We start from the raw sequence: 143052 nt of genomic DNA on the forward strand, positions 1-143052 counted from the left end.
TTTGGGACAGATTATTCATAATTTAAAAACTCCGAATATTGGTTACTTCAACGATTCTCAGTCCGATTGCATTCCATTGCTTAAGTCCTCACTGTTTGGAACAGATACATGGATAACCTAGCGATCTTTATCAACATACTCCTTTATCATATTTAAATTACAAAGTTGGTTTGTTATCGCCTCCACGGAGTATTGCTAATATAATTGAATTTACTGACTTTCAGAACCAAAGTACTTAGCCTTAAGATGATTTTTATATGGAAAGAGAGCCAGATCCATGTCACCAGGCTAAATGCTCATTTCCCGTTGTAGTTGTATCAAACATTAATGTCATTTTTTACTGAGACGGGTGCATATTAGTTCTTTCAAAATCGCAACCATTTGACAACTTGCATTACAAATTATACATACACAAGAAGATTAATGTAAATATCTTCATTTGAAATAAGTTTCTACTTTAAATACTTAAATCGTACATGCAAAATTTGTCAAAATACTAGTTTGATTGGACTAAATCTTAAAGATTCTTGAACTGATTCCTTAACAACAAACAACAGTAAATAACACATTCATCCCAACCATTTAAAGTATCAAAACAATATGATCGAATTATATGTTGAAAATTTAATGAAATCTTTCTAAAGCACCTTGGCTTTGAGACGATAAGCAGAAATAATGCTAAACTTGCTGAGAATAACATGAATAAACTTTACCCTTTATCAGGCCGAATCGATTTGTGAAGACCAAGTTGCACAAAAGATATCAAAGTTTTTGATATTGCTTGGTTTGATTATTCTTCAAAGGATTTGCTTTTATAGACGCACAGATTATGGTCAACAAGTATTGGCTGCCTCTCTTGGTCTTAGGTATGGGAACTATTCTTGTACAACAGCATGGACAAAACGACATTACAAGCGATTAAGTATCTACAGATCCCAGCATGAGATGGTCTCGCAGTAGCTACTATTTTTGAGCATATAACGTTTGCACTGGATCAAAGCAAATTACGACCAGTGCCCATTCCCCGTCATACTGACGAACAGTCAATCCTGGCACCCCGAAAAAAGCGTTAGACTCTCAATCCAGCAATGTAATAAAACGCAGAATTCCTACATCTGCTCAACTTCTGGCACGCACGCACGAGTAGCCAGTTCCTACACCATGTCCCATAATGACGAATAATAAATAACATCTCAATACCATAGAGTTCGACGACTATATTCAAGACAAAAGAAATATGCTATGACTTGGACTATGACATTGCGAAAGTCATGTGTAATGCGGACACAGAAAGATCCTGGTCGCATTTATAAAGCAGTATAGGATCTAGCCGCGAGTGACATAAATTTCGTTTACTAGGCTCCTTATGACTATGGACGAACCAGGTTAATTGATCCCTTTGAGGCTGATGCTTGTGTTTTCTTTAAGTGTAAAGATAAGAAAAAACATTCCCTTGCCTGGCCAAAGGAGTAGGTACGCGACCTTAGTAAAATACGCCTCATTGTATCTTTGCAGTGCATGAATAACTTGAGGTCCATCTGGAATGTTGCGGCTTTCGTCCTAAATCCTGTCTGCTCGTGCGTTTGTAGGTCAATGTAAAACCTCAGTTGAAAAGCGCCAGCATACTGTCAATCCTAAAATGTTCTTATGGGATCTGATCACGCAATGTTTTGGGAGACTTGTTTGGAAGATAAAGGTTATTAGCTGCGCAAGCGTATCATCATGATATTACTACCGGCATCATCAAAATGTGGACTCGGGTTTGATCCCAGGCAACGTAATACACACATCAGTTCAGGAAGAAAGACCCTGGCGTTTGTACTTTTGCTGTATATCAAGGACGTATGAGCTGTGCATAAGGATGTGATTGTCTTTAAAGCGCTTTACGCCGGCAAGTCTGACCAGGTAAGCCTCCTCCAGAAAATACAATGGTTATGTCCTTCTATTCAATCTAAGACATCGTAAAAATCACCCAATTTGCTGCTTAAGAAGATTTGGATCAAGATTGGTTTACATTTCTGGATAGGAGACAGAGAATCTTAACCTCTAGTTGTATCATTCCCACAATATCGATCTCTACATATTGGTATCTTACAATAGTTTGTGGATGTTTCTTTCCGCTTAGGTAGGCAATGAGATAGCCAGAGTTGGGGGCGTCATACATTGTGGGATATCAGCAAGATAACCGCAAAGGGAGGACCGAGACGTTCTACAGACATCTTATGAGATAGAGATATAACCCTTTACGATTTGAGATTTTATCCTGAGCACAAACACGGCAGACAAGTCGAGCTTACGCTCTTTGACCATTATCAACATGACCTACATTGTCGGCTGCTTGTTAGCGCTCTAGTGTTTGTAGAGCTATCTGCCACACAGAACCATAACTATTCGTATTGAGTTCGATTGCGCAATGAAGGTCAAGCTACTATTGTTGCCGCACTATCCACTACTGTCAACCGTTAGAAACCATGCGGTAATCCATTCTGGCCAACAACGTTGCATAACCGAAAATATTAATCACATTGTAGGCTCATCTAGGCTCGATTCTGTCTTGGATACTATCCTCCTGTGACTTGAGGAGTGGTCCATTGATTTTACAATCCTAGAAGACCTCGTACGGTACATGATTATTAGACATGAAGCAACAAAAGTTTCTGTAACAGGTTTTTATTTGTGTCAACACTGATGGTAGCGATGACGACTACATTTACGTAACTATCATTGTCTACTAAAAATTATCAGACACTTAACTAATTAATTCTCGGCTTAGCTATACCACGAGAAGAACGAAGCTCTGGCCTACATTAATAGTCGGCTAAGTACAGAACCTGATTCAGATCTACATCTCATAGATTACAAGGTACATCAATATTTCTCAGATGGTTACAGGCCAATCACAAACCTGTTCTCAATCCGTTGTACCAATTTAGGTCTTAAATTAACTAAGGCAGAGAAGCCAAACCGACAAGCTAAGTAAAATCAACAAACAATTATTTATCTATGTTGCAAAGTGAAACATTTTGACACATTTGCAGTATTATAAATTAATATCTAATTAATTGTAAATGTCCCATCACAAATCCTAAAGAATAGAATATTTTGTATTAAATACAATAGTCTGGAATGTCATGTTGTACCGCATTAATGCAATCAAGAATGTCTTTGATTGAGTTCACAATAATTCCAAAATAATGTGCTAATCTAAGTTCAGAAGAAATTTAGTAATTCCTGTGAATAATTTTAAGAAATAACGCCCCTTGAATTATATATGCATACAACTTCAGGCTCTGGGTCAGTACTTTTCAGCATAATATTTTCAAAAGAATATCTGCAAACTATAGTTACAATCAATAGAACATATAGCTACACAAGAAGATAGTATCAACACAATAGTTTCTGTATAATACAGCGGTTATCAATACTTATGTTCCTTTATTAATAATATGTATTCGCGCAAATTTAATCTCCACTTATGAAGTGTAGTCACGATCAATAATATTGGATTCACCAAGGAGCCTTATCATTTGGCGGCCCAGGAATGATGACCTTAGTAAACGAGAATAGATGTACTCTTGCATTTAATCATGTATTTAATTTAGTGGTTTGCTCGAGGTATCCCCTAGGACTTTGATCTTACATCACAGGCAATTGCACTACAAACGAAGTCACGATGAAGCGTCGATAAGAGATAAGCCAGCGCAATGGTTCAATATTTGTGCACACGGATGTACATATATCCTTGGAGTGCAGAAATCATGGTATTATAGAAGGCTTAGACTTAGATGGATAACAATATGAAAAATATCCAAAATCCCTCTTATGAACATGTCAAGATTGTTCATTCAATACACGGCTTCAGTTTTGACGCTAGGAAAAAATCTATGTATTCTGACTAAAACACTGGTCATTCATGGGTTCTGTATTGTCCGTTTTGGCTCTTGGAACAAACGTGTGTTCTGACTGCGAAACAGTGATCAAGAACGGTTATTTAGGAATAAAGATTGCGACCTCCTGTCTGCTATGTTGTTTTACTATAGTATTCACGACTACATGTGGGTGCCCTCCTTATAATAATGTATAACGAAGGATAAAATTTGTCTATGGTTGCACACTGAATGGATCAAGAATCTCACACTAAAAGAGGCAAAGACCAAACTGAAACATATTCTAGGTCACAGCCCTGAATAGATACACCTCGCCATCGGTTTGTTCGCTGATTATAATGAGTACGTAGTACACTTCTGAAATGAAATCTAATGCAAGAAAATACAGCGCTTTACAGATCAAGGTTTCAGATTCACTTTAAACTTCAACAACGAGATCGTTATATTGATCCATATTTGGTATAAAGATGTGTTTCGCGCTGGTTCACGAAAAGGCTCCAATCTTTGTTGACATAATTTGATGAACTCGGTTAGGGAAAACTGCCAGACCATTCACCTTTCGAGGCGGGTGGGGGTTTGATATCGTTATTTGAACTAGAATGATTACATTTCATTTTTTATCAAGAAAAATAGTATTAGTGGAAAATAATTGACGTAATTAATTATTTCACTTCGAATTAGAGAAAAAATAATTGCGAAGGAATCTGGTGGATTGATATCTCCGCCACCGCAAGCAACTGAAAGTATATTTTCGTTCCCGAAATGTTTTTGATGTTTACACCTTGTACATGGACTACATGACTTACAATGAGTAGAGCAGAAATTATACACTGCAATTGATTGTATTTCATACTTTACTGTAACTCTACCGTAAACAAGAATCAAATGTTTACAAGGTCATGAATCTTTCGCCAACTAAGGATGGTCAAGATTTTATTAAAATCATCAGTTAATAACTCAAGATAATCAAATGTTTAAACGATATGAATGTGCACTCACCTTTACAAGTACAGCATTGAAGAAAAATGTCCACATAGTCCTCGTCCATCAAAGCAATAATATTCAAAATGTAAGATGATGGTCATTCGCAAATTGTATTTGAGATGTTGTGTACCAGGCCTCACCCCATTACGTCATTAAAGGTTTGTGGACTTCGTAGGTTCTGGCAAAAGCAGAAATCTACATCTTCTTATAGAAGTTGTTTATCTAAACAACTTATACGCCACTCTGATATTATAGTCAACTGTATTTTATGTAAATACCTATAGCCCAAAAAATGGGGTTCTATCAATCGATTACGTCACAAAGTAGAGCCACGTGACATGAATTTGCCAATGACCATCATCGTGCATTTTCAACTATCTATCTGTTAGTATTAACTTCTCATCACTATGCGTTACGTTCATCATCATCCACACTATTTAATTTCGTTAGTGGAAAAGTGCAGTTAATTTCCATCGAGGCATATACATTCATTCTTCAACTAAATCCATGCACAGTGAAAAAAGTATAAACACATTAAATAATCTATCAATTTTATGTGGCGTGTAATAAGCTCAGAACTCCAAAAAATGATCATTGAAAACGAGGCTCAGTCAGAAAACTTAAGAAGAAGGTACGTTCAATCACAAGAAAAATTTGATATTTTATCCGCTAAAAGGTTATTGGTTCTTCACCACAAAGTTCTTTGAATAAGCCTAAAGGTATAACATATTTAAAGAGTGTCTCCTAAAAAATAAAGATTTGACTTTTCGCCGTTTAAACAAACATATCCTTCTAGCTTACTGTCAGAGAAAAGCATTTATGATAAACCATCCTCATAGTGCGTGTTGGTACATGCCTAGGATCTATAAATGACGAAACATAATCACTAAATTTATTCAGATTTTGAAAAGAGCTTCATTCGGTAGATCATAAAAAACTTAATAAATTAAACTAAAGTGACAATTCGAATGCATGGTTTGATGCGTACCAAACAGGAAGGAAACAGTGCATTTTAGGGGCCAATTCTGCATTTTTTTCAACACGAGTCAAAGGTGATTAACTCTAGGATGTATTTTTTTGTCCCTGGTCCTTTAAAAGTATAATGTACCGCTTCATATGAATGCCACTGAAACAGATTGCTTCGTGTGGATAGAACAAATGTCTACGGCACGAGTGAAACAATATTTTCCCTTGAACACAATTTACAACGAGACGTGAGTCTGTTATCAGCAATTGCAATAAAAAGGACCAACAAGTTTATGAAAACTGGATCAAAGCAAAGAATACAAAATGTATAGTGTCAGTATATTTGTTACGGGAACTAAATTTTGAAAAACAAGGACTTTTAGATGTAGAAAGTTGTATCGCTGGAAAATAAAAGCGAGTGTCTTCTGCAGTATCCTCCAGAATAAATCCCTTGTATAGAATATATGTGTGCCGTATTATATGCTACAACTTGTTTGATATACAGGTTACTTTTATTACTAAATTCATATAACTTGACGCTAGACCAATAAATCTCGAACCATCTGAGGATTGCGTACCACAAGTTTGACGGAAAGAATATGGTCGACAATGCACCCATTCCTCTGAGCTTTAAAAATTAACCTGCTCCATTATACTGCAATTAATCGCCTTAACAATTGGGAGCTGAGATCGTTTAGTTGGTCGAGCGTCAGACTCGTGATGGATGAATAGCGAATTCACTAACCGCCTTGGCCAAACCGGGTTGATTACTTATATGTTAAAGACACATCGAAGTTAATTAAAATGACCAACATCTCATTATGATCAAATATTTCTTAATATGCATTTCTTCATGATATTAATTGGCTTGTGACATGTACTTTATTTCAATTTCCACACTTCATAGAGAGCTATATCAGGGTCTAGATGACTGAATATTCGAATGTTGGCATCGCGCTTCTGCGGTATCAGGCTCTAATCGGTTCGAATTGTCGCGATCGGTGGCTTACTCCAGATACTCCAATTACATCGTCACTAACGATCACAATGTGGACATTTAAGCCTCCGATAGACCTTACAATGGTTTGCAAAAACCTGCTGTATAATTGTCGAGATATGAGCAATGTTTACCTACGATGAAACAGTAAACATATTTCGTACTATATCAATTGTGTTCATGAAGCACTCAAAAAAGGAAATCAAACTTATTTGATATATAAACAAGAGCAAATGGTGCAAATTCGTGCTGTTATGCTCGCCATACAAACACTGACAGAAGTACTTATATCGAATGATTCCGGGTCATACTGGACCTAGCATTAACACATAAGTTAACATGTTATTGAGGCTTGGGGTCATACGGAAATTAAATGTGTATGTGGTCCATATGTTTAACATGGGCCTTTGTTCATATAGTCTAAATAAAAGTGATTATATGGTTAAAAATGTGTATTGATTCAAACGGGAATTGTAATGGTAACGTGCTTTAAGTCTCAGTTGTCAGCAACATAGACATAGACAAACAAATAAAACACATATACAATGCATAGACAGACACATATGGATGTCACTGAATATTATCTATATGTTCTAGAGATATGGGTGGCCCTGAAACGGGTACTTGGGTTTTGTAATAAAAGTGAGTTAACGAACGTGACGTCTCACCGGTCTTCGTTTCCTTTACGTTTGTCGCACAGGGTGTCCGTACAGCAAGACTCTTCAGACAGATGTGGCGCTCAACATATATTCTTCGCTTTCATATAGATGTGTCGGTTATTCTGGTAAGGGCCAAATGGTGATCTGATATACATCAGATAATCCGGGTTAAAGAGCATCCCAGAGACGAATATGAATGACGATATGATTGCCAACATGGAATATCTTGGGTTCTACATTTGAAACAATGAGATGAGCCATTTGTATTTATAGCCTGAGACTGGATTTAAAAGGATTGAAATGTTTCACCATTACAAATCTACCTTACGAAATTCAGTTTGAGTGTGAGGCTCTCATCCAATCAGAAGAGACTGGACGCGTATCTTCATATACATTATATAAGTTCTTACGCAGTTTATCGATGCGGTATAAAGTATGGCTGAAACCATGAATAACATGTATTGGGGTACGCCTAATGTGAATACGAAGAGAAGCAGTAGTAAAGTTACAAATGTAACTGTAATGTTTCCAGAAGAATTTTAATTATTTACATGAACACGAAGTAGCACTACTTCCATCAACTTTCATATCGTTACCTTTAACTGAGTATTTTAGAAAGAAATAGAATCAAAAATTATAGACTATTCACAACAATAGAAATAAGCAAATGTATTTGTTATTTAAAAACAGCAACAGAATGAGGAAAGAAAAAAGCGACAATCGAAAATAAAAAGACCAGGTGCGAAGGAGGACAGAAGAATGATAACAAAAAGAAAGCTGTGTGTGCTAGAATACATTGATAGTGGTAACGTAACTGAAATAATTTTATCAGACCTTCAAGTGCGAAGCAATCCAGCTATTCCCTCACTTCACTCACTACCACCAACAGAAGCAATTACTACTACTACTACTAGTATTACTACTTGTACTACTATTACTACTACTTCTATTACTACTACTACTACTACTACTACTACTGTTGCTACTACTACTAATAATAATATTACTATTAATATTTTTACTACTACGATAACAACAAAAGTAGCAGGAGAGGAAGGCTTACGTGGCCCGTGGAAACAGTTTGAAACAGTTGAAATAAATCATTTCGAGTCCATAAGTTTGTCAAAAATAAAAACGCAACGGTCTTTATTCCTCACCACCAGCATCATTTATAAAAAAATGTACTACTCCATTATTGGAAAATCAAGTGAAACTTGAATCCCTTTACCCCATGACTGAATAATAAACAGGTTTGAGAATCTAATAACACATCATACAATTCATTTTCGTCTTTCCATCCTTCTTTCATTCTCTCTCTCTTTTTTTTTTACTTTCTTCCCTTTTATGACTTCGTCCTCTTCCGTTATTTTTCCTAGTGTTCTTGATTTAATGCATGTATTCACACGGATGAGTTCTTTTTTCTTCTGAAGACATATGCACATTCTTTTCTTATTGATTCGTCTTCTTCTTTTGTGTGTTTTCTTTTTATATACACACTTCGAAGACAAAGGTTATTTCTGCTAATAATGATAACAGGTATCTTTATCTTTGTCTCCCTTTTCTCCTGTAACTCCTTTGCTACGACCTTGTGAACATGCTTGTGTCAAAAGGTCTTTCTCCTGAAACATATTGCAGATGTCTTGATCGCGTTAGTTACAGTAATAGCCAGTCGTTTTCTTTCAAATGATTCTTCGCAAATCTCCGACCAGAATGGTAATCTGTTCTGATTCTTCGATTCTTGCTGTAAGAAAACAGAATAAATATTATCAGAGTAAGAAACTAGTCTATATTTTTATGTATATTTAATTTAATTTATAAATTGATTTAATTTAATTGTTTATTTGTTGTTGTTTTGTTTTGTTTTTGTTCCATTTGATGCTATTGTAATGCAGTTTTGTGTACTGGATTTGATATTTTGCCGAAATTCAATTCAGTGTTTCGTAAACCTAATTATAGAAACTTTGTAACGTGTGCTGACCTAGATTCATGAGTTGAAGTAAACAATTTTTGTATCAAATTTCTTAGAGTAGATTGGTAGGGTGAAATCGAGGCCGTACTTAAAGAACGCAACAAATAACATGTAACAATTATTTCAAAACACTGCTTTTACCAGAAGATAAACCTGCATCCGGGCAACTGTTTTGCGCAGTGGATAGATTTAGTATTGATGTATTGAGAAATATTTTTTTTCTTGCCCTAACACTTGAGACGTCAAAATATTTTTTGTTGTGAACATTTTGAATTTAATTTTTAATTTTTATTCAAATTATTTTAATTATAAGAGATTATTTTTCCCTGGAAATACTTGCGCCCTAAATTAAGTTTTGGACAAAACAGTTATGGAATATTATTTTCTGTGATTCAACAAAGAACTATTGACACATTAATAGTACACTGACTACAGCATACATCCTCGCCTTCCATTTTGGATTTCATCGGAATTCGAATTCATTTTCATTAGGAACTTTTAATACTAGAACTTTAATTTGTAATTATTGGATTATTCTTGGATTATTGTTTTAAATTTGATTCTTAAAACTGTAAGTACCTTTCCTCATTTTGCTTTCTTTTTCTAGGGAAATAAATTATTTGTTAACTTTTACAAAGCTTGTTGTCTTTACTTTTTTCTTGTTACTGTTTAAAATAATCTAAATACGTAATAATATATAGACATGGTACGTTTGAAACGTAGTCAAATGAAATTATGCAATTAAGATAAAATGATCGCAGTCTACTCCAGTGAGAACCTAGAAGATGAAATAATGAGGCAAAGACGTGATGTATCACCTTACACGCAAGCTGAACACCTATGCAGTGAAATTTTAAAGTTCAAGTCCGAAGAACCACCCCAGAAAGTAAAAGCTTCCATCACGCATTTTGGGTATTTCTTATTAGAGACACTGAAACGACAATGTCAAACAAAAGAATATGGCCTTTAGATATTTTTCATCGTGCAGGAAGGGTTCAAGTCTCCCGTATGGATCGAGTTTAGTACACCATCAGAATTACACCCCTAAAAAGGCATTGACACAATTAAATACTTCCGAAAATCAAATGACGAGCTGAATATAACCGATGGAAATTTACGCTCTTAAGTAGTTGGCAACACAAATATGTGTTATTGACGGACATTCGCAGTGCCTAGTGCAGCATCATCCATGTTAACTTACAAATTCAGACGTGCTTAGTCAGGGCCATCTTCGTCGGCCAAACGAATGCCGAGAAGAATGAAACCGCAAAAGGGGAAATGGGTGTTGGGTACATTCGACTATCAGACGGAGCAAAACAGTGCAAATAAGCAGAACTCCTGTTTGTTGCATATCTAAAGAAACCATCTGTTGCATTCCAGAAATACAAACATTTAAAAACGTCTTGGCTGCTTGCCATACGTTAAACTTGTGTCCTCAAATGGTTTGCGGAGCTTTGGGTTTTGGAGACCACGATTCCCCAGACCGAATATATATAGTCCCGTGTATCATCACCATCAATATTAGCATGTCATTACCAATATCAAATGATTTCTTGGATACTAGTACTGCTGTGAGAAATGTTCTTAATGATTTTCCACTTGGCATCAATACATTCAATGCGGAGAGAGAGTCAGGGGTTGTATATCGTTCAAACATTGCACCCAAATTGTAGACTTTGAATATCAATCCCATTTCCGAGAATATGACAATGAACTGGTAGAAGACGTGGAGACCACACAGAAAATGTGGCAATTGTATTTTACATTTCCTGACTGAATGTACCCAATATACTGGCATTTACGTCCATAATTTCTGCGTAGGTGATCAGGCTTCCGAGTAGTTATTATACATACCTCCTCTTAACCCTCCCAGTTGTATTAAGTCTCCAGTAGGACGTGACAAAACTTTGCGACTCAGCACTTTTCCCGATTTTGCCGAATAGATCTTAGACGGTATCGACGACACTTGGAACGAAGATCACGACGAGAGTTACGTGCACTGTAATCAATGTGCAGTTGTCAGGGAATTTTATACATTCTTTTGATATTTATTAAATACATGTACTCGGGTTTCGGTTTTTGTGTACAACACTGCCCAATGGTCAAAATTATGTATACTGTACAATATTTCGAAACAATGTGTTCGGTTTAATCTATGTTGCACCTGCGAAGTGCTTCCGAAGGAAAAACCCGATATGCATCAAGCGCACACGTGATGTAAGGCTACATCGACTGTGTATAAAATACCTCAACGTAGGACACAAACATTACACTACGGAAACGTCTTGTTTGTGAGCAGTCTACTTAAGGATTTGCAGATCTCCAGCTGTAGAGGTATGTGAGATATTTTTAATTTCGTATGCATATTGTAGGTTATAAATATTGTTTTACCACGTTGTTATTTGTATATTTTCTATGTAACTCCGGCAAATATTTTATATTCTAGTATTTAACTTAGCAGCAGCTATTTATTAGCAACAAAGTTGCTTTTTATCAAGAAAGGTTTAGTGCCATTATATTCATATCCGACACAAGTACGTTCACTTCGGAACCTGTTTATTGCTGTTTAATGTTGTGCCGATAAAGTTAGTTGTATAGCTTACCATATATAATATCAGTATGTGGTATCGTATATGCGCGTCTCATTCTTAGCACACAGTGTTAGATTTATTTTTTGCTGATCATAGCTGACTGGGTAGCAGCTGTAGAGCGAACCAAATTAAGATCAAACTCTGCTGTTTTGGCTGTTTTTCTACCCAAATACAAAACCATATAAGAAAAAAAAAACAAATGCCATACCTTCCTTTAGCATTAGACCGTCATCCAGACTTGACAGTATTAAAATTGATCTTTCTAAAATTCTAAAAATGTCCATCTCCGAAATACCTCACTGGCTACTTAAAAAAACAAAGCACGTTTTACGCTACACGATGAGACAAACCCTTAATCTTCGTCAACTATTATCATGAACTGTTCACCGAATTTCAAAACTACACAAGAATTTATACTGATGGATCGAAAAGTTAAGAAAAGGCTGCTGCAGCCTTCGTTAGTGAAATATACACAACAAAAATTCGCTTGCCACATCAATTTTTTTCAGCCGAAATAAGAGCTATATATACTGTTCTGCAGTATATCGAAAACAAAAGCATTTTAAACAGCATTATCTTCTCCGACTCACTATCGGTACCTCAGTCACTACACAATAGAAAACTGGAGAACCCTTTATTGACCAATATTTTCGTCAAGAATACTGAGCTGAGTATCTCCCACAATATAGTATATTGTTGGTTACCCAGCCCTATTGGTAGCAAAGGTAATTAAAGCATATCGCGCTACTAAAATGGCCCTATATCTAGTACCATGCTGTTTTTCAACATACTATCAAACTGTCTTTATGTCAGAAGTGGCAGACATCATATAATGATGCAGTGAGTAACAAACTTCACGCCATCAAACCAACCCTAGGAGAATTGACTCCGTCATAAAGAACTATCCGTAGGGAGGAGGTAGTCATTGCAAGAATTAGAATTGGTCAAACGTGACTTATATTATAGAATTCCTGAAAGAAGTAAACATTCATTCTAAACTATACTTTTTATGCCATCACCTTGAGTAGTTTTATGTAATGTGCATATCGTCCCTTATTTTCAATACCTTTTCATCTGTCTTCATTGCATACACAATTTACATTACCCGTTAATCGGGAAGTTTTATTTATTACCGTTGTTACCATCTTGTCGTGTTACCTTTAACTCTTTCGTTTTATACCTCTAGTCGATACGAAACCTTTAACCACTTTAAATAATCCCACATATGATCTTTTGTCTGGCGCTAAATAGCCTAACAGTGCTGGTGCGCCGTAAAAAATATAATCAATCAATCAAGCATTCAAAGTTGACCATATCAGCTGTAGAGCTGACCATAGCTAATGAGAGTTGACGGAGTAGCAGCTGTAGAGCTCACCATAAAGCTGATCATACCAGCCGTAGAGCTGACTGAAAAGTGTTTGGCTGGTTGAGAGACATGTAATTGGACGTTGCTGACCAATTGGTGGGCGCTGATTGCCTGATTGACCAAGTGATTCAATGGTGGTCGGTGATTACCTGTAAATAAATATTGTATGATATCTGTCATGTTTTTGCATCATTTTACTATTTGATTAACGTATATCTGTTTTTTATTATTTGAGTGAATACGTCATTTTTACTATATGAGTAAGGTACAGCGTTTTCACTATTTGAGTAAAACACATCATTCTTTTCGTCGTGTAAATTGACTGTGAATCATTACTATTTGTCCTTTTACTATGTAAGGTCATTTACCTGTATATTCATTTCTGGTACATTATTAGGTTCGTGCGGATTGTATTAACTTGTCCAATAATTGGATATTATACAGGCACGTATTAACCATAATTCTTTTTTTTTCATTTGAGTCATTCATCAATAAACATTGTATTGTATCAGCCATCATTAGTGATTCCGACACCAGTAATGGCTCGAAATGTCTTAATAAACGACAGACAAGTTCTAATAAAATATTGTTCAGAACGCATCATCGAATGCACGGCAGTTACCACGAACTTGTGATGAATTAGGTCGAATGCCTAATACGTCTGGAATGACAGAAAGGTTAGTTCCCACGCTGTTTCAATACCGAAGCGAATAAACATGTTGTGCTATAACATATTCCTGACGTTCATTATTTTGACCCAGACCGTATCTACACAAAACTAAGAGAAGCATTCTACTCTTGGTCTCAGTCTTACGCTTTCCAACCGCTTGACTTCTAGGATGAAATGGTAATGCAATGCATATCCTATCTGGATATATTCAGCCGTTCCTATAGAAAATTTCGACAATTATGTTTTGTATAATTGAGGCAACAAACCTTTGAAGCAAGCTTCTACCATCGAGAAATACTTAGACCAACAGTTAAAAATTCATACGAAGTGCTAAGTCTAAGAACTGACACTGAACTATCTGTAGAGTCAAGTGGCAAACGTTGCTCTCTTGAAAGAGGCCCTGGGGTCAAGAAAAGATCAATACCTTTGCCTGATTACATTCGATCCTCAGAGCATTTGATGTTTACAAAAGCAACACTGTGTCATTCGTCCTTTAGAAATATTAAATCCAATTATATACCAGCAACCAGAAGCCAGTGCAGCTTCCAGAACACACAATTTTACCGTATGGACACTGACTTGCAGTATTAAAACAGTACGACTTCTAAGACCAGCCTTTCATTACGAATACAAATCTAGACCTAAAAATAATATGAATATTTCATAAGAGCAACAAGCGAGTGAGGCCTAAGTCATCAACAACTCCGTGTGTGCTACTGAGTCCAGGGCACTTTCACCATTAATGACGATTTCGACACATCCTGAATTGAGTGAGTCCAGTGAGGACCTCTAGTGAGATGTTGTGCCTCGCGATCAGATCGATGCTGTACCCTGTGACTTCATCAATGCAGCCCGGCCTGGCCACTTCACAGCTGTTACCATGGAATGCAATGTCGTTCCTGTAACCATCAAAAGGTGTGCCGTTCATTAATGTGTCTAATAGCAAAATTGATATAACATTACCTTTCTGTTTTACTGGCATATGTGATGTCGTGCGTGTCCCTTAATTGCGGATCGCATCATGTGCATATTGATCTAGATACCACCATTTCTCTAATGCCACGCCCCCTCGAAAGAGAATTCACGTTTTCTGTGACTCTGCCATGCTATTCTGACTTTGAAAGCAGATTTCATACTTTGAAAAGGCAATGGCCTCAATATCAGGATGTACATACATCCAAATTATTAGAAAGAGCGTGATTTGTTTACTTCGAAGAAGGAGATAAAATCCAGTGTTTCAGCTGCGTTGTGTAATTTCAAGAATGGGAGTATAATGATACGTATTACCTGGACGCGTGAGAGGGTCTCCGCGATATTATTACCATCATTTGATCGGACCAAAGTAATAGCATCTTTATGGATAATCTAAAAGAGGGCATTCATCGTTTGCCTCTTAAGCAAAGAAAACGCATTTCCATAGCTTGTTTCAAGACACACATGAAATGCAAAGAACAATGACATCCTTTACAATACAGTTTTAACCAGTGGTACCTGAATGTTATAAGAGGATTGATTCTTATGAACATTTATAAATGGTCATACATCCATCAACTACCCACGAATCAGAAGACTTTGTATGCTAATACTTTTCCATCCAAGGCGGTAATAGTACACTTATTTCCAAAGGACACACAAAAGGGATAACAAAAACCATTTCCTGTAGAGGATACTTCTTCACGACGTGTGCGTCTTACTTAGTGAATGGTCTGATTTTGTAAGATTTACCACTCACTATCGTTTGTTGAAAAATTGTGGGTATTTCCTCCAAAGGAAACACATTCCCGCGAATGACTAGTTTAGAAGAGCACATTTAATAAGTGTATTTGTAGCTGCGGAAACACATTTACTCTGTGTTTGCCAGATTCAAATGCGACACAAAGTCTAAATCATTTCTTGATTTTTAAGTCATTGTTATGTCTAACGTATACGAGACTGATTCTTAAAGAGAAACAAGAAATGATACGTGGATAAAAATGCTTACCATAATTACGAGACCTATATCAGTCGTGTGTATCAGTACTCAGACCTTGGAGGATTAACAAGACTTTTGGCAGCTAGTGTTTCCATTGAATATTTGGACAACATATCGTGTGCATGTCAGTGACTACTGCTCTTGCATTTCGTTTCCCGCACTGTGGAGTATTTATGGACAGTACATAAAAATACACCATGGTCACTCCTACAATTATAAATATGCACGAGACACTAATTTTGATAAAAGTGTCGAGATTTCAGATCAATATTTTCTACTTCTTTTTAAGGAAAACATTCGTTGCGCTTTATCGACTATTCGTGCTTTCCACGAAGTGTGTATGGTTTGTGATACAAGAACAGTGTACAGATGGACGTGATTGGAAAAAGTTTGGCTTTGATGCTTGAACACAAGAAATGGTTGAATATGCCAAACATTCGCATCTCCGGAATTCATCCTAGATTAGACGTTCACTTACGACCTGTACCATACCAGAATTTGAAATTCAAGGCCATGTTAAAATTAGAACATGACAGAGGATATCCGTTACAAGTTCATGCCAGTGCTGTCGTAACATAAAAATGAAAGAGGCTGAATAACCACAAGAGACATTAGAGACAGGGAGTGGAGTAGAGACTAAAGAAATAGAGCGTATGCCTAAATTTCATGGGACACACTTACATGTAGTATGTTTAACAATGACGTGTTTATATTCAGCTTGGACAATTTTAGTTTGTATCGTATAAGAAAACTTTGTTATTTTTCTCTTAGATGGTTTTGTATTTTAAATTGTTGACGTGTAACGTTGTTTCGACATAATTAAACTTGTTTCCAAAGTATAAAATCTCTTTTATTGTAGATATCATTCTCCGAGAAGGCAGCACCATAGCTGTCACTGCTACATCCTCCTCTTCATCTGCTTTTAAACTGATTGACGAAATGTACGATCAGCAAAGTTCGATGCACTGTATCCCCGTTATACCTCTCATGTTGAATGCTGGACCGAAAGGATAAGGCGATACTGAATTAGCCAATACCGTTGATCGAACAAAAGTCAAATTTGTTTGAATATTTACATCAACGTATGGAGGGTCATAGAAAAAGTGGCAATGGGCGCGCACTTTGTTTCTGTAAAGTCAATGAAAGTCCATTTCGTTTGTAGACGGCATTCCTCACGAAGACGATGGGATCGTGTCTGGCGAGAGTCAGGCTCATCTTGTCATCTTCGATGACATGATAGGATCAGATGAAGGGCAAATTAAAATTTGGTTTACACAGAAAGACATCCTCGTAATGTTTACATTAAACATAATTTATTTCAACAACATACGGCACATCGCACCATCCGAATCAATGTCCATTACTTCGATTTGTTTATTAGTCCTAGAAATAAATTTCATGTCCAGGTGTAAACCAAACAGTTATGATTTACTTGGTTGCAATTTGCTCAAGAGTATACCTATCATACCCGTACTTACTACTCGATTATAACCAACCATTCCCGAATATCTGAGATTTCTTACCAAACTTTTTCACAACTATTGTTAAGAATTATGTCCCGTCATTTACACGCCTCCTTTGGTGTCTCTCTAAAGAAACGATAAAACAGCATGCACCTATTTTCATTCAAACAGTCGTTGATACATCTTATTTTTAGTCTTACCTTCCAGCCAAATTTATTCGTGCGATGTACGACATCAGGCGCGAACAGAGTATACAATTCCATGCCCATTTTTCAAAGCAGGTCTCAAAGTAATATTATGAATGTTTAATTTGATAAAAGGTCAATTATTTCATGTCATCAATCACATTCCTCATCAAAGCAAACGCTCTTGGAAAATATAACGTGCCGTCTCCAATGCCTTTTATTTCGCTGTTGACAATGGCATCAGCCAAACCTGATTTAACTCAAGTATTTTGTAATTTGATAAAAAAAATGGAAATCAATTGTCGTTAAAAATTGTCCTCAACAATGAACAAAGTCGAAGACAGAATGGGAGTGTTAGAAAATTTACTCGATTTCTGGAGTCAGGAACTGTCACGAATTCCTGTATAAGAAGAAGCATTCTATACGATTAACTAAAGTGCTTTTGGTCCAATACTAAAAGATGTTAGCTCAAAGAAGTAAACAACCCCTCTTGGTTGTCCACTTGCACCTTCCTTGTTGGCACCTTCCCACCTTCAGTAGGAGAAGAAATACAAGCGTGGGTCAAACGGATGATGGCGATACCTTCTTCAGCAGAAGTAAAAGGAAAGAAGAGAAAAAGACTTCAAACAACCTACAAACTACACTAGTATAAGAGTAGTATCGGTGAATACTGGGATAATTATCAAGGAATTGCCATGGAGGCCCGTTTATCTAGGAGTTGCTACAGTCCTGATCCTGCTTATAGAAGAGGTAAACAAATTGTATCGTGCTGCAAGAACCAAACTTAAAATGGTACATTTATCATAGGCGTGAGATGCTGAGAATGTGAATATGCAGTTGTGCTTGTAGTACTGAATAATCAGTTTCATCAGTCATACAACCAAGTCATGATTCAAATCCTACTGAATAAGCTGAACCCCAAGCAAATCGTATCATAGCCAATGAACAGGCTGGTTTCAAATCGAGACGTAAAACTATGAAACAAATCTTCAACCTTAGGATACTATGTGAAAAGTATCACTACATCAATAGGACCTCTATCATGTCTTCAATGACTTTACGAAGACTTTGAAAAGTTGGAAATACAACCTTGTACGTCACCATGTAGATATACCACAGAAACGCAAAACTCATCAGCACTGTAGAAAACTTCTATGACACGGCGACTAGCGCAGTTCTCGTATATGTCAATAAAGGAGATTGATTTAGAATCACATTCGGAGTAGGAAAATGCTGCCTTCTTCTCCTACTCTCTTCAACAACTACCTGGACAGGATCATATCCGAGCCATCTTGGATGACCATGGGGTCGGCGTCAGTGTTTGAGGCAGAACAAACACAAGCCTAAACTTCGATTATGATATCGATAGCTTATCAAGTGGTGAACAATAACTGGAAACCTCAGTTAACTGTCGCAACCAAGCAGCACAAATGTATGGGATAGACACAAGCCTTTGGTACCTCGCCCCTAATAAAGGTTCCAAACCTGAAGCGCAGGTTGAGCTGCGCTGGCTAAGATAAAGCCTATTTAAAGGGACAGCAGCATCACGCTTGGATCTAACATCAATCTTATGCGCTCCCTCGTCATATATATATAGAAAGAGTTCAATTCTTGAAAAGGAAAGCCACGATGAAACAACTTTTCGTAAACGTTTCTTTATACTGCATGTATCATGTGTACCGCGGAATCGCTAGTCAACAAGGAGAAGAACCAGAAGAAAGGACGTGTTTGTTTACTAACTGAAGAAAGGTAAATAGCACATATATCCTTGCGATTGCTGCAAGTCAGAACTCGATCTGTTATCGTCTTTGACTACCCTAGCTCCGATTAAATTTGAAATCAAAGGAAAGATCAATTTGAATAGCAGTCACAACTACCTGAAAGACAACATTATCAAAGAAGACAACACCCGTACTGTTGGCGAGGCTTTAGTAGCGCCCATCAATAACTGTATGCATGCGTTGTTCAGCATGGTCAATGTGTACTTGAATATCAAACTCGTCAGCAGTTTTCTTATCAAATGCATGTTTGAAAAGTAAGAATAGAACATGTATTTAAAAAGGAGAGAAATGATTTATTTTAGGTGCGCTCGATATTTCGTGTACATGTCTTTTGCTTCTGTGTGGAATAATTATATTTTTCATAACGGATGTCATCCTACTCGCTCATGTTTATTGCATATAAAGCGGTGCAAGTTTGGAAGACACTATACCAATGTCATTCACTCCGAGAATACCACACAGGGAAACAATATACCGGCAATCACTGCAGAAAGGGTATAGAAACATTGGGGAAAAACTAAATGCTACAATACCTGAACTTCCTCTTTTCCCACAAAATCTGAAATAACCCCTCAAAATAGAAAATAACTCAAAAGAGAGATGAGATCCAATAAAATATGTCAAATAGGACCAGTCAAGTCCGCAAACCGGCCTTCACGTTATAATCCCCAGAGTGAAAAGGGAGTATGGCCCCAGACCCAATAAAACTTAAATAAAGCGCAAATTGCAGATGAAAAAGGGATAAAACTGAAACTCTAACAAAAACTAAATTGCATTAAATTGATCCCAAAATGAGCAACAAGTCGTATCGTAGCAAAAGACCAGGACCTTACAAAGCAAAGGCTTCCAGCCTGTTATTGATCGACTACATGGACAATTTTATCTCCATTTTAACAGCACCAATGAAAAAGATAAATCCAAACCCGCAATTAGAAACCCTAAATGTAAGATAAAACAACCAGTGTAAGGCCAATCAGTACCAACACAAACAAGAGGAAACTAGTAATTGAAAGCCTGAAGTTAAACCATGTGCCACAACCCATAAATTAACCAAGCAATAGTGGAAACACCAAGAACTGTAACCTGAAGAAACCGACCAATAATGAGAAATACAAAGTAACCACCATACCGTCGCTCCACATAAAAACACACAAATATGAATGACAAAACAGAAATTAGAGGTAACCAAACCAAACAAAACCCAACAAATCAACAAAACAAAAAATATAATAGCAACAAAAAACCACAAAATACATACAAATGTCATTCCAAGGAGTTAACATTATAAATAATAAGCAGATAAACACAAATTGGCAAAGTCAGTGATAGGGGCATAATGACAGAACTCTCGAACATCCACAGGGGAAATTTGTAAATCATTCACCCTAGGAGAAATTATATTGTTGTTTGATGTAACACTATACATTTAGTGGCCTAATGTGTATAAAGTCCTTTTAGATGACAATCATCCCTGACAATTAATTAAAGCCAACAAGTTCAACAAACATACTGGAAAACCAAAACCATTCTATCAAACACTATTCATGCTAAGTGATTCAAATACGACTCAAAGAAGTAACAGAGAAATTACGACATTTTCGCACGGGTGTGCAATCGATACTCAATTTAAGAGCAATTTAGGACATCATTCCGTTCTATTGGAATTCCACCAAACTCCTCCCTTGTTAGCTAGACTTGGCGCTATATTAAAATTCTAAAGGTGACAGATATGTAAGTCTAAATCTCAATACTGTAATGAACTAAAAGGGTGGGGAAACTAGTCCATCAACGCTAAAATCAAACAAAGATGCGATACGTGCGAATTATTTCACACAGGAAGTTGTGCAAGAGTCTGCATAACACCGAATCATTGCAAGGTCCAAAACCAAAATTTGACCTGGGAACAAAAAAAAATATGATTGAAAAAAATAAAATATATCAAAATGCAAAATCTCATCCTCGAACTGGGAATATTAAAAAACAAACGTCACACAATCAATCCATTAGGAAATATAAAACCAATCTCCATAAAGAAACAACGCGAATCCTCTGCTCAATCAGAAAAATAAAAGGAAAATAACCCTGACACCAGAGTGGAAGACTACTAAAATCTCAACGTCAAAAATCAAACAATTTAATAGGTAGTGAAATTCATATCCCAAACTGTACACCACACATCTAGTTAAAAAACGATCAAAGAAAACCCAGGAAAACTAATCGCAGTCGCTAACGTGATTACATACATCTGAAATATACTAGACTGTATTACTTAACAAAAGATAATCTTACATTCATCGAGTAAACATATTCCAATAATTAGCTATCTGCTTAACAAATACTTTACTAGTAAATAGCCATTCTTAGAACTGCAAACAAATCATCGAAATCACATCATATTGGAACCTTAGGAAAATGGTCAAAAATATTCAGGAACTGATTATAAATATTAATAATGAAGCAAATTAACCTTTCGTAATATGCTCTTATTGGACCTCCTTAAACAACACCTCTAAATGTACTCCGAAAATCACTATGTTCCTCTAAACATAGATCCCAGTGGAAAAAGGAAAGGGATTGGTAACCTTTGTCAGAAACGCTCTCTCGAGTATGGAAATGGGGGCCACACAACACACACAACACACATCATGATGTCCGAATACCAATCAATAAAATACATTTTGTTTAGAAACATTAAATTATCGTCAATATATTCGGCCAAGACAGATTACAAATGACACGACCAGAAAGATATCATACAATTGTCTGGTACTTTAGATGAATATGCAGTCAAATGTGGAAACTGTGATACCCACATGGAATGATGCGGAGTGACCCACTTGGATAAGAGAGGGAGAAACATCTAAAGGTGGATGACACAGACCATCCTAGTTGTACTAACAATGGTACCCGTACTATAATACGTTCAGAAAACGGGTCACGCTCAGTAATTGACTTAACAATATGCCCACCATAAATAGCAGATATTGCTGATTGTGAAGTTCACTAGTGAAGCACTACAAGAAGTGACCCTTCCTAGTACTCATCACACTAAACATAACAACTTGCATAAGTAAAGTAGCCACTAGTCCAAAATTGAGGTATGACAAAGAGAATTAGGAAGTACATTAATCCATTTGTGAGGGTACTTCTAATGGTCAGTTATACTACGACAGCATAGATAAATTCACCCACTGAAGCATTGTCTGAACAAATGATACCCAAAATAGGTGGATAAGTGCAAAACAGTTTGTGTCATTTTGGAATGGTACATGCAAACATGCAATCATAAGAACGAGCACTTAATACGTTCAACCATACTAAACAGTCCCACTACTTCCTAAACTGTAACAAAAAGGCATAAAAAGGTGAAAATATGATTTACATTAATGTGGAAGGAAATCTACTCATCGATAAAGTATGAAACAAATGACAATAATGTATGGGCAGAAATCAAATCAATCAGCCGACACGCTTCTCCACTTCAAAGCCTCCAGGTAATATGATAAATAGAGCAAAGCAAATAAATCAGACACCCGGAAGACTAGTAAATTGCAACCATGCTACTAGATTTCAAACATCATTAGAAAGAGGTTTGAACAAAAGTACCCAAACTGTTCTCAGATAATGGTTTGTAGGCAAGACCCTGAAATATATATCTCACCATAGAGGAATGGAGGAAGACGCTTAGCCGAAAAAGACCATTTCACCTTGGAAAGACAATATGTGCACAATAAATAATAGGCTAAAGCACCATCACGCGTGTTGCAAACAATTATCCCAAAATCAAAGGTGGTTCTGCATTAAAAGAAATTCCCTAGAACAAACAATCCGCTTGGAATCAAGCACAAAACTGGCATTTGACGCCAAGGAGAAATATGATCGTAACATTATCGCTGTTTTTATCGACCTTGATAAACCGAATGATCTAATCTGGACTTAAATCTTAACTGCAAAGTAAAACCATTACTTTTTCACAGGCTGTACATATCAACAGTACATATCAACCTATAATCGATTTTCTAACAGGCCGGGAAAAAACAACCAGAGTATAAAATCAATACTCAAAGTATTATAACATGTTAGATAAAATACTGAGCCTTAAAATAAAGCATTTAAGGTGTAACAGACGGGAACCATTAGATCCCGCAAAATAAAGTAACATCATTAGATAAATGTTGTTCAATACAAATGAGAAGAAGGAAGAATAAGTAGAATAATACAAAAGTAGAAGAATACAAAAGGCTATTTCAGGGTCATCCACATTTATATATGCTCACATATATGGTGGCGCTATAAAATCTAGTCCACGTCATATGTTCTCCGATATATAGGGGCATTATGCAATCTAATCTGGGTCAGACATATTCCTTTACGAGGACGTTCATGGGGAAAGTGTTGCCAGAGATGATTCGATAGCTAAATCAATCGTTACTGGTAAACATTTAAATGCATTGACATCTGATAAAATTAGTTCCAGGATGATATGACAGGTTTGCTATACTGCTAGTACAATATAGAAATATTTGGTCTTTTAAAATGTATTTCATCGTCACAGTAAAGGATATGTAATCCTTATTTCAGTCGCACAGTTACATAAGATAGCTAATAATATACAGACCGTTAGAAAGTTTATGGCGCTATTGAATTTGTGATATATGAGTTAAGACTCCAATTTAAACATCATCATAAATTACGTAGAATAAATTTAGATCAAACTTTATTATATTGGTGGCGACAGTCTGTTCTTGCTACCAATTGACATTGTAATGGAACAAGTTATTATCGCAGCAACAAGTCGAAGAATTTCATCGCCTCGCTCAAGCTGGTTTTCAGGCCCAAAGTAAAGGCCAAAATAACAGAAGCGGTGTTGTAAAGGAAGATAATAAATACATAACAGTGCTAGCGGGTTCGACATACGTATATAGGTATCATATCGATTATGTTACACCATTCAGATATGTTATTGAGATATAAATGACATTCAAATGACAATGGCATTTTAGAAATGAAAAAGAAGCAGTATTGAGGAAAAACATTATATATCATTTTCTATAGTGATGTTCATGGTTGTGGCCGCGTATGTACTTTGCCGGTTGCACTAGTGTATCAAAACCTCAAATGTATGATTGTATTGTAAGTATACGTCAGGATCTCCATTAATCACAACTGATTCTTTTCGTAGTTGTATCAAAACACATGCATATAACCCACTGATGCCAAAAACAAGTACAATCCCAAGTTCAGCAAGAAAATACGCACTTTTAAGAAGCAGCTCTATGACCTACAAGTAATATCAGTCAGTGCTGATACTGATTAATGCCTAAATGAAACAAATAATCCGATTATATTTCTAGACATTTATTCGGGCAAGAGATGAATGAACAGGATGAGGAATGGCTTCATGTTCTCCACTGTTAGCACCACTAGATGCAGTAATCTTACTTAATTTTAGATAGACAGAGCAACGGTTAGTGTCGTTATTGCTGTTTATGTATGTATGTATTTTCACCCTTCTGATTGCGAAAGAAGGTTAATCTCTCACTTAAACGGAGTTTAAACCTATTATTCTCTTGTTTGGTTTTTTTCTCTTGTTAAGCCTGTATATATTTGTTCATTTTATCTATTCTTTCACGTAATTACGATATCATCGACATCATAATTGTAGCTCGCTCTGATTACTTTATTTTCTCACTCTCTTTTTCTAGTCGTTTCTATATTCACCGTCACATATACATTCTATTTGAAAAGCTTTCTTTTCTGATGTGACAAAGTAAGTCCTTTATTTCATCTTATCTGTATTTCTTCTTCTGGTGTAAATCATCTTCCTGTAATTTCTTCTTCGTATGGAATAAATACTCTTTAGAAAGTTTGGTCTTCCTTAGCTCGGGCTTCTCATTTTGTGACAACGTTATAAAGGCTTCATTTAAAAAAATCTTTCCTTTAGATGGCTAATCCATGGAAGCTATGAAAGACATAACAAGACGTAAACTCTATTTCAGCTGAATTTGGAGAGGGCAAACACGAATGAAGTAGGGGTATTCCAAACGCAACATACGACACGATTACTGGTGGAAAAATCACTCAAAACTTAAGGTAAATAATAAAAAAGAAATAAATAAAGGATACTGTTTGAGATGCATGCCCTGCTGATATTTCCAAATCAGTATCAAATGTTGTAATTTCGATTGTGGCCTCAAAAAAGAACACATTTTTAATATGTTTTATAGACAAAGTCGACAACACGATAAGACAAGATAGAAATTATTAAAACAAATTTAAAAATATATTAATCCAAATACGCTGAGTGTATCATGTTGGTCTTCATGACATTTGGAGATAAGGGTATGTGTTAAAAATGCAGTGCAAAGCGGATTTGAGAGTATACTTGTAACAGAATCTAATTTTTCATACAGAAACATGTTTCCACAAATATGTAACTGCTCTATGTATTATGCATACATTCAATTTAGAACGTTTGCTTGAAAACAAATATAATTATTATAGGTAAGACAAAACAAGATCAGTGAGAGGTGATGAACGAGATTATAGCCCATAAGCTGTATGGTTTATAGCAAGATGTTTTAAAACGTAACTTGAATTTCAACTGCTTCAACCACACCAGACCTCTTTCTATACTCTTATACATGACAGAAACACACCTTTGCTTAAACCTGGAACATAAGATGTGATCTCTATTAGAGCTATATTGAATGCCACTGAGATGATTTTCTCCACAGTATTGCAGTTGTAGAACAAAGCAATTCCATTTCTGATATATTACTAACCGAATGGATGTATATGGAGTGGACAATGGACATGTTTTACAACTTGAATATATGACATAGCCCTCAGTTAATATATACTGACTTCAAATAGGGCCTTTTTTAGGATTTGAAAACAATATAATGGTTTTATCAGAGATACTAAGTATCTGCATCATGAGCAGCATAAGCAGGAATAAGAATTAAAACCCATATGAGATGCATTTAAAAAAAAGATATAATTCTGATGCGTTGCACATCACCTTTCATTATTAGTGAACATTACATTAGCGTTTTGATTCAACGTAACCCAAAAGCACCTCTATACACTTTGCCTGTCTGGTTATAACTCTCGGATTGCATTTACCTTTCGATATTTAGTTGATAATCTGCAGAAACAGTAGCTGCATACTATTTCTTGAAGTGTATTTTGTGTATTACTCTCCAGTAAGTTTATCAACAAGGAGAAATGCACAATTGTCATTTGAATAGTTGTGGTATAACGTTTCGTCTGGGACTTCATCTTAAACTATGCCATGTATTTTGCAATTCTTTGGTTATTCAGTTCAAGTTTATTTCCGAATTGTCGTATTTCTGACTATGACATTTTTATTCCCCTCTAAATCCCGTATCACTGTTAGAATTTTGTGCGACCTAAAAGGTCTGTTAATAGGCCGCCATTTTTGGTATTATGGTCGCCAATATAAAAGTTCTACTTCACTTCTTTATGTTAATTACACCATCCATTTCGAAATTCATCTAACTACACGAGCATTTCATATTCAGTCATTAGGCCGCTATGTTGCTTTAGATCATTACGTGTGTTATACCGCTATAATGACCGACAGTGCTAAATGTTCGTTAGACCCTATATTATTTCCTTTATACCTATACTATCAACCAATGTTAAATTCCCTTTAACATCGTACAGGCCCTATTCAGTCATTATAATAGCAGTCCATGTTGAATCACCATAGGGCCCTAAAGTGACCCGAAGTGACCCGAAATGTCAAACCTATGGACGTTTTAGCATGAAAGTCTCTTTAATCCCATGCCGTCCCAGTATAAGATGGCAAGTGAGAGAAAGTTTCAATTCTTCAAGGAAACATACAATTTTGAAACAAACAAAGGAGAATACCCGACTGCCCATGTTCAGTTGATGATGATTTTACACTGATGACATTCACCAAGGCTTTGTGCTCTGGCTATACATAATACATTGCGTGGCATATAAATAAACATCATTTAGATGGACAATTGCAATACATTATAAACAAAGTTAACTACCTAGTATAAAATAGTACGTTGTAAGCATTGAGTGACTTTGATTAATTATATCGACTTGACAGATCAGGGGAAATGTGCTGTTTTAGTCGAAGAAAATGTAATTTGTTCTTACAATCAAATCTAATACAGCCTTAAATCAACAAATCGCCTCACGAAAAACTATTGTTTACATTTTGCAAAAAATAATGTCATAAAGGATTATTAAGATTATTCGCTGTTGGTACAGGTATTGTTACCATAGGTCATTCATCGTGGGAGCTCCAAGTTTTCATAAGATTATCAATTTATTTGTAGTGCTTGCACGATCAACGACACAACTTGGAATATATTACGTAATAACCATCACCTGTATGATAAACTGATTTCGTATTTTGGGAGGTTAAATTGGGTTACCATTCCAACGTAGTAAAGGATATCAATAAGTAAATATAAGACGATTAAACCAATTAATGTCTGCTAAATAAGTTTGTTCCTTCACCCTCTCTCTCTCTCTCTCTCTCTCTCTCTTACTCTCTCTCTCACTTCAAACAATTCAAGATTTTTATTTTTTTTATAAAAAACATATCAACTAACACACTATATGACTAACTAGCTAACTCCATACATACATACATACATACATACATACATACATACATACATACATACATATTGAGAAAACTGTCCTTGAGGATGTCGACTACTAAAACCATACGATCACACCCGTCTATGTAATTTTAACAATTCTTATGTCAAGATGAATTTTATATAAATTATCATAATTAAACCCCAAGATCTGCCATTCTCTTATGCATCATTTTGTTCAAAACCCTAGTTCAACCTACCTCATGTTATTATGATGTTTGATGCAAACAATAACAAATCCATCCAGACGATATGAAGAATTTAATAAAAAGGATCGACCACAAGCCAATCCTCCAATATTTTCAGTTTGTTTTCTTTTTGTTTTGTTGTTTTCAGTTTGCTTGTACTTTTGTTTCTGTGAACTGAACACTATAAACTGTTGTCATTCTATTGAAAGGAGATTTAAAGGCAACAAGCATTATTAAGTTCGTTAAATATATTTTCCCTACAATACAATAGTGAAAGATTATACAGAACCTACAATATTGCAAATTAAATCCCAAATAGTCACAACGGTATGTAACAAGTCCACATATATCGAGCATTTCGTATGAATTCCACAGATGATCCGAATGATTTCCAAAGTTGAATGTTTTGATGTACCGTGAGTCACCAATGTTTAAATATGACAATAGTTTTGATGGATCACAATGATATAATACAAACTATCCTCTAATAAATTCACAGTAGTTCCAAAATAGTAGCTTTGACCTAAGTCAATGAGAATTGTGTAACTCCTATGATTCCTTTAAATAAACTGATTAAATCATCTCAACTAAACACACCCAAAAAATGTTCCAAGTAGACTGATGTTAAGATATAGAATAAATAATAATGTTTAAGTTTTTATACTGTGTGACCTGATTTATCAAACAACTAAATGATTTGGACATAGTTCATTTAGAATTTTCCTTGAAACTCGTACATAATTTGCTTCTTAACCGATCTTACGATAGAACAAAAACAAAACCTTAAAATCAGAATCTGTAAAGATGTTTACCTTCAAGTAATTATGATCTTAAAATATAAATATATAACCCCAAACAAATGTTAGCTATATAGTACATTGTGTATAAAATAAGAAGACACTAGCCCAATAGGCCCTAAACTCAATTAACGGCTAAGGTCTAACGCAAAATATATAAATACGCAACATACTATGATGGACTAAAAACCAACAATTAAAACAAATTAAATATACTTAACAAAACTATTATTCAGAACCTAAACATTTGAGAAATAAATTATGCCTTTTAGTCTTACCTAAGAATATTTTCTTATATAATGTTTGAAAGAGTAATAAACATAAACGATTAATGTTATTATTGTAATCATATTATGTAATAATTCAATAATAACTTGTATATTAGAAGCAATTTTAGTTAACGTGTGCTCGTTCATCCTCCAATAATTGGGCCAAAGTATGAAGATTCGTTACAAGTGAAAACCTCAGAATGGTAACAGTTAAAATATAGCAACTGTTAAAAATTCTCTAATAATATTATGAAATATATAGAAAAATCTGTAAACTACCATTACTTGTGCAAAGCGAGTAAAGGTGGGTCACACTTTCTACATTTGGACTTACAGTTTTATAGTTACGTACAGATTTGATATTGCCAGTATTTGTAATAGCGAGTGAATATTACTATAACAAAAACAAATAAGTAAATCCTCAACATCAGAGATCATAACCCCCCTACACACACACACACACACACACACACACACACAGAATTAGAATAATGTTCGTTGGTAACTACTATGGATATAGGCAGATATCCACGATGTCATATACATATTAACAAAGACGAACTTTTATCACATTAGTTATCTAATTAAATTATATTAAATTGTAATAGAAACTTGGTTGGTAGCGTTAGTTAATGTTTGGTTTCAATATATTAACTGAGTGATTGATAGCTGTAAATTAATCTGTGCCATCACACATATTTTGTACTTCCACCTAGGTATATACGGTACTTCAAATAGCTTAACCATATCATCGAGTCATTAGTTTACAAGCTACAAGATACATTCACATAGATTTTGAAGTGATATACTTACAATATAGGTAATTTCAAATTATTTTAGCGTTATCGTCATAAACAATCCATTATAACTAACTAGCGCATATCATCACATGATTTTGTCAATAGCGCACTTTGAAAAGTCACGGTAGGCAGTGTCAGCATTCTTTTTTATTTCAAACTTATAACTGATTTATATCAAGTATACAGCAATATTATATATCATTGTCGAAACCAACATTAGAGCTACTTACTTAGTTTATGAAAGTCGCGTTGTAACCTAATGTAATTTTCCTCAAGGAAGAGGTGCATTACTATCATTAGTTATTTGGAACCCGTCATAGACATGCCAAAATGTGTTTCTTAATAATTGGGCACACCTGCAAGCTATAGTTCGTAACATGTATGACACAAATTTGTTTCAGGTAAGCATGAGTAGATACTCGTTTAAACTACAAATAGCGCGAACTTGTGGTACACAGTAATAGCCACGGGTATGGTTCCCATCCCAATTCCTGAGTATGGCTTTAAGGATTACAAGTCCGGTGCGTAATTTCATCAATCGAAGTGCCATCACGGCCAGCTTGAAGTATCAAAACAGAACGGAAACTGTAACTGGATTGGAAAAGGTACAATACGAACTGTAGCTTTGGTCATCTTCAGAAGTTGGCATATATGAATGAGCAGGTATGATTTAACCTTATGGACATCTAATAAGAATACTAACAGCCAATAAATGTAAATGTAACTGTTAAATAGTAAATTCCTCATTATCTGCATTTTGCAACATGAGTGAATAATTTTAAGGTGTTCATTTTGTGAATATATATTTATACACCGACTTTGCGGACAATGAAATGATTTTCCTATACAGAAAAGAGTAAAGAGTTCATGTTTGACAATATTTAGATTGATCCTTAAAAAAATAAATACTACATAACATTTATTTTAGCTTGGTTTAAAACAAACGAACATTTTCATTGATACATTAATGTCCTTAATTGTTCTCAGATGTCACTCATATGATTACTTGTGCATGCATATCAAATAAAATGAGAATAAATAAAAAAGTAAAATAATAATTTAAAACGTTTTGTCTCCCACTCTGTGCCAAACATTTTACGTTTCTTCTTCTCATTTTCATGTCTAGGTATCAGATATTTTTACTCTGTTAGTAAACCGTTCCATTTAAGCATTAGTGCATGAAACTAACAATAATATTAGAATGTTAAAATATTGTGTAATTATTGCACTATTTAATTTTATAGGTATCTGCTCCTCAGTTTGTAAAAATAAATGAAAACAAAAGCCTTTTGCAAGAAAATTTCTTCAATGAGTATGATAAATTATGTCTGGATGATGATTGTTTGTATCTATTATCTCTCTTTCGCCTGTTATCAGACACAATTTCCTGAAGTGTTTATTTCAAAATCCTATCTAAAATCCCCCCTTTGTGGGTCATGACACCGTCATTCCTTTTGCGTTGATAAATGATATGTTTCTGCATTTGTCTTTATTTTTGCTTTTTACACTTAATCTTATTGGATATGTGAATTTGGTAGTTGTTTTCCTGTGCTCAAAATAAATACACATGACGTGAGAAAATCTTACAAGTCTGGCATTTTAGGAGTACATAATTGAACGTAGTTTGTACAGCGATAGCAAATATAACCGGTGTATAATTGAATTAGGTCCCTGAGTTTGTATTAAACATATTTAACTTACAAAAAGTTTCCTTTTCTTATCAGCACAGACACAACCATATTCTTGTTTCCTAAATGTTCCCTAAAATGGTTCTTATCATCTGTATTTATTACTAATGATTGACAAATAAATGTCCGAAGATCAAAAAGCAAATCATCAATTATGTACAACAATTCGCTCCGTTATCGGCTAGAGAAACGATCGTGCACAAACTAGACTGAGTGCAAAACTTTCAGAATGTTTCAAACTTTTGTACTGTGTAGACAGAGACAGCTAAAATTAATGTCGCCTATTTCGTTGGAAAGGTAAACAAAACCAGCCGCAAGTAATTTAAGGGTTTGACACTGCAGCAAAAATAAAAATACCTGAACTAAACAAAATCAGTTTGAAACGTATGTTTATATGATTGGAAATATGTTGGGTCTTTTCACGAAATGGGACATCATAAAACATTTTTTATGAAACGGTTGCACTATTTATTCTCTCTCTCTCTCTGTATAATTATGTTTGAATATGTATGATATGCCTTTGTATGCATGAATAAGATAGCTTCACGCTAGTTTGTATGCATGAATAAGATGGCTTCACGCTAGTTTATATCCTATGGAAAAAGGATAACAATATACACCTATACAATAAATGGATATTAATCACAACGTAGGTACCATACTTTAACATTGAGTGAAAGCATTGATACAGCTCATTAACAAAACTAGAAATCATGCGCTAAAATAGCATACATTTTAGTAAAGACTTTGTCAATTGATCAATTGGATAAAACAAGAAATAATTATAATGCAATGCAGAATGATAACAATTGCAAGTTAAATTTAATGATGATCTGCTAAGAAGTATATAAGAGTTTGATTTCCCTTATTCAATGTATGATGATATTTAGGCCAATGTAATAAAACATGCATATTATCAATAAAACACGTGTGGAAGGTAATGTAAAATCAAACTTTTTGAGGGATTGATTAAGTGGTTTCACAACACCACAAGCTGGACATGCTACATATAGGGTTAATCATGATAAATTAAGTTCTGCTGCACATCCTTTATATGTTAAAAGGTCACCATCTACCGATATGTTTGTCAACATAAATAGATCTGATTTAACGCCAATCTACAGATGATTAGAAATTTTATATTGTAATGAATGTGTATAGTTTAGAATAAATGAATCAAACACATCTTAATTTCAGTTATGGTGGTTGGACAGAGTCCTCGGGCTAACTTAAACTTAGACTTGAATACCTACGAAGGGAAATGTATACTATCATTAACGATATGCCAATTAATTTCCAGTTTCACTATTATTTTGTTTGTATAAATAATGATGGAAGTGTTATTATAGCGGTGCTGACATATTTATGAGGCTTAGTAACGTATCAAAATATTTAGAAAAAATATATTTCTCTATATACTTTGTCTCATTCTGCCGCCAGTCTACAATATTCAGAAGCTTATTATTGATCACATTGAACGCTTAGTGATAAACATATATCTTATGATTATATATTGATTATACTTGTAATGGAAATCATTGTTTTTGTTGGCTGTACGGTTGTTAGTCCTTAAATTCGTATACATGAAACCTAACTATATAACTAGTAAAGATAACCATTCTTGACAAATAATAAACACAAATATTACGTGGTATAAAAATCTGAGTCAAACATATTATTATGTTACATAGACGCAAGGAGGTAATAGGCCATATCAATATTTAATAATCAGAATTCCTAGTCTTGTCACTGGACCTTAATGCGTCAGTAGTAAACAATTTTTGGAAGAATTCTTAGCAATAACATAAGTATTTCGGATACGTAATTGCGACTAGAAATGAGTCTATATTATTACAATGATCAACGGTGTTACCACATTATTATTATTTTTGCTATTATTATTATTATTATTATTAGTATCTCCCCTATATTATTACTAGTAATACTACTAATAATGTAATAATCATTACCATTGCTACTGTATTACTATTGTTATTACTATAGTACTTTTCATCAAACAGATAACGAATGAATAATGCATTAAATCAACGAGACAGTTCAACGACAAAAACAAATTTTAAACTGGAAATTAGGTATCTATGTGACGTCTATCTTTGTTTAAATAGTTTCGGTGCAGCTCTCCTTTATAAATATAACATCAGATGTGTTTTACACATTATGTGTAGCATTGGTAACAAAGTCGATCATATCATAGCTGCACTTGATTTTATTATACTTTATGTTCGTCAGAAGATGTATCTATCAGCCATAATGCAATATCTTTACAATAGCCTTGTTCCTTTCGATTAAATGTTCGATACTCTATCGGTACTGGTCTTCCGACATGTATCAAAAATAATACTTGTTTCAGAAAACAAAATGATCGATAAAATCAAGACGTACCAACACCTGCATTGAAATTATCTACCTTAGACAAAGGATTTTATGGTTGACACTGTCTTACTGAAAGCTGAAATAAAGTATACGATTATCTTTAAACATCAAGTATTTCACAAACAGATTTTCTGAAATTATTATTTCATTGCTACTTATAATGTCATGATACAGTCCAGTGGATCATAACATTAAGTTGGCTTGCATTAAATAAGAACATAATGTATCCTGAACATGCAAACCTACCGTGTCTTGAAATTAAGTTGTTCATTAGAGATATTTTTATATTAAATCCATAAAATAATCTGGCATATGGGCAGTTGTCTTAGTGAATGACACGTTTCCTTATTGATATTGACCCACATCCGTTTCTCCCGATATACCGTGTGCATACAGTTATAGTACATTGTCGAGATATTAGTAAAAACAAAATGCTATGTATATCAAGATAGTGCTTTAAACCTTTAATTGCCATGTGGTATTACTTTTTTCCTGAACCAGCTTCTTCACATTCTCTAGCAATCACACACGTTATATCCAGTTCAGGATAATAATATTTATAATAATAAGGGCAGTAAAATGATATGACGATACTGTTCTAGAAGTGGTAGTCATTCATTTAAAATATATACTACATGTATGAAAACTATTTAATATGTTGATATTCAAGTTTTGGACATAATTTAAAACTTGTTCAAGTGTGACGATTTTATTTTTACTGGTATATATGGGTTTTAATCCAGTATATGGATAACAACAAAGTTTTCCTGGTAAGGTGTAGTTGAACAATTGTAGTCTATGGATTGAAATAACGCTCTTCCAAAATTAAGGTAAAGACTAATAAAGGAAATGGGAAGTGGCAAAAAAAGAATAGGATTTGATTGTTCTCGAGACTGCCGTTGTGGTTTCAGAGTTCTCTGGTGGTTAATCCTGTAATTACCGTTTGTCTTTCTGCTGTTGACGCTCCGGGTTTTATTAGGAGCGATGCGTATACGGTCATTTTATTACATAGTTGCCAGAGTTAAGAGTGTACTGCAACGGTGACTGTATCAGATTATTTGGTTTTACGATCTGTTCTCTGTGGATTGATTAGCCTAGTAAGAAGTTTGGTTTCCCCTACAAATTATACTGAATAAATCTTGCATGCTATTAAGTATACCACATTCTAGTGTATGGCTGTGTTGTAGTTTTGTTCAGAGAGGGTGTCTCCCTGAGTCTTTATCATTCTGTGTATGATTGTCATATTTGGAAAATATCATCTTAGAAAGTTAGACTAACAGTTTATATGCACGTATTGTTCAATGATCATGTGCACTAGTGGGCAGACTTGATGGGACGTAAGTGCTGGGTAAGATGATCAAGTATTAACGTTTGTCTGTGCTTTGCAGTAAACGTCCGCATGGAGTTTTTTCTCAATGATTTGTTGTGTTATATCCGAAAACACATGGTGTGGTTTTGCCATTTGATATATCTGTCTTGGACTTTATTAAATAAAGGAAATAATCTGTTTCATTGATAAAAACATCGAACTTTTTTGTTTCAAAATCTACATTTAAACGTAGCCACATGTATGGATTATAACGGTACCGGTCTACTTACGCTCCAGTTTATCATTGAAAAGATCTGCAAACAGCTAAGTTTGTTCATTGATTTGCTTATAGCATTTTTCAATGAAGTCAAATTTTAGTGCGTTCTATAATATCGTTGAGAAATTGGAAGTATCGTTCTTTCTCAGGAGAAAAGTGTACTTTTTTTAGAGAGTGTTTAGCTTGGTTTCGGATTCAGAACTTTAGAAAATATTAAATCTAATTTGTTGTTGAATTTAGTATTACCTTTCCTAAGCTATCCACCTACTTGATTTTGTGTCCATGACAGAAAAATGGATGTCGAAATGTAGTTTCATTGATACCTCTAAATTACGTTTCTTTAAAAGATTACCCGGAATCATCGCCAGTTGCGCGCGAATTCGTTGTTTATCTTGGTCTGCATCTTCCCTTTCTGTAGCGTATGTGACTTTCGGTTTTTAAGAGACTAATACTAAAGATAGTTCTTTTACAGTTGTTATGTATTGTGTCTTTTAAATGTATTTAAGCTAACATTTGCCAATGCTTTGCATGTTATTGAAGATCTGTAAATACATATATTTCACACTATTATTGAAATGTGATTCTCGAAAGGGCAAAATGTCTGCTATACAGACACTGGGAATTATCATCTTGAAGTTATGTAACATATCTCACAAAATGTGGCTATACGAACTGCGTAACATGACATTTCCATGTTCAAAAAATGTATTCTAAAGGAAGAAATATAATGTTAAAACTAGACTTACTAACCAACAATTACGACTACTAATTAACACGCTGCTTAGGTTGACCAACACCAGCACAAAGGTTTGCTAGTAAAAATTGTAGAATGTAAAGAGAGGTAGAAATATGAATTTTAAAATGAAAACCCTACTTCACATCACTAATGTTGTTCCATTGACTTCTCTACCATCATATTATAACTAGTATTAAGAAACACAAAAACTCTGCTAACCGCTATAGCCTTTGCACGGAAATGTAAGAAAAGAAAAGAGTTGAAATAAACACAGAATACATAGAGGCGTATAAAACACTAAACACAAAGGAGTAGGACTTATTGAACGTAGCCCCCAAATGGTAGGATTCCTATGTCTCTCTATCATACATACGCAGACGATACAAACAAATACCCATACTAACTTTAAGGTTTAGTTGTCGAAGATATGTCCAAACATAAATCATAACATTTAATCAATGTTTAGGTAGTTTATCATTTCTAAGACTATTGTAAAAAGGGCCGTTTTGTCGTTAAACAAATATCGTTAACACTGGTTGCCACGCGTCGCTGTTCTTCCGCTCAAGCTTTAACGCGTTGCTGTTCGATTGACCAATACTCACTTTAAGCAACCCTGTCTTTCAACGCGCTCTTCTTTTCCATGCTGCCTTTTCCCTATTCTTGGTGACTGCACACATTGGTAGCATGCACTAAAGAAATAGTTTTCGAAGAACCACCCTTGGCCTACATTTTGACGTTTCTTGAGAGTAACTGGGTACAACAATATATAGTCTATGGGCGGAGCAAAACCAGCTGGAATGTCCCATTGGGGCATATTTTATATCGTCCTTTCAGAATACAGCGGATGAGTGTCAACACTTTTGGTATACGATCCGATGAGCATGTTTACGACTCACCTAAGCAGAACAGTGCAAGTACATTATTACATGGCTTAAATGAACACTTTGTGTTTGGTGCGCCTGCAGCGAATAATATGTAAACTCGGAAAAGTAGTACAATTACTGCTGCTCAAGCGAGTGGTATTCTATGCAACATTGACTTAACTTTGGATGTTGGCTTTTGTGACTTCTTATTTTTACACTACTTTACACAGTTACCATCATCTCCTCCTTTTCCTCCTTTTCCCTATTGCCAGTCTATGATCATTTAGAAGCAAAAACAGAGCAAAGGTTTTTACAGGCCTTGTATTACGCCTAAAAGAAGAACAAAGATTTGTTGAAAATAAAACGTACAACAACACAAACGAAAATAAAAAACAGGAACAGGGAAAGAAACTTTTGAGCAGCGAACATAAGGACATTGTATGAGTGAAAATATAGCTATTTTTGTTACGTAGTTGAAACACTTGACCGAAAAGCATTAAACATCAATGGAGTATCTTAAGATAAAAAGTTTAACATATACGCCTAAATCTTTTGCAAACAAAAAGTCAACAATATTTTCAAACATTAGCAAGAAAAGACGATGAAGAAGTTCCTGATTATATTTTCCAAATTCTTCAGGTCTTGTCATGGATTCCCTCTTTTCTCTGACAAGAAATACTGCATACATGATACTCCAATCGAGCAAAACATATCCGTCCATTCTATTGAAGCAAATGAAGAATTAGATGCATAGATATAAATTATCGATATGTTCTCGTGAATACGAATTGCAGTTAAATTTCAAAGCACATAACAAAAGGAATTTGATGTTTTTCTTGTACTATTTTTTCTGTTTTATATGTTTGCACTCAGTCTGGTACTTCTTCATTTTTTACTTCTTCTTGTCATCGACATAGGTTCTTCTTCTTCACCATATTATGCTTCTCCAGCATTTTTCAATAGAAAAGCGAAAAATTGTAACATATGTGACTTTTAGTGTCTTTATTATTGTTGTTGCTGTTGTTCTTCTTCTCGTTTTACTTCTCTTTCTTTTCCTTCTCCCCCCACCCCCCGTCTTTGTATCTAAGCTATCCATTATTCATGAATATTTGAAATCTCACGTTTGGACGGATTTTAATACTCATTTTGAATGACCTTTTTTAAAAATCTTGGACAAAATCTAACGTACACAATTGCCGAATGATGCCTTAAACAGCTCTATATAGTACTCACATTTAATCTACAGTGAGTGGCGGATAAGACAAAATTGTATCGGTCGTTCATGTTTCCACTATTAAATGAAGTAAAGTCATAGAGTAACACCATAAAAAGTGATTTGCTCGCATGGGCAATCGAATTATCTCGAGCTCATGCAGATACGACATGATGAAATTGAGTATGGGCAAGTATTATAATATCAGGCAGAAGCCAACAGCGACAAGAAGCAGAAAACAATTACGAACAAGCAGCAAATTTATGAGAAATCGTTTTCGAAGTGTATTGAAACTTGAAATCACCAACCATCTTCTTAACATGATGACAAAAATGCGCTCTGAGAGAAACTTGGGTAGGTGACTAATTCGTTTCGTGCACACTATCGGGGACACCGATTGCTAAAATTGTCATTTTCCTACCTTAGACCAATACCATTAGGATGCCGACTGAAATCCGGTGATTGTCCAATTAAAAAAAAAAGCCATCAGCTCTATGTATCCTTGTAACACTCCCGAAGAAAAGAAAAATTTCAGCAACGGTATCGTTCCCTTAAAAATATCATTGGAATACATGTATCAGTTGAATTGTTTGTTGGAAAAATTTGCTGAATTTATGTTATTGGTTTCGACTCATCGACAATACATGAAAAGGTATTAAATATATACAAAATTGTCTCCAAGATACGATGTTTCTGGTAGTGGATAGGGCATGTAAGGCTGCTATTACCGAGATAAGCAAAGAAACCTTCTTGCCACATGCTGCTTGAAATGGCTTATCCTAAATAATCGTTTGCGTCAGATGGTGAATATTGACGTGTGAGAATAATCTTCACAATACGGTCAGGATTACGATTTGTGTTTGAGAATAGTCGATCATGTCAAGTACAACAACATTCGTTCATTGGGAAAAGACCACTATATTATCTACCATTATCCAGATCTACGTCCCGATAACAATACGGAACCATATGTGTACCGTCCTCACGTTAGAGGTGTAAGATAAAACATCATTGTGACCACCGACTTTCACTGAGAATTATAAATTCCACACCATGAAAGTGGTTTGATTATTTGACTCCAAAGTTTTGATGTAGCCTACGACGTTAGCCCAGCAACCCAATATTACGTATCCACAATCAGCAGGAATGTCGATTGTGTAGTCACCATCAATCTTATCCATGCATTCATAAACAGCTTTGCATACCGCACGCTCATCCAGAATCTAATGTAAAACACGATTTACCTACCACATGGCTTTGCCTGACTATTGTAATTTAGAAAGCAACGTAAAGACGTTAAACAATAAACAGTTGTTCCAATCAGTACGTGACATCTCTCCAATCAAAAACTTTAGTGTGAGTCGTGATCGTCAAATTCAACAAGGAGACCAAGTACATTGTTTTAGGTTTGGTGTTAAGAACCACGAAAATGAATATAAAGATTCAATTTTTCTTGGACATCCTCTAAGATACCCGTCCTCTTATTACCTTCCCTTAGTGGGTCACGATTTATATACTTACGGATTTGTTCGACGAGAAGATTTGTAGTTTACTTCTGGATCTGATATAACTCATTTACAGAGAACTTGTACTGACACACAAATGCCAGAAACATTCACTGTGATATAAATGTTTGACCATTGGTATCTGTATGACAAGAAATGACCTTATTCTGGAGTGTTTCAATAGTCAGGAATTGATCAACTACTTACAGCATGTAAAATGTTTGATCCCAGGACAATTATCTTAACTATAGGAGTGATACAAAGCGTTTCCTGGCTACATAAGGCTTCAAAAGCAGGAACAGCGTAAGGTTTGTAGTTAGTTACTGAATTCCATTGATACGATTTATAAATAGATTCCGTTGGGTAAACTGATGACCATTTTCTCAAAAGGAATATACATTCAAATGGAGAGTTTCGATGAACGATTTAGGATCAATTGTCTATTAAAATCAATTTAAAAACGTGATAAAACTCAGAGTGCCACGACTTTAGTCATCAGTGTTGCAGCAAATGAATGAAAATCAACGACGCCATCGACCATTTACTGGACTGACAAGTACCTTTTAAATAACTGATTCCGGGCGACGATCGTATTTCTTTGAATATACGAATGATAAGAATTACGCGCCTGCGAATCGTCTTCGTATTCAACGCATGGAAATAAGAAATGGCTGACGATGCGACAACGGCTGAATCAAGCTAGACCCTAGTCAAACGCATCTAGTTTTTGATGACATTTTAGAAACAGACAAATACGAAAGCAGAACGTTAGTTTACAAAGAGAGGATTTCATCCAGTATTAGTTATATTACCTTAATTTATTTCGGCATCTTACTATCAGCTTCAGTGTTTCGTATGGTCCGATGCGAATACAACAATTTCATCCAGCACCAAGAGGCAGCAAAATGGTAAAATACATTTCATTCATTCATACGAAAACAGTTCTCTTTAAGCTACAAAGATATTTTCTCAAACTGAAAACTTCCGGTAGGTTCATTGTTAAAAGTCGCTGCTCAACGGATATGACCAATTGTTGGAACTCTTTAGGAGATAAGTCGAGGTGAACAAAAGGCTGACGTAGATTTCACGAAGAGCATCACAACTGTGCCCTGGATCTCCTGGAATGAAGAAAATAGACAAATTGACTGAAGCCATTTATCCTCGGCTAAAAAGTAGTACCCTTGTCATTCTTTCAGGTTACGTGGGTAAGGATCGACATCTAGTCGAAATGATCGTCGATCAGGTAGGCAAGGGAATTCACCGAAGTCAATCGACTTCTAACTAATTTAACTTCGTCTCAGAATGAATTATTCTGACGCCAAATCGTGTCTTTCACATTTTACTCCGTTCGCTTCTCTATAATAGGTGGAAATCGATATTTTGGTCCCAAGGACATCAACAAAAACACTAACAACAAGAATATATTCCTCAGGTATTTTCGATACCCTATGGAATCGAATTAAGGACTTAATAAAATATTTGTGTATGAACATCTTACACATTGGATGTTTTGAACGAAACATCTTCGTAAGGAGCTGACGATCCTCTCAATGTTGGATTTAATGACAGCCTTAAAAGAAAACTGAAGCAAAGACGTAGTTTATAATTGATGGCTCGCTTGCAGTTGTGTTTACTGAATGGTTTAGATGTGCGTCAGAGACTACATCGAAGTCGTACCGCGATCTATTTTATGACCAATGAAAACAAATAAGAAGAAGAACGAATCGTCTTTCATTATGTTTGTGTGAAACTACATCATTTAAGCTCTTACCATCTGCGGCGCTAATTCAGTCATTTACAACTGTGTAAATAGAATAATCAGATGTTATGGTATGAGGATAATATTGTGGCGATTTTATCTTCAACAATGTCTTGAATGAATCGCATTCGAACGCAAGTTATCAATAACTGATCACAAAAAATGTTTTTAAGGGACCTTTATGGAAATATGTTTTCTTTAATTATTATATTTCGCTATCGATGGCACCATGACAATATTCTAGATCCCTGGGAAGGTCTTACACAACATCAATGTCAACCTTGTATATAGGACCTTATGTAACTATGCTTATGATAGTTCTCAGTTGTGTATGAAGAGGGACTGATCAGCTTTGTGGGGCTTATTACAATATGATGATGTAGAAATAAATCGGTTTGTTTTTGTAGGCTAGCAGCATAAAAGTCTTTTGAAAAATTCTTTGTTTACTTAGCCTGTAGATCAATGATGATTGTTTCTAAACGGACGTGTTCTTTCGCGTCCTAGTTTATATTCAGTTGTATGTTTACCTTCACGTTTTTCACTATATCATATCAAGCTGTAAGTTGATTTTGTTCATAAGAAAAGGAGACAGAAAGACCAGACAGCAAGTCAGATTTTGAAGGATGCTTTCTCTGTTTCGAAAGAGTGGAACATTTCTTCAGTCGAATCAATGAATATTGCCCTAACTCATCCGAAGTGGAAATTAATTATACTTCGAGCTGGGGGCGAACATCTAACAATATGTGATTAATATTGCAAGAGCATGAAAACAAGAAAGGACGGACATGGAATTTCCGCGCCTCTAACAAAACTGCAAAAAGTGCAATAGAGTCTGCGACTTTGTGAACAGGAGACATTAATAGAGAAGCATCCGCAATAGAAAACAGAATGATTCCTAGTTCTACAGGTGAATAATTTGGGGTAAAAGGCAGAGAAACCTATTTTCAGGATGTCATTTTTCCGCAAGGGAAAGGACTTCGACCAGATGTGAATCTGGTGTAGACCCTGTCCTCTAAGTGCTGTTTTCGTGACCATCGATAGCACCAACAATCCATTGCATGTTTAGGGGACACCCAGTTCCTTTAGAATTATTTTAACACATTGATAGATGTTAGTGATTTAAGATTGTGAATGTCTTGAGCAATCAGAACTCGAACCTCTAATGAACATTGGTTAGTATCTGAGTGATCTTTGCGTCTCTTCAAATACGTGAGAAGAATCCTGCTCCGTTGTGTGTGATAATATACAAATATGTTGGCGTCTACGGTATGTGCAAACACATCTTCTTTTCTTCCCTTGTATTTCACTGATAGGGTTATATAGATTATACATTAGGTTCGCATTTACGTTTGTAACAATAAAGTTGTATTGCAACACTTCACATACTACTTCTACTTTCATATTCTACCGTTGCATGCGAAGTACATGCGTAGTAAGTGTATGTACTGGCTATTAGATGACTCGGTTTTTGCCACTCATCCGGTTTATTTATCAATTTTTATAGTTTTTGCATCACATTCCATAGTTTTTGCATCACATTCCATAGTGTCCATTTAAATCCGTCAACAAGTAAATTAACATATATGTTAAGCTATATTATATTCCTATAGTGAATATATATGTGTATCACACATGTATATCACTTTAATACTAAAGTATTGAGTCTAAATATATGTCTCTCATAATTTTACCGAATTGTTTTCGATCATTCGATCGCGTTATTGAGTGAGAGACGTATATATATATATATATATATATATATATATATATATATATATATATATATATATATATATATATAGATAGATAGATAGATAGATAGATAGATAGATATACTGGCAGACAGACTGACATAAAGACAGAAAGACAAAGAGACAAAGAGACAGATAGATAGATGGACAGAAACAATCAGACAGACAAGCAGATATATACATAGATATATAGATAGAAAGATAGATACACATAGATAGATAGACAGATAGATAGATAAATAGATAGATAGAGAGATATAGATATAGATAGATATACAGAAACATTCATAGATGGATAGATACATCGATAGATTACCTAATTTCATAAAAAGGTCATTTTTCAGTGGTCATATGGCTTCTGCAGTCAGTGTCATGTATTTGTTAACCAAACTATAATACCATGCTGCTTTCTGCAGCCACTTGAGAGTATGAGAGTATCATCAGTTACGGCTTGAATGTTGCAAGTTTGACTTATTGTCTGTAATGAGCAAGGCATAGTATATGTAAAGGTATATTAAATGAGTCGACGCATGTTTAATTGTTCCGTTGTAATTTGTAATCCAGTGAAATCCAATAGTGTCAAACAATGTGGTTTTATGCTTGCAGAGTGTAAACTGTTCTAGTGATAAGCGTTACGGTTTAGGAATCCGAGTTTTCTTTGACCCTTCCCATCCCATGTTTGATATTTGGACATTATTTTAAGGTGATGGATCAGTGTCAATTGCATATCGAAATGTTGACATAGGCTAGCCGCTTACTAGTGGGCATATCAAACTTAAACGATGTTACATGAGTTCTACCTGGGCGATGAATGTCCAAATATCAAAAAATGGGCGAAAAGGGTGAGAGGAAACTCGGATTGACGGTTTAGGTGATACTAGAACTAGTAACAGTTTTATTCCCTAATAATCAATGGCGGCAAAGAAAAGTCGACTGTTTCTGGAACCGCTTAATTAATAAATTGATTATTGGATGAACACATGCTTTCATGCATAATTATACCAATTCCCCCGAACAAATATTAGTGGTGTGTTTCACCATTGCAGATATGCTGTTAATTAGTAATTGTATTTAGTAACTAATTCTACTGATACAGTCATAAATATGTTTGTCTCCGTTTGTGTGTGTATATATATGGGAGGGAGAGAAAGAAATGTATAAATGTGTATGTGCCCAGTTGCAATTTTATGTGTGTTTGCTAAATAAAAGAGCAAAGTGCATTTTTTTTGGTAGTGTACTTCTACTGCTAATAGTAGTTAATCTTATTTGATAATACTACTAACAGCAATGCTAATGCTATTCGGTTCATAACACACACATTTGACACGAACCAATATTTAGAGCTATACTTGCCTTTATGACTTCAGAGGTCACCTGTCTGCGAAAGGCCATTGCTGCCTTTTGCCATTGGTGACTGTTATTGACAGTTTATATATATATATATATATATATATATATATATATATATATATATATATATATATATATATATATATATATATATATATATATATTATATAACTTATCAGCGCGGCTGCTTGTGTTCTGGAAGCAGATTATCAATCATCCTCTTAGCTACTTAGGTTGACCTATTACCACATAGTGTGCATACACGCTTATACTAAGTGCATTATCACAATAACCTGTATCTAGGTTGCATTATATTCGTCACTGAAGATTTTGTAATCCATACTTTGCTTAGGTATGCGACCTAACATCTCCATGCTGATAAAACTCCACGTGACTTAATCACCGGGAATATGCACATGCAGATACGTAGGTATTAGTACCCCCTTCTATGTCCTGTTTTTTGGCTTAAATATAGAACAAAGACGAGTATACTAATGACAGGTATTTCACCTGATCATTCTAGGTATGATCGAATTATGAGCTATTGCTGTTTTTGAATATCTCATCAAGTCAGAAGACGGTGGAGTAAAAACACTGTTAAGTTACTCCCTTGTACAATCCAGCCAGACCAAAAATCGTGACCTTACTTGATTCGGTTAGAATTCACGGGGCCTTTAGTTACTAATGTTAGCAACGTAATTTTGTACAACAATTACACAGCAGTACACACATTATGGGGATTTGATTTCACCCCATATCACGGCAGCCACGTAGCACATTATCACTCTATACAAAAAAATAGCTTTGTGTGGAATAATCGCTTACAGTCGCTGTGGCGAACAAAGTATGCTTCATGTTGCTTTTATTTTTGATTTTGTTCATGAAAGTAAGGGGTTTTTGATCAATAAATACATTAAGCAGAGAAGAAGCAGAATTACTATACACGTCAAACTGTTGTAAAGCCAAAATTAGTGCCAAACACTCTTTCTAGATAGTAGAATAATTCCTTTGGTGCTTATTTAATTGTTTTGAGAAATAGCAAACTAGATGATCTACACGATCGTTATCTTCCTTACTTAATACTCTACCAAACCCTACATTACTTGCAAAGACACTTTATGTGGTTGACGGAAATCCGGAGCTGAAAGAAACGGTGCTCTCTGAAGTATGGCCTATAATTTAGTGAATACCTCTTCTTGCTTCACAAATTTGCCAAGAGCTCAGCAATTATGCAAAACGTTGAGCCATATTTCTGATAATATTTCAGATGACCCCATTTTTCAACAAAGAGCAAGCTGGTACTTCTGAGGAGTCAGCTTTAGCAAAAGACCTCTCAAACAATTAAGATATATCAGGATATTTTCCTTTTCTGCGACAAGGGATTGCTGTTTGTCACCCGGATTAGACATAACATAAGTGTTCATAAGGGGATCATAATAATCAATACATTGTGATTGATCAGTAACATAAGAAAAAGTGACCTCATCAAAAGTTTGACCAATACTTGTGTAAGCCCAAATAATAGTTTCCTGATCAGCTTAACTATATAGAGTTATATTTGTCATAATGCTAGTAACTGCACCGGTGGTGTATAAACAGAGATTTCATTTTATATAGGATCAATCTTTTGATCTAAACAAGTTTTATCAGTTACAAGGCGATTACCCACAGCCTTGTCACCAGCTACGTCATTGGTTAGCAATAAATGCATATCGTCAATGGCTAAAGAAGTCATAGCTCAACAGTCACCGGCCCTGAAATTAATTATGATGTTAAATTAGCATTATGGAGAGAAATTTGGATAATACCGCACTGTACTCCCTGAACATGAACAGTTTCAGAAAGAGAAGAATACTCAGAAAAGGAAAAAAAAGACTCTAAGAATTTCTTGTGTCCCTTAATAGTTTAGTTGGAGTAGGATTTTGAACTGCTCTCTCTCTCTGTATGCTCTTGCTTATTTTTAACTTAAATTAATTAGAATTAGATGCCCTATTTTCTTGCATTAAGTGCACGTAGGAAGAAATAAGGATTTCATATCAGTCTTATCAGACCTTTGATTATTGTCAGTTGCACCAGATTTAAATGTGTAAGTACTACCATGACAATGAGCTGGTTTCTTACTAATCATTTGCTGAGAGGAAAACATATTGACAAATGATACTCTGAGAGCAAAGCAATACTCGTCAGCTGTACGAGCAGAGGTTTTCGAAGGTAGTTATCTTGTGTTCACCAAGGTAAATTGTAAATTCACTATGGACGCAGCTCTTAAACTCTACGACTAATATGAGATGTCTGATTTTGTCACAATCTTTATCAATCTTTTCAGATAAGTACCACCAGTCAAATAATCATTAATGTTACCTGACAAACTCGACACGGGTTTGGCTATTTTCGTTTCGCAATTCCGAAACGTCTGTCGATATGCCTCAGGTACCAACTGATAGGCCTTCAAGATACTTTCCTTGACTAAACCATAATCAGCAGTCGCTTCAACTGACAGTGAAGTATAAACCTAACGAGCTGTGCCAGTAAGTACACTCTATAATAATATAGTCCAGTCCACGCTTGGCCAATTCAGATTATCGGCTATCCTTTAAAAATGTGAAAATTAATATCGATACCCTTTTCCTTCAAAGGATGTACTAATCAAATAATTTCTGTAACATCAAAAACTAAACTTTCACCAGTGGATTACTTTCAACCAGTTATATTTCTTTTCATCGTAATTGCATTTCCATATCTCTCTCTCTCTCTTCATTTCTTATTTCCAATTTTACTTCCATTTCTTTGTCTTCCTTTTGAATTTGTCTCTCGCTTTCTTTTATCTGCATCTGTATTTTCGATTTCATTCCTTTTTCTCAATGAAGCAAACAATCTGAATGAATATGATGCTTAATTTTCTTCATATATACATCGCATATCTTACAATAGACGTCATGTGACAGCATACACTACTCATTTTGCGTCCGATAGGGCATATTCAAATGACCTAGCGCAAGCCATAGAACCATTCTAGTGACGTCGAAATCACAACAGCCACAGAGAAACTAAGCCATAGGTGCCGTTTTTGTCCGACTATTATGATTATTATTGATAACTGTCAACACATCGTCAACATCTCTTTATAGATCCTATGTAATTTGCTTTCTTATAAAAACCTTGGCACGTACACAAAATTTATAACAAAAGATATTATATGCAGTTTACAACCGTGAAAGAAACGTACGAAAATTAAATCAACTCATTTACAAAGAGTTGCAAAATTATAGATATGCATAACACAGTAAAATATATTTAGGCCTTATCACTGCGCATGAATGTGTTAAGATGCTAGCGTACGGAGAAAATGAATCAACTGGAGTTTCCTTTATTTTGAGTGAATACATTTTAATACGTTTGCGAATGATTGTCTGCGACAGGGTTTTAATCGGCATAACTTGAGACCTAATATAGTTGATGCCTATGAAATACATTGAATGAACATTATGTACCGAAAAGAAACATGAATGCTGATGTAATATATTCGTGCCGACCCACTTACAAACCTTCAAAACAACAAATCCCTTAATGGGAAGAGTGATTCAGCAGAGAAAAGTGGGAAACTGTTATATCATCTTACTAATGTCTTATTTTGAAAAGCATATACGCAGTAATAATATTTTGCTACACTTATAATAAACATTCAGTGTGAGTGACGAAGGATTATAATAATTGGTTATTCTTTGTTTGAGAACAAATATTATGTGATTGATTTGTTCTTATGTGATCACCATGACAACTGTTACCTGAAAATATCAAATTCGCTAAAATGTTGATGTTTCTATAGTATGTGCAAGGGGAACTGCATTGGGTGAATGGTGAATTAGTCCGGTTCCTGTTCAAAAGATTGTGGGTTCTATTCCCACTATCAAATCAGCACATATTAGTTGTTGGGCAAGATCAAACCTGAAGCTCCCCTGTTACGTAAGACACCCAGTCAAAAGGAAGTCAAATCATATCTCGATTTGGGGCACTGAAATCAATTTAGTGTAATTGTTATGACAAGAAGATGGATTTACTTAACATAATCTTTTTCTGTCAAACATTTGTCCTCTATATTACTATATATTTTGCTTCACTAGCATACAATCCTGATTCACCCTTAGCGTTGTTTATAGAGTAGCAGACGTTAAATTAAACAAGGATGGACTAGTTTGGTCTTGTTCAAACAAAGAGTGCACGTCAAAAGAGTAAAGCTGTGATAACGTTGCAACGAACCGCTGCATAAGAGGTGCAGATAAAATTTTACATAAATAGATGTTGTGTTACTTAGCATGCGTTCTTGTCTGTCGTATTGGTTGACAATCTGCATATCCTGTTCTTTTTTTTACCATTTATCACGGAAAGTTTAACCCGTCCAAGTGCTGTCTAAAATACCCTGGTTAAATGTCATTACATTTTGATTGATATGGCTGTTGTGGAAAAAAAAATGCATTACCTTAAGTGCCCATTTTGTGTGCGCTATGATCTCTATTTTAGCAATTATGTTGTTTTACAGTGCATCTCTCCAGTATTGAGTATCATTTCTAATCAAATGTGATAAGCGTTTTACTGACCACAGGAAAGGAATACATAGAAGGGAGTTTGCGTAAAAGACCAAAGATTCAGTTTGATATAAAAGTTTAATCGGTTAATGGGTTTTTTGGGTTTTTCTGTGCAACTATATTACATCTGCGCTTTCAATAATCCAGTGCTGGAAATGGGAAAATTTAAGATTTTATATCTAGAGAAAAACTTATTTTGGATGTGTTCTGCATTGGACAATAATAATTTACCATGATCCCATTAAACATCACCTATAAATGTCGAACTTAAAGATGATGTAGTTAACCATACCACTTCGAACTTAAAGATGATGTAGTTAACCATACCACCCAAGACCAAATTTATGTGGAAGCCAGCACACACACACCTACACAATAAAACAGTGATAGCTATATACTGATTAATTTAATGACACGCATCACAATTTTTATTTCCATTTAATAGTCTGCTTAAGCATTGGTCAAATTTAATTACATTGAACTTTTATGGCATGTATATGAATAGTGGGTATCGTGTTCCAAACAGTTACTTCTGGAGTATAATATAAACACGTAAAACGTTATTGCAAGGCTGATACCCATATACTATAACAATGTGTATTGATGTATATTGTACTACGATGTCAAAATTAACTGTGCCTTCTGATTAAAGCATCTAACGCCGCCTAATCCTATGTACATAGATCGTATTGTTCTGCTTTGGCATGAAAATTTATCTGAGAGCCAGTCTACCTGAAAGCAATTATTTTGCTTGGGTTTCATAATTTAAACTTTTGAACATCTTTTTATACTTCATCAGCCTAAATGATATTTATAGGTAATTGCATTCGTATGGGGGAAAATGAACGAGGATTTTTGGCACATTACTGCACGACCGTGCGGAGTGCAATATTTTACAGAGAAAAAAAGATAATATTTTCCAGTTTTATTGCAGTAACCGTTTTATCATATGCTTATTTTCTTTAAAAAAACAATATATTTTTATTTAAGCTTTATTTAAAAATAAATTTATAACCGTAGATTCATCAGTACACAAGAACAATATTCATACGAATGTAACACCGTCCAGCGACCTTTCAACTACGTCGCGTGCTCTACATCACTTTGAAAACAAATTGTCGTTTTGGTCTACTTAAAATTGCAATTTAGAGTCGATTGTGAATGAACGCACCTGGATTTTGTTTATATGTGGATCCAACTCAATGTGTCATTTCTGATTATAAGGGGTTGGATTAGTGGGTCGATTCAGTGCATTAAAGTAAACTGATTCAGCTGAAAATGTAGGCTACTCAGAATTCCAGTACAGCTTCTATGTTTATCAGGTTTTGCAGGAAATATCAATCGGATTTGAAGGATTAACTAGGAAAGCATAATTTGCGAAAATTCAAGAAGCATAAATGTAAGTATATTTATTACCATTCTTATTTCCAGCTAAAAGGAGAACATGATTATGCCCTGTCACCTGCATCTAGCTGTTCGAGGGACCCCAGCTAGGACCTGTATGTGTATGTAGTGTGTCAAGTATCGCTAGCCTAACATCGTATCAAAATAGTTCCACGGGGAACATTTAAAAGCAGCTGTTGTGTGACACTCCATGTACTCAGCAGAAATAAATGTTTTCGTTGTCTTGGCTTATAATATCTGAGGCTCTTAGGTTCCTTCTAAAACTTTCAGCTGCATTTTTTTCGAATCTAGTATTCTGACAGACCTGTAAACTGGTACGTTTCTGATAGATAAGCGAGAGCCCTTGGCCTCAGTATGATTTGCTTTGCTATATTTTGGGCCACAGAGAGCACTCGTCACAGTCATAACCATTATATTTGCGAACATATATGAATATTATCCTAAATAGTTGTTTAAATGACCAAAACGGTATTTCAATTGCTGCGTCTCTCATGTTCGATATTGACATTGCGAATATCGCGTTCATTCGTTCGCTTCTTTGAAAGTTTCGTTTCTATGTGAACTCGTGATTGTACGTGATTTGGACTTTCAACCTAGTTTTAAAAACCTTTCAGTCATATCGCTACGATGTCTGCAGTGTGGCAGGTAGTAACGATGTCTATCAATGGCGTATCATGCCGCAGACATGAAACATTATGCCCCACCCTGTCACATTATCTGACAAAAGGCCAACCAGTCCTACCACTAACCTCTTTAAATGCTGAGATCCTAGCAAGGCAGCACTTAGGACCATTTTATAAGTATTTGGTATGACTCGGCAAGGGTTTGAACTCGCAACATCCAGCATCCTAGACGGATGCTCTAACCGCTATTCCACCGGAACAGTGAACTGGTCCACATCGTTAACTTTATCATATATGCTTTCAAACGGACGAAACAACTGCTTTAGTTCATTCACAAACACAGTTAATGAACCAAAAACATAAGGCATCTACTACACGAGTGTACGAAGTAGTTCCTAATACACTATTCTATATTTAGGAACATGTGTCGTACACGTGCGTGCAATATCAAGGTGATCAGTATCGTAAAATACTGCACAACTCTGACAATGTAAAGTTAATTAAAACAAAAGTGACCATATAATAAAATGTAATTATACACAGAGTTCCTTTAAAGCTATAATCTGCCTTCACTGCCAGTTTATTTCTTGTATGGTTCTAATACGCTGCTTGTCATCTGTGAGGTATGTTTATATTCATAAAGCATTTTCCACAAAATCGCTAGACATACTTAACTGTTACGCGTCTTATGCGAACCTTTGACCAAGCTATGCGTGTGTTTGTTCTCTTAATACGCCTGAATAAAATACTGAATATTAATGTTAACACCTGACATATAACCGCTATTTAGTTTTACGTTGAGCCATCGAGAACGAGGCCAATAACTATTTTACAATATGTTTTCAACATTGCTTCGTGTCGATTAATTAAGTTGCAGTATGAAAGGTCAACACATTATCTTCATGTGTAAGAGCAACCTATATAAATAGTTACAGTAAGAAAGAAAAAAACTGATTTATATAGCTATGATCTTGTTTGTTTCAGCTATGTTTCTTCTTTGATGATTTTCGAAAACATATTTACTTTAAAAATACATTATTGTTTGTGCATTTGTTTCCTTAAGTGTCGTGCTTGCTTTAGTTTACTCAGTTTATGTTTTGTAATGGAAATATTATCCACAACGTCATTGCAAGAGCGACCCCGGGAAGACAAGTCGTCTAAAACGTAGTCGGCTCTACCGATCAATGCCATTTCACATCTGTTAGCGTGAGACGTTGTCTCGAGCTCGGCCAATGTGGGTATGTGAGAATGTTTGCTAGTAGCTTATCGTTGGTTAGTGGTTCTTCCCCAGGTTTTTCCAGGTTCTTCTTCCATCAGTTATACTGGCCTGTGATATGTATTTTTCATTTTCAGCGAGTTTCGATTAAGGATGACATTAGTTACATCTCATCATGGTAGATATCAAAGATAGGGCATGCTTCACAGTTCATAACAAGGGAAAGGACAAGTAACATATTAATGTTCGGGCAATATATGTGTTAAATAGTCTGATATATTCCAGTGTGATTCTGACGATTTGAGGCTATTCTACACACACGCACAGAGACATTCACACATACACACTAAATTACAATTTCAAAAGATAAGAATCAAAAAGCCTTGAATACATTGATCGAAAGGATAGAAATATAATCCGTTATATCAATTAGTTTTGTACAGAGGTTTGATACATGTTACATCTATAATAAATTATGCTAAAGAGGTTCATAGCTTTTATATCGCATATATTATTGAATGTGTGCATTTAAAATTTTTTATGGTGACGATTCCTTAATGGTAAGTCATCTACAATGTCATATGATGTGTATGGAGTATCACTTTCTCCCATACCCACATTGGCTGAATCTGAGACTCTGTCTGCGTGGGTTCGAGTCTCAGATTCGGCCAATGTGGGTATGTGAGAAAGCTTGCCAGTAGCTTCTCGTGGATCGGTGGTTCTTTCCAGTGTTTTCCCGTGTTCTTCCTCCACCATTAATTCTGACCGCCATGTATAGCCTATCGTGTGCTGAAAAATGGCGTTAAACCCTACAACAACAACAACAAAAACGTATTGAAACGTACTGATGCATAGCATTTAACAATTGCTTAGTACTGCTCATTCTGTTACATATTTTAAAATGAAAACACACAAACTATATATATATATATATATATATATATATATATATATATATATATATATATATATATATATATATATATATATATTTAGCGATTGTGCCTTTCAGTGTGAAATATTCGTCCAGGGACAAATATTTTGTGAGACGGAATTATTGAGAAGGGTTATTCCTTTATTTGTACGTGCATTATTTTGATGCTTTCAGCACAGTTTGGTGCAGAGGCACATGTGAAATGAGGTTGGGAATTGTAGTTCGGCTAATCCCTGGATGAAATTGGAAAATAGTTCCTTGCACGGGGGTGTTCTAGATGTAATTTATATTGCATGGCGTGAAGTACTGACGTTACGCTACATAGCCCTAACAGCGAAATGCCATGCAATTTTGATGTTTTTATATTTGCGATCACCGATTGATTAGAGACAAATTATTTTTAGCCTTGGCACGTCACGGGGACTTTTAGTCTAACAGTCCTTGAAAATATGGGAAAACAAGTGATTTCCAGCCCAAACCTAAGCAGGTGTTTGGTTTGCTTGGTAGAGAGAACCCTTGCGCATAATCAGTCACACAGACACACACATACACACACAGACATATATATGACACATATAACTATTAGATAGAGCTTTTGGATATGGACTGTTTAACAGTCTCTCTCTCTCGTCATTGGTTTCATCTCTTGTTCATCAGTTAAGAAAATGATCCCGCTAAATTGAATCAAAATGAAACTAGTTATACTTCTGCATAAAACAAAGTAAAATCCACCAACCAAAGCCGTACTGTGGAAAAAAGCAAACTATCTATAAAATGTGACTAATATCAGCATATACGGTGTGGCGACCGTCATATTAGTCATAGTACATCTTGAGTTTACAGGCAGCGACATCTTCAGGTTTCAATTATTTCAAACAGTTTCATATCCTGTTCTCACCTATTGTCTCTCGGATGACTCTGTTTTGTTTCAGCTTTATCTATAATTTGCGGAAATGTTTTTACGTTACATTTATAATTACAGGTTTACTTAGACTATGCTTAATAATACAATGTCAGTTCTAACTTTATTTTCTATAACGTTATTTTGATTTAACAATTTACCAAATATCCTCGATAAACATATCCCCTTCTTCCATTCTCAATAGATCAGATAAATGTCCTTTACTCATTGACTACAAGATCGTCATTCGTATTGATCGTAATATGCAATTTTCAACCTTCCGTATATGTGCGCGTATTCATAAAACCAAAAACCTTGACCCAGATCTTGTACATATCGTAGCATCCATTATATCAAAAGAAATTAAATATGTGCATTTTATGCTATATATGACCGGGCTTTTAAAATAATATACTTTTATGGATTTAAAATAAGCATAGCTAGGTGGGCAACGTATTTTAAACTATGTGGGCCGTACCATAACCATTTATAGGGAAATGTACTCGAAACAAAACTTACCGTTTTTTCAATAAAACGTTTTTAACAAAGTTTGTGTTACTTATCTGACATCTGTTCTTCTGATAATATTATAATAATATAGATAATTCAGTTACAACGTTACAATAAATACAATGTATGCTATATTATAAGCCAGTGGGTGAAGACCGAAGTAGACACCTTTTTCTAGAGTCAGTTATTGTGTCAATATTGTGTAAATATGCACCCTAATCTTGTTAAGGAAAACATGCAACATAGGGGCAGCCGGTGTAAATATGTCCCTTTTATTAAAGGACTTCAAGTTAACATTAATCGTGATTTTGATTGTTTGGCTTTATTTTGTATGATGTTTCTGTTTTCTGGGTTGGGGTTTCTGGGGCAGGTTGTGGATGGTGTGCACAAATAATTTATTTATAACCAGGCTAACGACCAATCATTCTCAACACTCTAATGTTTCATTGGAACGATTTATTTTTCTCGCTTCACATCATTCCATAAATAAGTACATGATTCTAAGCAATATATTCATATTTTTGCCACTTACCACACATGCTTATTCTTATTAACAATAACTCCTTATTTTTAAACAAAATAGCGGAGGTATTTTTACAAAACTACTTCGTACTTCAATAGCCCAATATATTACCAGTGACATTTGTACCTTACATTTTCCTAATTTCCCGTGTAAAACATCATTCCAAGACCGTTTTCCCACAATCAAAGAAATAGCTACCAAACTGTAACAATCTTGCAGACATATATATAAATAACAGGTACCCTTGATTTTATTATAGTATTTTGTGTGCACCAGTAGGGAACAATCGTAAATCTTCTTTTACATAAGATTCATTGGTAGTTAAGCAGGTGACGTCGAAAAGATCTATGAAGATTATTTTAAAAGAAGGAATTCAATGTCATTTCAGTTACTAATTTATGTTCAATGAAACATGGCGTAATGAAGTATAAAACCCTTAGCATCACGATTGCAGAGCATGTTTCCACATGTACCCACATAGCAATATCACGATTATTGCTGCCTGCATTCTCAGGTGGAAAATTGAAGCCGCTTTAACTTTCATCACGGGTTGGATTGTTTACCATTACTTCCTTCGTTTGACTAAGGTCTCGTGTAGGGGATGAGGTTAAGTACTTGCCTAAAAAAATAGTGCAGGGATGATTTTGATCGAGGGTACAGCTTTTAAATTACCACACTATTTTGGAGATCTAAAAAAAACATGAGGATTTTAACAAGTTCTTTTGAGCACGCTTAGAATCATCTCCTATTGAGCACTGTATTTAGACAACGTTCTACAAGAGAGTCTTCTCAAATCTTCAAGACTGAATTTCCAATAGTAGTTTCTTGTCAATATGAATACATTCATTTTAATAGTTGCGAAAATTCCACATTATATAAACCCAATGCAGGAAAGTGTATCTTCCCCGTGTCACACTTTTAATGATAAAAGTCTGACTCAAGTCGCCAAAAATGCCAAATTGAAGCAAAGAAAACCATTAATCCAATAAAACGTATTGGATCCATTGCCGACAAGCAATCAAAGCCAGGTGCTTAGATGACGAGACATGAAAAGGAATAAAATCCTGCACCATCTGTATATCTGTTCATACGCCTCGCTATCTATTGTACAGCGTTATTTCCATATTTCAATAAAAGCGAACATTTAAAGCAAACTACATTTTATCATAGGTAAAGAATGCATGTTCCCAGGCTTATAAATCAAAACTTGATAACTTAAACATTTTATGCAGAATTTTAAACTACGAGAGAGAGAGAGAGAGACTTACAAATATATAGCAAATAGAACAAATTGTGGTAGCATTGGATTCTAAACGAGAATTTGTGGTGATTCTATGCATAATTAATATATAATACAAAATAATAATATCATACAAGCTAGATATGTTTAATTCGTAGCCTACGGAGATTGAACCAGTACAGCGGGTAAATGATGTTCATCGCCGCGCCCGCATGCACTAAACGAACACTGCATATGGTACAGTTTTTTCGTTACTGATCTTCATTCATACATGTGTCCTATTATATTATATAAGCACCTACCACATTGCGTGCGTTCAGTTACAATGCATTGTATAAACTAGTGCCGTGCAAACTGTTAGTGTATTTGCTAGTTTTATATTCCTTCGTAATACCTACACAAAAATATCACATAGATTCTGTGAAGTAATTTAAATATTTTGTTTGTTTTGTTCTCGTTTACTTTGCAGCGTTCTGTACTTCAGAACAGAATCGGTGAAGTGAAATAAATACTCCTCATTCTTTATTATAATCGGTGATGATAAATAGCCATATACAGAATATTATTTGTAATTAAATATTCCAATATAACATTAAAATATCGTCCGACCTGTGTGTTCCCGGGATGTAGTGAACGCTGTAAAACAGTCTGTATTGCACCGTTGTAACATATCGCAGTTGCAGTACAGTCTAGTTCTTATTCGTGTATAAAAGGTAAAATAAGCAACAGAAAATAACCACTGAACCCTCACAATAACGTGCAAATAAATTTTAACCAAAAAAGGTTATTTGTAATATACATCATGACATGCATTGATAAAAACGGACGCGTGCAATAAAAAAGAGACTTTATGACTGATATAATGCTATTTTCGGCTATTAAGTATGGGTGTTGAAAGCATATATATTGATTTGAAGATATAAATGATTTATCTTTTAACAGCCACGAATAGTACACTGAAGTAAAGATCTTTAGCATGTACAACATTGTTTAAGATAAGATTTGGAATAAGTTGAATATATCAGCAGAAAAATTATCAGTATTATTATTATAGTCGAATGCAAATAAAAGAAAATTATCGTGGATGCAGATGTATGTTGACCTGTGGATCGAGACGGTCCCCGCACAGTTCAGTGCTGTGTCAGTGACCTGTAAAAGTGAACGCCTTAGACCACTCTATACCTAAATGAAGAAGACACTATGACACCCATTTATTGTTGTATCACGTTTCATAATTTCTAGAATGCAAATCTAACCTTTCATCACTTCCCATTGGTTTCTGAGAAACAAAATCCAAATGTGAAGATATGTTGCCGCAATTCGCAGTGAAGAAAGGTTAACCACATAACATATTCATTTCCCATGCATATTTTCTTAGGATATGGCCTCGACCACTTCAGAAAAGAAATTCAGAGTCAGATCTTAACAATTAGAACATCAGTCTGTTTTCAAAGACAGCAGAAGAAAAGTGATCGACTACTAGGACTCTACCCTAGGGTTTAAATACTTGATTTGTAAAACAAAAATATGAGTTTCAATTGGACAACAAGTTGTTTATTTTTCATTCTGTATAACTAGCTCATGCATAACATAGAAAGTCACTCTCAGAACTGTATCGAAATAGTCACTGGCTCTCAGCTAGATTGGTGCAGGTGATTACGCATGAAAACACCATCATCATTTTTATTAAACCTACTAGTTTGCAAATAATTGTCAAATATTTATATCTTGTCATTGCAAATTATAAAATCGATTTCCGTCCTAAGCCCTCATTCTCTTCACCATCTCTCTCTCTCTCTCTCTCTTTCTCTCTCTCTCTCTCTCTCTCTCTCTCTCTCTCTCTCTCTGATCATAGATAGATAGATAGATAGATAGATAGATAGATAGATAGATAGATAGATAGATAGATAGATAGATAGATATTCTCTATGATCATAAATGAAGTAAAAGAAAGACGCAAAACTGAAATTGGTTTGTAAAACGTAATAAATAATATAATTATCGAATTTATAAATGAAAACGTGACAGGAAGTTACAGTATTGTAAACTGAATCCAAAATAATCATGCAAAAGTAATATTGAAGTCAAAAGGAATTTAAAAAGTCAGTATCAGTTTTCGAACCGGAAATGTATTGGTCCACCAAGTATCGTGATTATGTCAGAAAAGCGTTGTCCAGAACTCTTATACTTTGTTTACTATAGCCCTAAACATAAGCACTTTCTAATTCCATTAACTGTCCCAAAAAATGTTTGTCCTGTCAAATAATTTCAAAGTTGAACATAAAACACGTCCGAAGATTTTTGTTTCAACAGGAGAACAGTACATATAAAGGATATCAGAATAGGATAGAATCTGATTGTCCAGTTCTCGCCATATATAGACCTTTAAGAGTCTATACCCCACGTGACAGATCTAACTAACCAATCTAATATTTCAAAATACCTGTTCATGTGACTTAAGTGCGTGCATGCATGCCTGTCTGTCTATCTGTCTGTCTATCTGCATGCATGTTTGTATGTATGTATGTATGTATGTATGTATGTATGTATGTATGTATGCATGTATGTATGAATGGATGGATGGATGGATGGATGTATAGCTGTATAACAACAATCTGAAAAACCCGAGATGATGATATTGTGCAAGTGATCAAATCTCGCCTTCCAAAATGATAATCTCTCACCCTCATGATAGTTCCAAAACTATCAACATTTACTTATTTTTTATGTTGTACATTGTCTGGTAATAGGTCTACCATGATTTTCATCAGCATCCAACTGATGAAATGTTTTACTTCTTTAGCTACATAGATCACGAGTTAATAATATCGGCGAATTTATAAAACGATGCGTTACAAACTATTTTAGAACGAAAAATATATCGTAATTACAGCGCCCTGCGAGGTATTACTTGTGCAGGCGATCATGCTCAGTTATATTGACGGTCACGCGGTTCTTAAACAAACGACGCAGAATGAGAATGTAAAAAAAGAAGAAAAAAAAAAGAAGAAAAAAAGAAAACACGCACAAAACCCTCACTCCATATTTGGCATCGATAGTGAACAAGTCTCAATGCGATGTTTACGGCGCTAACTACTGTGGCACAGCACCGTTCAAGATAGGCTCCAACATGCATAATCTTTATGCTGACACCGTCATTTGCATATGAAAGGGTCACGTGGTAAAACTAAGATTATCTGTGCTATATTTGACCTTAATTTCGAAACTTATCACACGGTGTTATTCATTATCAAACCAGCCCTTGAAGAGATTCTAACGTACGAGTTTTTCTCTAATTACGGTTGCTTAAGGATGTCTTCCAGTAATGTGCAAGCACAGCAAAAGGTAAGATAAAATGCGAATAATTTTACGGTCGTTTATGAGAGCTGGTTTTTATATACTGCTACGTTTATTGCAAATCACATGTTTTCGGTCGTCGCTACGTGCAATGCATGTTTTTCGCTGTTAATAATCATATGCATACAACTCTTGTCCCACAGAAACAAATTTAATAATTGTGATACGAAACGGGTTTTTGGAGTATAAACGCTAAGTATATCGAATCTTACAGATGAAATCTACGTTAAAATATTTATTTCTTACAAAATGGCATGAACAAGGGGGTACTAATACATTTTTAGGATACAAAATATGAAATGAAAATGAAGGATGTAATCAAATGCTCTGGTAAACACAAGAAAAGACAGAAGAAGAATATAGCAAAAGATTGTTTACCTATAAAGAATATAACATATTTTATGCAGAAAAGAGAAAGGAAAGATGTATGTATGAACTTCTACAGCCATATAAGTCAAGAAGGAGCAAATGAGAATTGAATAATCACAGATCTTAGTGTGTGTGGTTTTGTTCCGGTAGGGGGCTTTATATATGGATAAAAGCTATGTCTAAAACAAATTGGAGATGTAGTTCAAGATACATAACCTAAAAATGAAAGTGTTTGAATAGAACAAGGCCTTGATTTTTCACTGAAAATAACTAACAATGGGTGGCAATATACATTAATTAGCTAAAATTACATCAAGTAATGTATATAAATAATAATACTACATATAAATATAGTAACATTCATGACCCGCCCACGTTGTTCGAATTCAACATCTTATATCTGTCCCTTTATTATCAATGCACTACTTAGCTCTTTCTACTGGGGCAAGGAAAGCAAATTTTGGTAAGTGTCCTGTCCTATTTTTTTTATTTCAGCTATATGCTTTGATATATGAAAAGTAACCATAAGCGAACCAAGAATATTTTTATATTATTTGGGTAGTGTCAGTCCCTAAACGTACTTTACTTTCTCCAAAGTAAATACACCCTCAAAGTCCTAGACCAATGAGTTATTTAAAAGCGACACCACTTACATTATTTAAAAAATTTCATATGCTTGCTTTAAGAACATTAAGGCTATTTCCATACACTATATTGAGACCAAATATAAGTCATCGTGTCATATAAAAATGTCATATCTTACCTAATGGGGGATACGAAATGTAATAGTGATTAACACAGGGAAAAAAAAAAAAAAAAAAAAAAAAAGATATCCTAAGTACATACCAAAATTGCTCCTGAATCGAAGATTAGAAGACTGAACACAAACTTTTGTATACCACTTACACACCCCTTTCATAAATTCATCTTTCAATCGTATTCATTGGCTGTCCATTCAACTATGAGCGACTGAGGACACCGGCATGCTTGGGATGATCTACTGTATTGTTGTACATGATTTTGCCCTTTCTAATATAAAGCACATCCAAATCACGCCAGGTCATTTACATTGCTGTATGGGTAGTAAAGGGAAGTAACTTCGTGTCGAGGAGAACGGAGTCGAGTTGAATTTTTTTCACCAAAAATAACTTCCGTGTCTGAAACGTAAAGCAGTTCCAACTTATTTGTTCTAGCTCAATCACCGTCCGTTCTTGTATGTATCTATAACATCTATAGGAACACACTATCAGGACTCGCATGTAACTATCTGAAATCTTGAATTTTCAGTCTAAAAGTATAAAGATATACTATTCACATGTAAAAGTATAGGGGTATATAACTATTTTAAAAAAATGACCCAATAATAGCCTATTTTTACACTTGTGTATATAATAATCACAAACAAGCAAACGTATTTCCCCATGTGTCTTAAATATGGCTCATACTTTTCATTTCTGCACAAAATACACCTGAGACAAGGTCCAAGATATAACACCTTGATTGACCGTTGTACAGAGAGGAAATGAAATGAGTTGGTGACCACATAAATAATGTATAAGTGAGATACATAATAGTGTGTTGACTATGCTATCACGAGATGATTTTAATGTTAGTAATAGTAGCATGTATTCTATAAAGAATCTTATTCGAGGAATTTTACAGTACATTTTCAAACTTTGCTTTTAAAAATTATGGAAAATGTTGCAAAACCGAGAACAAAGATGAAAAACCTCGTCTTCTTTGTTTAATAGAATCTGAGAATATATTTCACAACCATTTGCATTTAAATGAGACACTTTTTTAATATATCGTTTGCAAGAACGGTCTATTAAGAAATATAATCGTCAATAACTGAAACTTAGCTCAGTATCTTAAGCTTGACACAAAATTGGCACACAAAAATGTACAATCCGTGGTATAAACATACCTCCGATATGTTCACAATGAGACACATACATTAATAAAATTATGTATTTAATATATTAAAAATGTGACACGCAATCTAATGCACTTTAAAAGATTAATCACATGATAAGATTGGTTCAGTAGCAAGTGACAGCAATAGGCATCTAAACAATAAAAGAAAATGCATCTTATGGTTAAGATGAAGAATACAGTACAATGTTTCATTTCGTTTTTGTACATAAATATACGAAAATGGAAAGATGGCATCAATTTACGGACGTTACGTGGAGCACATCCAGTGTTGTGTATATTTAGTTTAATTGTTTGTCTGTTAGTTTTAATTATTTTATTTCATTGTATGCTATTGTAATATAACAGTGTTGACTGCAAATGACCTTGTCCAAAATTGAGTTCATTCCGCTTGACCTGATTGGCTTTATTTCATTTATGTAAAAACATGCATTGGAATTTATACTGAATTCACACCTGGAATAATATTTATGTGATTAAAACAACAGACTGTTGACACATCAGTACTTCGTAGACTAGAAAAGGCATGTCATCGTCTTCCATTTAAATTTCTTCGGGATTTGAGCTGAGTTTCATTCAGGACATTTTATTACTAGGACTTGTGTCTCTAATTCTAGGATTACTTTTGGATTTAATTCGCAACATCGTAAGTTTTATTTTTTCATTTTTCAATTTGTATTCTAGGAAAATAAAGTATTTGTCAAATTTTACAAAGCTTGTTGTCTTCACTATTTTTGTTACTTATTTTGAGAGCATAGACTCGTAAAACCAGAATATAGTACTCTCAAGACAGAATCCTTACTTACTGATGTATAGATTTTGGCTATCGACAGTTAACAGAGCATTGTCTAAATGGGTTCTTATGAATGATGTTGATCATGAAGATACGTTTTTGTTTCCAAAGGTCATTAGTGAAACTGAAGTCAAATAAGTAACAGTTTTGTTATATTTTAAAAAATGAGAAATTGGGTCCGTATGACAAAAAGGTTAACACCTGATGTATACACTAGTGCCGAGTTTTCAGTGAGCTATCACACTGTTGTTCCGTGTTGATATCATTAGACCATTCATTAAATCCCTTTCTCTGGTCACAGAGGACTGAACAAGACTTATTACAAGGTTTCGAATCATTTTTAGCAATACTTGGTGACCATAATGTTTGAGTCTACACAATTTCCAGATGTAATTCCTTTGAGGAATATTAAATCTAAAACAATTGTAAAAGTATTAATATTTTTTAATTAAAAAAAAAAACTAAAATAAAACGTGCTGGCCTTCCCAAATATGTCAAATCTGATATCAAGTGTCAAAGTTTCAGTCTGGAATTTTCCAACAAGTTATGTATGGCTTCGGCATCCAACAGTTTATGTATTTTCTCTATCACCATGGAAGTCAAGGGGCTTTCAACAAATTTCACATACTTTGAAACGATTGATTCGGTCATTTCGCTTGGATACAGGAACTGATTGGTTTGAATGAGGGTGTTCGTTTACTGGTGTTCGTTGTTTAGGAACCTGTTCAAAAATCAGTTTGGATATACCGTTATAGAAGATCGAAGTAATTAAAAGCAGCACTTCTAGCAAAAAATGGATACAAGATTAATCTTCTTGACTATGATTCTGATTTCAAATTTAAGTTCTTAAGGGCAAGTGAAGTAACAAGAACTAATCTTCAGTGTAGTCAGTCAGATATGACATTAGTGTGTGATAGAAATACAAAGGAAAACATGTTTTCAGCCTGGTGATAGCAATCTAGCTCTTTTGCTAATACAACAGAATCCTCTTGGCGCTAAATAATGTTGTACTTATAAAACTGAAATGAAAGTAAAGTACCTAAATTATATCATCAGCACTCCTAGGAGATGAAAACATTAACAAATTTATCGTCTGAATATGTTAAAGGAATATTCTGGAAAACCAGATAAGGTTAGGGATATCTTTGAATTTCCAGGGCCTATCAGTAATAAGCAACTAAAGCAATTTTTCGGATGGCTGGAAAGTTTGTACAAATTTCTCCATAATTGTCGAAACCCTGATAAAATTGTTCAACTCGAAATTAAAGTTTCATTGGTCTGCAAAGTGTCAAGAGTCGTTTGACAGATTGTATATCACAATGAAAGGTATACCAACTGGTGAGCTACAAACGTCAGTCAATTAGTTAAAATGCCTGTTGTTGCAAGTGATGTAGTTCTTGACGAAGTATTGGTTCAAGAACATAAATATGGTCTGTATGGTCGAGTGTAGTACGAAATTAAACAAGCTCAGAAGAAATTAATTCACAAACGACAATTATTGTTCGAAGTTGATGATGGCTTGGCATCATTTTGAAGTGTACATTAGCTCAGCTCTTTCTCAAAATAATTTTGTCAACAACGTCTTCATTCCTACTTTAATTTTTAATCTGAAGAATCAGTTTAAATTGTGTTCAGTTATAATTTGGGAGGAATCATTTATTTAGGTTAATCATCTTAATTACAAAGTGTTCATTAACGATTTGGACTAAAACATTATGATGAGTTTATTGTGAACTCAGTCAAATACACTCTCGATAATTATTGCGATACAGGACCGTTGGTACATCAACATATTTAAGACATTAGGTATATCAACACTATCAAGACCACTCTGTGCTTTCTGATTTGCGTATAACATTTAGGATTATTGTGGATTTACTACACATAACTGTAAGTTACTTTTAAAATTTTACTTCTAGGGAAATATATTATATGTTAATTTTAAGAAAATTGCTGGTTTCGCTTCTTTCTGTTACACAGTTTACGGCCAGTTAGTCATGATAGATGTAACAAATATTGCGTAATCCAAATAAAAATAAACCGCTGTAACAACCATGGTGTATCAATACCAATTCGAAGACAAGCTTGAAATCATTGCATTAGCACGTGAAAACGCTCAGTCGTTGACTGCACCACCAGGTGAGAAAATATACTCAGGGATTGTTTCTGCAACGAGGAAGTAGACTATACTGCTAAATACACCGCTGTTCCATAACAGTGACTCAGCTAAAGAAAGTATCGACTGTTAATTAACAAAGACGCATGTAAAAGTGGAGTAGACACGGGAGCAATTTGTATATTCTTAAATGACCGTAATGATATACCCCAACAGCATTAAATTGTTGAATACTTTATTATTCCTCATGCAGAAATTTTAGGACTGTAAAACATATTTGCCAGTCAAAAAAAAAGCTCGTAATTGGTTAAAATTGCATGTTAAAGTTGCACTTGGGCGTTACGAGTCTTTCGAGGGTCTGCCTACCGTGTAACATTATTGACAGAAGAACTATGATAGACCCTAAATGTTTCGGACGTGAAAATGTAATCAAAGCGGAAAAACAACGGTAAAGCTAAATCATCAACGTTGATCATAAAATACAAACGCTTTCTTGCAGCGGCAGTAAATGTTATATATTTTGCGGTTACAGACATATGGCTGATATATGTCACCGCCTTCTACCCCACATGAGTTTTCTTGAATTGATAACTTTCACGTAGTTCTGTTCTTGTTGACTAATAGGTCACTGTCAGCTAGATATCTTTACTTTTCGCAAATATGAGTAGACATAATAGTGGCTGGGTGACAGTGACCTATTAGTCAACACTATTTCCGTATCCGATGTATATATCGTACTCTCCTAGAATACAAAACTTTAGGGTAATGTTTATTTTCATAATCTTTCTCTGGTCTTATCGATGACATTATACACATATTGAGATTTAGAAAACCAAGATTATATCAGAATCAGCCGATATAGGCTTAGGTCTATATCTCTTTAATCCTAGCAATTTAACATTTTAGTGTGGTATAGTGACTCTGTAATGATTACATGTAGTGATTTAAAAGTTTTCGGCTGTGTTTTAAACAATCGACAGCAATATTCATCTCACTTGCACTATTTTTAGTTATTCCCTCTGCGATGTTTGTCATGATTGTAATGAAGATCAGATATTAAAACAAAATTTCTTTCATTCATGTCATTGTTTTTAAATTCACCAGAAGTATTCTAATAAGCCGCCAAATAATATATATTGTCAACAATGGAAAACAGTTCATATTTCTCTTATAAATAAGATTGTACAACAGGTTTCATTTTAAAGTAAACATTTGACTGCAATACAGCGTACATCATTTGCAAAGTATTTGCCGCAAATATACAAGCGCAATAAAAGTTGTAGTCTACTGTCGACAGACCTACGCTCAAGATGCACTAACGAATTTCTGGTATTGCGTTCGATATAGACCTATTCATTGTCTTCTCCAGAGACATTTACTGTACGGAAACATATTAATTGTAAATTTAAACAGCTTTTACAATACGATCTTGCAAATTATCTGAAGAAAGAACTTTACATTTGGTCAAAACGAGCAAGTTCCTCAAATGTTTAAATCTTATCACATAATGTATCATTTTGTCAGAATGTCAGAACGACTGTAAAGTGGAGCTTATTAACGACGTTTTGATGCATTTAACAAACAACATGGTCCGAACAAATCACCAAGTGTCTGTACCATCTATTATTACCGTAACGTACAGCTGGATCTGAAGAAAAGTGTTTTTAACAGGTCAATGGAGTTAGCATCATATTTAATCATTGGATAAATTGGAAAGTCGACATTATGTTTTCAATTAGTAATTTAGCAATGGACGAAGGGATTTTCCTGATATAATTAGTAGAACAATTTGGACTCTATGCTGAAATAGAACCTCAAATTTTGCAGTCTAAATTGATTTTATCATAGCAATACATACTATAATTTTCACCTCTTGTCCTTTAGAACTCATACATTACCGAAATAATCAATCTTTTCTAATGTCAATCAGACATCGCAGACATACACCTAAGCATGACAGATGTGGTTATATTTCTTTCTCTCTCTCTCTCTCTCTCTCTCTCTCTCTGGAAATATGAATATGGGTTCTAGTGGTGGGACGTTTAAATTTACCAGACCAGTAATGTCCAACATATGCTTTGCTGGTTTAAATGACGTTGAATAGATAAAAGGGCTAAATAGAACATTCCATCGTTCCCCTGCATCCGGGTATTTGATTACTATTATCAGTGGAACCCTTACGCAAATTGCTTTCGAGAGGTTCGTGCAACTTGATGTAATGTTTATGGTTCCAGACATTCCACTTCTGATGTTTTGTGGATGGTTAAATCTATATCATAACGGATGGGTATCCTCGCAATGAAACTGATGTCTAAGTGAAAATCACAAACGTGATCAATCGCCTCATAATATAGGGTTGTTTATCTGTCCGTACAAAATACATTGAAAAGGCCATATCGCTTTGGCCCATCCAGTTCTTTTTCCGAATGTCCTTCCCAAGGACACCCACATCCCATGGGTTATGTTATTTTTTTGCAATATGAGGTCCCATTCCAGTTCAATGCAATCTGAGAGTCGGATATTCGGTACTTATCTAAAGTTTCTTTGCATTAATGAGTGGGTGTCAGGGTACAGTGAAGTTGTTTGCGTGTGAAACATGCATAATGGATAGAACGTTATCATACCTGCATGTTAATGTCATGTATTGTGATTAAAGTTAATAAGCTTGTATTATGGAACATATACACCCTCTAGTGGACATTTGATCATCATGACTGAGGCCATGCGCGCGAATATGAGTTTGTTCTAGTCCAAAGTAGACTAGCCTTAGCAGTTATTGGAATAGAAAGAAACAATTTTGCCAGTGAAAAACAAGGAAAACCAGTAAGGGGAAAATGGGGACTTCGATTTCTTTTAAAATCAATTCTGCTCAAGGTACGAGACTGGAGAGCGAATGAAAAGACATATATAAACATTTGTGCAATTTCTGTTAACTTTGTGTATCATCATGCATGATGTCCTCAATAACGAGGTGCACTAACATTGATGTTATGTATGAAAATGAGCTGATTATGCTTATTTTGTTCTTCAGAATAAAGTATGTATCTTAGCAGTGGCGTGTGTAAAACGATCTTGATTACTGTGAAATTAAAAACCTCATAAATCAAGCCATAATTAAGATAATTGTTAAAGCGGAAAGAAACATATAACAGAAATTAATCATTTCCTTCATTTGTACGTGGTACAAAGAGAACATGGCAACAGATCAAAGATGCGTGCTAGTATAGGCTATTTTTACAAGAAATTGACCTCTGTGGACACCATTTTTTCTACCGCAGTTCAGTCTGTAAAATGTATCAACGACAATGTATAGATAACTGTAGTCAGTGTCTTGTTTCTCTTTGTTAATATAACACTGGTTGCTATATTGACAAAAGGTATCGTGTTGGAGGGTTGCTGAGTTTGTGTGGGATTTTGTTACTGATGAATACTTTTCTGTGGAAGAAATGCATGATACCTCTTCCAAGAACATAGATGTTTGCAACTAACATGCCTAAGCTAGGTCAACAAATTTAGATGATACCGCCTACATGATGATTTTGGTTCCTCTCCATAGGCACCGAAGAGGTGACTTTCGCTGACAGCATGCACAGTTGAGATAATTTTGCTAGAAACATATGGTATTTTCATGTACTGCGACTAAAATGTATTTATTTATTGTATGTATGGAAACTGTATTTAAAGCAGGCAGCTGAATCAAAATGGCTCCTACATGTTGATAGTGTTATTCACACCTTCACCGTTAAGCAGATATTGCTCCTAGGAATTCTGGTGAACGTCTTCATATATCTATCGTGCAATCGGTATGTTAACATACACATCATATGGTGTCGATGCTCCAATCGATACGCTCAAATTATCTGAAGGATCCCAAACAACTGGGCTTCTGCAGATGTAGCTGATAGGGAATATCAGACATGAACTTCTTAATGCTGGACTTCTCAGGTCTTTGATGTCTAACTCCAGGATACAGGACATATATATGTTTACGTAGTTCCTGCTGTTCGATAAGCAGCTTTGATATAATAGACAGACACAATACCTGGCGTAAAGTTGAATCCACGTGACTTTCGGCTGAGCGGGTGGGTGTCTCTTTTCACCAGTTCTTCTTTGGTTTGTCCCACTACAATCTACCAAAAGGAGTTACGTGCCTAAGTTGACAAGAGACCCCACCGCGTTGAAAATGTTATTGCATGTCTGGACACGTATTATTCTGATTTGTTCCTCAAAGCAACATTGTCAGTGCAATGTCCAGTATTGTGGTGAAGCTCTTGTTCCAATAAGCTTTCAGCAATCTTCATTGTGGTTTTACTATAACCTGCCTGCAACGCCTATCCACGCTAACAATGTAAATACGATCATAAAGGAAGATAAATAAAAGTAAGGACTTTTTATGAGTTAATTCTGATCTACAGTTTCTGTGATACTGAATGTTTGGAGGAGCAAACGAATTATCTATCACTAGCTTGACAATTTGGTCATATTGTTTCGTTCCTGTATCTTCACAAAGTGTTATCCATAATAAACCATTGATGAATTAATCTTTACTACATATAAATGCAAACTCCAGAGGCGATAGGTTTTCGTTTGAGCGGCATTTGAACTGAACAGTAATTATTATTTCGTTTCCTGTTAAAAGCCTTGTATTATAGTTTTGATGCCAATTGAAAGGGTGCATATGAATAACACATGAACTGCAGGTAGGGCAGGTGGGTCATATACAAGACATTCATAAGAAACTTGGACCGCATCATCTAAGTGATTGTACGCTGGAGTAACAATATTCAAGTTACAAGAATGAAATCTTATAACCTTGCACATCCAAATGGGTTGCAACCACAATAGAAACTTTATCTAAGTCATCACAAAAATGAGAATCCTACTTGAATATACACTGTTTGACCTCAGTTCAGTTTGATAGAAATGCTATTGTATTTAAATATGTAATGTATACAAACTTAATGTGCAAGGTTATAAGATTACTATAATTACTATTGATTTGTTATACTCATTTTAGCCCATGTCCCAGGTGAGCTTCAAAACATATATTTGAAACCTTAGTCGTTGAAGTTATTATATTTGTTTATGTACGAAGTTCGGTACAAATTACACACTTTTGCAGGAACGTAACAATTTCTCAGTTATATTGATAATATAGACCTGTATGTGTTTCTTGAGTCTGATAAATGACCTATACAAATTCAGCTACTGGTAAATATTTTCAATACAGTAACCAAACGTCTGCCTGACTAGTTGGTTCATGCACCATAGAATGCATGCAGGTGATTGAAGTAATATTTAAACCAAGAATAATACGTAAATTAACCACATATTAATTGTGTTTAAGCCATCAACATTGTATTTTTGAAATAAAAATCCTCATACAAGCCACATTAAAATGCAAAGGGAACTCCTTTGTATCTTATTCGTAATTATTCGTACGTTCACTGTATAAAGTACTTTAATGGAGGTTCAAACGGTGTAAATCAACAACACTTGAAAGCCAGTAGGGCTGGCGTGTTCAAGCAGTGGATATTAAAGTAGGCGTTTCATTTAGTTATGCCTTAGATAACGTATCTGTTATTGGTGCAGCTTATGTGGATATAAATAACCTCATATAGACATAAATAGTGTTTATAATTAGTTGCTCAGGTTGCAAAACCCTTTTAGGTTATCTTGTAAATCAAATGTATGACATAAAACCAACATTTACGAACTCTGGGACTGCATAAGGTCACCTTAGAATTTCCTAGATGAACATTCACGTGATGTATGCCTGATAGGTAGGTGAATTGTATTCAGTGTATAATAAACATAACATTAATTCTGAAAAGTCTTGACTTCATTAGATTAAAGTAGTATTTTTACAGTCATAAGTGATGAATAAATGGCACGTAGTTGCAATTTGTTCAAAGTATATCAAACTCTGCATTTGGTTTTAAAAAAGAAAACATTTATCTACCCTATATTTTCACTTTTCATAACGTAAAATTAATTTTGATAAGATTAACGAGATTCACGCCTATAAAGATCAGTCGACCGTTTTACAGGAATAAAGTAAACTCAGATGACACAATCAGTTATTTAAATTTGACTAATCATTTTCTTTGTTGATGAGTTCTAATTTTATCCTAGTTTGCTACTTCTACCGTTCCATTGTTTGCTGACAATGATTAAATAGAAGTGTCCGAATCAACTTAAAATCTAACTTCCTGTAAATTTTACCTACTTTTGCTCAAGTCATAATGTATATTATATTTTTTAAGAATCAGTAGTTACTGTTCAGTTAATAATAACTCAACACTGAATACGATCCCATCAATCTAATGATGTCAAATATAAAAATATATACCTAAATCATCATTTATTGCTAAATGATATTAATTTGTCTACTCTTGGAAAACAAATCATGCACTATATCAATATGGTGTTCATTAACATTTATATGCAAACCTGCATTGTCTAAAACAACTCGTCGAAAAGAAATGGACAAAATTAATCCCTTCGTTATAGTAGGTTGGTTTTAAAAAGATTATTATATTATGTATGGATTCGTCTTCCTTCTGTGCAAATATAAAATGTTAAAATGCATGACAGGTGAGTAATTTCTCATTGCGTGTTAATGTGATGCTATATGCCCTATGTCCAGTTTCTTACACAACTTAAGACATATTTTAAAACTCAAAGGTAAGACGAATATGAAACACAGAGAAATTAATAAACTGTTGGCAGGGAAATTTGCACACTCATACAATAAGCAACTTATATAAATATTTATGTTCATTTCCAGAATCTCGAAGACGTAATTTATAGCCGATTTGTTAGGAAACCAAGAGAATAAGAGTACAATGATGTATAATTTAATGACATGTATATGTTCTGGATAGATGCATGGGATAAAAATAGTTGAAGTCAAAATCTACTGACATAGTATACTATATATTTTAAAATCGTCTGTACATGCCAACAAAGCCACTGCTTCATTAGAGAAATAAGGTCGTAATCAAAAGACTAAGCAGCTCGTTGAAGAAGTTAATATTTGTTTACGAACTCAATAAAATATCTTTAAGGTTGGGTTAAGTATTTCGGGTTTGAAGACCTTAAACATTTAAAGTGCCGAAATTTGAAAATGACGAAACATTTGGGATTTCAAGATGTACTTTTGAAAAAAAACCTGCATAATTGTGATATGGTCAGGAAGCTTTGATCCCTCACAGAGACAAATCCATTACCGACCTCGGAACTAACGTTATCAACGTTAGCATATACGAAAACATATAGCATCCTAGGGCTCCCGATCCAAAATCACCTAGCAATATGATGACTAGAGCAATATCGTATTTGAGACTGTCAAATACGAAGGCAACGATACACGTAACGCATAGACTCACGTGAACATTTGCTTCGTTAATACTCTATAACCTCTTCAAATATATTGTACGAAATCATTGTTATAATAACCAGGTTATTTTATAGCCTGCAAAAATAATCTCACTGAATTAAAAGAGCCACAATATTTCATCATCCTTTAATACATGCAACGTACGAATGAATTCAAATATTCTGTTCAGTTATAAAATGGCTAACTAGAAACAGACTATAGTTTATCTAATAACATGGCATTTTGTGACATACGTTAGCCTATATGTATAATTTGGAATAAGTACTGGATAATCAAACGTATCAAAACAATTATAAAATATATATATATATATATATATATATATATATATATATATATGTATATATATATATATATATATATATATATATATATATATATATATATATATATATATATATATATATATATATATATATATATATCGAAACAGAATGCACAAAATCGCACATAACACTACAGCGGACGATTGTTTTCGTGAAGTGTATTGGTATGCGTCCGGTTTACAACACACAGTCATTCCTTGGCTTAGTTGGGCAGAGTCCGCTGTAAGATAGTTTGCCATACATGTTGTTTAGGAAGTCGTCCATAAAGGTTACTTGTGTTTGTATCTTTCAGCACACAATCAATACCTAGTTTAATTGGGCAGAGCCCGCTGCAAAATAGTTTGCGCTTTAGTTCTCTGTTTTGTGTTGGCAGCCATCCATTACTAGTACAGCTTCCTGACAAAATTAGTTATATTGTGAAAGGAACAACAATCACTCTATGCTCTAAATATAACCTGGTTATGGTGAAATCCACAGCCAGACAGCTCATGATAATTGATTTTCTCGCTGCAGCACTATCTGCACTGACATCAGTATTTTGAAATAAACACGAACATAAACCAGGCATGAGTAACACTGTACACGATAACGAACCCGATGATAGTTTCGTTCAGGTATAATGCAGATACATTGAGAGATTTGTTTGGATCTAATAACGATCAATTGTTAATTTGATTATAATATAATTTTGTATGTCACTTTTTCCTACTTTCTTTAATACATTAACAAAAGCAGATCCTATCCGTTCATACGATTCACTCATATTGTATTGTTTTTGACGCTTTGGAGCCTTTAATGTAATTCTACACTTTGTGTTACTGTAATTATAATATAATTTTAATTCATATTTATGTGCTTAGTGATCTGTAGACAAAGAGATTCATCTGCTAATAATATTCCACCTAAAGGCAAAGGTTAATCTGCAAACAAAATTCCTGGATCTTTGTATATGTTTGAAGATGAAGGATCAATTTACAATAATTGTAAGTTAGGGCACTTGAGATCGTACTAATTATTGCTTTTGTCTCATAAGTAATGATAATAAATACTAAAGTAAATTAATTTTAAGAAAAAGATTTCTTGGAATAGTCAGACTCGAAGTATTTAATATAATTATTATGTTTAAATAATATATGCCTAACTTTTTGCATCATTATTTTATATATTATATTTGAATGCGTATATGTTTTAAATAAAAAAAAAAAATTTAATGCCATTTTGAATAACATTTCCCTTATGATTATGCTCTGTGTTTGGCACTATCTAGATCAATGTTTATTGTGTATTGTAGGTGTACTGGTATCTTTGCACACATTTAAATACAGGTATATTTGTGTCGCCTGGGATACCGTTTTGGTCGTGTGAGGGAAAATGTTTTTTATGACCGGACAATGAAAACGGGTCCTGACGAAATTTATTTGACTCACGCAATGCACAGTTTTATACTCCCTTTTTTATATTGATCATCAAAACAGGCCAACTTAAATTTAGAAGAAACTGTTCTAAGTTTGGACGTCACTGGAAACGTCCTTGTTTCGTATAGCAGTTCATAAATATTTATGATCTTAAACTATACCCGTTTCAATAATATCTTGTTACTTGTGCGTGATATTAAACTTTGCTATGGTAAGATATCATTATGTAAAGATACAATGTTAAAGACCAAGTAATGCGTTGGTGCCACTAAATAGTATTACACCGTAATCCTATGAAGCAAAAATAAGATTAAACAGTTTTTTGGAGGTAAGGGTGTTTTTTTCAAGGTCCACATCTGTTGTACTGTATATAGCGAAAAGTAATACAGATGTTTAGAAAAGGCATAATTTCCTTTTATAGCGTATTTTCTAATGAGAGGTCGTGGTGTTAACATTGTATTAGTGTATTCCACGGTAATTTTTAGTGGACACTTATTGCGATATGGTTACTTCTAAGATACATTATGAATGTTCTAGCATTGTAAACTGAAATTTGATTTGACATTACAACAGGACATTTTGAAAATTAATAACTGTATTTTGTTTCTTTAGCGATCATAAAGGAAGATAAATATAGGTAATGCAACTTTATTTTTACATAATATGTGTTGTTTCTCTTTAGAAATAGGTGGAAAGATTCATAACTAACGCTTTTAAATATGTATTAAATAATTCATTCGGAAGATTCCAAAATCTTAAATCATTTTTTGAATAAACATTTATAAATTGCTATCGACTTTATTCATAGTTTTATAGAATATATTCATAGTTGATTATAACAAAAAGATATTTAAAGTCACGTTCAATTAAAATATCAAAAATTTGTATTTAAGTTATCGGAATGATTTACATATTACCCCATAATTTTTTTAAAATAGAAATTGATCAACATTACTCCCGACCCTAGTTGTATTTATTTATGGTGGAAATAATAAGGTCCAATGAAAGAACCTGCAAAACATGTTCTAAATCTCTCTACAATCAACACGGACTCGCAGCAGGTCGCACTATGATATAATCAATATATTCAAGCAGATATTTCAGTAAAAGTAATCAGGGCATCTCAATATAATCTTTGAAGGAATAGAGTAATGAAAGTATTAACCTAGAATCAACTAAAACAATAAGAAACAAAATTTATACCATTTTCAAGCAAAGAATGATCTAGAACATATGTCTAATTGAAGATCATAACAACTGTCAACAGTTCCACAAGATCCTTCCATAGCCAAACAAGATCATCGATTTAAAGAAGAACATCAAAGAGAAAATGAAAATGAAAATATTCAGTACGGAAAAGTATTTCCTTTAATTTATGATGTTAGTTAAAATGTCGTTAAGAAAACGTCCATCAGGTGGGGTTAAATTGTATAGCATTCGTTTCAAACACCCATGGCTTTGTTAAAAAATTGCTTTGAACTATTGTTAAATAAACTAGACTAGAAGGAAACTTAATATATTTGGCAAAACAACTAATAATGAAGGAAACGAAGCTATATCTAATGATTTGTGTTGTAGGTATTCGTCTCTACTTGTACATTCATACCCATACCCAACTTCATGCAGCTAAATGGGTGTTGCACAGAGACCTTTAGATTATTTTATTTTTATTGAAATACGTAAAGTTCTAAGTGATTCTTTCATAACATGAGTTGTAATTTCAAGGAGAAAAATTCGGAAAAGGTATTAACATTTTAAACGAAAAAATTATTTTAGCATCAAATTAGAGTCAGCTGACCTAATTTTTATTTAAAAGGCAATTGTTTATTTTTATGCAAAAGAGTTGTGTGTTGGGCACCAAAAATGGCATATCCTTGTTTGTATGTATAATATTTATCTGCATTTGTTTGCATTTTTAAGTTAAATTTTAAGCTAAAGGAAGAAATAACAAAAGACACGCACTTCATAAAAGCGCGCTTTTAAAGACTTTCTTTAGTAAGGTATTATACTTCCATCACAAAGATAAATACGGCATGTGAAGACAATCATATTATGGAATTAAATAAGTCTACTATTTAAAAATATATTATGTCTTTTTTTGACTCATCGATATATTGTTGTCCTCTTTATAGAAACATTACATACAATGAGAAATGAAAGAAGGTACATCCTTCGTACATGATATGGAGAAACAAAATAGTTATTTCTTTTCTAAATATATATAGGAGAAATGGTCTTATTTTTGTTTCTTCTTTTTCTGTTTTTTTTTCTTTCCTTTTTGTTTTATATAAAAATGATAAAGACTTATCGAGGGTTTATATTTTGAAATGAGAAATCAGTATTTGTTCTATGGTATGTCGTAGGAAGATATATGACATCAATCATAGTTGTACATCTATATTGAGGGACACATCGTATTGTAACGACGTTTGGAAAACAACGGGTATAATCCTGTGTTAAAAGGGTCAGTACGTTTAATATTGGGTGCAAATGTTAACATTGTTGGAACCTTTTTAATTCCATTGATGGGACCGTATGGAGGCACTGTTTCACAGATTGAACATCATGTGGTTATAGGGAGAACTGTTTGCAATAACACAACGGATAAAGATGATGTTAAACTGGTGAAGAGCAAAAATGTCGAGAGTTTATGGAGACAAATGGTAGTCTTTTATTTTTTGTCTACTGTCCACCACATCCCCAAACCAATATTCTCCCAAACAGAAACCAGCTATACTAACCAAGCACACTTCTACAAGCCAACGGAAAAGGTAGCGATGTGTATAGACAGTACTTATACGTACGCATAGAAATACGCAAGAAGATAAATATAATATAAAGAAAGAGGGATGAAATATAAACACACTCTTACTCACAATTGTTCAAAAGAGTATACTATCACACAAGAATACGGCTGTTTATAGAGACGTTACGATACCCTCCTTCAAATGTACTATAAAATCCCACATGTAGACACCGACAGAGATATTGATAGACAGACGTAATACACCATGATACAAACGCAATACACCATCAGAGAAAATAGATGGATGATAATTTTTAGACATACTCAAACATATACACATACAGAAGTGACAATGATAAATGATCGAAAATATTAAAATATTGTAATGAAAAGCTAGACCTCAGATTATTTACTAGAATGTTATTTTGCTGTCAATGTACACTGTGTTTCTGCGCTTAAGACAATTGATAACCACTATGTTCAAACAAAACATTTTTCTTGACTTGTATCCTGATTCGTGGACTATCTGAACCTTTTGCCGAGAGCATATTACACAGCAACCACAATCCCTTAAAATTGTTTGGCAATAATACAAATAATAATAATTTCTACAAATATACCCTCAAAAGCATGTATTGTTTACCTTTCACTGTCACTCGCACGTGACGTTTATTATCGATTGACTCAGCCACATAGATAGCATCTATATCAACTATAATACAGTAAAATTACGATTATCTATATATTACCCAGTAACAAAACTTCTATTCCAAATTATATGGTTTGCTTCAAGTAAGGAAACGGTTACCCTTGTCATGAGATTACAAAATCAAGTTTTTGACAGAATTAAAAGAACCACTGTCATTATTAATAGCATTACTTTAGCAGATGGGTGATATACGGATTTAGGATTACTCTGTATGGAAGACAGGATTCAAAATATGCTGTAGAGTGAGAGAATACAGAGGGGATGGTAAAATTCACAAAAGTAGGAGACCTGTTTATATTAATTTCCGGCATAATATGTCAAGGAGAAAACAAACTGAAGGTACCCTTTTTATGAGGTAATATCTGTTTTAAAATATGTGTGGCCTTCTGTTTCGTTCATCAGTGTGAAAAGGTAGTGTTTTATTCATTGGCGAACGGCAGCAAAAACATTTATGCATGCCCCACGTTTAAGATATGTTATATTTTGCTGTACTTGTCTGAGGCCTATTACCAACAATGTTAAACAAATCACAGAACTATAAAGAGGAGAGTGGTGAAAGTCACGTCTTCATCCATCAGTAGTTTGAAATTAACTGGGAACACAACTAAAAAAAAAACATAAATGGACAAGTGTTTACCCATTCAAGTCCTTTATTATGACTGATCGTTTATATTTTTGTTTGTTTCTTTTAATGTCATGCAGTGCAAACCATCGCGTATGTATTATCAAGCTAAAGATTTCTTCTACTGTGACATATTTCAGCCTAACGCTAAACAGTGTACTGTGTTATTATCGGGTCGTATCGACACAAATGCAATTTTTATACTTAGGCATTTTGACTTAAACGAGACTGTATTATATCGATTGATGTTCTAAGGGAAGGTACTCAATGCAGTTTTGAAAGAGTGTGAGTGTATGAATTAAAAATACGCTGGAGAGAGAGAGAGAGAGAGAGAGAGAGGGTAAAGGAAGATAGAGGTGAGATAGTAAAAGACAGACAAACTAGAAGGCCATTTTTGTTCCATTATTTTGCGGCATTATAGGGCAAGGAAAAATCAATATTGTTAAACTTTTCATGAGTTTCCGAAGAAAGAGATTCCAAATTTTATGTACAAAACAAGCTAACACCACCTATACTATCCAGCACACCACAATTTTGGAAACATTCACTACTAATGAATGAAAATTGTAGCAGTATGTATAGATACACCCTATACTTGCAAACGTAAACACTAACGAAGAAGGGTAAGATATAAAAGAAAGGGGACGAAATAAACACACAAACTTACACACAGGCATGCACACATTCTAATATCATATAAAAGTACTGTTCTGTATATTTGATTTAATTTACATGTCATTTAGTTGTGTGCAAGTTTTAAAATCTTTCTATTTTTTAAATTTTATTATATGTCAAAACAATGTAGTTCTGTTTACTAGGAACTCGTACTTTTTCCAGCAAATAGTTTAAACTTAACTGTTCATTTCTGTAAACATAAGGCTGACCTTGTTCCCGAACTTAATTCAAATTTAGTAACAGTCACGTCAACAATTTTTTTTTTAATTGTGAGTGTAATAAGAGTGAGATCGAGGCTGTATTGCATACGTAACCCTAGGCTTGAAATAATTTCTTTGTGAGTAAAAAGGATTGGTTTTTTTCAAGGTCATGCTGGGGCTAAGTGATATTTGTATGTAAATATGATCACGTGATCCTCTATTTCGTAATTCAGGCATTTCCGAAATTGCGCACTAGTTAGTGTTAATAAGTGATGCTTATAGATCATGTAGTGAGTCTGGGCTTAAAAACGATTGATATCAAGTCGTTTTCTACAGTTGTATCCAGTTTTTGAGTTATATGTTAATTATTCTTCTGATTATTAGGAGTCTAACAATTTAAGTCGTTTCTCTGGAAATATATTTGTGCTCAAACAGAATTCTTGAACAAAGACATTTTTTTAAACATTTTATTCGGATTTCCAACACTGGAGTGTTACTTGTGTTTCTACAAGGAACTGTAGACCAAATCACAAAACATGATACGGAATATGTCATCGCCTTCCATCTCGGATACGTCGTCAGGACTCGAACTTGATTCCATTAGAACATTTCAATATTAGGACTTTTAAAAGTTAATTCGTGGATTATTCTTGGATTATTTTTGGATTTGATTCTTAAAACCGTAAGTTCTTATTTTTTCAGTTTTACAGTAGTTTCCCAGGGAAATAAATATTTGTTATATTTTCAAAGGTTGTTGTTTTCACTCTTTCTTGTGTTACTGTTTATTCGAGCCTGAACGCGTAACAGTACGAGTATGTACAGACAAGTCATTATTTATTCTCACAAACATAATATATAATCATACATTTCTGATTATGTTTTTCTCCTACCTTAGAAAATGTATCGTATTATATTTGCATGAAATGGTCGTATTTCTTAGATTCAATACAAAAATAAATAATTTGCTCATTAAGAAAGTAAATTGAGATTATGAGCGGAATAAGTATCTTTTTACAGAAAATTTAAGTCCTATTGTATTTCAAAATGCGGGGTAAAAAATTTATTCTGTATTACTTGCACGAGAAAGATGTAATTTATATAACAAATGATGAACTTCAACGTCATTTATAACAGATGAAAACGACATTTTTTAGTTTCTTTAATACAAACAAATATGTTTTATATTTCCCAAAAGGAAAGTGATGTATTTAGACTCCGACACAAAAAAATAAATTTGGAAGTTTATTTAATCCGCTCATTTGCTACTGAATTTTGAGTTTATTTTGCAGTGTTCTATAATAACGTTGGGACCTTTGGCAGATTCTATTTTGATAAAAGATGCCAGTTTACTGAAAATGCGTTATATGGCTTAAGAATAAAATACGAAGATATCCCAAATTTTGAATTATAAAAGACTCAAGATGGCTAATCCAACGCCAGGAATGCATTGCGGCGGATCGTGTCACTTCATAATGTAAAGTCAATAGACACCCATGAGATCCACATGTATTGATGTCCATAGGCGAACAAAGCGGTCATGCGGGAAACAAAATGGTTGATAAAATGTATTCTTAACAGAAAACCACATTGCGATGTAGCGTCAGAGATTTGCATTAAACATTTTTCAGGATGCAGATCATCACTCAAGTGGTCGAAAATGTGGGTAAGCATCATCAGGAAAAGAAACTAGCAAAACAGCACATATGTGTCTTGCAAGTGATGGATGAAACGCATGTCGTGTGTTACCCAAACAGTCATTAAGTATGGAATTACTTTTGTAAGGGCTGTACCACACTTCATTGCAATCCATTATACACGAACAATACATTAACCTTCATAGTTTTATCATATAAAGTTCGTGGTATTGTGTTCAATGTGGTCTCGATGATGAGAGTTCTTCATCAATAATTTCGTAATTTCATGAAAAACACTCAAAGTGTGAACTTATCAAGGAAAGCAACATGACCATGTCACAATGAAAAGTGACAAAATATGGAACGACTTCTTACATGTTTTAGTATTTGATACATTCCATGGTTTCTTGAACAACCAAACATTAAAATGTTTCATCGCAAACTAGAAGACTAATTCATTTTGCAAGTAATAAAATGTTGATTGTTGAATAGTAATCATTGGTAATTACTGAATTTCACAATCGCTGTATAAAAGTACTTTCAAATTAATTGTTTAACATGATAGAAAGATTGTTTTGTTTTTTTTTGTCAACATGAAAGAATATATATTAGACTCAGAAGTAATTGATCCACTACGTGCGACATTTCGTACTTAATTGGTATGTCATTTGTTTGTTTTTCTTGCAGATATAAAACGAACACTGAATTACGAGTTATTCCTAAACATGTTAATAATTTCTTACACTTGGTAATTGAATAGTTGCTTTCATTTTATCCTGACCTTTCGCTCAAATGACCAGATATTTCTTGTTTTTGCAAATACAATTGTCCATTATGTATGAAGATCTTTTAGTTTCAAGAACATATGATTCAAAGAAACTATTTCCAAACATGTGTTTAGATTAGTATGACACTGTTTAAAACGACGTGCACAATGTGTCAAATGTTGAGGATCCAAATTGGTAATTATTGAAAAATACAAAACATTTAACACGACCTAATACAATTTTATCAAGATCAATTTCATTTTGAACAAAAGAAAGGTCAGGTGCAGGCCATTATTGTTCTTTTTTATATAATGGTTGTACGTGGCATATTTATAATACATTATTTCACACATAATTGTAACGTTTAAGTGTTTCGTCTTGTTTTTAATGTGTGTTTCTTTGCTTTCTGTTTTTGCTTTATACGGATCCAAATATGATCTGGCAAGGAATTATTCATAACCTATTCCTAAACGATTTTTAGTAGTTGCTATTTACTAACAACTATTATATTTTGCAAAACTTGTTGTAGTTTTATCTTACCCTACTTTATGACTGAATGATACCCACTGATGCAAGGTGCTGCTAATCAATAACGATTATCCAGAAACTGTACCATTTTTCATTTGTTAAATTTTAGGACGGGTAGTTAAAATAGATGCATTGACATTATGACCTATGGCATGAAATGACACAAAGATGTAGCATAATACCTCAAAAATACATCTTCATACAATAATGTAATACTTATATAACATTTATACCGTGACACGAGTATTATAACATTCAACCTTCTAAACGGACACATAATTGAACACAAGAAGTAGAACATCTGGTAATTCATCCCAAAAGTCATTAGTCACCTTTGGATATGACCAGCAAAAACAATAAATAAACAAATGCTTTCTTGGCGCCAGTACATTAAGATGCTAATATTGTACTTATTCATAATGTCTCTTGAACATGTAATAATCAAACTGAAGACTAAACGTTACAGCTGAAATACGACCAAAACTGTTCAATGCTTATGGTAAAGAATATTTATATAAGAATCATTAATTGCCTACAATTACGTCTTATGACCATTTCAGATATTCACTTTGCACAGATTTTCACACGTGACTAAGCTTGTTTTGTTAGCAACTTTAGGTTTGGCAGGGTGTTTGCCAATTTGTCTTACGGTCGTTGTGAAACATAATAAATGAGATACCTATACTACAGAAAGCTAAATGTATCGTTTCCAACTGCAATGCTTTACTTTTATTCAAGCTAATTATAGAGTTCTCAAGGAAAAAAAGTTGTTAAATGACAATTTCTTCTCCGTTAATTTTACCTAGTTAAAATCGTGCAGTATATTTTGATACTACATTGCCTGGTACTGCATGACACGTGTGCCTTAAAATAGTATAGAGTATTAGGAACTACTTTGTAAACTAGCCATGTACACTCATGTAATAGATGGTTTAGATTGTGATTTATTAGATTTGTTGTTAATGAACTTAACAAGCTGTTTTGTCCTTTTGAAAGCAGAGATGATAAAGTTAACGATGAGATCACTAAGTCACAAACGAAACATTCAAGCAAGCAAATGAATGAACGTAATATTCGCAACGGCAACGACAGTTGTGATAGACTCAGTAATTGAAAATACTATTCTGATCACTTGGACAGTTATTTAGGAGAATAATACGTAACGGTTCGCAATTAGAATGGTTTAGATTACGTCCATTGCGCTGTAGCGTCTTTAAACTTAGAGTAGACATCATACTGACGCCAAGAGTTATGGCATATCAGAAACGTACCATTGTACAAGTCAGTCAAAACAACACATTCGATGGAAGAATGCAACTGAACGTTTCGGTAGGAAATTAATATTCTAATAAACAATAAACCAAGAGGACGAAAAAGAATTATTCACAGTGGACTTACATACAACAACTGCCTTCAAAAGATCCCCATTTAACTATTTTGATACAATGTGAGCATAAAATAGAATTTAGTTCGTCAATGTGCACTCATTCAATCAATGACTATAAATTTAACGTTTCAGTAGACTAAAAGGATAATTTTTTTATACAAATGTCAAGAGCGCGTTGAAGTTCAAAAATTGCTTGGTGATATTATATGCACATTAATACTGTTACTGTGTAATTTTTTCTTGTGTAAGCTTTTGGTAGAAAACGAAAAGTGCATATAATAATTAGGTTTCTACATTTGTATGGGAAAATATGAACTCGTTTTTGAAGACTAATAAGTTATTCCCAAGGTCGTAAAGTATAACTCAGAAAATACATCATATTTCCATAGCAAATGCAGTTACCTATAATTATTTGTTTACTGATTTGCCTTAAGCACACGTACTTGATTTCAGAAAATTTTGTTAATCGCACATAAGCGTTGAACATAATATTATTATTATGGGGCTTTTGGATATTTTACTATTATAGGTAGAAGCCTTCGATTCCCAATGACATTTCCGTGAATCAAACATGAGTGGGTGATCTAAATAATTGGACAACAGCCTGTGTGAACATTCTACCCCAAGGTGGGCTCTCAAACGTAAAGTTACTACAGGGTGTCCCTATTCAATGCTCTATCTACCAATTATTATGACTGTTGATTGCATCTGTAATGCATGTTATACAGACATTATTTTCCTTATTAGAGTAAAAAGCTAGCATAACATATTATTATTGATCTACTGGATATGAAATTGGTTCATGGATATTGATTTCTTTGTACGATAATATTTATATTGATTGTCACGAGATTGTACCTTATATATTGTGCAAAGAATGTTTCATGTTTTGTGAGAATAAATTATATTAATTATATTAGGGAATTAGAGCGGTATATAAGTATGATCGCTAAACCTTTACTCATTAATGCGTATAGTATTTTGAAAAGATTTTTGAGCGTACCTAATGCTGGAATCATATTAATAGCGCAATGGATTATTCGTAACGTTAAATAAAAGATAAACTCGCTAATAAGCTTAAACAATTCGTTCTTGAGCGTGAAATAAAAATGCCAAGGTCAAAAGAAAAGCATATTTACTTCCGCTATAAATTCTCACAGTCGAACTTATCAGACTGTGAGGCATATTTATGCTACAAAATCATGATTAAATGTCAAAATTGTTTTGCAGGCCAAGCTAGCGTGAATTGCAAACCTAGTTGAGGATATTTTCTTAAATTTGTTTATAGAATCCAAGTTGTGTAATTGATCTCGGTTTTTAGAAGATTAGACGGCGATTAGTCAACATATACGAAACATAAATACTCTGAAATCTCTATTAAATATGCTTCTGGAAATTTACGGTAAGTGGGATGGTAGAGACACAGCGCTACCGTTCGGATTTAAGAATGGCATAGTTGTTGATGTCGAATATAATATTCCTGGCCATGTCATCAACGATCCTTTTGAAAGAAATATCATTGTGTCTTTGAACCACACAAACCACGTGTATATTAAAGATTAAATTAACAAAAGTCGTTGCGTCAATACTCAAGAAGTTTGAAAATTACTCCAAAGTAGCCAAGGAAAAAGTCGAAGCAGTCATGAACTTCTAACCAGAGCTAATAAAGAAAAGGCTTAGATAAAATTAACAACACTATCACAAATACAACGATGGTGATGAAGAGACAACTGCACGTTTTGGAAAAAGAAGCTTTACACGAGCACAGTTCACAGTTACCACAACACTTTCATAAATCGAAAGAGTTGGCACGATAGCATACTGAGGTGAGGAGGGGGAGTTGGTATTGACTAAGGGTTGTGACATAGTTTCAGATAGAAATGTAATTAAATTTATGTTTAACTCCGATGTGGGATAAACTATTCATAGTATTCTCCTAACCACCTATTTTGGAACTAATTGCTTTCTTCACAATTCAGGAGGACATTTCCCGAACAGAGGACGGCAAAGCGTAACTCGGCTGATTTTTTATTTGATCTTGATATGTTTTGGTCATGAAGAAAGAATTTGTTTTTCAACGGTTATATATGGGATCAATCCAAAGCGTTTGTCTAACACGATGCTTCCATTTAGTTTATCTGAGTCTTGCTGAAATCATTTACATTTAAGTAAATGAACTAATATCATTAAAAGTCTTTAAGTGAAAACACCACTCCGATGTGACCATCCATTTAAAAGAGTAGCCATAGCAAGACGTTTATGGTAGCCATATCCCATGTGACCTCGTCTTCCCTTGAGAATCATAGGGAGACAGTGGTATTTTCGTGCCGTTCCGTACCCATTTTACAGAGTTACATTTCATTTTGTTTTAAAAATAATAACCAGTATCTTTTTCGTCCACCATATAATACTGATTTTAAGACAACTGAAGAACAGCTCATATTGTCAGGGCGGTATATACTCCTCATGTTGCTTAGTAGTATCTGCACATTTAAAGAACATAATACTTCTAAATATACGATAGCTTTAACGTTAAATATTCTAGATACACATACTAAATTTGGAAATTCCGTATCTTCGTGGAAATACATAGGCTTTAATAAGGTGGATCGGGATATTAGCCAACAAGAACACCATCACAGGTCTTAAAACCATGTTGATTTTAGGGAAGATATATCGTCCAGTAGCGATAATGCAACATATAGCTTGATAGAAGAAAGTAGATCAATATTATGCTTTGTTTGTAGCATTTATAAAGATCGCACACAATCTAATCTGCAGACAGTAATGGAGCACAACAAAACGAAAACAGATTGGTTTAGGTTATAACCCATAAACTCTGTAGAATATCCTTGCTCACAATTAAGTGCGTTAAGGTTATATAGATGATGTATACTAGAATGATGTCTGTTGGCGTCCTTAGTTTTATTAGTTTATCAATATTGTTTTCATCATTATTATTACTATTGTTTTCAGTAACACTACTACTATTAAAATCTATTAAGAGTGCAAAAGTATCTACGTGTTTGCAGTTGTTCTTAGCATTATTATATTATATTTATTAATATTAGTAGTAGTATTAGTAGTATTAGTAGTAGTTGCAGTAGTATTAACACTGAACTTCCTATTATTATAGTCAAGGCAGAGTGACAAATATCGATATGTTCTGGAGACGAGACATGAAGGCAGCAAGGAAGGGAAGAAAGAGACGAGAGAGGAACCAAAACTGGAGTCGGATAAGAAGATATATACTATTCCTATGAACGAATTAGATACACGAGATCCAAATATGGTGAGAAACAATATTTTGAGATCTTAATCTCTTTAAGATAAAATGTAGATGAAAAAGCAAGGATACTAAATATCGATTCTTAACAAATTAGAGGGATACATTTAAAACATTTTTAAACAAACAAGCGTACACAGGCCACGGTATATGAAGGAACAAAACCATGAGGTAATTAAGAAAAGGGAAAATAAACTTATAGACAGGAGATGCACCTGAAATTACTTGGCAGCCCAAGTTTCATCTTCTTATTGATTTCTATGCATTGAAATATGCGGCGGTTGCATGCAGATTGCAAATCACAATGAATTGGTTTGGTTTCTATACGTGCTACATTTACAAATATCGTTTTTATGCATATCAACCATCATGATGTTTTCTCAAGTTTCTTTTGTTTTCCTTGGCAAAAATAATATTCACCAAGTAAACTGAAAAATAATTCAACTGGTTACTTATCATCTTATTGATTTGTGCATAGGTCCCATATATGTATCTGGATATCATAGAGACTCAAATGCATCAAGGAATTTGTTATATCGTATGATTAATAATCTAATTAGCTTACATTATTGCACAATTTTGGATTTAAGAAATATACAAGCTCAAGTAGTAAACCATAATATATATCACGTGGTACGACAATATGTTTTAACATATGTTAAAGAAAGTGACAACAACAATTTCATTGAAACAATTTTGCACTGTATTTCACTACAATATAAAAATTTAAATTCCAGAAATTCTAAAACTATTGTGAATCAGATTCCATATAATCCTAAATGTCCCATTCCAATAGCCCTGCCTACCCTGATATAACACAAGGATGCATTAACAAATATATTTTAGAAGGTTCAAAGATATCAACGTACTAATCCAAATTTCAATGACCACTTTTGAAATTCCAAATATTTTAAATAACACAAGTCTAAATTTTGCTCGCTCAATGATCCCTACAGAATGATCTAAGCAAGAATCAGGTATCTGTTTATCAAATCCGTATTTTTACAAGTTTTCACTTGACCTATATCATACACTAATTTCAAGGAATCCAAAAGAAAACCTTGTCTAACTGCAATCAAACTGTCCATGATCTCATATACTACACAAACATTCCGTTTACAACTTAGGCTCATGTACAAAAATTAGCAGTGTAAACTTTCTGTTTTCATCTTAAAATCAAAGATAAATGTTAAGCACAATATAAATTAAATATACATATTATATGACAGAAACAATTAGATGCACTGACACAATTTCTTGCACGTTTGGGATGCATTAAGGTCTTTCAAGATTTGACATTTCGAACTCGGTTTCTGGAACAAAAGGAAAGAAACGGAAATAAGGGACTTTAATGTTCTTGTTACAAGATATGATCATAACAATTAGTTACCATCATACATTAAATACATAAAACGCATGCAAAACAAACCGATAAGTTTGAATGATTTTTGTTTTCTGTTTTGTGAAACGTGGAGAACATGTATCCAGAGAGGTTGAATACCTGGCGAAGCCTTAAAAATATTAGCAATTCAACGTGCAGGAAAACACTAATTCTGCAGCAGTCGGTATTTTTTCTGATATTCTGTTTGATATTCAACACGTGTGGATGATCTCTATGACTAATGTGATAAGTGTATATCTTCTCCTTCTTATTATGTTTCTTCATCATCATCATCATCATTATAATCATCATGATCGTCATCGTCATCTATTCTTATTCTTCTCTTTCTTCTTATTGTTATATTATCATTATTATTATTATTATTATTATTATTATTATCATTACTGTTATTTTTATTTATATTATTAGTAGTAGTAGTAGTAGTATTAGTAGTAACAGTAGTAGTAGTAGTAATATTATTATTATTATTATGTCTAAGCAGGAAGACAAACATCGATATGTTGTCACGCACGGAAAAGATAAAAGTAAGAGGTCAAAAAAGTCGAAGAAGAGGATAGATGAACTGAAGCAGGAGTTTGACATGGATGAACATATCATTCCCATCAATGAACTGTATGCAAGACTTAGGACTGATCCAGATACGGTAAGATAGTGATATAAGAGAATCTTAATCTTTCCACATCAAGTCTAACATGCAATTAAAATATCCAAAACTTGACATGACAATTAAAGATACCGTAGGCATTAGCCAAGCAAGTTGTATGAAAGTACGCCAATCGAAATGACAAATACTTAAACTTAATGTGAATAAAAAAGAATTGAGTTATATGGTTCAAATGTAGTTAGGTCACTTTTCTCAACCATTAAAGATAATATTGATGTCTTAAACTCAGAGAACATTTAACTCTGACGAAGCTAATATGCCGATGTCATATGCGCAAAGATAATATAACTGTCTTGTGAGTAGATACGTTTACATAAATCATATAACAAGAGAAAACGTTAAACTGTTACGAGTTTGGACTCAACATATGGCATACAAAATGTTTGTAAATAGGGAGTACACTGCTAAACCAAATGTAGTTGAGTTGATTGCATTAGTTATTTACTTTCTGTCTCAATGTATGTAATAAAATAGCTGATTAAACTGTATTACTACTTTTATATTCAATATGAACAAAATCGTTGATTAAAAGTGGATCTAAATGATAAAACTATTTGATAACTTTATAAAATTGATAACCATCATCCGATGAATAACATTGTGCCGTTTGTCTAGTTAATTAAGTTTTTAGCATTAAGATAAATCGATATTTTTCAGCAACAATTTTCTATAATGAGAACTGATATAGTGAATAGTGTTGGGTGGGAATAACGGCGCTTAGATTGGATATTATTCAGTGCATATCACAGATTTACTTATTGTATACGTTTTTGTAAGGGTTATGCCTCCTTATTTTGCAATTTTTGGATCCCGATGTAAATTCTGGTTCGTAACGAAGTTGTTACAGTCTAGTTGGATAAAGAACACTTTACACAAATTATGATAATTAGTTGATCTCAATTTGATTTAATATATTGGCAACAGTGCGATGAGTTTTAAGATTAATCAAGGTTTAGGTATTTTATTCAACATAGAGTTTTGCTTTAATTGTTTGTCTCATATGAAAAAAGTTATTTCAATAATAGGTGATACACTAGATAATGCAGGAAACCTAGTCATGGTAAGTTCAGATAATATCACGCATGAATAAAGATATTTTAAATAAGCAAATATATTTTGCTCAAACCTGTGTGACATGGTTATCGATTTGCTTTTTGTTTTCGTTTAACTGGCATTTCCTTTTTGATTCACATAAAAAATAAATGTACAATGTCTGGACGTTTTATATTTAATGTGATCATACATTTGAGGGTAGTGAGAGAAGGGAAGCAATACATAAGATCCTGACATTATAACTTATCTAGCTTTTAAATGGAACTAGTACAGTAGGTCTAGAAATGATGGCTCCACAGTTGCGATGCCACTAATATCTCCATTTGTCCAATATCAAATGTGTATCAGACTGAAAAAAAAAACATTCAGTACTAGCTACCTACAACCAGCCTTACATTTTAACAAATTGTAATATTATAATGGTACATGTCTTATGTTAAATGCTTGTTAAAATGTTGATAAATGGTTGCATTGATGAAGCATCGTACGTTTGAATTAGAACGTGTTACCTCAAGTGATCTTAAGAGCGCATATAACAGGTTTACATAATATTGGTCGAGTGCTGTCTGCTTCATGGTGTATTGAGGATGTTTCATATTACAAAAGTTATGTCACTGTTTAATTCATAATGGTTATTAGTTACACATAAAACTGACGAAATGACAATTGAACTCTCCTGAAATCACGTCATTATCATGACTAGGTTCGTTATCTTTGTTTGTAGCATTTACATTGTGCTTTAACAGGAAAACAGAACCTGAAGTAACCCAAAGGTATTTATATTTGTACAAATGAGATGAAACTTTATACAAAAAAACTTGAAGAAGTATAAATATAATTGTTGAAGTAATGCATATCTAAATATTTCATAAATTAAACTCCAACATATGTCTATCATTAGTGTGCTTTTACGCTTATATATGTATTACAGGGCCTTCGTCGAGATATTGCCAAAGAAATTTTGCTAAGAGATGGTCGAAATGAGCTGACACCTCCTAAGAAGACACCTGAATGGCTTAACTTTTTAAAACACATGCTAGGAGGTTTTTCCTTACTATTGTGGTCGGGATCCATTCTCTGTGTTATTGCATATGGAGTTCAAAAAGCAACTTCGGAAGATCCGCCAGGAGACAATGTATGTTTAACTTGGAAAGACACAGCCTATATCTTCCTGTACTCCAGTTTGATATATAACGTCATTTAAAATAACATTTTAAGACGTTGCAGCGTAACTATTTAAGAAGCAATGCGCAATCTATTTCGATAACCTTAAATTTTCTTTAATATTTAAAGTTTGCTATGTTCATGCTTTCCCATGAATTGGGATGGACTAATTTTTACACAGAGTAATGCATTCTCATAAAAGAAGAGCGGTTGTGATAATCTAGTTTGCAGGAAAGTGAAGGTTTGCGTTATAACATTTCTCCTATTCGCTCGTAAAGCAAAATAAAGTTTAACGGTAAAAGTGAAATATGGACTTGACATGTTCAATATATCATGATAATCTCGGCCAAGACATCTCAAAACATCTAAGTAATCAACCATTTAACTTACTTTGAGTGTCGTGGGAACTTCTGTAAAACAAAAGTAATGGCACCATATAATTTGACGAAAATTCTTGCTTTGTTTTATGAAGAAGTAAAATTAAATCCAGTATACTAGCTTAAAACGATACGGCTATTGAGATTAAAGACGAGAAAAGACCCACCCTAAAAAACTGGAAATTATCTGTTTCTAACAGATAACATATTATTGTTAGATGTACAGGAGAAAAAAGTTTATTTATCGCATTTAAACATAATATCAGCTATATTAGAATGGTGTATTAATTAGCAAAATTTATGGCTAGGAAACACAATTTGTAATTGAAAATTATCGCAAACCAGTGTTTATTGATACAAGTGTGATTCGCGATAATCCGCAGAAATCAACTTGTTCAGCTGAATACCAGAACCAATTGATAAGAAATGAGATGTATATGTTTCGAGCGCCGTCACATCATTCTAGTCTAATTCATAGGAAATTAAAATCAGTCCGTTGTTCAGAAATGATATTGTTAGAGAAGTTAGATTTCTCAAAGGATTAGGAATTCATATTAGTGGAGCCCCGGAGACACTGGAGAAACGAATAATAAGATGGATTTAGTTAAAACTTGTATTTACTTTTATTTGTTTAAACCATGTATACATAACTCAGTGGAGCAGTTTACAACCGGGATGAACGTTTAGCTGTGCTTGACTGTCTTGCGGACACGCATGTCAAACCCTATCGCCCTGATGTACTAACAAAACGGTGGTGACATCGAAAAACATATAACTTTCCCAAATACCTCTATATCCAGAAATTTGTCATGAAGGTCACAAATTATATCACCAAGCTTCACAACTACATTATGCTTTATTCACAGTTGCTTGGAATGTTCGTGCATCTCGCAAATCACCAAAACAGAAAGAACATATCATTTTCAAATATAATCATTTCTTTTTATTCTGACTGGCCCTGTGACAGAGGAAGTTAATTATCCGAAATGTCAGGTGAATACCAATGAGGTTTTATTCAGTATCTCTGAGCCAGTTAATACGTCGTCATTGTTGTAGCAGTCGCATGCGCTGAGTAGTTTGAGATTTTGTTTCTACTACAAAGTACACATAACGTAGCTAGTTTAATGTATATTCGGAATGCCTTAGGTCGTCACAGGGTTGAGAATATATATGTTTGCATCCACATTCCATCTTAAAGTGAGGTAGGGCATGATAATCCATGTTGATGCAAATACTCCTTCACTAGGGGCTGGTATTACTTGTCAAGCACATGTCTGGCGAACTGATCTAATACTGTGTCCTGATCCGCTAACGCAGGAACGTCCCTTAATACTGGATTTATGGATAGCCATGTTTGTTATTGTTGGCTACAAATGCATGCCACATTCGTACCGATCAGTAATCCAAAGATGGTTAGAATAGTTGGAATTACTGATTGTTTTGCGTTGCCTTTGTGATTCGCCTTTAATATTGTCAAGATGTAAGAAGTCACTCGCAACCCAAAGTTAAAGGTCAAAGGCATGTCAAGATGCAACAATACAATTAGAGCATGGAATGTGATGCGTCCTGCTTGCTCACTTGTTGCCGAGTTGATGTCAGCAGTCAATCTAAGAACTGACTGGTTCCTGACTTACTTTAAAGTATATGTAAAGTATATATATATATATATATATATATATATATATATATATATATATATATATATATATACTAACAATAATAACAATTATAAGAGCCATTCGGACAAGTGTTGATATATGGCAAGAGGTCAACATTTTCTCCATCAGGCTATTGTGTCTTTATCTGGTACAGTCGAAATGTTAAACCATTATGGTTTGTATAACATCTCTGTCCTGTCCCACACGCATATCTGTCATTGCATATCGCATGCTCTAGAACCGCAGTCCCTACTAGAGATTAAATCTATCTTGTACACACTGGCAGAACACATGCTAACCATAGTACGTGCAGATGGTATTGCCATAAGTACTTTATTTTATAGCGGCGTCGGATATTGTGTTGGCATTGTATATATCTATAGATAGGCTGAAAAAGCACAGTTTTGTCAGCTATGATGAAACCTAGACGTATACGTGCAATATAACGCTTCATTGAAGCTGGATCAATATCTTGCTAAAAAGGCTTATCAAGACGTTAGTGAACGCGACGACGACAGCGGTCTTGAGTCCAGCAATAACAACATTGTTGAAGTGACAGTGGTCTGGACGGCGAGTATGAAGGAGACCGAGCTATTCAGTTTATCTGCAACAACGTTTGAGCTGCATGATTATGAGCTGATGTTGATTGTCAGAGGCTCTGCTGTTATAGAATACATTATTTACAAGTACTTTAAAAGCAAACCGTTGCAATGGTCCTTATATGGTGAGGAATTGCATCTCACAAGCATGGGACATGTTGATGACATTTTTCTGGAGTCTGTGGGGATTACTCCTGCAACCTTTATTGTGGTCGGTCGATTTTAAGAAGAAAGGCATTTCCTAAGAAAATATTGTGTTTAAGGTGAGGCAAATAACCCATATAGTACTTTGCAAGATACAAGGGAATTGATAATTAAAAGTGAGCAGAGCGTCAACACTCCACACCTTGCCTTTGTTTGCAATATTCAGGCATTGGACGCTATGTGTTTGAAGGAACAGCCAAGTGCCTATAATGGATCTAGCTTAGTGGCTGCTATGGTCAAGTCTTCGATGTCGTTCCTTACAAGTCTTTTTCTGCTCGTTTGTCGGTGGAAGAGTAAGAAGAATGATTAGGTACCAGATATAATGTGGGTAGCAAAGGATTTGCATTCCTTGACACCGGAACGTGCCAGTTGTTACTTGCATCCTCCTCCTTAGTTGCGTAAGAGCCTCGATTATAACGTCGTGTTTTTTCACCTCATGTTTTGTGTAACCTTCGAGGTTCGCAAGCTCGTTCAACCAGTCGTGCAGTGGCTGTCATTGCATGAGTCCGACAAATGTTTATGACGAGGGACTTTTCGGATCTAGTAGGAGATGATTATCCACGGAATACAGTTTTCCCTCATGAGTTGTGTGGTACACTCGGTGCTACCATTCCAACGATAGAACCTATGGCTTTGTGAAGACACGCCCATCGTAAGCATCTCCTTCGGAAACATGTACACCATTGTGAGAACTAACGGAATTCGGCTGAAATAAAATGAAGTTCGTGCGTGTAGTATGTCCATACCCTCCGGCACCATTGAGGTAGGCAAGGTGGTGTGTAACATGCCGGATTGTTTACAAGAGATGTGACACTTCAAGATTTCAGTTTGCCCAGTACTCTGGTTAAGGCATGTAGGCCGCGCCGAAAGTTGTGGCAATCGGTTTTGTCTTTTCTATAGGTCAGATTCTACATTTGCAGTCAATCAATCCGTTCGCGACGGCGGCGCAGTCAAGGCGTAAGGGCTCTTCAGAATTGTTGGCTGGAACGCCGATCAACCTATCCAAATACACCGGCTTTGAAAATATATCATACTGTTGCAGCTCATGTGCGGCATCGTTCCATCTTATTACATAATTGCTCGCAAAAAAGATTAGTCATAATCGACATTTAAGATGACTTATGGTAGGTGCCCTCAAGAATGTCCAAAACTCCTAGGTCACTAATGCTCGTATAGTACGCTTGCAATGTTTGGAATGCCAGGTGTGAGTTGCCAATTATAATTCGACCCATTTCATTGTGTACTGGCTACCAGATATATTTCATATTTTGTGTATGAGATGGAAGTCATTGTTATTAATAAACCGCAACTACACTATATTAGCCCGGGCCCGGTTTTTGTGGGCAAGCTCTTTATTGCTCAAGCATATTAAACTGGCGACTAAACCAAGCAGGAATAACTGGATGGTATCCTGGTGCAAAGCTCCATGCGAGCAGATAAGCTCAAACGATCGCCACATTGAAACAAAGTAGTTTTCGCTAGTATCAATGCCTCCTCGAATCATGTCTCTAAAAATCATTTCCTTTTCAAGACACTGGCCATGGCCAATGGATGCTCTTCCTTCGCGGATTATTTTCTATACCCCTTCCAGCTTCCATTCCCTAGGGTACCGTTTTCAAAGAATTTCATCACACATTACGCAAAGCAGTTGAAGTCACCATCTCTGAGGTACGCCTGAATTCAGGGGTGGTGTTCCTGCATTAGATATGTCATACACAGTTGTCACCTGAACGGAAGTGATTACTTTCCTCCTTGCGCGTTTACGGACTGGGCCGAAGGTGTCTTTCACTACAACACCGCAAGTTGAAAGAACTTGGGGATTGTTCTGCCCCCATACCATGTTCAGACCATAGTTGTTCCAAACCTGCAAGGACTTGAAAGGTTGGTGTAGATAGATAGTGGATTGTGAGAAGATCTCATACCTGTAAGTATAAGATATGCTGGGAGAAGAAAGGGTCCTGTGGGTGCTGACCTGACCATGATCGCTTGTAGCCTTTATATGTGTTATGTATAATTATATATTTTGTTTGTTGGATGTTCGTTATGATTATATCTTAAGTGCATATGTGACTGTACCTGACCTTGTTAAAAACAAGTTAATGGTATAACTAGTTAGTCACATTTATTTAAAAAAAAACACATTAGACAGCTATATTATTGCGGATTAATTATTAAGATCATCAATAACAGGAAATATGAGTAATAATATGGTATTGAGCCTGAACATAGATACTCCTAGAATGGAAAATTCTTTTAAGGTGAGAGAGAATTTCCAGGAAATTGTACTTGGAACCAATGTCAGTTAGATAGGTATATAATCTTGATAAGCTGGGATTATTCATTCTTCCCCTAATTTCTGACGAAAAATCAATGATATTGTTGTGTTCATTTCTTAATTTGTTTGGATTTAATTATTTGTTTTTTTTAAAATATTATTCGCTGAAATTACAAAGTGCTCAATAATACTTCTTTAATGGAACATTAAGTTCAAAACATAATGGATTCAGACAATAACATTTGGGATTATGCACTTAGAATACATCAAAATACTGTTAGTACACCTCTGGCTATTAGCACGTTATCGTATTCGAAACTACAGGCACATCAACATATTCAATATTGACATGTACGTGGAATAGCATTGAATTTCATTTGGAACTTCATATATTTGGACTTGTCATTGGACTATTCGGGATATAATTCTTCTCAATACTGTAAATTAAGTTCTTTCTAAAGTTTTAAATGAGATAAATTATTTATTTAATTTTACAAAACCCATTGGTTTTCGCTCTTTCTGTTGTTTAGCTTAAGACCATAGAGTTTTAACCACACACACACACACACACACACACACACACACACATATATAACATAGCATGCTAAATGGTGTATATTCAGTATTATTTCATACCAGATAATCATACTTTGCAATGCTTCTTCTAGGATGACTGTATCGTTACTTCCTGATATCTGAGCGTAGATTGAATCATTGTGTTCATTTCAGCTATATCTAGGCATTGTATTAGCAGTAGTGGTTGTGGTAACCGGTTGTTTCGGCTATTATCAAGATGCAAAGAGCTCAAGAATTATGGACACGTTCAAAAAACTGATTCCACAGGTCAGTATGTTGAACTAACTTAAGATATTTTTGCTACCTTCGTTAGTATCAAGAAACAATATAACATGTGATACTTCTGTGAACAATGTGAGGGCGCAGTATTAAAGTCTATTTTGGAAGTAATGAACAGAGCGTGCCAATAAAGTTCAGTTGATGGATGAGTAGTCTATTAATCAAAATAATCCTACATTTACTGTATTGTTATGTTGTATGAAGCGCACATAACTCCCATTTCCACGCCATTATATCACCAATATTGTAATATTGAAGAGAAGCTTTCTTTTTATGACCCAGGCTATGAATGAAAGATATATATTAAACGGTTTCAAGTTAAGTCACTGAATGTATCTAGCTGAATTATTGAAATGATAAAGTATATATCATAGATTTAGACTGACATGTCTGAAGATCCTGTGTACCTCTTTGTTTTATATAACACCGTCTATGGTGAAAACACTATATTTCACATAACATTTGTTCTTCACACCCAACTTTGATGAGTCATCTTGATTATTTTTTTTTCAGTGTGCACTTGTTGTACGAAACGGTGAGAAACTGAATATAGGTGCCGAGGAATTAGTGGTAGGTGATATAGTTGAAGTGAAATTTGGCGATCGTATACCAGCCGATATTCGAATTATAACTGCTCAAGGATTTAAGGTATATATCATTGACCTTGCTTCCGATCCGATCTAGATTCCATCCCTTAGGTTCAAATAACTAATTGTCTTGTGTTAGCATATACTTGTATGCAAATATTACAACTTTTTTTATAAATGTCAATTTTTAAAAACTATAAGACCTCATGAATCATTCGACATTTGTATATTATGTCTTCTTCACTTAGCTTTTATTAATTGCATTATAGTTTCAATGTGTTTTGAAAAACATACTAACTGACAAGATTGTATGCAGCGACATGCTGTTAATTATTGTATGTTGCCCAGTCTAGTTGATTTTCTGCACCAGCCATCATTAACAAGATAAAGTTTTTGGCTATAATCTAACTTTGGCATACATTTACTTAAACACACTCTCACATCCACCCACTCTTACAAAGACATATGCATAATTTCCCAAATATTATTCACTAGATGTTTTGAAACAGTTTAACATCGTATCCAGCGTTTAATGATCTTTAGGCAGTACTCGGTACATATTGTTTAAAAGAACTTAACCCGTCTTAGACCTAATACCCTAGTTTCTAATCCCACAATGGATCGTTTTGTCTTATTTGTTTGACAATTCTCTTTTCAAGATGAGGAAAATATTTTAAATTGTTTCTACCACACTTATGCCACCTTGCTGTAGTTATTATTACACTTTTGTTGTCTCATTTGCTTTCAATCTTGTTGGATGATCGTTGTTTCCGTAATAGTGGAACTGTAATTTGGATTTATTAAGATATATATTTTGGTTTCATCCTTCCTGATATTGGGTTTCTCCTCTTTTTCCTACCGTTTTAGTACCAGATTGACCCTGATCTTATTGATCGGTTTTAACACAATTTAAAGGAAATAAAACAACATTGATTATTCCGAATTTGACATAGCTAAAGTGTGTTTTTCTTGACACCTTCACATTCTGCTAGTTTGATTTGAGGTTTTTAATGTAGCTTTGCTTCTCATCTTATATGTCTTGTTATACATAAAATCATGAACGAGGAGATGCAACTTGATTGCTTGGGGCATGGATATGTTATATTCCACTGACTTGGGTTACATTTTGGTTTTGATGTTCGTTTCGCATGTTTATTCTGCCGGATAAAAAATAAAAATATTTCGAGGGCAACACGTTATACAGATAAGTCCCATCTGGAGATGCAATTGCCGAAATTGATTTCGCATTTCAATTTTTGTTGATGCAATCATCTATTCTTGCCAATGGAAGATTAATAATTTGTCCTTGTCTTTTCGATTATCATTACACATGGCACAGAAATACCTCGTGAACCCCAGTTATTGTATTTAATTCTATAACCTCCTTCTCCAGTAAATATTGATTTAGTTTTGCAAGTATTTCTGCTTGAGTTCAATCATTCTGTAATAATGGTTTTTTAAGTGTAAATTCTACGATTCCAGGGTCTCTGTAAATCTCGCGGACACTCAACATGAGCTCAACCAGTACTGGTTACCGTATTTGGTATGATGGGAGTGATTATGTAAGATTAGATGCGGGAACGTGTAATAAAATGGCAATGTGTTTCAATTTACCCATATAACTGTTATTATAATGTGTTTATTCTCCATTTGATTGGTTATATTATATTTATAATGATCCCTTGCTCCAGAGGGGACTAGATTTGCTGAATTCATTAATATTTGTTTCTGCTGAGCAATTATAATGTTCAATATCTCACACATGGGATCTCCATATCTATGTAGGTTGACAACTCTTCACTTACGGGAGAATCTGAGCCCCAGACCAGGACGGCTGAACTAACACATGAGGACCCACAGGAAACTCGAAACTTGGCTTTTTTCTCTACCAATGCCGTCGAAGGCAAGGAGCCTTTATATGTAATCTCTTGATTCCAAATATATTATGGAAAGATTTCATTAACAATTCACACGTTACTGCGCAGTATGGCGTTAACATATGGTGGAACTATAAGATATTCACCTGCCACCCAATATGAATTTTGTAGGAATATATTGTTACGTTTCGTTTTCTGTCATTGTTAAATTAATGTTTCTTTAACTGCATGCCCTCGTTTGGTAAGCTTAATAAATTGGCGACAGAATTTCAGCAGCATGTATGGTTTATGTCCCTGATTTCTTGAGGCAATATGTACATTGTCCTGCTAACTTAATTAGTCGTCCATGCCGCTACAGTAGCAAAGTGACGATTCAATGTTCCAAAACGACAAATTGTCGAAAATTACAAAGAACATTCTCCCTTATCAAACAATAAGTGTCGATCATATTCTTCATTCGATTCCTACAGAATGATCGTATGTGATATATACGATCCATCGTCTTACGCCATAGTTTTGAAGATCAGATACATATACAATGACAAATTCAGTGGAGAGTTGTGTCCTTAGATTTTACACCATCAGGATCTGGATTGATAAGGGATATGGCGAAACGTACCCACATCTCTACATATCTTTTATTTTTTGTTCTGCTTTCATCATATTTAGTAAACAAGAATAATAAGAAGAAAGGGACTTTAGTGTTAATGTCCCCAAAATCTCTACTCCAATCACAAATGCTTTTCGTGATTCAGGATGTGAACTCAGAAATACTGGTGTCATGATCTTTATCTCACAATGGTATTTTTGGCTCTCTACTATGACTTCAAACATGACGCGAGAGCTTGCTCGTGTTTGTTTAAAGCATGCCGTCCTTACGTTTCTGCCTGTCAGATTAACGATAGCGTCTTGGTATATGTGATGTTTTCCCGACATCGTTGGTGCTTATCCTCTGCTGTTGCTATATTTCCTCACCCCTCCTTCCGACCAGGCAATCCAGCCAGTCTAAAGGCAGTCCTTCACTGTTACATTCCAGAGTCCGACAGTCCTGGAGAAACAATTAAAGTTCTGGGAGAATTCATATTACATTAAGTACCATATATTTCGTTTTGTCCTTCCATGCTAGAGACCCATTATATTGCAAATCTAGTTCTCAGACCTAACTCTCCTGGAGGCTTTATCTGTTTATTATTTTTCGCCTGTTGCTAAACGTTAAGGTAAAGTTTTAAAATTATAAAATTAATCATGCTCAACAAATAGGTAGCTTCTATTAAGGTTAAGAAAAGAGACAGGTCAGTTTGATAGACATTTCATGAAAGAATACACTGATGGTATAAGACATATCTTCTTGACTATGTGCATTTAAAGAACCGTAGAGCTGTCACAGGATAGCCATTTTCCAAATGTAAATGGTTTCTTCTGGAAAGTTTGTTTTTGTGTCTCTTCAAATAAAAGACATGGGCTCCTAAAAAGACGAACGATTACAGCGTCATAACATCGGACACATACAGACAGCACGGGACATGAAATATAGGCCACAATAAGAACCTTTTTTGAATTGCTGGTCACATTTCGTTTAAATTAAGACATCCGACTCGCATTTATGGACGCTCTAGTGTGGTCTAAACTTATATGTATCAGATACCTTAATTTCATTGGTAAGAGTATCAGAGTGATGTTCATTCAAACTGCTATATGTTTGGTTTTTCTTGTTTCTGCTATTTATTTTCATTTCATGTTTTGTTTGTTCCGTTTTTGATTAATTTTATTTTGTCTATTTTGTTAAACTCGCTTTGTATTATCGGTTCAACTACTTTCATGTAATCTCATATATTTCCTTAACATATCATCTTGTTGTAGCCTGTATCATATATGAATGGGAACCAAACTGGGTTGTTTGGTTAGGGAAGGTTACATTAGAGAGGTAGCGGAATTAGATTCAAAACATTGCTGCGATCGGGTAAGTGTTCTTGGAGAATTACTATATAGTATAACATGTCGTTTTGATTAGAAACTCAAATGCTTTAAATCGACAGATATGTGGTCTGTGATCCTTATGTAAGTGATAAACTTACCACTCGATTTAACCTAGTCCGAGCCCGTGCCCTCACAATTGAGATCTTCCGCATGGGGTTAATTTTGAAATATCCCTCAAAGAATGACTGTTGATACAGATAGTGTATAGAATTTGTCATTCGAACTGTATTTATGCGTAAAGAATAAATCATATACAATATCAACATACCTTGTGGTTAGTATATCCCTGTTTTTGGTTGAATTTTATTTAAGTGTCCTTTTTCAAAATTGTTTGAAGATACAACTCAATGCTAAAGACGCAAACTAGCATTTACCACTTCCAATAGCATGAAGAAATAGTACAAATAACTTAGACTGAAATGCATGACGAAAATGAGACAAAAACTGCCTCTGATTTGAAAGATTTGTGTTCACTTCTGTAACCTTTTTTTGATATTGTTACAAATTTATTTTACGTTTTATAACCATATTCACTGGCTGTAGAAGTGTTATTATCGGACTCTTTCCAGGTACTTGCCGTGCTGTCGTTGTCCGAACTGGTGACAGGACTGTAATGGGTCGTATTGCCAACCTGGCTTCTAATCTTGATGAAGGAGACACCCCCATTGCTAAAGAAATTTCCCATTTCATTCGTCTTATTTCTGCCGTGGCCATATTCCTGGGAGTGACTTTCTTCATCATTTCCTTTCTCCTTGGATACCTCTGGCTTGATGCAGTGATCTTCTTGATTGGAATTATTGTCGCAAATGTTCCAGAGGGACTCTTGGTCACTGTAACAGTAAATAGCAATTGTATTATTTGCAATACGTTTCCAAAGCAATGTCCAATATCACCCAGAAATTTATATATATTTATGTTTTGCATTTCTTTAGATATGTATTGTATGATATGGATTTACTTACGAAATTTGTAAGAAGGATGTGGGTAACTAAAAGTACTATGTGGACGATGTCACATATTGAAACTAAAAAAATTAAGCAGGCCTTGAAGTCAACATTTGCTAATATTAACATTATAATTAGCCACTGAATGTATCGAATAAAATCGTTTTAATGAAGCAAAGACCTTTATAATGTCCAATTGTTTGTAATATTTTATTAAATATGGTCATTTCGTAAAAATATGGAATATTTTAAATATTTCTCTTGACTAAAGTCATTCATTAGATTACCACGCATGCCTTATTCTAAAATGATGCATCCTGTTTCCAAAAGAAGATGGACATTAGTCTTCATCATGTTTCATACAGATTTTGTTTATTGGTATCTTAAAGGAATGCAACACTCTTAAACTTGTTTCACTCTCCAGGTATGTCTGACTTTAACTGCCAAGCGTATGGCCAGCAAAAACTGCTTAGTGAAAAACCTGGAAGCCGTTGAGACGTTGGGCTCCACTTCAATCATCTGCACGGATAAGACTGGCACCCTTACCCAAAACAGAATGACTGTTGCCCACATGTGGTTTGATGGCCACGTTGTAGAGGTTGAAACTAGTGACAATCAGACCAGTAAGCATATTTTAATCATTAGCCTTCGTTAGCGTTATGAAATATAGTTTAGTATTCGTCAATGTATGCAACTTAAACCTGTTTGTGGCATGACTGGTGAAATATATACTATGCAAATGACTTTAAGAACACTTATGTATTACAACAGTGTCACAATACCCATCCATGTTCTGGCTGTAAAATACCTTTACCCGATTAAAATCAATTAAACTGAAATATCAATGCCATTGATATGAAACAATTTCTAGTGATCCGTGACACTCTTTTATTCCAAAACAGCCGCCTGATTCTAGATACTTCAGCATAAAAACAAGATATTATTCGATAGACAAACATAGCATTGAAAAGCATGGTCTGAGAAACCTACAGCTAAGATTCCTAATGCTGCTCATAACATATGTTATAAATTAAGAATGACACTTTTTAACGCTGGAGAGCATTATAAGCAAAAGAACCGAATGAATTATATATAGGCCAAAATGAGACAACACAATATTCATACATGCTTCTAGAAGAAAGCAATTGTGATACTAATGTTATAATAACAAGACAGAATAAAATAATTATACCTTGTGTAGCATGCATGGTTGCTGAATCGGTACAAAATGGAATTTGTATTTTTCAGTTAGTCTTGGCAGCATAAGAAAATATTAAAAGTTAAACTTTCCTTTATTACAGTAGGAACTGTCTCCGTAAATGCTTTTAAATATTCTGCTTTGCTATAACAGTAAAACTTCCCTAATAAAGGAAATGTTTCGTGCTTGATATTTGTTAAGCACAAGCACATCGACTTTAGTTGGTATTAGGTTATGAACACCCGCCAGTAGCAGACAGCAGAGCATGTTACCTTTGGACTGGATGCCATAATTTGTGCCATCCTTTCTCCATTATAGCTAACACCAAGTATACTGATTGAACTGATAAGTAAAGATAGTTACTGATAATTATTTTTTTGGCGGGGGGGAGGCTTTTATGTTTACACAATCCGTGTAAATATGCAGTAAAACCTAGAGTGGGATGCAAACAGTCAGGAACAATATTTATCAGAGCAGGCCTTTATGAACAGAACACAGCTACTCTACAAACGAGAAAATGTTTTCAGAAGCTAGTTTTTTACTATAGAGTTTGAGAAATAAATTCATCGCAACGACTACATATAATCTAATACATATTAACTAAAATATAACAAAACTATGAAAGGAAACGTAATCACAAATTGCACATACCCAAGTTTTTATTACAATATTTTAAAGACATTACTTGCAATTCGAATAAAATTAACTGTCCTGGAAACCTTAATATGATTCAAAGACTTTACAAAAGAATATTGGGACCTAATATAAAATAGACTAGTAAATAACTGAAAGAAACTGCATGTTTTAAATCAGAAGTGTTTTTAAATTTTGTACTAGATCCAAATATATTTTGCAACACCCCATTCGGCCACCACTTTGCCCTAACTAAGACTTGTCACAATGTGCTTCAAGGATCACAACCCTAACCCTAAGTATATCATAATGTACAAAATTAATTTGTGACTAATATAGTTGGCTTTTAAAATAATAAATAATTTTGTGAATCATTTTGTGGACAAAATGAAAAATCGTTATTATGATGGTAATTTTCGTAAAAGTTTGCTTGAAAATTTCCATACATTCCTTATAATAGGTACAGTGGAAAAGTTCTGTGGTATGTACCACTGGACAAATATACCACAGTAAACCGGTACAATATTGTCATCAATCATATTGTACGTAAGTTTTCTTATAAATCAAGCATTCTGAATCTGTAAAGAATTAAAACCATCTAATGTGTGGCTAAATTGAGTTGAATTTAAAACTAGTATGTTTGACAGTTACTTACAATGCATTTATCTAGATATACCTGTAAATTGTTTATACGGCCATGCCCTTTTTTTCAATCAAAGAACGAGAAAGATTACAATAAACTATACATTTGTGCGCAGTTTATACCATTTAGATGTCTGTATCTATATGTTGAGTGTGATTCGTGATGCAGACGATAAATAATTGGCAAGCAATCTAAGTTGAACCAAGTATTACGATATCAAACAATCTCTGTACTAAACAATTTGCTTGAATAATTTGAGAAACAATATGTCGAAATGTATAACACTTTTTGAATTGGTTTGCATTTTGTTTCACGAGTGTGTGAAACAAGGTGCAGATGATTTCATGATAGCCATTACAATGTCTGATTAATGTTATAATCCATAAAACAATTTCAGCAAAACATATAAAATCGAAAGCATATTTTATATCGAAAGCTTTGCAAAAGTTGAAGAAACAAGTTGCGAACCCCTCTCTAACTTCTATGTTAATTTAATACAAACTACACTTCCGAAATTAAGGAAGTGATATGCATAAAGTGTACAAACATATCCCACATATCTACCATAAATGTCTATGAAACGGTAATCGCTAATTGTCAACATAAAGACATACTCCATCACCTTCTTGAACGTGTAACTCGGAAAATCATATTACTATGTATATTTTAGAATCATACAAATGATAACAATACATACAGTAAATAAACGAAAAGATGAAAATTTATACCTTACAGCAATGCTGCATTTTAATTAAAGTTCGAATTTTGCACGCAGGTGTCCCACACGTACAAAATCGTCTGCAATCCAAAATGTCAACTTGCAGCTAGAACGGGCTAGTCTGTTTCTAAATTCTTTAGTAATTTTTTCCCCATAAACGCGACGTTGTAAATACATCACATCCAATTCATAGTTGTTGATCTTCAACATAATAGCTTATTTTTTATTATAAAATTTAAAACTTTGATAATTTTTATTTCAAGATCGGTTTAGTTTGCTTAAAATGGCTTGTCATCTATTGGCATTGTTACGTTGACTTTCGTAAAATCAGCTATGAACCTGACCTAATCTAATTACAAGCTGAAATCCTGACAGAAACAGGCCAACGTAATGTATTTCATCTCCATGATAAACCTTTCAAACCTATGCGCAGAACAGGCCGACATATCGTGCGCCTTGAAAACACAGAATGGTAGCATCTCGTGTGTCCAAATTTAATATTATTATGAACTGAATATTCTGGCGACAATTTCCTCTTTTCAAATGGTAAGCATTGCAATATTTTGTTTTGCCAATTGGTCTAATTTGAAATGTCAGACAGCATTTTATATGTAAACGCTTTTGTTAACACTCACTGATTACATGAGAACAAGTAACCTATATATATATATATATATATATATATATATATATATATATATATATATATATATATATATATATATATATATATATATATATATATATATATATATATATATATATATATGTGTGTGTATATATATATATATATATATATATATATATATATATATATATATATATATATATATATATATATGTGTGTGTGTGTGTGTGTGTGTGTGTGTGTGTGTACCATTTTCGAGCTCCACTGAGTTCGATTCATTTTGACTGCTAGGAATTTTTAGCTTGTGATGTTCACAGCTGCGCTTCTAGAAGCATTACAGTGTTTGCTTAGGCTTAGCAAGAGCCTAGGATATAATCTCATTTGGTGATCTGGTTGGAGTTTTTGATTTGTAATATCTAAGCAATCCTTTAATTATCATGCTTTTTATAACAATGTGGAACAAGACAAAACATCAACAATAGAACAATGTCATCTCTAAAACAAGCCACCTGATCCTTTGAACACCAAATGCAAACAAGAAATCAGGAGAATAAGAGGTACGTTTGTATAATGGAGATATATGAAAATGAATGTCAGTTCCTGTAAGGAATGTGAAGAATACTCATTCGTTAGAACATAACTTACAGTATATATATATATATATATATATATATATATATATATATATATATATATATATATATATATATATATATATATATATATATATGAGCTCTCTGCGCATCTATTTTAAACTGAGATTTCACTATGAATCGTTCCAGTAGGAATTGGCTGTTTCTTCCTATCACTTTTGCTTCAGGTACACTGACATAATCTAAGACACATGTTCCTTAGTACGTGCTAATATTTTTTCTGACTAATGTGTTCTAACTATTTGCATGGCTATCAGTAGATATAGCCTATGCATGCATACTTGGGACCTTTATGCGAATAGCTGCAAAATTCAAAATAAACCCCCCGAACCCACCGAAATCACCACCACAAAAAGCACCGAAAACCAATCAAGACGAATCAAAATCCTAAAGTTGACCTCATTAATATTTCACATCTCTGTGAACTTTCAAAAATTGCATAATGTTTCAGTTTCATTGTTGCAAGTTTCAAGATGCTTTCCCATATAAAGATTGTACAGATTTACACGTTGCTTTCATGGTACAGCATTAAGTTGTACAAATTAAAATTTGCAGTCCTTTGCAAGTGTATTGCTTGGCAGGCTGGAAGAATACAAACCTATTTTCATCAAATGATGCAATGCGCAACTCATCTAGGATTTTAGATATAATATTAAAAACAAAATAACCTAACATGTGTTAGAGAACGTATTGGAATGTATTGCGCGCAATTATAACATTGGTATGATATTTTATGATTTGTGTAATCTGATTTTTGTATATCTTTTACAAGACCTGCTATATCTTACTTATTTCGTATATAACATGATCTGAAGGAGATTCCGCCCTTAAGCTTATAATATGTTGAGATCGCACACTCAGATGCCTGCTCTTACAAAGTGAACTGTCATCAAGCTACCTAAAATATAATTCCTGTTGTTTTTCATTTACCATGTTAGTACGCTTTGATATGCGTTTTCGGCAAAGGAGAGCTTACAGTAGTGTGTCAAATAGTAATTGCCACCAAAGATATCCTAAAGAGCGTTTGCTTAGTTCACTTTGGGTTGCATTTTAGTCAAATTCGTTAACCAGTTTAGAGGGTACGGAAAAAAACACTTTTGGTAGTAAAGTATGCAGATATTAAGACCTCAAATATTGACTGATTCTCTGGAAGAAGCGAAATCTAAAACGTACAGCGAATTATGTGAGCAGGATCAGTTAAACTATTTTAACACATGACCATTTTGTAACGATAGGTTCAATAATGCATCTTTTAGATACTACGTATAATCGGAGTGATCCTTCATTTCTTGCCCTGGCTCGTATTGCGATGCTGTGCAACAGAGCTGAGTTCAAGTTAGGCCAGGAAAATGTATCTGTTTTTCAAAGGTAAGCAATGATTTTTTCTTTCTCTACTTTTTATTCTGGCCTGTGAAGCTTTGGAGGGAAACCAGTAAGATTTATTTCTGACAAATTGTTAACTGTTGACTTACATGTCAGTCTTTTTTATCTTTACCGATCTGACCCTTTCCTTGAGACTGTTACAAATGCTGTCAATACCTTTGTCGAGTTGTTTAACATTTGGGCTGGATATAGCTATGTGACATATTAGCTTTCAAATACGATTTTAAATATATAATTTGAGAAGCTTGTATGAACAGCTAGTTATAAAAGTTAGTATGTTATTAGCTACTCTGTTGTAGAGAATGTAACGGAGATGCATCTGAATCTGCTCTACTGAAATGCATTGAGCTTTCCCTTGGAAATGTCACTTCCTTCCGTCAGAGGAACAAGAAAATTGCCGAGATCCCGTTCAATTCCTCCAATAAGTATCAAGTATCAATCCATGAGACTGAGGATCCTAGTGATGTCCACTACATCCTTGTCATGAAGGGTGCCCCAGAAAAAATTCTGGACATGTGCTCCACTTACCTTGATAAAGGAATTGAATGTAAAATCGACGAGACATTCAGGACTACATTCAACACGGCCTACCTCAAGCTGGGAAGTCTCGGAGAGAGAGTATTGGGTTCGTTAATCTCACTCACGCTTTCTCTCTCTCTCTCTCTCTCTCTCTCTCTCTCTCTAAGAATATTAGCTGTAGAAATCATTAAATACTTATGACGCCATATTGTGCGCATATATGTCTGACAACGTTTTGCAGAACAAGATGATCCATGCAGGAATAACTATTAGCGACGTAAAGATATTGTACGTGTACGGTTATCAAAATATAATATTATGAAAAAAGTGTGATATTGTTTATTTTTTAACAAATTTTCTCAGATCAGCCATTACTGAGCTAATTGATTTGAACTGACTTAAAGTGTCCAGACCAAGTAAATTAGGGCGTAATTGTGGTTTTGTTCTCGTATCGGTTATTAAAAATATACACGAGGAAGTCAATTTTTCAATCTTCTGCATGCCAATGGCCAGAAACAAATAACAGAAGACAAAAAATATTCGTACAAAATAACTTCTAAAGAGTTAATTTAGCGTTCAAAATATGCATCTTCGTTTTGCATTTTCTATTGGCGCTGGTTTATGTGTTGTAGACGTCACAGTGTTAAAGTGTTCTCCGTACTAGATATATATCACCATTTACACAAACATTTATTTTCCTTTAGAACAGTTCAGTGCAAAATTGATCATTAATATGTTTTGCAGATGATGTTTAATTCATACTGATTGTTCAAATGTGCAAAATACTTTGATTGGAAAGAAAGTTTCATATGATGTCAGATTTTGCTGGACACAAGAACAGTGGGTGAAATGCTACAATTGAACACATATGACAACGTTTCATTGGTATAATGAAATCAGATTTAAATTACGTTCGATGCAGCAATCTTTAAAAATCAAACAATTATTTTTTTTATATTATGATTTCAATTTGCTCATTTTTCAATATATACCAGTATATGTATACATAAAGGTAATATCAGCATTTTGCTTGTAGACTCGTCGCTTTACATTTTTTTATATAGCATAAGTTGGCTTTGTAACTGTTATGAAGATTTTGTGTTGTTAAGATTAGAGTCTATTTGAAGCGCATTGGGTTAGTAAGATAGAAACACAAAATAAGTGCATTTTACATGGCAATTCAAAAGTTCTTTTTTGTATTATTATCATATTATTGCATACTGTCACATATATGTAACACTTTAGCCCTGAGAAACGTGATCTCAGTTTGATTTGAATGTCCCTACAATAATTATCTGATATGATTTTTAAAATGCTAATATATATACTTGAAAAGTAAAATACAATCTACAGAAAATATTACGTAATTAAAAATATCCCCGTTTTTAGGATTCTGTGATTACCTTCTTTCCAAGGATCAGTTCCCACCAGGATACAAGTTTGACACAGACAAGCAGAACTTCCCCATGTCTGGTCTTAGATTTGTCGGTCTGATGTCCATGATTGACCCACCCAGGGCATCTGTACCTAGTGCTGTAGGCAAATGCAGGAGCGCTGGCATCAAGGTATTTACTATTTTGTATTCAACAATAATTTGATCAATATTTGATGGTGCAAGAATGCATCAAGATCTACCCATTTTAAATGCAAACTGTTTACATTTCTTCTTAGGTATTTACAAGATTAGTTAATTATGGCCAAAATATTTGTACAGAACACATACTATTGTCAGTCGCAGAATACAGTATATGCCTGGTATTTAGTTGTATTTATAAAGTTGAACATCCCCAATTTGACCAAATATTTAACAACTATATTGAGTGATAAACATCTATCCGTTATTAATAATTGTAACAAAAGAAATAAACTGATTAACTACGAGAGCACTCGGTACTTGAAGGCTCGAGAACCGGTAATCTGAATTCTAATTGGAAAGCAAATGATTATTTCCAGTGACACATATCATCTAAGCATTACAACCTAACCACATTGTGCGCTCATGCTGGAGGGTTTCGCTGTTTGCTTTATTTTCAAAGATATATCTTGGGTTCTTGTACCCTATAAACTTATTGCTTCCATAACAAATATCACACTATCAGAACCTGGATAAACGACTTTTGTTTGAACAGATTATCATGGTAACTGGTGACCATCCTATCACAGCAAAAGCCATTGCTAGATCAGTAGGAATTATCTCTGAGGGTAATAAAACAGTTGAGGACATTGCTGCTGAAAGAGGAATTGCGATAGAGGAAGTAGACCCGAGGTAACATAACTTTCATGCCTAATTTACAACCTGAATTATTAATATTCTTTTCATTTCAACACTGAATCAAAAAGAAATGTTGCATCAATGTTTGGCACAAATTGCAAGTCAGGTAATGCATTCCAGCTCTCAGTATAAGCTAGGCTACAAATGCACTCAGTCGACTTCAGAAATTTTTATATAAGTTAACGTTTTCTATTAAATCATTGTTCTGTGCCACGCAGAGAGTGACTCTGCTTTATCTAATATAGTGTACGTTAAATACATTTCGTTAGAATCTATGTAACTGTGACCTAACATTCAGGCTTCGGCAAAACTGATCAACCTTTGTATTATCTCATTTCCTTTGATTCTTTTGTCTATTGAGCCAACTATCATGATAGGAGCTTAATTCAATAGCAATACTATGATTTTCAACGCAAGCATGATCCTTGTGACCTATTTTTAAATATTCATTAGTTTCGTTTAAAGTTTGGTTAGACCTCTTAGCCAAAGAAGTTAGGTTTTTAACTTCTTCATTTTCTCAGATACCCTAGCTGAATGGTCACTTAAGCTGTTATTTAGACATTTGGTAGACACCCATTTTCATCAAAAATTAGATACATATGATATACAATTTTCTCCTGAACTATTGACTCTGGGGTAACATAACATTTTAAGTCATTGCTTTAGAAGAATAACATCGACATTTGCTCAGAGTCATGTCTGATGTCTTTGTTCCTTGTACTTACATTTGTATCTCAGATTTTCTAACTAAATATTATAGATATATCATTTTATCAGTCACTAATACTTTATACTTTATTAATAAGGTATTTAGATGGTATTTAGTTAATAAAAGCAAAACTTGTCTCCAATAAATACAGATGATTGTATATTATTCGTGGCACTAAAAACCATATTTCTGCTTTTAACTCTTTTCTTTTTATCACAAAAATTGTATCGTCAATACAAGTCCTCCTGACATAGTTGATAGAATATAAGCTAAAGATACATGATTTTATTGAATGCTCAGTTGCAAATGAAAAAGCAAATATATGGAATACATATCTTTCCAGCCAAGGGAACAAACAACAAAATTTTGACTATTAGTATTATAAAGTTCTCCTTCCATAAAACATAATTCATGCTCACCCTAACATAAAATCAGTCATGTTCTGATACAATTCATATGCTGTTATAACTGTAATTGCAATGGTACTGAGGCAGATTGTGTTTAGACGTAAAACATTGAAAATAGCTAAAGGTTTATTGTTAGTATAAGACTAGGTCTCTATTTTCCAGTATTCTCATTATATATATATATATATATATATATATATATATATATATATATATATATATATATATATATATATATATAGAGTGTGTGTGTGTGTGTGAGTGTATTTTGAGTTTTGATTAAGAAAATTTAATTGAAAGTGGTTCCGAAACAAAATAAAGACTTGCATAGATAAACACCAGCGGATGGTAGCAATTGTTGATCAAACGAATTGCAATTTCAGAGAAGCAAAAGCTGTAGTACTCCATGGAGGTGACCTGAAGGATATGACCCCTGCTCAGATTGATAAATTCTTGCGGAATCACTCAGAAATTGTATGTGCTAGACCTTCGCCTCAGCAGAAATTGTTAATTGTTGAAGGCTGTCAGCGACTTGGGGCTATTGTGGCTGTAACTGGAGATGGTGTCAATGATTCACCGGCCCTAAAGAAGGCCGATATTGGTTAACTTTAGTATTCATTACGTTGCATATAAACCGTTACGACGTATATGTAACATTATGAAGTTCACTGTTTATTGCGAACATTATATCTTGAAACACGAACTATATTATTATTTCATTTCATATATTAAATAAATCAGGTTTCTTAATTTGAATTATTGTATTACTATTTTCTGAATATATTAAAAGAAAACGTGCCTGTGAATTTAAGACAGCAATGCAGATTTGATGGATTTTTGAAACTTGATGTCTCACAACAAATACAAAAAGTTACGTTAGTTGGATGATTGTCACTCGTTTCCGTATTCTCATTAAATTACATGCTACGGTGAATGACGCTTTTTATCGTGCAAGTAAAAAATCTAGAAAGAGAATGAAATGATAATCACAAAAAGCACAGTAACTATCAAAGGCTAGACTAAACGGTTTGATCCTCAAAATAAATCCACATCACTTTAACCAGAATTTGACTACAAAATGCAATTTGTTATGCTGGACTAATGTTGTCTCGTTCTGTAAATATCTAGGTATCGCTATGGGTATTGCTGGTAGTGATGTTAGCAAGCAGGCAGCGGATATGATTCTGTTGGATGACAACTTTGCTTCTATAGTCACTGGTATTGAAGAAGGTAAGTAATATGTCTAATAATACTAATATTGGGAAGACATCAGCCATTACATTGAGTTAGAAACGTGTGTTGCACAGCTCTAGGTGTATATATATATATATATATATATATATATATATATATATATATATATATATATATATATATATATATATATATATATATATATTGTTATGTGTATTGAACTTAAATCGTGTTCATATCCTTATAAGATTATAGTTTTTGCTTTTTAAGATATTTACTAACATTTTAGTTCAAAGCCTAACCTTGTTTACGAGCTTAGAACCTTGTTGGCGATTAGGTTAAAGTTTACATTTCTTTTTTGTTCTCGAATATCTGCTGTGTCGCAGGTGAAATAAAGTGAGGTTTGATAAAGAATCATACTTGTTTCATAAAAAATCCATGGGATGATTTTCAGATATAATTTAAGAGAAATTACGTACTTAAATTAGTCCTTGGAATTACAAAGTTCTTATTGACATTTTGGACGAAAACTATACTTATTTCTTATGTACCCATTCAAACATATTCTGGATTGTATCATTGGCACACATCAATACTGATATTTATTTAGAACATTATATCCCTTTGGAATTTATATAATATTAAGGATTATGGGGAATTTAATTCACAAAACCGTGAGATTCTTTTCATTTATTGTTGTACAGAAATAGATTATTTGTCAGTTTTAATTTTACCGATATTTTACCGTTATATATATATATATATATATATATATATATATATATATATATATATATATATATATATATATATATATATATATATACATGAATAGGTTATATTACATATTAATGATTTATGTATGTATACAGAATTTGCTTATGGTCTTTCTTGTTGCGAATTGTTTCTTTTTTCAAGTTAAGTGGTAAGTCGAAAGGTTGAAGCAAATTGTCAGTTTAGAAAGTGGTTATTATCTATATTTGATTTGGATTTTTTCTTTTCAGGTCGTTTGATCTTTGACAACTTGAAAAAGTCGATTGCATATGCATTGACTGCCAACATTCCCGAGCTAATTCCTTTCCTGGCTTTACTCCTGTTTAATATTCCACTACCGCTGGGTACGATTGCCATGTTGTTTATATGTTTGGGAACCGACATGGTTCCTGCCATCGCACTGGCTTATGAGAGTGCCGAGAATGATATCATGAAAAGACAGCCTCGGGATCCTGTCAACGACCGGCTTGTCAACGCAAGGTTGCTACTGTTTATGTTATTTCCACTTCTTTATAGTTCAGTTCTAGTTTTCTTGTACGTCACTGACGTTGTGTATCGTAAGTGTCAGTTGTTTAAGGATACCTGTCATTTTCTATCCTAGTCTTTGAATAGGCATAATCGACCAAATAAATGTCTAATTTGGGACAAAACTATTGGTGTTGTGCTTTATTCAATATATAGACGAAGACCGAAACTTGACAAGTTACTAATGACATTTTAGCTAATTGTAAAGAAATCTCTTTCTTCCATATTAACACTAGTTTTCAAATTGATATAATGTGTGCTGAAGTATTTGTAAATGACCATCTCGTCAGCTTTTCATAATATTCATCAGCATAATTATTATATATTTTAGGGCATTAGGAAAATGTATGTTTTTCCATCGCTTGTTTTCCGGATTGAGAATTTAATACAATCAGAAACTAACATTCAACTGTTTTAAATGTTTTTAAATAGGTTAGTCACTATGGCCTATGCACAGATAGGAATGATAGAGGCTGCGTCTGGATTCTTTGTGTATTTCGTCGTAATGGGGGAGAGCGGTTTCTGGCCACTTCGTCTTTTGGGTCTGCGTGAACAGTGGGATTCGCCGGCCATTCAGGATGTGCAGGACACCTATGGGCAAGAATGGGTAAATACATATTATAAGCATTCACATTTGCCTAAGATGGGCGTCAGTTATTCGATTTACGTTTCTTAAAGATAAATATAGCTCCATCTACTAATGGTATCCCCACCCACACAGGATGGAAGCAATGGACTTTTATAGTGATATTGAACATGTGTGGAGTACATATTGTTTTGATCTTGCTTCATATTGCTTATCTATGACTGTCTTTTTAAAGATATATATGCCTGAAGAATATGTTAAGATAGTACTTTATTATACTTTTATTTATTGTGATGATATACATAGATTAGCTGCATTTTTATGGTTATCCTATAGTCATTGTTAACAGCAACACATCGCATAAATTATTTCGAGTTAGCATTTATTGCATCTTGACTCATACCATTTGATATACTTATTTAATACTTTGGTATTGAGAATGATATGGGTGTATTCTCTATTGGTAAAATTGTACTTAAAATAGTCGGAATGGTCTTTTTTAGCATTCATGTTTATTGTTACTAATCGACAGTCTCAACATATTTCAAATTCCCTTTTAAATGTATTCCGATCCTCATTTAGACCTATACCCAAAGGAAAAGGCTTGAATACACCTGTTACACAGCTTACTTTGTTTCTATTGTGATTACGCAATGGACCAATCTGATAATCCGCAAGACCAGGAAGCTGTCACTCTTCCAAAAGGGAATGAGGTGTGTATATAGAATCTCAAGAACAACAGTAAATTCCTGTTAGTACTTTATGTTGAACTTAAATTTTTGTGTCAAGCAGTCAGAGAGAAGTGGGAAATTAAATCAAAATATATTCTTTATTACCAAAAAATAATTATTTGTTGTATCCTTAACATTTTGATATTTATAACCTCCTATTTCTATTCCAGCTTTTAAAATGAAAAATAGTTAAGAATTTGATGGATATAAAATGCAAGATTACTAATACAGAGACCAATATATTGCTTTGCTCCAATGTATGTAACACTTAAGATTCCTTTTGTAGTTTTCAAACGTATAAATAAAAATGTTTGACATAGTCATATTCATGTTATGATATAAGAAATTTCAGGCAATTAAATTGAATATTTGCACAAAATTGTTCCACCCACCCTCAATTTTAGTCTCAATTTGAATATCTGTAACGACACTAAATAAATCTAGGGTTTCTGTGTCACCTTTGAAAATAAGCAGATTGAAATAACTTTGAAACTATGCAAAGAATATCCTGTTGCAAGCTAACAAAGAACAAAGATGTCAATATAAATTGTACCCGTGACTTTCTCACAAACATGCCATATGCTAGTTTTCAGGTATAATCCATTCGTTTGTTTTCTTCTACATATTTAAAGATAATATTTAAAGGATACACACCCTATTGTGTATTATATTAGCGCTCTCTAAACAGACAATTTTATATAGTTCGTCTAAGAAAAACGCTTGATTCGATTTCATAATTGTGGAAGAGCTATTAGACCATAAATTAGTTGATTTGTTGAAAGTATATCTCGTGAAAGAGGTATACTCGTAAGTATGTGTTAATTAAAAACGTATAGCATCAGAAGTATTAGCATGTGTCCGTTTACGTCTATTTCTAAACAAATGAAACAATGGATTTCGGTCTACAAACCCTGGGGCATGTAACTGTGCAGCAGGTGAATTAACAGTTGTATCCTCTTCCACAATGTACGCGATTCTCTGCTTGTGTCTGTGTTGGGGCATTGTGATGCAGATCTTTATGCAGTGCGTAAAAAAACGGCGGGTCGTTGGAAAGAGCGTTAGTTTGAAATGTATTCTCCTTTCTCCAGGAACCATTACCTGACTTTTGGATTATTCTTTGAGACTGCACTGGCAGCATTCCTGGTTTACTGTCCAGGTATGGAAGAAGGACTGAAGATGCTATACCTTCGGTAAGGCCTGATAGGATGATATTATTATCCCAAATATTATCTACTTAAGCAAAAGTTTATCACTGCAACACTACGGTTGTGCCTTCAAAAAGAACATTGTGCTGTTTGACATACAAGGATACGACGACACGTATTGCTGATCTTGTTTTTCAATGATGGGTAGATAAGCTACTATATTTCTGTACCAGATTAACTGGCAGCGTATACTACTGTCCAGGGAAACTGAAGCCCAAAATTGCAAAAAAGTTAATGCAACTGATTTTCTTAACCATGTAAAATGTGCAAAATAATTTTATCTTGATAAATGTCACGCACCTCTCCTTTTGGACAGTCCGTACACCCTGGAATAAACTGTCTCTAAGTGTCTGGCAAGGTTTGGTTTCGTGTAGCATTTATTATGTCGAAAACTAGGATCTTTCGGCACAACATTATCCATTTTGATGACTCTTGTGGTGATTACCATGATCTATTTGTATGCGTTCTGTTATAGAATCTTGATTGCGACAGCATTGAAAGAAATAATATTATAAATCTTATGTGGTGATTTGATTAGTTCGCGTTAAATGCTTCTTGGATTCAGAAATAGGGCCTTCCCACTCCAACATTCCGTACGTTTATTTCTGGAACAAGAGAATAGAGAAATCAATACATTGATTGTTCAGTTAACAGCCGAGTCATCGTCATAGTCCGCTGTAGTGTTAAGATTACATTTTAAAGTTCCTAAAAGTTATACAATACTCACCACATTTTACGCTTGAGCTGAGCTTAGTGATTCTTAATATAAACCGCATTACTCATGATATATGATAGTATCCGTTAGGTGTGTGAAACTAGCTTAGACTCTAATATCGTGGTCCGCAGGTTTATGTGAATAAGGTGACAATACAAAATTTCGGACACCGAGATTACCACGAGGACTGGTATATCATTCGACTTAATGCTCCTGCAGAGTGCCAAATTTAAATAGACAGGACACGTCGTCCGTATGACCGAGGAAGGGATTATATAACAGTCGTTCTATGGGGAACTATGCTATGAGAGGCGTGCTGTTGGGGAAAAAGAAACGTTTCAAGGGCTCAGATCAGGTGTCCTTATATATCATGCGTATCAACAGTGACCTCATGGGAGACAATTGCATATGACCGTCACTCCTGGCTCAGCAAGATCACATCTTGCATCTGTACAGCAGGACAGAAGAGACTTTTTTAGCCGCAGAGAAAACATGCAACTTGCAAAAGCTACCAGAATCTTTACTTCAATACCAACCTTTGTGTGCTCCGCATACTGATGAGACTTCCATTCCCGTATTGGTCTTACTTGTCATCACCGGACACACCGATTGACAGGATAGAACTGAAACTGTGTTCCTCACAGCCACAGATGCACAAATACCATCGCGTGGCACAACGCGATACAACAGAACAGTAAACAATTAACACATTATTTACAAAGCACTTAATATTCATACAACTGGCCAGAGCCTGCACTGTCAACAAAGTAAGCCACAAACCATAATCTACTGACCCAATATGCTGCAGCAGATGTGGGATTGTGTTCTTTATAGTAAACAGCACACAACCTGGTCTGGTGGACATGTATTCCACATTTATCATAGAGAAGATGCGGATCTTACAATATCGACCTTCATGTAATGGGGCAGTGTGCTACATAAAGCAGATCTGAATGTGCGCTATTGACAGTTAACAGCATAGATTCTGTTCAAGTGTCCAAGTGTACTACAGAAATGTTGTTGCTCGCCAATTAACAATAAACGTCATACACTCCGATGAAGTGAACCAAAATACTACAGGACAACTTAATATGCTCTGAGCACAGCAGACATAAAAAAATTGTATTGGTAGAGCATATTGTAGTAGACTTTGTATAAAGTTATTGGTTATGTAGTTTTGCCGTTAAAATGGCAAATAAGATGCATACATGAAGACATATAGTAAACCTGTCTATAATTTAAATACCTCGTTTTGTCTGTTAATTTATTTATTGAACTTATATAACTCAATGTCAATTGTACAAAAATCATTTTTAGTTAGTGACGGTTGCATGAATACCTCATAGTTCAATGTTTATGACAGTGTTAAGCATAACACGTTTACAGTGCATTGCACAATTTAGGTAGAAATATTACAGAAATTCATGTTAAGAAAAAGTGACATGTTTGTATGATAATATCGATTTTCGTTGTGTTTCAGGGCAACGTGGTGGTTCCCAGCTATCCCATTCGCTCTACTGATCTTTGTCTTTGATGAGTGCCGAAAACTTGTCTTACGTCACTCTAAACCAGGAGGATTTGTGGAAAGGGAAACATACTTTTAAAGGAACCTTACCTTTCCTGATTCGGGAGTGTCCAAAATAGATATTTCGATATTCAACATTCCGGCTGGTTAGATTGCTTTGCAAGAATTGGTTCATAGTATGAATATAGTGATGCCTACATGATACCAATCCTACGACAATGTCATTTATTTTTCTAAAACTGATCTGTCTAATAGTGTTGATTGTAAAAACAAACCAGTTTTGTGAATGTGTGAGAATTTTGTACGGACTGCGACGTTGCGTAAACATAGAGCTAGACGTTATTGTGTATCTGCAACATGTAACAATATATCACAGATATATAATACAAAAAAATGAACTAAAATAGGTTCTGCTTCTTGATAAAATAAAAACAAGCATGGAAACGTGCAAAATTGTGTTCAATAAGTAACAATCGTAGAAGTTTATATTTTTTGCAAGTTATATATTTCAGAATCAATTCGATATATATTCAACATGCTCATTAACTTAATTTTGATGATCATATCTTTATGAAGCTTCCCCTGTAAGGCATTACAAATACATATTGTATGTGCAGTAAGCATGCTTAGATAAAGCCATTATTTAATTTAGTTTGCACACAACAAAATCACTAAACAGTGTGATCTCTGATTCAGAAAGTTATATTTACTTCAACAGTATTGTGGATTCATGTCTAGGGCAATGTTTTAAATAACTTGCTTAGCTTTCAACTTTATGTTTAGTGATTTATTTATTCAATTTTACCAGCTTAGTACTTATAATGTTTAGATATTTTCAAATAGCATGTGTTCATTCCAAAGTATACAGTGTTCCTTATACAGAGATCTGAAGACAGCGAGTTCATCAATTTTATTTACTAAATGTAATACCCGAGAAACTGAATGCATAGGAAATCAAACATTATAAGACACTGCACGAATATATACAGTATCTGCCCAAGCCCAAATCTCTTTTCATCAGTTTGTACTATACATGCACTCACTTTCACACACACACACACACACTCACACACACACACACTCACTCACTCACACACACATTCACACATTCACATTTACACACACACAGACACACACGCACACACATACACACAAATGTCAATATTTAAAACGGAAAGATCACGGAGATAACAATTCACAACAGTTGATATCATCCTTTATCAATTTATAAGTTTCTAACATTATATCTGCGAAGGTTTCTGGCATTGTAATCTTTGCTCGCGTGTCAATTCTACAAGGAATTTAATTACTAATAAAGACGAACAAATACAGCCGTAATCATCGTTGTTTGATGCGCTCCGAATAATTCAGTAACTTTCTGGTACTTAAGGTATTGGATCCCTTGAATCAATTGACTTAAGAAGCACCCTTTTTATGTTTCTTAGTTTAAGAAAGAGTATAATGAGACATATACAAAATTGGATACCAATAACACAGTTTTTACATCCTATGTGCTTTACATTTTATGTATTTATAGTTCAAGGAACCACACCCATTCACTGAAAATAAACTTTCCCATTTACCGGAAACAGATAGTGAGTAGTATAAATATTTGCAATGAAAACACAGGTTTCAAACAGGCCGACAGTGTTAAGGTCTTTCTGGCGACAATCATTCTTAGAACTTATAAATAAATGAATGAAAACACTATGTTTGAGGCATAATTTTAACATCGTTGATGCTTTTAATTTTTAAAAATCGCAGGGATTAAAGAGACATAAACTATGGACAAAGGCGGAGGGGTGAATAAGCGAATATTATATTTAATAGAGATATGATTGGCTGAATCACCCACGAGTGATATATAACCCTTCGATATGAATGGTTCATAATTCTCTATAATCAAATCAGACTTGGGTTTATTAGACCCAACAAATGTATTGCCTTCAATACATCACCGTGACCTTGACCTCTTAGAAATAAGAGCATTTGGAATAGGTCTGTCTTGATTCTGATGCCTATTCTTCAATTTGTAGCAATCAGAAATAACGTGTCCTTTTTTCCTGCAATAGGTACACGTAGGAAGAGACAATGATCTTGAATCAAGCTTCTCTAAAGTCTGATTTTTAGGCGTTGTGCCAGTTTGAGTTTGAAAAGGGATTTATTAGGCTGAATTACTTTTACGCCAAAAGGCTGTTGAGTAGATGTCTTATTTACAAAAGGAACTTTATGAGCTAAAGCATAATTGTCAGCGGCAAGAGTAGCATTGTCCAAGGTTTCGATCTTATGCTCGTCAAGATAAACCCTAATGTCACTATGGACACAGTTCTTAAACACTTCAACCAATACGAGTTGTCTTAGACTTTCGTAATCTTTATTAACCTTTCTAGAAGAACACCATCTATCAAATTGTCGTGCTTTTTCCCCTGCAAATTCTATATAGGTCTGGTCAGCTTCTTTTGTATAGTTTCTGAATGTTTGCCGATAAGCCTCAGGGACTAGCTCGTAACCCATCAAGATATAGTCCTTAACAATACCATAGTCTGCGCTCTGCTCTAGTGACAGTGAAATCTAAATATCATGAGCTCACCAGTGAGTACACATTGCAATGATAGAGTCCAGTACTCTCTTGACCACTTAAAACTCTCAGCAATTCTTTCAAAACGAAAAATTATGTCTAATTCTTCTTCCAGAAAAGGAGGTACTAACTTGATATTTCGTAAAACATCAAAATATGGGGAGTGTTTTTACTTTGCTAGTTCTAATTATTTAAACCGAATTCGAAAGTCCTTTTCATTCTTCTCTCTTTGCATCTGTCTGTCTCTCTCTTTCTTCCTTTTATAACTGAATTTGTGTTTCTCTCTCCTCCCTTTCGTTTTGCAACTTCATTCGTCTTACTTCCATCTTTATTTCAATTTGTATCTTTTTTATCTGGAACTGATCCTATCTTATCTCTAATTCCAACGTTTATAGTTGTATTCCCATTTTCAAAATTTCCATCCACTCCTGAGTACAATTTAAGAACAATTCCCTACCTTTGATGATACTTTAGAAAACGCTTACCGATTTCACTAAAAATTTCAAAAACATGGGGAACTGAAATTTCAAACAACATAGTTTCTGAAATACTCTATCCGAAATTCAAAATAATCCTTAGGATGAGCTCCCCAATTTCATATGTCACTTGTTTAGGCTCAAATAAACAGTAACATAAGAAAGAGTGAAAACAACTAGCGTTGAAAAAACACAATAATTTATTACCCAGGAAAAATTCTGTAAAAATGACAAAATATGAACTTACGGTTTTATAGAATCAAATCCAAAAATAATCCAAGAATAACATTTTTGTAACTCTAATAACAAAATGTTCTACTAATTTCACGTTCGAATCCCGACGAAGAATCCAAGATGGAAGACGATGACATATGCTGCAATCTGTAGTGTTGAAGTCTACAGTTCCTTGTAGAAACAAGATTTATCACTCCGGATTCTGATTGCTGAATAAATTTTTATAAAAACCTGTTCTTGTTCCACAATATTACATGAGCACACGTATTTTCCAGAAAAATAACAAAATTAATCCTTCTGAATCCAAGTAATTTGAAATAACTCCAAACCAAGCAATTTGAAATAACTACAAACAGCACAACATACAACTAACAGTTTAACAACCTAGCTTCAAATGAGAGTAATTCTTTAAAACACTGATTATGTGGTCTTTCTAATACGTAAACAAGGGGTCACGTGATCATCTTCTGGAAGGTTGTAGAAGCAAGTACTTGTTACAGATCAATTTTACCCAGTATGACCCTGACGAAAACCAATCATTTCAGTGTTTACATCTGAAAGACAAAGTCTTATCATGACCTTGGAAACAACCAATCATTTTAAAATAAAAAAAGAACTTGTTTACGATGGTTGCTACAAATTTTGAAACAAGGTCGGGATTTAGATCAACACCTGGTGTTTATAAACTAACAGTCAAGGTCAAACTATTTTCGGAAAAAGTATCATCTCTAGTGAATAAATTTACATCACAATGTAATGAAAAATAAAACAACTTAAACTGACAAACAATTAAATTGAAATAAATATATATTTAAATCAGATATAATGAGGTCGATTATACGTAACACTTTACTATCACAGGTAACTAACAAGCACCTGTATCATTTCAAAGGAAACCAAGCCGCACACATGACATTCGACAATGGAATTGTCCCTTTCTTTATGTTTATATTCATTGATAAAATGGGATTTGCAAACAGTAAATATTATTGTAAACAAAACAAAACTATTACCTTTACTCTCAAGGGTAGAGAGGAACAGCTTCATCATTTCAGAGGCAATTCTGTTGCACAGCTAACAACATACACGTTTATATTTAACAATGCATTTTATATTATTTTATTTACATTAACCTATAACACCATTCAGAACATATTTAACAATATTAAATTGTTGTTCATAGGAAATGCATTAGATTTAGGAAGCAACTAGTGACACCTTTTCTCCTTTTAACCTGGTATTCATAAATGGTGTTGGGACTTCAATACAATGACACATATAATCTTGTAATTCAGTCTCACTTTCTCATGATGTCTCTGCATCTCTAGTAATACAAGACTAAACAAGAAAGAAATCAGAATAAACAACCCTGGCACTTGATGCCTTTATCAATCATCTGAGAGTACGGCATGCATGCTGGTAAATCTGATTAAAATTATAAATGCCCATCTAAAGTGATGCAAGTTGAATCCAACTCCCAACCCTGTCCACCCTATATGAAACTAACTAATCTGCCCATAGTAAAAAGCTTTACTTTGTCTGATGTCAATCCATCCACTAATAACAGACTATAGTACCAGATGGAAACGTTTTAACCAATGATCATTCAACTCAAAACAAGTACTTCATGTGCCAATGACATTTAAGCTACTAGGCTGTCAATATGTCTCCCTTGGTGTGGTCTCGGGAAAGGCATAGAGCTCTCATTTCCTTTGCACCATATAACCACTATGGAGTTCAAAGTGTCATTAAAACCAATGAAACATAAACTGTCAATCTGGGATATTTGTTGTAGGGACATATGATATGATTTAAGTAATCAAAGGGCAATTAAAGTACTAATTGCGTGAACTTTACAATTTGAAAATATCAATAAATTTAAAAGTAAGTTAGTAGATTAAGTGACTATAATTAGTAACATTTACTTGTATATAGTTTTATGATAATTTATACTTGAACACTTACACCTTTGCCTACTCTCTATACCAAAAGACATTTATTTCACATTCATATTTTGCAATAGAGGTTGGATGTTAGTACAATTTGAAGAAGATTAATCATAGTCCTATTATTATTGTCAAATATTCAGTTCTTTCCTTACATAACTTAGAGATTTAGCGAATCCAATCTTAATTATTTTGTTTCACCTGCTTTAGCATAGGTAAGGCATATGTATGACTCAGACAATTGATGTTACGAAACGAAGTTAATCCTTTGTTAAAATCAGCGATTTGTTCAATGCTATGTACAAACATTGACGTGTATATTTGGTGAAATCCATTATCTGTTTAACATATTCAGTCAGCTCCACCACACGTTGTTTCTGCACACAACCCATAATCATGCCACATGTCTACTTCGTTTTGAATAAACTAACGCAAATTAACCACAATTAGCCTTTACACAACTCAGTATGGTTACATTATTCAGTTATTATTCATCCAAATGGGCTACAAAACTCTGTTCCTTTGAATTCTCCATTATTTTTATTGTAACTCAGTTTAGTCCCTGACATATGACAATTCATTTTAATAAAATTAAATAAACATGACAATTTGCAAACAATGCCATGTGAAAAAAGGTGTTCGTGCTTCGTAACACTTATTACAAACTGCGAAAGAAAACAAAAACAGCATATGATATTCAAATGAGAAAGGATTGCTTCCTGGTTTGTGTTTTGTTACGATAATCCTCTCATATGCCATTTTGTCAAGTGTTGTTTACAGATTTATTTTTTGTGCAGTCTTGTAAAGTATGGCTTAAAGATTTGTTTTATTATGCAGTCTTATGAAGTGTGGCTTACATACTTTTTTATTTCTGCAGCAAAACTGTCATTAGCATCATCTAAAGCTAAAACAGATGTATGAAAGCCCGCAAAATTATATTTTATAGAGTTTAGGAGGATACAATCATGATCAACCAGATGGACAGAGCTGGTTCAATATGCAAAAGGAATTAACAACTGCACTGTTCCATCCCTGTTAAAAAATTGACATCTTTCTACAAGAGAAACTTACTTCATGGTCAATAAAATAACCTTAAACACTGTAGTTTACTCAAATTTTAATTTCCCAATACCTCATAGAAAGGTACAATCATCAAAGTTTGGCCATGTTACGCATTAATTCTAATGTTCAATAATATTTGACTTACACTGACTTCTTTTTCCTAATATTCATTCTAAGTTGCACTTTCTTCATTTTTGGTTCATTTAATTATCATGTTCCTTCTTTGGCTCATATCATTTAGTTTTTATAATCAGGTATGGTCCTCGTCAACCAAATAATGTTTTGTCCCCAATTATGACGAAATTGTCTTGGTATGAAAATCAAGTACACATGGTGAAAGTTTAATACCACTACCCGAATTCAACCCACAGAAAGGGATATAATAGAGCATAATTTCATGATCTTTTTAACACTGGCTATAAATTATCATTCTCATTATTGAACAAACTAAATAGAGTTTACTTTTACTTTTTTGAGTCCGCAATGTTTTCTACTTCAATCGTTCCTCTGAAGAGCACTTCCCCTATCAATTATTTATATATGCTACAAAATGGCAATAACATCAAAAGAAAACTTGCATGAAGTTGATTCAATTTTGTTATCCAAATAAAAAAATTGTTCTTTCTTATTTTATACCAACTCGAAAATACAAAAATGAAATCAAACTGTACAGATGAAACATTGCCAACTGATTGCACTAAATCATAGGCAATTTCAAAAATAGTTTTAGTATTCATGAACAACTTATGTCATACCAATCACTGAATAACCCTCATCTATATTCTTTGTAACTTTGAATAAATCCTGATAATGCCATTACAGCAAAAGATTTACCGGCTGATGACCTAGTTCTTTATTCTTCTTTCAAGTATATCTATTGGTCTGCATTTTTTTAAGATTTGTAAATCTGCCCTGAAGTATCTATACAAACAGCGCGACAGTAAATCATGTGCAATTTAGAGACAAACGCTAATAGCAGACTAAAGGCACATATAGTTTGACTTTAATTATTTTTAAAAGACACTGTACAGGAAGCAAGTCAAATGAGTATCTTTACTGTAGTTTAAATGCCCTACAATATATATGAGGCATATAACTACTTTACAAAGTTCTTAAATCAGTCTGACCATGTAATTGAGAAACAAAAATATCCATCAGCCCAACATATATTATTCAATGGTTTGCCATGCCAAATCGCTGATTTTAGTTACATGATCGACAACACACCTCTTTTCTTCCTCTGCTATCAAATTTATGTCTACTGTATCGGATCCAAAAGTAATGATAGTTGCAACTGGTTCTATCAAACACTTGTCGCAGACCCATCCACCCAACAGAAGGTTAGTGGTTGGTGGTTTATTACAGCAGCACCTGAACATGAGACAACTTACTGGGTGGGAAAGTTTGCCAGTAGGTGGTTTAGATGTTCTTAATGGTTTTTTGCAGGTTCTTCCTCCACTAGTTCTACTGGCCACCAGGTATAGCCTATCCAGTGCTGATAATAGGCGTTAAAACCAACAACAACAACATATTACTGAAGTCAAGTGTCCTGCCAAGGGACACACTATGACACCATACCAAGCCAGGTAAAAGCAAGATTTGCACCTTTTCCTTTCTAGCATGCTAAAGAGTCACAGAGGCTCTTACTCATATGGAAGAAGTGTATGCCTTTCAAATTTTGAATTATTGACATGGACTGGGCTCTTCAATACGATTTGTATCAAAAAATTGATACTGACAAGTTATCCACATATATATGCACATGTAGTTACATTGTAAAGTGCATGGCATGTTTTTTTGTTTTTTTTTTAATTAAACCAAAAGCCAATTACTGCAGGTTTTTCAACTTAACTGTTTCACCACCCTTCAACCTCCTTAAGAATATCAACAGTTTTCCTGGAAAAGGAAATCTAATACTGAAGCACTGTGTCAAACAATAGAGGCTCCCTCCCTGAATATTTCCCCAAATCATCAACCACAAATATTATCACACCATGTGGTGTATCAAAAGAGCTGTGATATCATTGTACTAAATTTGCCATATATATATATATATATATATATATATATATATATATATATATATATATATATATAGGGCATACTATTTAATTTTGAGCCCTGTTTTTATTTTTGTTTTATTTGGGGGGGGGCATGGGATGCAAATGTCAGCCTCACAAAACAACTTGACAAAAACTATCCAAACTCCAACAAGAAAATCATGAACGTCACAATTAAATGGTCTCTCCCCCCCTCCCCGAAATCCAACAAATCCGGAATAGAAGCAGCAAATATGGATGCTATAGAAAAAAATCTATTTTGTTTTTGCAAATATCAGTCAACAACACAAATGGCATGTCTGTTTCACATATTGTGCCAAGATATGCTGGGTTGATTCAAACGAATAACATGCTGGCTTGGTACATCAGTAAAATGATAAAGCTTGCATAAAGCTTACGTTACTACTATAATGCCTAGAGAGTCTTGAATTCCATCAGTTGCCATACAGAATAGGGGAAATCGAACAAATTGGTTAGGGGCCCCGAGTGGCCGAATGGTCTAAAGCGCTCACCGCTCCGGATCACTGCCATCTCACCTCTGTCTGCGTGGGTTCGAGTCCAAGGCTCGGCTAGCGTGGGTACGTGGAAAAGCCTGCTTCTCGTGGGTCGGTGGTTCTTCCCTGGGTTTTCCAAGGTTCTTCCTCCACCAGTTATACTGGCCGCCATGTATAGCCAATCTTGTGCTGAAAAATGGCGTTAAACCCTACAACAACAACAACAACAACAACAACAACAAATTGGTTACCGTCTATATCCGCATAAATTTCTTATTATTATGAGCGAATTTTCTGCACAGAGATGATCGTACTCCAGTACCGAATCTAAAGGGTTCAGTCACTAACATGCGCATCACACGCCGTTCAGAAGTTTTCTCTTGAACTAAGTTTACATTGTGTAAAATATTTGGTAACCTTCTAAACAATAGTAAGTCTGTTCATCCATCGTTTTGTGTCTTGATGTTTTTCTAAAATCACACATTGACGCCATAGAATATCGAGTTAAATGGGTTTTGGAGTATCTGTGTCGGGGTGGGTGTTTGGTAGAGTTGGTCATTGTAGCTGAGGGCTTAGGTATTTTCGAGAAGAAACAAAACGTTTCTTATTCACTCTGTGTTGATAGTATATAATGGGATATTTTCTTCACTCGGTGTTGATAGTATATATAATGGGCTATTTCTTCACTCTGTGTTGATAATATATAAGGGTTTTCTTCTTCCCTCTGTGTTGTTAGTATATTTTTGGTTTTTATGCTTTCGCTTACGTTGTGTGGATAGTATATTTGGGTTTGTTTTCGTCTTCACTCTGTGGTGTGTGTATCTGTGTTTTTGTGCTTGTATGCGTTCGCAACTGTTTGTGTGGATAGTAGATACTGTGGCTTTTTCCCCTTTCCTTCTGTGTGGATAGTATAATTTTTGTTTTGCATCCTTGCGCGTACGTTTGTGTGGATAGTAGATATTGGGCTTTTTGATGGTAAATAGAGGTGTATTTTTCTGTCTTGATAGTAGAGTGTGTGTTATGCGTGCGCGTACGTTTGTGTGGGTAGTAGATATTGTGGGTTATTTTTCTCCTTCCTTTCTGTGCGGATAGTAGATATTGGGGTATTTGATAGTATATTTTGCCTTTTTTACCCTTCCATTCTCTGTGGATAGAAAATATTGTTTTTTTATAGTAGATATTGTTTGTTTTTACCATTCCCTTCTGTGTAGATAGTAGATATTGGGGTATTTGATAGTATATTTTGGACTTTCTACCCTTCCCTTCTGTTTCGATAGAAAATATTGGGTTTTTATAGCAGATATTGTTTGTTTTTACCATTCCCTTCTGTGTAGATAGTAGATAATATATGAAGTGATTGTAAGAGATGTTTTCTTTCAAGATCTTTTTGTCTGGGATTTCATTGTCCCTATAAACCTTGTCCCTAAAGGGTGATACGACCTTTCGACTGGTATTTTCATTGTCCCCAAATCGTCCCCTTTAACTACTCTTGTGATCAAATTCAACTGAATTCGGCATTCGTCAACTACCGTCGCATTTCACGCAATTGAAATGCATGTCATCGAAACTTGAAAATTTGTTGCAGGATTTGATTCCATCAGGAAAACACACTGAAGTATAGGCATCAATATGGGCTGCCAGGTGTGTGAAATATTTTTGAAGATCTGGCCGCTATAAGTTCTCCGGTCAGTCGACTGAGGAATACGCTAAACAACATTTATCGCTGCAGTACGACGCTACACCCACACATCAGGTATCGCGGTACCAATTGTTTTTCCATATACCTCAATGCTAATGTTTTGTGAAATAAATATACTTTCTATCCAACCTCAGCATGCATGTCACACACTGTTATAGAAAACAATGTTAGATTGTCCATTTGACAAGGACAAAGCCAGGTACTCCGTTGCATTTAAGAGAGATAACTCTACTGGAACTAGACAGGGGTAAGAGTTATCTAGTCACAACATACACATGTTCAGCCATGTGTACCGCATTTTAAAAGAAAATCTTAAAAAATATAAAATATGATCTCGATATGAATTAACATTTTCTCACATATTGCAAAGACGCTCAACGTTTGTTTCGGCCTAACAGAAAGTATAACTCTTACATAATGCACCAATCACAGCTAGTTTTTTTTTTTATTTCTGAATACAATGTTCCTACACCTTAAGCTCCGCCCTCCTGGGTGTATTTATTTGTTACCTTTATACCTATAGCCATCCTTAATTTTTCCAATAATCTGTGATATAGCTCGGGATTGTACAAGTAACAAGTGTACTTAATCTTGCTTGTCAAAAACAATTTATGAGGTACCAAGCTGTGTCTTATATTAATGTCTATGTAATGGTCTTTTAACTATTTCAACTGCTGTTTCAATATTTGTGCTTTACTACCAAACTATATTTTGTGAATAAAATGAATTGTTTTAACAGTGAGTTGTGCATTATTCATATCATCACTTATTCAACTTCACATGGGTGATATGGGATAAATCACATTATATAATATTATGTAATAACTAGGTCATAGGTCAATGTTCTAAACAGTATGTACATTTCCTACTTCAAAAAGTACAATTTACCTAAAATAAAGGACTTTATATTTGTTTGGTAGAGACATAACTTAACATAAAATATAGGTGGATATGGCCCAATCTTATTATAAAGTATAAGCTTTAAACCCTTTACACTGTCTTCAGACACATGAGGTCACTAACCCCCAGTTCTAACACAAAGGTCAATATACGCATCCTCTTTGTCAGGCACATAGAAAGCTTCCCTCCTTTGTATAGTGGACAAAATGGATGCAATAATTCAAATATAGGAGATCATAGCTTCAAAGCGGTTATGTTGGATTTGGGGTGAAATTTGGGGAATAAAATACAGAAAAATGCCAAAGATAAACAATAAGTAAAATGTGTCCCATGGAGTTAAAAACAGGAGGAAACTGTGTATCCAAAAGGAAGATGTAGCTTATGATAAAGGAATTAAATGAGACAAAAGCAGCAATGATAAAAATGAGATGTGAAAGTTTGATGACCTTACCTTGGACAATATATGGAGGTAGTGCCCCATAGGACCAAGGATAGCCGAACGGCACCTGTGCTATAACATTCCTTACAGGCACCAAAATTTCAGGTGAAGTGATGTTCATTCCCATCTAATATAAAAGGGTGAACGATGTAGATAATACTGATGCATACAATTTACATTTCTTCTACATAAAAAGTCAATGACAATGGGCTTCAGTTAGGCAGAAAAATACCTAAACATACTTTATCAGTTTTTAAACGTGTAAACTTTGCTGTGAGATATTATTGAATTGCTTCTACTTACATTTGCATCAAGACTGATGGCTAATATGATAGTTCACAAATCTTCTCTTTATTTTCATAAGCAATCACTAAAAATGTGAGTTTTTCTTTCTTGAAATATTATGTCTTGGGTAAAGGAGACAACTGAATGATATGCATAAGCTGTGGTATTTTGATTTCCTCCAATATATTATTCATGTACTATAGATGAGTTCATAAACACATGTATTAACTTCAATACAATTAAATTATCCCAAATTGCATTATTGATAAGGTGAGAACCTAACATTCAGACGTATATATTAGCGGAGACCTCAACAGTGATGCAATTATGTCTCCTAATATGACGTGGCTGTTTCATAGCACATAGTTCATGTTTTCTACAATGCCGGCAAGTGGAGTTCAGCCTTCCATAAACATGCAGATATCATCCCATGCCAATTTGGATTCTTGCGATGGGATGCAAAGTTTAAAGAAGAGTATAGACTTGAATAGAAGGAATGGGCCATCTGTGACTAATATTGTTATCACTCAGTAATGCTTAACCTAATATGGAAATTCCACAAGAACTGCTGGACAGAAATAAATAAAATCAATTGAAAATCTAAAGTAGTTTACAACTGGGCTTATACATGTGTCACTGGGAAATGCTGACAAAAGAAACTGCTCTTGTATGTTGGTATTCCCTGCTAATTTAACAAAAGGGAATGTAAAATAACTTATCTAAATAAAATGCATGAACGGTTTCGAGGCAGGAAAGAGTAAAAAAATGGACCATTAGAGCAACGTGGGGAGGAATACCATATCTTTAATAAATTACCTAAAATTAATCATACCAGAATATCCGACATGACACAAGTGCCCTTTTGCATGTAAAATAGTCAATATTTGGCCAAAATCAACTATTTTGTGTTTACATAACTTATTTCTTTGCATGTATTCCAATCTAGGAGCTGACAACACAGACATAAAGGTATCAGGCAGCACAAGTCTATATTTGTTATAGCTATAGTTGTGAAAAGTCTCCTTACAAAGCCAACTTGTTCTATTTTCTGAAGACTTCATACATTTTACTCTTAAACGAATTTCAGTATTTGACCAAAACTGTTCAGCATCCATTTGTTTTCCTACATCATACTATTACAGTTCATGATATGGATACACTGTGAGGCTGTTCTTCCGTTTATGTATCACGATACAAATTGTTTTTCCATATACCTCAATGTTAATGTTTTGTGAAATAAATATACTTTCTATTGTACCTCAGCATGCATGTCACACACTGTCATAGAGGACAATGTTAGATTGTCAATTTGACAAGGACAAAACCAGGTACTCCACTGCAATTAAGAGAGATAACTCTACTGGAACTACACAGGGGTAAGAGTTATCCTGTCACAACATACATATTTTCAGCCATGTGTACCACATTGTTTTAAAAAAATCTTAAAAAAATATAAAATATGATATAGATATGAATTAACATAATCTCACATGTTGCCAAGACGCTCAACGTTTGTTTAAGCCTAACAGAAAGTATAACTCTTACATAATACACCAATCACAGCTAGTTTTGGTGTTTATTTCTGAATACAATGTTCCCTACACCTTAAGCTCGGCCCTCCTGGGTTTGTCTAATTGGTACCTTTATACCATCATACCTATCACAGTCGACGTTTTAAATTGTAGGATTTGTAGAAAGGTAAATCAAACTATGTACATCACACCGCATATCGCCTTAAACAACTGGGTTGCCATTTGAAAATGGCCAAAACATTACATATAATTCAGATGAGAATAACCATTTTCAAAAATGAACTGAAAATAAATATGCAAACAGCATCCCATTTAATTGTTATATTTCAACCACAGCCATTACATAGTACCAATAGGCCGTAGAACGCACGTTTTATACTACAGCGGCGACCTAACAAAGGCAACAACACTGAGTAAATCAATGGCAACTTAACATTTTAAGTTAAATCGTTAATGATTTATCAGAAACATGTATACTGTATTATTACGGGTTTGGACCGATACCCTAACTTCATTTGAGCCCCTGTGCATTACTGCTACACTACTTCATGCATCGTCGGCCCCAAATTTCAAAAGAGATTCGACACGTCAAGGAGCCGTTAGTTTTGTTATGTTACCAAATGTAGATGTACGTGACATAGAAAGTAAGACCCATAAAACTGTCACAGAACATATGTGTCACTAGAATTCTACGAGACCTTTGGAGACACATCCGCCATGACTCAATTTTTCCGTTCCTGGCATGCACTGTGCGACAGGTAAGTGCACAATGTTTGTCTGATTTTCCAGAGACGCCGGAAGGAATTGATTTTACTTCCAATGAAATATAAAGCATACTTTCAACTATAATAATGATACACTTTACTAGTAAATTTAGAGCAAAGACATAATACGTGTGCGCTAAATTTAACAAATAACCTGACAAGCATAAAAATAAGATTTAACAACTGTGGAACTCTTCGATCATTTGAGTATTCTGATTTATAATAACATAAAACACCACTTGTGTGTATATTGTGTCTCTGGTAAGTCAGCAAACAAATTCCTCTAATTTTTGTACTTGATTTGACTCGTGCACAAAAACAAGTACAGTGTTCTAAAATTGCACGTATAGAAATTCTATTTCAACTTTAGATAAATAATAAGCGTCTGCTGTGTTTCGATGAATACGCCTTAACATCTATCACAAGATATTACTTTCGTCGTGTTATTCAATTAGAATTTGTATCTTCTGTCACATACCTTGGTGTTCAGATCTAAAATAACTGTTAACCTCCGCCAGTATTCCTGGGCGTCCATATTTCAAATGACCTTTGCTTGGAAGATAAACTTACACAACTAAAACCAATGTCATGTAAGCATAAAATCACATCATAACTTTAGCAGTCCCAAAACGAAGCAATAAAACTAACCACGAAAATTCAAGCAGCGGGCTATGAATGTTTCTCCATAAATCTCGGTACGACCACAAATGGGGTTGCCTCTAAACAATGGTCCTATAATATTATCCATCAACTGGAATCTGTCCAGTCCAAGCTGTGCTGCCAGACTGATGTAACAAGAATCCAGAAAGACATCAAATGTTCCAATCTTGCTTTAGAATGGACAGTTGAAGATCCTTATATATATATGTGTGTGTGTGTGTGTGTGTGTACGTATGTATGTATGTATGTATGTATGCACAGAACCATAACTTCGCCATTTAATATAAATCCCCATTCTTCCCCAACAGCAGAGTCTGCATGTAAGACATTAGTTGGTAACTTGCCAGATGTACAAATGGGAATCCTGTACGGAGTTCTAAATAGAGGCGCCCATACAGACGTAGGGAAATTCAACACGTCCATTATACTTGAACGTAATTTATTTAGTTGGAGCCTATTCATATATCCAACAATTATATCACTTGTATTATCTTTGATCACACCACATTCATTTAACATACACTAATCTGAACATTTATTCACTGAAATAATTGCCTAAACGAGCAATAAAAGGGTGATGTACTACTAGAATATCTTTGGGATGTCCATTACCGGAAAGTATGGGTACACTCGGGTTTCCATGTTTGATCACGTATGGTAGAATATACAATCTTCCCGTTCTAGGGTCTTTTGTACTTGAGTAGTATTTAGTATCCTGGTGTATATTTCCAATTTGTGTACAGCAAATAGGTTCTTTCAGGGAAGATAAGATAGTTAATCCAAATCACCCACACATGCTCCCATGAATATCTCCCGTTCCGTATTTAATTGTCGAATTTCACACACTCGAGATTTAATTTATTGCCGCTCTCTCCTTTATAAGACCGATTGTCACACGTGGCCTCTACCGTTCTTTTATACGGAACCTCAAGCTGGTGTCTTGTATTGTTTCTCTGTTCATTTAATGTCGCACAAGTTATAGGTGAGAAAAATAAATGATTAAGGACATTTCTTGATGATGAAGAGGGGCCAAGATATCCTCTCAAATGATCCTAATAATAACACCACTTCACTGTTGTTATTTTACTGGATTTTACGAACTGTTTGTTTGCTCTAATTAGTCAGTGGTCAACATTATATCGGATCAAGGACAATTCATTTTGATGTCAAAGGTTCGGAATGTCCTCATTAATGATTGTAAACACAAACATGTCCTGGTCCTGACTGTTATATGACTGGGTTTTATTGTTGGTGAATAGACCATGCACCGCATACACTCCCTTATAATCCGAGTCTAATTGCAAACAACGTGGACTCTGATCTTCCATCGCCTCATACGCCGATAGATCAGAGTCTGCGTTATTTTGTTCTACTGATTACTGCAAGCAGACTGCATATGCCAAGACCAGTCGGTACATAAAGCTACGGCAGATCTGGGTTTGTGCAGTTTTGCAGTTTCATTGGAATTACTGGAGTGTATACTGTAGCTAATCATACGAGTTAACGCAAATGCTTATTGTGTATGTTCATTCGTTCATTTTGAGCCTCTTTTTAATTTTCTTCTTCAAGCAGCTCCATCTACCCTATAAATGTATTTATTTAGACCCAGTCGAATAAGATTCACACACACACACACACACACACACACACACACACACATATATATATATATATATATATATATATATATATATATATATATATATATATATATATATATATATATTATTTTGTTTTAATCGATAGATCAGAAAATTACATGTGTCAACGATTTTCAGTTATGACGATAACCGTACGATGAACCGAAGTGGGTGGGCGGGCAGTATAAAGTGTGAGAGATTGCATTAACTGTATTAATTTTTATTTTATTTCTTATACTGAGGTCTAGAAAAAGCACCCCAAGAGAAAACATCAAACTACGTGAAATGGAATGTCCCGCTGACGGTGAAAAATAGGTACGCACTCCTGTGTACAGTCACTCTAAATACAAATTAGTCGCATCAGGTAAGATTAGACTACTTTAGACATGAAGCGAACCATAAATTATTAATTGTTTTGCAAACATATTCTTGTTTGGACACACTTTATATTTTTAACTTCCTCATTACTTTATTTGTTTTGATTTGTTTTTATTTTATTTACTTTTGTTTTGTTCTGTTTTGTGGGGATCGGGGATATTTTTTATTTTAGGTCGTGATTTGGATGTAATAAAATAAAGTGCAGATGAATAATTACGTAGCTATTTAGCATTTTCCAAATGACACCAGGTTCTTTCAGATTGTTGGAAATTATCATGATATGGGTGTTAAGGCACGCAGGGCCGACAAGGGGGTGGGGGTGGGGGTGGGGGTGGAGGCGTCCGGGGAGATATCCCAGGGGCCAGGCCCGTAAGGGGGCCCGGGTCTAACAACGCTTTTTAATTTTATAATATAAAATTTTTGTTTGAACAAGAACTAGGAGAGGCCTGGGTGTTTCTTACCCCAGAGCCCGTGGTCGCTCTATACGGTCCTGAAGGCACGACTTTTATTATTATTTTTATTAAAAACATGGTAGAAGAAGATTGCATCCGTATCCTTAATAAGTTCAAAGTAGACCATATACATTATTAATTTGCAATAACAATTTAGGGTATTGAGAAAAATATGCCTGACGATATGCTTTTGCATCTAGTATATATATATATATATATATATATATATATATATATATATATATATATATATATATATATATATATACAGAGAGAGAGAGAGAGAGAGAGAGAGAGAGAGAGAGAGAGAGAGAGATGTATATGTATATAGAAAATGAGCTTGTATTTCAATATTTACTTTAGACTCTATCATATAAATTGTTTGAATAATAAATAAACTCTAACGATAGCACCTGACATTAAGTTGATGTTCTCATCAATACGAAAAGTTGGAACCAATCTTATCAAACAGAAGACTAACTGGCACAATAATAACAATAATATAGGTCAGTCGGAGCGAAACTTATTACTTGATGGCCCTCTTCCAATATATCTAACGATATGCGGTGTAAGGGATACCTATTAATTACCGTATTTATCATGTGTGTAGAGTAGGTACGCCTATTGTTGACACCCTTATTGGCTTGAGATGTAGGTACCGTAACGGCAATAGACAAATGTGTCCTATGTCAAGAAAAATGTACATCAAGACTAATGAGAGAAATCTACTCTAAATAAAATAAATCTATCCTGAATGAGATAAATGTATGTTTAAAGAGAGAAATCTGTGCTAAATATGCAACGAAAATGCTCAGAATCTTAAAAAAAAGACAGGAAGTAGAAAAAGACAAGTGCATATAATATACAGTCAATGGAACTCGGCGTCTCGGATTTTTTCGGGGTTAGGACCTTGCACAAAAGTTTTAACCTTGTGCTGAAGACGTTAGCGAAAACGCTGAGGTTGACGATATCTGCACTGCATGTGTCTCTCGTATTGATCTCCAAAAACGACAGAACAAAAGCAGCTAGAAATTGACAACATAAAATCATTACGGTGACAAATGCACGTGATACAAAAACAATTGAGTTCTATATTTATAGAACGTATTCTAAATTTAACTACTTCAAACAGCTTTGGCTTTGCATACATACCGGTTTTTAAAATTAATTTGTAATAAAATTCGTACGTTTCCGTGTCGGTGTCGTTATCTTATCTTGTGGTGCTAACAATTTAATTTAATACCTTGGATCCATTTGATGGTAATAATAAGGAAGCTAGCGTGGTGTTAGTAATATATTTTGCAATTTTTTGTTTACAATTTTTTTTTCTTCCCGTATTTGGGGAGGGGTGCATATAGTATGAGTGCGTCAGGGAAGAACTGCCCAGACCTGAAGGGATAGCAGAGAAGAAAATATATCTTGCTTTAAAACCAGAAAATACAAACCGATTATATGAGAGAGAAATTCACATTTTTCGTGATGCTTTATTCACCTTTGTGTTTGTAAATATACTTAATTCTTAAATGTTTATAATATATACGTACATTTTTAACACTGTATGGATACAAATTACGTTTTTTTTCTTCGTTCTTTTGTTAGTATATGCACACAAAAAAACACAAAAAATAAAACCAACAAAACAATGGGAAGCACAAGTTAACAAGGGGCAGGGTGAGGGGAAGCTGAATATAATTTATACGCGAGATATTATCATAAAATTATACATGGACATCGATTTGGCACATCAAAAGATGCACAGCTGACTTCATGATACATCGATATCACATCCCACACAGTTGTCCTACCTACTGTCTGCCTCTCAATATGTATATCTGCGTGTATTTTCTTTCCAAATGTTTTTCACTGTAGTGATTGAATTTATATTAACTCACCTAAGACGCTCATGTGGGTTTGATATCGCCGACATTTTATACACTGGTCTAAAAGGCAAAATCATTAAAAAAAAGCGCGTGCATTAAGCTAAAAGATATTCATGTCAAGATAAGTTCAAGATATGCGATATAATCTGGTGGTATCTGAAACGCTGTTTAACTTTATTGGAGCATGTCCTAAGAACCATTTGTACCAAGTTTTATCACAATTGCTCTAAAGAAAAAGTGAGACGGTTTGCCCATTGTTCTGTATGTACGATACGCAATTGTCATAAAAGCATGAGTGTCTTGTGTGAGATAAGTTTGATAGAGCATTTAGTAAGAAACAAATCTACCAAGTCTGAATAAAATTCGTTCAGCCATGTTGGAGAATAGATTTTCCATATTGTTGCTAAGGAAGCCCCATCTTTCCTCATGGAGATGCCTACAAACATCAAACTGAAACCGCATGTTCTTTGAAACACATCCTACAACGTTTGATCATAATTTGATCAGCAATTCTAGAAAATATATTTAAATTTTATATATCGCTACTATGGAAATCACTCTGTGACAAGGAGAGCCACCCAGAACTAATTGTTCATAAAGCGTGTTCTAACAAACAGTTAAACCGCGTCTGATTGAAAGTGGTTAAGCTGTTCCTGAGAAGATGTTGGAACTATGTTCTCCGTGAGCCCACATATTCCATGGAAGCGACCAAGACAAAACTTTATTAGAATATGTCTTAACAAATAGTTATACTAAGCATTATTAAACCTGGCTTATCTGATATAGAGAAGTAAAAACAGATCTTGAATATGTTTGCTGAGAAAACTACACCATAATCATGAAAGCCACACAGAACATAGTCTTGGTGAAGCATGTTCAAACAATCGTATATACATTTTAGTTAAATTCGATAAGTTTTTTTTCTTCCTTAGAAGTCAATAGAATATTTTACATGCAATTGCAGTGGAAACATTGCAATCGCTAGGAGAATCACCCCATTGACAATGTTGATAGATTGTGTTGTACAAAACGTTTTCACCATATTAATAGATAGTCAAGCCGTTACTAAGAGATCCATCCCAGACAATAGTTTGATAAAGCAATACTGCCAAACATTCCTACTCAGACTGATCGACATTGGCTCCACCGAACTAGAGAAAGTCGAAAACATGTTTTCCGCCAGGTGCTAGGAAGCCACAACGTTGCTGTATGAGTGACCTTGGACATAAGTTGGGCAGCAGTGATAACCCAAGAAACATTTCTGTCAGTTTTGTTCTAAACTGGCTCAGCATTTCTAGAGAGGAAACTGACAATTCTTTTCAAGATGATAGCTATAGAAGTCATTGTTGTCAGTGGAACCACTAAAGACAGTTTTGATAAAGAGTGTCCTAAGAAATATTCAGGTCAAGTTTAATAACATTGTCTCTGCCGTTTAAAAGGATAAAACAGAAGAACTGATTTTCAACCTGCTATGGAAGCCACGACATTGCTAATTGTGAAAATGAATGTGCTAATAAATATGCATAACAAGTTGAATCAACTGCCCGAAGCATTCGGGAGAAAAATTGGAAAATAAACTTCGTTGACACTGGACCCACCACGGACATAACTTTGTTATAGCATCATGGGCAATATTCCTGCCAAAAATGGCTGAAACTGACTAAGCGGATTTTTGAAATAAGAAAATCGAGACCAGCATTATTGACGAACGACGTACGGCGCATGCCAGAGGTAGTTTGGCCCTGGGTAAAGTGAGTTAAACTAGAGGCACACGAAAAAGTCTGATATATTAGTTAGTCACCGGAGAAAGAGCAAGTATGATGTATTCCACACAATGGAATGAAAAGTGTTTCATCTCCTGCTCTGCATAAAATATAAGTAGCAAAAATCATGGTGCTTTTATACAAAGATAGAGCATCAGAAGCAAGCAATATATTTAAAAGGGGTTCTCTGAAGGAGCGTACAAACCAACCCCTCCGTTTTCAACTGAAACAAAAGATAACATAGAAAGATGTTCAGTTAAAGCAAACCGAACTATCCTATTTTAAATTCGTCCCCCACCCCAAACAACAACAGCGAAAAAGATATCCTAAATTTTGATAATTATGAAAAGCTAGGACAACTAATGTAGCTAGCCATTACAAATCGTCAGGTTTGTCACCTACTGCATAAATCAAAACATCGTCATCAGTTCCCATATTAGTCACAACACATCCATGTATAAATCTTTATAAAATGTATTTTACAACCATCACTGTAAATAAAATTTGTTATACTGGCTACCGTTCCCTACGGCCTCTTATCATTCTTGCGGAGCTCAGGTGACTCTGTAATTAGAGTAGCTGACTCGCGACAGCAGATTGAAAATATCGTGCGTATTGCTGCCCGGATGACAGCAAGTCCTGCCCAACCATAATGAAATATACTGTGGAGAGAGAGAGAGAGAGAGAGAGAGAGAGAGAGAAAATTATAACAGCCTTTTAAATGTATTAGCTGTTGAGATATGTTATGATCGTAGCTATGGAAATAATTTGTGACAATATAGATTGCTTAATCGATTTGATTTTTATTTTCATGGATGTAACAGTTATCTCCCTTACAAGAAACCAAAACCCGTATGACTCGTTTAAAACTGTTTTCCCACACCCACATGATTCGATATATATAGATTATTTTTCTCACCCAACATTTTCCTTTAAAGTAAAAAGAATTCTTCACTAGTGTTCACATCCAATGTTTACATGCGGCGCATGAATATAAATATGTTAATGAGGGCTGTGGTGTGACCGTTGCCTCCGAAGTACACAGTTTATACACGTGAGCAAAGAAAAATAACAACATAAAACGTCGCATAATAATGAGGTATTATCACATTTAATATATGGATGTTATATGAAACTGACAATAAATGATTAATATTTATTACAAAAAAACTGTTTTATTTTCATCAGTTCCAATTTTGAAAAGTTATAGTGTAAATAATAAAACGATATTGGCTACTCAGGTCTACTGTAGTTATACAAGCTGTAACGAAGAATAACATCTTTCTTTAGATTATTCATGGGTAATTATAGATCTGTGTCACTATCGTATATAACTATTCTTTTCTTTGGAGGATGTCAATCTGTGTGACATACTTGTGTTGTCCTTAATATTGATTGTAAAATTACCCCCGTGTATAATAGACCCTCCAAAAACGAACTCTAGCGGATAATAACTTGCTAAAATTTCAAGTTCACGGATTCTTTAAACATTTATTTTTCTGTTCTGGAAATATGACAAGTGCTACGTTGAAATTTGCTTATGGATTAATGTGTTGACGGACAAATTATTCCTTCTGGCTGGTAAGTGCATTATTTATCATTAAATAGTGTAAGTAAATTCTTGATTTAACCGGGGCACAGTGGTGATGCTTAACAAAATTAGAATAAAGCATGTTTTATATAACACGTTTATGGCTGTTACTAAGTTTTCCGTAGTTGTTAAGAGAGTTGGGAGGCTATGAAGTGTGTAGGTCTATAGTCTATGTGCATGGGTCAGTGTTTTCTGTTATAGTTCATTTCACACAGCATTGAGAATTTTATCCTATCTGTTGCACATTCATTTTTCAGGTCAGCGTCATTAAATGTAGCTAACAGTATATAATTTGTTTCACAC

General features: G+C 34.4%; 1 protein-coding gene across 3 annotated transcripts; it reads left to right on the forward strand.

Moving 5' to 3' along the window:
* Positions 1 to 60235: 60235 nt before the first annotated feature.
* LOC149786434 (sodium/potassium-transporting ATPase subunit alpha-like) lies at positions 60236 to 121371 on the forward strand. Of its 3 annotated transcripts, none has more exons than XM_089976877.1 (20): positions 60236 to 60340; positions 87113 to 87268; positions 89143 to 89307; positions 91313 to 91516; positions 97388 to 97501; positions 98027 to 98161; positions 99886 to 100003; positions 102524 to 102792; positions 103323 to 103521; positions 108628 to 108739; positions 109054 to 109379; positions 110663 to 110838; positions 111403 to 111539; positions 113045 to 113262; positions 113790 to 113891; positions 114860 to 115109; positions 115587 to 115761; positions 116323 to 116453; positions 117560 to 117661; positions 119872 to 121371. In XM_089976877.1, the coding sequence occupies exons 1-20, from the start codon at positions 60308 to 60310 to the stop codon at positions 119993 to 119995; spliced, it is 3246 nt and encodes a 1081-aa protein (XP_089833003.1). In that variant the 5' UTR covers positions 60236 to 60307; the 3' UTR covers positions 119996 to 121371. The 3 variants fall into 3 exon arrangements, with proteins under 3 accessions (XP_089833003.1, XP_089833001.1, XP_089833002.1); XM_089976875.1 differs by lacking the exon at positions 60236 to 60340 and adding an exon at positions 81212 to 81323; XM_089976876.1 differs by lacking the exon at positions 60236 to 60340 and adding an exon at positions 81213 to 81323 and having other exon boundaries at positions 89146 to 89307; positions 119872 to 121370.
* Positions 121372 to 143052: the final 21681 nt, after the last annotated feature.

The sequence above is a fragment of the Sinohyriopsis cumingii genome, chromosome 12 (assembly GCF_028554795.1).
Source record: "Sinohyriopsis cumingii isolate HCF-2022 chromosome 12, ASM2855479v2, whole genome shotgun sequence".
Lineage (NCBI taxonomy): Eukaryota > Metazoa > Mollusca > Bivalvia > Unionida > Unionidae > Sinohyriopsis > Sinohyriopsis cumingii.

Excerpts from the sequence above, each read along its gene's own strand:
- LOC149786434 (XM_089976877.1), top strand. The coding sequence starts at position 60,308 with ATGTCTTCCAGTAATGTGCAAGCACAGCAAAAG. Across the intron at positions 108,740-109,053 it reads AATGTATCTGTTTTTCAAAG|AGAATGTAACGGAGATGCAT; the intron begins GTAAGCAATGAT and ends ACTCTGTTGTAG. Across the intron at positions 110,839-111,402 it reads GCAGGAGCGCTGGCATCAAG|ATTATCATGGTAACTGGTGA; the intron begins GTATTTACTATT and ends TTGTTTGAACAG.